Source organism: Hordeum vulgare, chromosome 5H, assembly GCF_904849725.1.
Source record: "Hordeum vulgare subsp. vulgare chromosome 5H, MorexV3_pseudomolecules_assembly, whole genome shotgun sequence".
NCBI lineage: Eukaryota > Viridiplantae > Streptophyta > Magnoliopsida > Poales > Poaceae > Hordeum > Hordeum vulgare.
This window is the reverse complement of record NC_058522.1, coordinates 304,129,568-304,273,746: the sequence shown is the minus strand read 5'-3', so window position 1 is coordinate 304,273,746 and position 144,179 is coordinate 304,129,568.

Sequence of the window (144,179 nt, the reverse complement as noted above, 5' to 3'; positions counted from 1 at the left end):
TCGACAATATCAAAGAGTTAACTATGATGTGACTTTATCACTCGTAGCGATGCTAAAAGTCTCTTGGAATTATGTTAGTAGTTGCTGCATTATTTATGAAATATTGCACGTAGGATGTCAAAACATTGTTTCCTCGACGGTTTCCTTGACGAAAGGTTGTATGTGATACAACCAGAAGGTTTTGTCGATCCTAAGGATACTAACAAGTATGCAAGCTCCAGCGACCCTTTTATGGACTGGTGCAAGCATCTCGGAGTTGGAATATACGCTTTGATGTGATGATCAAAGCTTTTGGGTTTGTACAAGGTTTATGCGAAACTTGTATTTCCAAAGAAGTGAGTGGGAGCGCTATAGTATTTCTGATAAAGTATATGTGGTTGACATATTGTTGATCATAAGTAATGTATAATTTCTTTAAAGCATAAAGGTTGTTTGAAAGGGGTTTTTCAAAGGAAGACCTGGATAGAGCTACTTGAACATTGAGCATCAAGATCTATGGAGATAGATCAAAATGCTAAACAGAACTTTGAAATGAAATGCATGCCTTGACAAGTTTTTGAAGGAGTTCAAAATAGATCAGCAAAGAAAGAGTTCTTGGCTGTGTTGTAAGGTGTGAATTTGAGTAAGACTCAAAAGCCCGACCACGGCAGAAGAAAGAGAAAGGACGAAGGTCGTCCCCTATTCCTTAGCCGTAGACTCTACAGTATGCCATGTTGTGTACCCTTGCCACAAGTCTATTAAGAGGTACAGAGAGTGATCGAGGATTGAATCACTGAAGATCGGTCAAAGTTATCCTTAGTGACTAATGGACTAATGAATTTTTCTTGATTATGGAGGTGGTTGAAGATTTCGTCGTAATGGGTTACGTCGATGCAAGCTTTGACACTAATCCGAATAACTATGAGTAGTAAAACGGATTCGTATAGTAGAGTAGATATTTGGAGTATTTCCGTATAGCACGTAGCAGCAACATCTATAAGATGACATAAAGATTTGTAAAGCACACACGAATCTGAATGATTCAGAACCGTTCACTAAAACCTCTCTCACGAGCAAGATGTGATCAGACCCCACAACTATATGGGTGTTGGATACGTTAAAATCACATGGTGATGTGAAGTAGATTATTGACTCTAGTGCAAGTGGGAGACTGTTGGAAATATGCCCTAGAGGCAATAATAAATTAGTTATTATTATATTTCCTTGTTCATAATCATCGTTTATTATCCATGCTAGAATTGTATTGATTGGAAACTCAAATACATGTGTGGATACATAGACAACACACTGTCCCTAGTAAGCCTCTAGCTGACTAGTTCGCTGATCAAAGATGATCAAGGTTTCCCAACCATAGGCAAGTGTTGTCACTTGATAACGGGATCACATCATTAGGAGAATCATGTGATGGACAAGACCCAAACTATGAATGTAGCATATTGATCGTGTCATTTTATTGCTATTGTTTTCTGCGTGTCAAGTATTTGTTCCTATGACCATGAGATGACATAACTCACTGGCACCGGAGGAATACCTTGTGTGCATCAAACGTCGCAATGTAACTGTGTGACTATAAAGGTGCTCTACACGTATCTCCGAAGGTGTCTGTTGAGTTAGTATGGATTAAGACTGAGATTTGTCACTCCGTGTGACGGAGAGGTATCTCGGGGCCCACTCGGTAATACAACATCACACACAAGCCTTGCAAGCAATGTGACTAAGTGTAAGTCACGAGATCTTGTATTACGGGACGAGAAAAGAGACTTGCCAGTAACGAGATTGAAATAGGTATGCGGATACCGACGATCGAATCTCGGGCAAGTAACATACCGAAGGACAAAGGGAATGACATACGAGATTATATGTATCCTTGACACTGAGATTCAACCGATAAGATTTTCGGAGAATATGTAGGATCCAATATGGGCATCTAGGTCCCGCTATTCGATATTGACCGAGGAGTACCTCGGGGCATGTCTACATAGTTCTCGAACCCGCAGGGTCTGCACACTTAAGGTTTGGTGATGTTTTCGTATAGTTGAGTTATATGCATGGTTACCGAATGTTGTTCGGAGTCCCGGATGAGATCATAGACGTCACGAGGGTTTCCGGAATGGTCCGGAGACGAAGATTGATATATAGGATGACTTCATTTGGTTACCGGAAGGTTTTCAGGCATTACCGGAAAAGTTTCGGGCTCATCGGTAGTGTACTGGGAGTGCCGGGAGGGGTGCCGGGGACCATCGGGAGGGGTGTCACGCCCCAAGGGGTCTCTGCTGGGGAATGTCGTATGGGAAACAAAAATTTTCCTATGCGCACGAAGACCTATCATGGTGATGTCCATCTACGAGAGGGGATTTCCGATCTACGTACCCTTGTAGATCGCACAACAGGAAGCGTTAAGAAACGCGGTTGATGTAGTGGAACGTCCTGACGTCCCTCGATCTGCCCCGCGAACCGTCCCACGAACCGTCCCGCGATCCATCCCACAATCCGCTCCGATCTAGTGCCGAACGGACGACACCTCCGCATTCAGCACACGTACAGCTCGACGATGATCTCCGCCTTCTTGATTCAGCAAGAGAGACGGAGAGGTAGATGAGTTCTCCGGCAGCATGACGGTGCTCCGAAGGTTGGTGATGATCTATCTCAGCAGGGCTCCGCCCGAGCTTCGCAAAAATACGATCTAGAGGAAAAACCGTGGAGGTATGTGGTCGGGCTGCCGTGGCAAAGTTGTCTCAAATCATCCCTAATACCTCAGTATATATAGGAGGGAGGGGAGGGACCTTGCCTTGAGGCTCAAGGATCCCCAAGGGGTCGGCCGAAGTGGGGGGAGGAGGATTCCTCCTCCAATCCTAGTCCAACTAGGATTGGAAGGTGGAGTCCTTCTCTATTTTCCCACTTCCCCTTTTTTTCCTTTCTCTTTGATTTTATTTCTTTCTTGCGCAGGGGCCTTCTTGGGCTTGCCCACCAGCCCATTAAGGGCTGGTGCGGCACCCCTAAGGCCTATGGGCTTCCCCGGGGTGGGCTGGCCCCCCCGGTGAACATCCGGAACCCATTCGTCACTCCCGGTACATTCCCGGTAATGCCGAAAACTTTCGGGTAATCAAATGAGGTCCTCCTATATATCAATCTTCGTCTCCAGACCATTCCGGAAACCCTCGTGACGTCCATGATCTCATACGGGACTCCGAACAACATTCTGTAACCAACCATATAACTCAAATACGCATAAAACAATGCCGAACCTTAAGTGTGCAGACCCTGCGGGTTCGAAAACTATGTAGACATGACCCAAGGGACTCCTCGGTCAATAACAAATACCAGGACCTGGATGCCCATATTGGATCCTACATATTCTACGAAGATCTTATCGTTTGAACCTCAGTGCCAAGGATTCATATAATCCCGTATGTCATTCCCTTTGTCCTTCGGTATGTTACTTGCCCGATATTCGATCGTCAGTATCCGCATACCTATTTCAATCTCGTTTACCGGCAAGTCTCTTTACTCGTTCCGTAATACAAGATTCCATGACTTACACTAAGTCACATTGCTTGCAAGGCTTGTGTGTGATGATGTATTACCGAGTGGGCCCCGAGATACCTCTCCGTCACACGGAGTGACAAATCCCAGTCTTGATCCATATTAACTCAACGGACACCTTCGAAGATACCTGTAGAGCATCTTTATAGTCACCCAGTTATGTTGCGACTTTTGATATACAAAAGGTATTCCTCCGGTGCCAGTGAGTTATATGATCTCATGGTCATAGGAATAAATACTTGACACGTAGAAAAACAACAGCAACAAAATGACACGATCAACAAGCTACGTTCATTAGTTTGGGTCTAGTCCATCACATGATTCTCCTAATGATGTGATCCTGTTATCGAGTGACAACACTTGCCTATGGTCAGGAAACCTTGACCATCTTTGATCAACGAGCTAGTTAACTAGAGGCTTACTAGGGACAGTGTTTTGTCTATGTATCCACACAAGTATTGTGTTTCCAATCAATACAATTATAGCATGGACAATAAACGATTATCATGAACAAAGAAATATAATAATAACTAATTTATTATTGCCTCTAGGGCATATTTCCAACAGTCTCCTACTTGCACTAGAGTCAATAATCTAGTTCACATCACCATGTGATTTCAACGAATCCAACACCCATATAGTTCTGGGGTCTGATCACGTCTTGCTCGTGAGAGAGGTTTTAGTCAACGGTTCTTAAACTTTCAGATCCGTGTGTTCTTTACAAATCTTTATGTCATCTTATAGATGCTGCTACTACGTGCTATTCGGAAATACTCCAATTATCTATTCTACTATACGAATCCGTTTCACTACTCATAGTTATTCGGATTAGTATCAAAGCTTGCATCGACGTAACCCTTTACGACGAACTCTTTAACCACCTCCATAATCGAGAAAAATTCCTTAGTCCATTTAGTTACTAAGGATAACTTTGACCGCTGATCAGCGATTCAATCCTGGATCACTCTCTGTACCTCTTAACAGACTTGCTGCAAGGCACACTTCAGGTGCGGTACTCAGCATGGCATACTTTAGAGTCTATGACTAAGGCATAGAAGACGACCTTCGTCTATTCTCTTTATTCTGTCGTGGTCGGGTTTTGAGTCTTACTCAAATTCACACCTTACAACACAGTCAAGAACTCCTTTGTTGATCTATTTTGAACTCCTTCAAAAACTTGTCAAGGCATCCATCTTGTTGAAACTTCTATTAAGCGTTTCAATCTATCTCCATAGATCTTGATGCTCAATGTTCAAGTAGCTCAATCCAGGTATTCCTTTGAAAAACTCCTTTCAAACAACCTTTTATGCTTCACAGAAATTCTACATTACTTCTGATCAACAATATGTGAACCACATATACTTATCAGAAATTCTATAGTGCTCCCACTCACTTCTTTGGAAATACAAGTTTCTTACAAACCTTGCATAAACCCAAAAGCTTTGATCAACTCATCAAAGCATATATTCCAACACCGAGATGCTTGCACCAGTCCATAAAAGGATCGCTGGAGCTTTCCATACTTGTTAGTATCCTTAGGATCAACAAAACATTCTGATTGTATCACATACAATCTTTCCTCAAGGAAAATGTCGAGGAAACAATGTTTTGACTTCCTATGTTCAATATTTCACAAATAATGCAGCAACTACTAACATAATTCCAACAGACTTTTAGCATCGCTACGAGTGAGAAAGTCTCATCATAGTCAACTCTTTTGAACTTTTCGGAAACATCTTTGCAACAAATCGAGCTTTTCTTAATAGTGACTTATCACCACCATTGTCTGTCTTCCTTTTAAAGATCCATCAGTACTCAATAGTCCTACGACCATCAAGTAGTTCTTACAAAGTCTACACTTTGCTTTCATACATGGATCCTCTCTCGGATTTTATGGCCTCCAGCCATTTGTCGGAATCCGGGCCCACCATTGCTTCTCCATAACTCGTAGGTTCATTGTTGTTCAACAACATGACCTCCAAGACAGGGTTATCGTACCACTCTGTAGTAGTACGCTACCTTGTCGACCTACGAGGTCTGTAGTAACTTGATCTGATGCTCAATGATCACTATCATCAGCTTCTACTTCAATTGGTGTAGGTGCCACAGGAACAACGTCCTGCGCCCTGCTACACTCTGGTTGAAGTGATGGTTTCAATAACCTCATCAAGTTCTACTACCCTCCCACTCAATTGTTTCGAGAGAAACCTTTCCTCGAGAAAGGACCCGTTTTCTAGAAACAAACACTTCGCTTCCGGATCTGAGATAGGAGATGCACCCAACTGTTTTGGATATCCTCTGAAGATGCAGTTATCCGCTTTGGGTTTGAGCTTATCAGACTGAAACTTTTTCACATAAGTGTCGCAACCCCAAACTTTCAAGAAACGACAACTTAGATTTCTCTAAACCTCAATCTATACTGTGTCATCTCAACGGAAATACGCGGTGCCCTATTTAAAGTGAATGCGGTTGTCTCTAATGCATAACCCATAAACAATAATGGTAGTTCGTAAGAGACATCATAGTATGCACCATATCAAATAGGGCGTGGCTATGACGTTCACACACATCATCACACTATGGTGTTCCAGGTGGCATGAACTGCGAAACAATTTTCACTTTGTCTTAACCGCGTACCAAAAACTCGTAACTCAGATATTCATCTCTATGATCATATCATAGACAGTTTATCCTCTTGTCACGACGATCTTCACTCTGAAATTGCTTTAAACTTTTCAATATTTTAGACTTGTGATTCATCAAGTAAATACTCCTGTATCTACTCAAATCGTTAGTGAAGTAAGAACATAATGATATCCACTGTGTGGCTTAGCACTCATTGGACTGCACACATCAAATATGCATTACTCCCAACAAGTTACTCCCTTGTTTCATGTGGCATGTTTTGCATGTCTCAAGTGATTCAAAATCAAGTGAGTCCAAACGATCCATCTCTATGGAGTTTCTTTATGCATTTTACACCAACAGGTATGGTTTGCATGTCCCAAACATTTCAAAAATGAGGGAGTACAAAGATCCATCGGCATGGAGCTTCTTCATGCATTTTTATACCAACATGACTCAAGTGGCAGTGCCACAACTAAGTGGTACTATCATTATTACTTTGTATCTTTTGGCACCAATATTATGAACATGTGTAACACTATGATCGAGATTCAATAAACCATTGAGGGTAATTATTCAAGCAAATATAAGAACTATTATTCTCTTTAAATGAATAATCGTATTGCAAAACACGATCCAATCATGTTCATGCTCAACGCAAACACCAAATAACAATTATTTAGGTTTTACCACCAATCTCGATGATAGAGGGAGAGTGCGATGTTTGATCACATCAACCTTGGAAACACTTCCAACACGTATCGTCACCTCACCTTTAGCTAGTCTCCGTTTATACCGTAGCTTTAATTTCGAGTTACTAATCACTTAGCAACCGAACCGGTATCCAATACCCTCGTGCTACTAGGAGTACTAGTAAAGTACACATCAATATCATGTATATCAAATATACTTCTGTCGACTTTGCCAGCCTTCTTATCTACCAAGTATCTAGGGTAGCTCTGCTTCAGTGACCGTTCCCCTCATAACAGAGCACTTTAGTCTCGGGTTTGGGTTTAATCTTGGGTCTCTTCATTAGTGCAGCAACTGTTTTGCCGTTTCACGAAGTATCCCTTCTAGCCCTTGCCTTTCTTGAAACTTAGTGGTTTTACTAACCATCAACTGTTGATGCTCCTTCTTTATTTCTACTTTCACAGTGTCAAACATCGCGAATCTCTCAAGAATCATTGTATCTATCCTTGATAGGTTATAGTTCATCACGAAGCTCTCACAACTTGGTGGCAGTGACTTTGGAGAACCATCACTATCTCATCTGGAAGATTAACTCCCACTTGATTCAAGCGATTGTCGTACTCAGACAATGTGAGCACACGCTCAACGATTGAGCTTTTCTCCTTTACTTCGTGGACAAAGAATCTTGTCGGAGGTCTCATACCTCTTAACAAGGGCACGAGCATGAAATCACAATTTTATCTCTTTAGAACATCTCTTATGTTCTGTGACGTTTCAAAACGTCTTCGGCGCCTTGCTTCTAAGCCATTAAGTATTTTGCACTGAACTATCGCGTAGTCATCAGAAACGTGTATGTCGGATGTTCACAACATCCAGAGACGACGCTTGAGGTGCAGCACACTTGGTGGTGCATTAAGAACATAATCCTTCTATGCAGCAACGAGAACAATCCTCAGTTTTACAGACTCAGTCCGCAAAGTTGCTACTATCAACTTTCAACTAAATTTTCTCTAGGAACATATAAAACCTATAGAGCTATAGCGCAAGCTACATCGTAATTCGCAAAGACCATTAGACTATGTTCATGATAATTAGTTCAATTAATCATATTACTTAAGAACTCCCACTCAAAAAGTACATCTCTCTAGTCATTTGAGTGGTACATGATCCAAATCCACTATCTCAAGTCCGATCATCACGTGAGTCGAGAATAGTTTCAGTGGTAAGCATCTCTATGCTAATCATATCAACTATACGATTCATGCTCGACCTTTCGGTCTCTTGTGTTCCGAGGCCATGTATTCACATGCTAGGCTCGTCAAGTTTAACCCGAGTGTTCCGCGTGTGCAACTGTTTTGCACCCGTTGTATGTGAACATTGAGTCTATGACACCCGATCATCACGTGGTGTCTCAAAACGATGAACTGTCGCAACGGTGCACAGTCGGGGAGAACACAATTTCGTCTTGAAATTTTAGTGAGAGATCACCTCATAATGCTACCATCGTTCTAAGCAAAATAAGGTGCATAAAAGGATTCACATCACATGCAATTCATAAGTGACATGATATGGCCATCATCATGTGCTTCTTGATCTCCATCACCAATGCACCGGCACGATCTTCTTGTCATCGGCGCCAGACCTTGATCTCCATCAACGTGTCGCCATCGGGGTTGTCGTGCTACTCATGCTATTGCTACTAAAGCTACGTCCTAGCAATATAGTAAACGCATCTGCAAGCACAAACGTTAGTTTAAAGACAACCCTATGGCTCCTGCCGGTTGCCGTACCATCGACGTGCAAGTCGATATTAACTATTACAACATGATCATCTCATACATCCAATATATCACATCATGTCGTTGGACATATCACATCACAAGCATACCCTACAAAAACAAGTTAGACGTCCTCTAATTGTTGTTGCATGTTTTACGTGGTTGCCATGGGTATCTAGTAGGATCGCATCTTACTTACGGAAACACCACAATGGAGATGTATGAATTGCTATTTAACCTCTATCCAAGGACCTCCTCGGTCAAATCCGGTTCAACTAAAGTTGGAGAAACCGACACTCGCCAGTCATCTTTGAGCAACGGGGTTGCTCGTAGCGATGAAACCAGTCTCTCGTAAGCGTACGAGTAATGTCGTTCCAAGCCGCTTCGATCCAACAATACCGCGGAATCAAGAAAAGACTAAGGAGGGCAGCAAATCGCACATCACCACCCACAAAAACTTTTGTGTTCTACTCGAGATAACTTCTACGCATGAACCTAGCTCATGATGCCACTGTTGGGGAACGTCGCATGGGAAACAAAAAATTTCCTACGCGCACGAAGACCTATCATGGTGATGTCCATCTACGAGAGGGCATTTACGATCTACGTACCCTTATAGATCGCACAGCAGGAAGCGTTAAGAAACGCGGTTGATTTAGTGGAACGTCCTCACGTCCCTCGATCCGCCCCGCAAACCGTCCCACGAACCGTCCCGGGATCCGTCCCACGATCCGCTCCGATCTAGTGCCGAACGGACGGCACCTCCGCGTTCAGCACACGTACAGCTCGACGATGATCTCGGCCTTCTTGATCTAGCAAGAGAGACGGAGAGGTAGATGAGATCTCCGGCAGCGCGACGGAGCTCCATAGGTTGGTGATGATCTATCTCAGCAGGGCTCCGCCCGAGCTCCGCAGAAATACGATCTAGAAGAAAAACCGTGGAGGTATGTGGTCGGGCTGCCGTGGCAAAGTTGTCTCAAATCAGACCTAATACCTCAGTATATATAGGAGGGAGGGGAGGGACCTTGCCTTGATGCTCAAGGAGCCCCAAGGGGTTGGTCGAAGTGGGGGGAGGGGGATTCCTCCTCCAATTCTAGTCCAACTAGGATTGGACGGTGGAGTCCTTCTCTATTTTCCCACTTCCCCTTTTTTCCTTTCTCTTTGATTTTCTTTCTTTCCTGTGCACGTGCCTTCTTGAGCTTGCCCACCAGACCACTAAGGGCTGGTGCGGCACCCCTAAGGCCGATGGGCTTCCCCAGGGTGGGCTGCCCCCCCCGGTGAACATCCGGAACCCATTCGTCACTCCCGGTACATTCCTGGTAATGCCGAAAACTTTCCGGTAATCAAATGAGGTCCTCCTATATATCAATCTTCGTCTCCGGACCATTCCGGGAACCCTCGTGACGTCCGTGATCTCATCCGGGACTCCGAACAACATTCTCTAACCAACCATATAACTCAAATACGCATAAAACAACGCCGAACCTTAAGTGTGCAGACCCTGCGGGTTCGAGAACTATGTAGACATGACCCGAGGGAGTCCTCGGTCAATATCCAATAGCGGTACCTCGATGCCCATATTGGATCCTACATATTCTACGAAGATCTTATCGTTTGAACCTCAGTGCCAAGGATTCATATAATCCCGTATGTCATTCCCTTTGTCCTTCGGTATGTTACTTGCCCGAGATTCGATCGTCAGTATTCGCATACCTATTTCAATCTCATTTACCGGCAAGTCTCTTTACTCATTCCATAATACAAGATCTCGTGACTTACACTAAGTCACATAGCTTGCAAGGCTTGTGTGTGATGCTGTATTACCGAGTGGTCCCCGAGATACCCCTCCGTCACACGGAGTGACAAATCTCAGTCTTGATCCATACTAACTCAACGGACACCTTCGAAGATACCTGTAGAGCATCTTTATAGTCACCCAGTTACGTTGCGACGTTTGATACACACAAGGTATTCCTCCGGTGCCAGTGAGTTATATGATCTCATGGTCATAGGAATAAATACTTGACACGCAGAAAAACAGTAGCAACAAAATGACACGATCAACATGCTATGTTCATTAGTTTGGGTCTAGTCCATCACATGATTCTCCTAATGATGTGATCCCGTTATCGATTGACAACACTTGCCTATGGTCAGGAAACCTTGATCATCTTTGAACAACGAGCTAGTCAACTAGAGGCTTACTAGGGATAGTGTTTTGTCTATGTATCCACACAAGTATTGTGTTTCCAATCAATACAATTATAGCATCGACAATAAACGATTATCATGAAGAATGTAATATAATAATAACTAGTTTATTATTGCCTCTAGGGCATATTTCCAACAGTCTCATGGGCTATGGGAAGAGCTAAACCAGCCCCTAGTGAGCTGGAATAAGTTCCCACTAAGGCCCATAAGGTTTGAGAAGGAAAACCACAAGGTGGAAAGAGTTTCCAAGTGGGAAGGTGGAATCCTACTCCAAGTAGGATTGGAGTAGGACTCCTCCACCTCCAATTTTGGCCAAACCTTGAGGTTTTGAGGCTGCCTCCTCCCCTACCTCCCTCCTATGTATAGTGGAGTTTTAGGGCCGATTTGAGACAACTTTTGCCACGGCATCTCGACCACAAACACCACGGTTTTCCCTCTAGATCGTATTTCTGCGGAGCTCGAGCGGAGCCCTGCAGGAGTAGATCCTGCACCACCACCGGAGCGCCGTCACGCTGCCGGAGAAGTCATCTACTTCTTCGTATTGCTTGCTGGATCAAGAAGGCTGAGATCATCGTCGAGCTGTACGTGTGCTGAACGCGGAGGTGCCGTCCGTTCGGCACTAGATCGGAATAGAGCATGAAGACGGATCGCAAGACGGTTCGTGAGACGGATCGCGTGACGGTTCGTTGGACGGATCGCGGGACGGATCGTGGGGCGGTTCGAGGGACGTGAAGTCGTTCCACTACATCAACCGCGTTTCTGAACGCTTCCTGCTGTGCAATCTACAAGGGTACGTAGATCCAAATCTCCTCCCGTAGATGGACATCACCATGATAGGTCTTCGTGCGCGTAGGAAGTTTTTTGTTTCCCATGCGACGTTCCCCAACAGGCCCATGAACCGGCACCTGGCCTGGGGGCGGTTTCGGCCCACTCTATCTCCCGAGGCCCAGTCGGCTCTCCTCCGTGCTAATGCGACTGGGATCTCGCCCCGACCGATCCGGCCCTCTGGATCTGGATCCCCCACGGAGCCCAGCTGGTAGTGGGGGGGGGGCGGTACCCGGCCATGAGGGGAGAGGTGGGCCGATTTTGCCCTAATGCCAGACGGTTTCGCCCTACCCCTCCCCCCGCATACTCCTCTCGCCTGCTGCTCCGCCTCCCTCCGCACCGTCGCCGCACCTGTCCCCCCCTGCGCCCCATCTCATGTGCGCCCCTCCCGCCGCCGACAGGGCCACACGGCACCTATGCCGAGGTCCTCATGGCCCCGCGTCTCCCCGGCGACGAGGCACCCCGCCCGAAGTGACCGCTGGACTGGCCTGACGTCTCACGTCCACCCCGTGATCCCTCTCCTCCCACTGGTGACGGCGCTCGCCGGGGCCCCGATGACCGGCGCCTCACGCCACGGGAGGACTAGAGCACCGACCGTCGCTCGCCGGTGCAGCTCCCTCCCTACCAGCCCCCTCCGGCGTGGGAGGTGCGAGACAAGATGACCGGGGATGGACGGGGCGCGGCTCGCTACCCACTGCGCGATCCTCGCCTGCCTCTGTCGGGTTCGCCCGGTGCTCGCCGCCGTGAGGAGGAGGATCGGGCATGTGCTGACGACCTTTACCGGGAGGCGGCCCTCCGTGACGAGCTGCACCGTTGTAACGCCCAAGATGCGACCCTATACTTAATTTGGTACGAGGGCCTCGTCGGGTATAGAAGCGCATCTCGCTGTTTCGCAAGAATGGATGTCGTTACAAGTACATGTACTGAAAAGAAGAGATATATGGAATTGGCTTACACTCGCCACAAGCTACATCAGAGTCACATCAGTACAATACATAAATATCACGAAGAAGAGCAGGGTCCGACTACGGACAAAAACAAACGAGAAAAGAGAACGACGTCCATCCTTGCTATCCCAGGCTGCCGGCCTGGAACCCATCCTAGATCGATGGTGAAGAAGAAGGAGAAGCAACTCCAAATTAACAATCAACACGCTCGCGTGAAGTAACCTTTACCTATACCTTCAATTGGTGTTGTAGTAATCTGTGAGCCACAGGGGACTCAGCAATCTCATTTCCAAAGGTATCAACACTAGCAAAGCTTAATGGGTGAGGTATGGTTAAGTGGTGAGGCTGCAGCAAGTGACTAATCATATATAAGGTGGCTAACTTACGTGTACAAGAATAAAGAGGCGGAAGATCTACGCATAGCGGACGTGAACTACTGTTGATCAAATGAATGATCCTGAACACCTACTTACGTCATACATAGCCCCACCGTGTCCTCGATCAAAGAAGGAACTCGCGAAAGAGATAGTCACGGTTACGCACTCAGTTGGCAAGTTTTAATTAAGTTAACTTCAAGTTATCTAGAACCAGTGTCAAACAAAGTTTCCACGTTGCCACATAACCGCGGGCACGACTTTCTGAAAGATTTAACCCTGCAGGGTTGCTCCAACTAATCCATCACAAATTACCACAAGCCGCATAGAAATCCTTGATCATGAAACTCGTGATCTCTTCGGATTCCTTAGTGGAAAACCTCAACTCTGAGATTACCCAAAGCATCACCGGAATCCCGATGCACAAGACATTCGTCAAAGGTAAAACTAATCCAGCAAGGCCGCCCGGCGTGTCGATGATCCCGATAGGAGCTGCGTATCTCGTTCTCACAACACGACGGATGAGCGACGCGTACGGTGGCCTGATAGAAATATCCCAAGTTGCCCTGGGTTGGCCCCGCACAATGCTCTGTTTTGGACCAGCACCATCAACACTGGCCCTCCTTGTATTATGTAAAATTACTCCTCGGGTTCATGACGCCCTATGCATTTCAGTATTAACAAAATTATTATGTTGGGCAAATGTAGAACCAATGTTGGGCCTTGCCAGACCAACTTTAATCTAAAACGAATTATCAAGGGGGTCCCCATAACAACCCGATCGTGTTAGGAGTGCTCAAATATGGAACATAACACTAGTAGCCGAAATTAAGGGGGGCAAAGGTGGAACAAAACACCAGGCTAGAAAGGCCAAACCTTCCACCTTTTACCAAGTATATAGGTGCATTAATTTAAATAGCATTAATATGGTGGTATAACAAGGAACCCATGTCATCACATGGAAGCAACTGCACTTGCAACTAGCAACGCTAACACATGGTTAAGGAAGTGGTAACATAGCCAATCAGTGGTTTGCTAGGTTGTGAACAGGTTCAAGGTTTTATGGCAATGGAGGCTGATATTTAACAGGTGGTAGGCAACGAGACATAATCGATAGAAACGATAAAACTAGCATGGCAATGATAGTAATGGTATCTGGGGAAATGGTCATCTTTCCTGAGATCCCGCTTGGAAGAAAAACGACTCCGTGAAGTAGACGAACCGACGTAGTCGAACGCGTCCTCACAATCCGACACGCTTGTGGAACTCTATCGAGACGAATGAAACCGGAAACAAGCATCAACACATATATTCACCACGGCACATGCACGACAAGATGCAATCCACATATGATGCATGAACAACTGAATATATGCAAGACATGGCATGTCAATTCACAACAATCAAACACTACACATTAAGTGAAGTTCAATATGCAACGAGTTGCATATTGACGAAACTCCACATACGAATCATTTAATTCCATCCTGGTTAGGTACACGACAATATTAAATGTGGTTATACATGGCAAGAGGTGAAGCATAATTAATCTACCTATCTAGGCATTTTAAATGAGGTCGGAAATGTCATATAGCACCTCCGGAACGACCTCACATGTTAATTTACAATTCTGACCAGAGCTGAACTAACACTTTATATAGTTGTTAAACAATAAAATAAATAGGTTCACGTGATTCTACGCGTCATTCCAATCAATTTACACATAGAGAACATCTCCAACGGAGCTACGGTTCAAAAGATACGAACACCACAAGATATGATGGCATGAATGCAATATGTGTGCAACGACAGTCACAAGCATTTCAAAACACACAACCAGCAAGATATTATGAAACTACATAAGATTCTAAGCAAGTTTTATATAGGACACGATCAAAACGGAGCAAAGGTTCAACAACTACGAGCTAAACAAGAAATAGACATAATCTGCCAAAATCAGCCATATAGCATTTTCTACACCCCACAACTACGAGCTACACAAAACTAAAATGCTCAAACAAGGCATGAGACGATAGAGGGAAAGATGCACTACCACATACAACTAATAACATCTAGCATGGAAGCATGTATCACTAGGAAAAGAAGTCACAAAATGGCATCCCACACACAGTTTCAGACTCAGTGAAAACCACAGTTTATGAAAGTGCAGTTTTTGATCTGAAGGCATATTGACAGCAGGAAAACCATAAGCTACAGGACTCCAAATGGCATGAAAATTCACAGCATGCTAGAGAATCCTAAAGTCTACAACTAACTCCATTGCACCAACCTCAAAAGAGCTACAGAACACCAAATAAACTCATGACAAGATAGCAACAAAATGTAACAGATTTCAGACTTAGAAATATTTCAGCATCTCCAAAACATCACTATTTTCTAGCAAGTTAAGAACAAGCAAACCACACCTAAACATGGATTTCTATTGCAACCAAAATTACCAGAGGCTAGTTTACACATCCAAGGGCATATCTCTAGTTGACAACTCCTTCATATCATGTACGAATTAAAACCCACAAAATAAGCAAAAGGGCAACATGGCAAAATATCACGCAAACTAACTTGCTCAAAAGCTAAAACTAAATGCACAGTTAAATTCTATGGATTTTTCTACCCTGAAAACATATATAACATGTGGGGTTGCAAAATAAAAACAACACCACACGTATATGCGGGAGTATGTCCTAAAAAAGATATAATAAACTAGCGATGGAATGCTACATGCTAAAATACAAACAACTACTCTAAAATACATGGCAAAGGGTCCCTAAAAACATGAGCATTTTATCTACGGAGTTTGAGCAATCCGGACACGCACGAAAATTATACGGGACAACTAACATAATAGGACAGCATTTAAATCTAGGCACTCGGCACATCAAACTAATTCAAACATGCATGCAAGTTGCAAATTATTAAACTATGCAAAAAACTACACAAGTTTCATATACAACACTTTGCGATCCGACACACGGTTTGAATTCTACGGGCGTTTGAAAAAAAATGCCTATTTCCTGAAAACGAAAAAAATCGAAGGGAAAACTATATATTTTAAATGGGCAGAAACCGCAGGCGCACTATAATCAAATATGCCGGGTGCGAGGGATAGTGGCCTCGGGGGGCAAAGGCTCACCTTGGGCTTCGGCCCAGAACTGGAGGAGGCCGGCCAGAGCGAGGCCTGCTGGACTGGGCCGTCGGGCGCTGGGCGGCAGCCCACCTGGCAGGTCAGCGAGCGGGCGAGGCCGGTCGAGTCGGTCAATGCGGCGAGCGGGACACCCTCGTCCTCCCGCAACAGAGTGGCGGCAGCGGCGGTTCCAGCGAGGAACGACGAGGACGGAGGCGACGGCAAGGTCTTGTGAGGCCGAGATCGGGCGGATCCGACCCTGGGGATCCCGTTCCCGGCGACGCTGGGTTTGGCTGGCAGGCGGCGCGGCGGCTTGGACGGCGCGGGGCAGGCGGCGAGAAGAGCAGGCGGTGGGGTTCGGCTGGCCGGCAGCGAGTGCGGCGGCGCACGAAGTGCGGCGGCGACCTCGAGGAGCTGCTCGGCTGCGGCCACCTCGGGCACGCGGGCAGCAGCTCAAGGAGGAGCTGGGGAGGTAGGGACCTGCGGGAGGCGCCCTGGTCCATTGGATCAGAGATCCGACGGTCCAGATCGAGTGAGCTTGGGCTGGATCAGATCTGGGGGCTCAGGAGGTGGGTGGAGGCTGGCTGGGGCGTGGATTATGAGGCGGATCTAGGGTTTGCACGAAAAATGAGGGAGAGAGAGTGGTTGTCCAAAAATGGCATGGGGTCCTATTTATAACAATGGGGGGGCTAGGTTTAGCAGTCTTTTGCCCCGGTTTCAACCACGCGATCGAAATCGAACGGTTTCGCATGCGGGACGGGCTAAGTGGCCGTGTAGAGTAGGTTAGCCGGAGATGAGAGGGAAAACGGGCACCCGGCAATGTATTTTCAAACACCGATAAAACGTCCGACGATAGACCGGATACGGTGCCGCTACGGTCGATCGTTCGGGTACCAGACGGACTCCGGTTGCAACGAAAATTGGCAGGCGGCCTATCTATATTAAAATAAGACCACACATCAAGTTCCAACCCAATCAGAGAAATTTTTATACACACTTTTAAAAACAGGTTTTGACGATGCCGCGGGCGCGTGCGTGTGTGGTCGGGCTCAAAACGGACAACGACGAGAACTAGCAACTAACAACGGATGCACGTTTTGAAAATTGGCGGCAACCGGATGCCGATGCAATGCGGATGATGCGCATGATGCAATGATGATGCGACAAATAAAAATAATCACACGACGAAAACGAAATAGAAGGGGAATCTTCTAGAACGTCGGTCTCGGGCTGTCACAACCGTCACCCCCGCCCCCAATATTGGGCAGCTCCAGTACGGACCGGGAACGGTCTGATCCAAAGTCGAGCTCCCGCAATGATGACCGTCGTGTGGGGAGGAGGGGGAGGGGGTGAGGCCTAGCGCGACCGCCATGGCTCGGGCTCGGTGGCGCGGGGGGCCTGTGGCGACTGACATTGGCATGCATTGGTGTCCGTTCGGGGTTCTCCCCCTTGGCGGACGGAGGAAGGAAATGTTGCTCCCTTGGCACGAAAGAAGAAATACAAGAAGAAGAAGCGGACGCATGGTGCTGGTGGCGCTCCTATGACGGAGTGGCCACATGGACCATCACTTGACAAGGGTCCGGAGCAGGATGTGCCGGCTGCCCCGCTGCCCCACGTGAATCGCCACCGGACCCGGGAGGAGACCATGTGCTTCAACTGCGGTTGTGCTGAGCACTTCCGCGCGAAGTGCATGGCCCCTCCCCGGTGCCCCTCCACTCTCGCCCTCCTCGGGTACGGGACTGGCGAGGGTGGATTCTACTTCATCGACGCCATCCTTGATGTCCCATCGCCCAGGCCCCAACTCCTCACGGGTTCCCTCGTATAGCGACAAGAGCCTCCCCCTCCGGTGACCGTCACGTCTTAGGTCATCAAGGAGGAGCTCTCTGCCTATATTGGAGACTACAGTGGCAGCTCCTTCTCATGGGTGGTGTCGTAGACGACCCCCATGGTCTTCTCCGTCCCTTTCCCATTTGCGGAGATGCTCAACTATGCACCTGCGACATCATCAAGTGCCCCATCAACATGTTCCTGATCTCCATCAAGAAGGCATGACCAACAGCGGACCCGGTCCCTCCCCTGGAACGGACCTGGGTCTTCATCTACGGGCTCCCCGAAGGGGGAAAATGTCAGCACATCCTGAAGGCGGTCTCAGAGCCAGTGGGCAAGCTTCTGATAGTTGACGTGGATTCCATGGCCGGTGATGGCCCGGCTCGGATCAAGATTCTTTGCCAGTCGCTGGTGGAGGTTGAAGGTCTTTCCCTTGTCTTCTACTTCGGGGGGGGGGGGGGAGGGGGTCCGGCTCTCCTACGAGCTTGACCTGGAGGTGTTGGAGGAGAGGATGGCTGATGAGCCTCCTCCTCCGCCAACTTACGTGGGGGAGGTAGGCACGGAGGGTGAGCGAGATCGGGAACAGTCCACCGAACCCTCCGCTACCTCAGGGGATGCGAGTATCCCTGTGGGCCTACTCAGGCTCCCCTCGGACATTCGGCCCCGACGGAGACGGTGGCTGAGGGAGGGACCAAGGCGGATGGCAACAGGAGCCCGAGGATGGTTGTGTACCCTCCATTATCGCCGCGCTCTCCCAGGGTGGTCTGCTGCACACGCTCGCCGGGGACCCCACCAACACCAACCTTGGGGTCCCCTGCGCTATTTCCCGCTACTCCGCCTCCGTCAGAACTTGGGCCGGCCGCGATCGACATCGTCCCCCCACGGTTGGATCCAGGCCTCGATCGGCCGCCTTACTTTCGATCTCTGCCCGACAGGGCGCCCGGCTCACGGGTACTAGGGCGTTGGCTGACGGTCGGGTGCCGACCATCGCGGAGAAGGCGTCCATGCGCGCAGTAGCTCCCTGTAATGCCCCAAGTGTGTAATTGCCATATTTGGAACCTATCTTTGTGGGTCCACCTTGTCATGATATGAGAGTGTCATGTTGGTTCTATGACTTCATGTGGCATTTATGTTCTTCCTTGTTTTGCTTGTCATATTGTCTTGCCATGCCATACCTTGTGAATGCATGTGTTCACTTGTGAAGTTGTGTTTGGATACATTGTGATTTTATGTGGTGATTCTCATGAGGTGATGGGGTGTGTAGTAGTGGTGTGGTGGTTCTTTCCTGCAAACCCCTTTCACTCTTTTATTCCCAAGTTCAAAATTCCACTTGAGCCTAACCTGATTTTAAAATGTCTTTTGTTTAGGAAATAATGTGGGTATATTGGGGTGCTAAATATGGGGTTTTCAATAGTGTTCTAAAGGTGCAAAATAAACACAAAACAACAACTATAATATTGTTTTGTATTTATTTAGATTGCCCCAAAAATTCCTTTAGTATTTTATTCAAGTAGCTTATTTATTTTCAGGTCGAGGGCCATTTTTGCTTGAATTTTATCTGCTATAGTTAGCCCTGTAGACCTTTTCTTTTCTTTGTGTTTAATTAAATAGGCAATGGTCGAGGGCTATTTTCTCTCTATCTGGCGTCTAAGTGGGCTTCCTCCCGCTCTGGTGGCCTATCTTCTCCTCCTCTCCTGTGCAGTAGCCCACCGCGCGACCCTCTCTTCCTCCTCGCGACGTGAGCAACTGTACGACTCCCCCTCCTCCACTGATTCTCCATTGCCTCGATCCTGTGGCTCTAGCATCTCCCCTGAGGCGATATAAGTCGCAGGGACCCCTCCTCCTTCCCTAGGTTTCCCTCTCCTTCCTCCAGTGCACTGCCATCGCCCTCCTTCTCTCTTTTCCCCTCCTGGTAAGTGATGTAGATAGACTAGAGAAGTTCCCCGCCGTCGATCGTCGTCCTCATCATCGTCCAGCGCCGGCGGCCATGTCCTGGGGCACGGGTTGGTGCCCGCGCCCCATTTTTGTCCTCGATGAGGTCGAGGGGCTTCCTCACTGTCGACCAGGAGCACGCCGTTGCCGCGGACTCGGTGCTCCTTCGTTCTGCTTCGGTTCTGCGTCAGGGACTTCTTCCTCTTCGGTCTTTGTCCCCTCTAGCGCCTCTTCCTCCGCAGATCGTCCTCCTTCTTCCTTCTCTAGGTGAGGACGTCGCCCCCTTCCTTCTTCCTCATGTAGATCTGGCGATGCTGTGGTAGATTGTTCCCTGTCCCGAGCAGTAGCAGCAGGTATTGTTGCATGCGTGCTGTAGGTGCAGGTGCGGTGCAGCAGTAGTAGCAGTGTGGTGCTCCTCGCAGCGGAGCGGGCATAGCGTAGATCTCCTGCCCTGGCGCAGCAGCAGGCATGCCCGGCGACCTCCCTATTGCCGGCAGCCTCTGTAGGAAGAGCCGGGACTCCTGCTAGTATTCCTTGCATACGTGCTTCCCTCTGTCAAGTCCCTGTACCGTAGCGCAGTGGTAGCTGTATGTATTTGTTCTCGAGAGGTCGTGGGTTCGATCCCACGGGAAGCCTCCCCCTTTTTTTCGTTGGTTTTTATTCGGCACAGTGGTATCCTTGACAGAGCTAGTATAATTGGGTTCCTTCGCCTTATGTGGTGAGAACCGTGTGCTAGTGCAGTGGTAGCGGCTGTGTGGTGTACCAGGGAGCTCCTGGGTTTGATCCCAGGACACCCCCTTTTTTGTTTATTTCTTTGTCTTTCCTTGCTGCACCTTGTGTCTAAATATTGTTGCAAGAGAGGTGTGCATTTTTTTCCTTTTCCCTGTCCAACACATGTAGTGGTGGTGGCAACACTTGTGAGAGGTGTAGGTGTGTGTTGTGCACATACTTGGTGAAGTGCATGTGGATGTGTGCATGTGTGTACTCATGGTGTTCATGGTTTGTGTGTGTATGTAGATGCCTTAAGTGAAGTTAGTGTGGGTTGTTTAATGCTGGTAGGATTGCAAGATTATCTTGATTATGTGGCTGCACTAGTAGTTTGTGTTGCATCTTGTAAGTTTTGGAGGAGTGTGTATGTGTGGGTGGATGGTCTCCCCCTCACCACATATAATTTGTGTGTGTGAGCTTGTTCTAGTGATGATTGCTATGATAGCATGTGTAGGTTTGTGTTTTGATCAAGAGCATGATGTTGTTGTGGGTGATGTGGAGTAGATGTGTGTGTGTGTGTGGAACTTTCCCACCTTTGCAAACTATGTACCTTCACATGACCATATGAGAGAGGGCATGGTATGTGTGTGTGTGGATAGTTGGGTAGATGAGCTTGGTGTGATGTGCAATGACACATACATGGGGTCAAAACCCTCATGCCACTATTGTCATGATGCACATGAACAAGCATCCTTGTAGGAGTTGTTCTAGTGAAATGCACATGAAATGTTGCACTATTCACTATGCATGATTTCTTGTAGTTTCTTCCTTCCTAGTTTGTAGTCACTTGCTCCAAGTAAGTGCATGCTTATTATATATGTTTTTGGGGTAGAATCTCCCAAGTAATCTATTGGTGAACTCAGTTTTGCCATTGGAACATTTTCTGGAGATGACATATTTCATTTTTCTTCTATGTTTAGATCTTGGTTCCATGTGATTTGTTGAGCACAAAGGTTTGCTTCTTGGTTGTGCTAGTAGAGGGTGACCCCCTCTACCTCATGTTGGTTTCATCGCATTATTAGGATTCCATATGTGCAAGTTATGCCCACTCAAAGTAGGCATGTGGCTGAAATTCCAGATTAGTGAAAATGTGAGATTTTCACAAAGTCTGAGAATCTGTTTATAGTTTCTTCTCGTGTTGATGAGGTTGTGCAGGTCAATGTGGTGTGATCTAGCCTTAGCTTTCAACTGGAAAGTTGGAGCTGATATGTTTGTCTAGCTCCTTGTAAAATTTCATGCCATTTGGAGTCCTGTAGATATTGTTCTGGCTGCTATCAAAATACTTCAGAGCATAGACAGAAAGTGCGAATCTGGAATTTTCACTAAGTCCCTGAAAACTGATATTTTTGGGCAAGTTTGCAGCTTTGTAACTATCTGTGTTTAATCCCTTTGTGTGTGATTCTTTCTTGTGCTTGTAGTATTCTTCTATAGCTACAACCACATATATTATTTGTCATGTTTGGGTGGCTGTAGGTGCTTTGCATGTAGCTCACAAAGTCCTATGATGCAGTTTATGGCAGATTGAGTAGATTTGTCTTTTTGATGTTTGTGAGGGCCTAGTTGATGGTGTGGTGTTCTTCTTTGCTCCACCCCATCCATGTTGGTTTTTTTATCTCTTGGCAACCTGGAAATACCAGAGTTGTGCTATTTGAGTGTGTGGTGTTGATTTTGACACGTAGGGCTTCATATCTTGTTTCGTTGGTTCCCGTTGATCCTTAGCTCCGATTATAATGTTCTTTATATGGTTTTGCATTGTTTTCTCGAGACGCATCTGATCATGTCATTCTCATGCATGTCCAAATAGCTTAGGATGCAGTTCTGTCCAGGAACATGTATTTGCTTCTCATATTCATCTCATGCATCATGTGCTTGTTGCATCTTGAGGTGATGTTGTTAATTGTATGTTATTCTTATGTTGGGTAGCACCGGGATCGGAGAACTAATACCTTGATTCCGGAGAGTACGTGCACGATGAACAAGAACGATTCCAAGCTGAGGATATCACAGGCAAGATGATATGACCTTGATTCCATCTCTAGACTTGTTATGCTAGTTTACGTTTCTTCCATCATATGCTCGCTGCCTACCACTGAAACAATTGCCTCCTGAATTGCCATGAAACCCAATACACTGATCCCTTCCTAGCAAACTTGAATGGCTAAGTAGGCTTTGCTCAGCTACTAATGTTAGCGTTGCTAGATGCAGGTGCTTTGTCTCATGTGATAACATGAGCTTGATATCATTATCTTAATTCTATTATTTTAATTAATGCACCTATATACTTGGTAAATAACGAAAGGCCTAGCCTTTTGCCGGGTGCTTTGTTCCATATTGATCACTCCTAACACGTTCAGGGTTGTTATGGGGACCCCCTCGATAAATCTCGTAGTGTTAAGACTTGTGCGGCAGGACCCAACATTGGTGTTAATTTGCTAATCACTTAATAATAATCTGCATAGGGAATAGCTACCCCGAGGAATTTAATCAACAACCCGGGCCAGTGCTCCTCATGAGTGTTGGTCCAAACTAGGCAGACTATGGGGCCACCACAGGGCAACCTGAGGTTTGGTATACCTGTAGTGTGACTCATCGGTCGTGTCCTGAGACTGAGATAAGCGGCTCTTATCAGGGTCGTGGACACGACGGGAGGTCCTGCTAGTCTTGTCTTACCTTAGCGATATATCTTGCGTATAGGAATCCCGGTGAAGCTTTGGTTCTCCCCAGAGTTGAGGTTTTCATCTAAGGAATCCAACGAGATCACGAGATTCGTGATAGAAGATTACTTTGCGGCCTGTGTACATTTGTGATGGACTAGTTGGAGCACCCCTGCAGGGTTTAATCTTTCGGAAAGCCGTGCCCGTGGTTATGTGGCAACTTGGAATATTTTGTTAACATCCGGTATTAGATAACTTAAACATAAGCTAATAAAATTGCCAACTATGTGCGTAACCGTGACTGCCCCCTAGAAGATCTCTCTTCGATCGGGAACACGGTGGGGTTATGATTGACGTAGGTAGTTGTTCAGGATCACTTAGTGATCATCTATCTTAGACCGCTAGTATAGGCCACCTTCATAAATGTTCTACGTAAGATAGCCACCATATCAAGCTTAGGATGGTGCAACCTTAAACACTCTACCCTATCCAACCTAATAACTTGACTAGTTCTAGCATCGAGGTCATACATTGCTGAGTCCCGGGCTCACAGATTCCTTCACAACACCAACAGGTTCAGGTACCCCAGAGACAGGTGATCCCGAGGGCACGCAGCTGGCGTGGCAGTACGATGAGGAGAACGACCGCCTGTACGTGAACTATTGAGAAGACTGAGGCGTGGTCGTGATCGTGGGCCAGCAGGCAGGGTAGTATAGCCATTTCCTTGTTTTGTAGTCCATAGCGGAACTACTTTGATTGTATGCGTGATGTACTGTGATATATTTATGAGATGGAAATTGAACCCCTGATTCTCAATCTGTTATTATTATGTATGTGCTATGATACCTTGTTTGCGAGACGCTTAGATGCGCTCCTTTCCAGTTCGGGGCCTCGATCCCCAGATCGGAAAGGACCACATCTTAGTCGTTACAAGTTGGTAATGAGAGCCTTACGACCATAGGATCCTTTGTGTGATCGTACTTGGCCGAGTCGAGTCTATTGAAATGTTTTGAGTCTTAGTTATATCGGAGAGTAGGATTCTTTTTTCTCCTCTTCCATGCTCTGGTGAGGTTCCCGACTTAGGAAATCTTAATTCTACTCCTCTTCTCGCTCAATTTTTTTTAGGATCACGCAGGTATTTATGAAATCTATATGATTTCGATGTGACGAAGTCCTGTCTTGGTGCCTCCTGTCTACTTTGATTTCTCCCGGGGAGTTGAGCTCCAGGGGATTCTTGCGCACATCGCCATCATTCAGATTTCTGAGTATCTAAGAACGAAGGATGTTCGTTATTGCTTCAATACTGGTAGTGGCGAGATAACCCCGATGTCCTCAATACTGGTGCAGATTGTTCGGGGGTACTACCATACCTAGTATCGTTGTGATCACGAGGGTCTGTTGTAGATGAAGGTCCGAGATGTTGGTTGTGTGTTGACGGATGTGATACAGGTGACGGGTTAGTATAGGAGTTGTGTGATATTACTCCTTGTTTCCGTCTACCAAGTTGCATGACCAGTTATTTCGGGAATTCATAGGTGGGATATCCAGTAGTATCTTATAGGACTATCTTCCTACAGATGCATGATTGAGGTTGGGGAAATATCGATCATATGTTTGTTCCGAGCAGTTCTAGCTCATACTTGTTTGTAGTGGTCTTAATCGGAATTTTGTCAACCGTCACTTTGAGGAAGCATTCTTACTATTTTGTTCGAATGCAATTGCTTATTCCTGTTCAGATATTCCTGTCTTTTGATTCAGCAATATCTTTAATTTATTCTGTGGGCTAATATGCTGTCCGTCTTCAGGATGGCTCCACCAACTCGTCATAACCCAGGGCGTGAGGATATGCCGCCTCCACCTCCTCCTCCGGAGAATCCTCCGCCGCCGCCGCCTCTTCTTGCAGAGGCCTGGCAAGCGGTGATGGCTGCTACTAATGCAAACACCCAGATGCTGCTACAGTTGTTGCAAGAGAGAGCCAATCAGCAACAAGGCAATTTTCAGCATGGTGGCAATCAGTTTGCTAGTCTGAGTCAGTTCCTGTCGAACGAGCCAAAGACTTTCACTTCTTGCGACCAACCATTTGGTGCAGAGGAGTGGATCCATGATATGAAGAAGCATTTCGAGTGTAGCAATGTGCGTCCTGAGGATTTTGTCAAATTTGCAACATTCCAGTTGAAGGGGCATGCTTCTATCTGGTGGCAGCAGCTGAAGGACTCCAGAGGCGCTAGGGTGATTTCTTGGGATGAGTTCTATTGTGACTTCAGGTCCCACAACATTCCTTCCAGCTTTGTGGAGGAGATGCGTGAGAAGTTCAGGCGTTTGAAGAAGGGTGGCAATTCCGTGTACAAGTACAACTTTGAGTTCCACGAGCTGGCCTGTTACGCACTGCAGGATATCCCGGATCAGATGAGCAAGATTTATCAGTTTAGAGGTGGCTTGAAAGAAGATTTGCAGTTAGCTCTTGCCTTGCACGATCCTGAGGAGTTCGACAAGTTCTACAACCTAGCTCTCACAGCAGAAGCAGCCTTGCTCAGGGTGGAGAATTCTAAGAAGCGCTTCAGAGATTCCAGCTCTTCCTCGACTCAGGTGGTTCAGAAGCAACAGAAGTTCTGGGTGTCTCCTCCTCCTCCTCGGCACTCGCAGCAGCTCAAGCACTTTGGTGGTCGTGGTTCTTCCCACCCACCCAACCCTGTCTTCCAGCAGAGATTCTAGCATCAGAAGCAAGGGCCTCCTCAGACTCAGTATCGGCAGCCAACAGATGTTACTTGTCACAAGTGTGGGCAGAAGGGTCACTATGCCAACAAGTGTACTTCTCAGCTCCGACTACCGCATCCTCCTCTAGGCAAACCTCCAAGCAACGCTCTTTTCAAGTTCAACCCCAGATCAGCTCGAGTCAACATGGTGAATGCATGTGATGCAGAAAACTCGTCAGATGTGATCTTGGGTAACCTCCTCGTCAATGATATTCCTGCTAAATTGCTATTCGATTCTGGTGCATCGCATTCTTTCTTGTCATATCCTTTTGCGGCAAAGCATGATTTCCATCTTCAAGAGTTGGCTAGGTCTTTGGACATTGTTTCTCCGGGTATGCTTATGAGTTTTCGTTGGGTTGTTCCGGATGCTTCTGTCAAGATAGGAAGTTATTCTTTTCTGGCCTCTCCGTATGTCTTGGGCAATTCCGACATCGACTTGATTCTTGGTATGGACTGACTGGCCATGAACAAGGCGTCAATTGATTGTGAAGCCAAAGAAGTGAAGCTTACCCACTCTTCGAAGGATGTGATTATATTCGCGGCGCGTGATGATACAATCCGTCTGTTCTCTTTGAATGAAAAGGGTGAGATCAATCCTATTTCGCAAGTCCTAGTGGTCTGTGAATATGAAGATATGTTTCCTGAAGAGCTGCCAGGCATGCCTCCACACAGAGAAGTTGAGTTTGTGATTGAGCTAGAGCCAGGCACAGAGCCCGTGAACAAGCGGCCGTACAAGTTGGGTCCAGAAGAATTGAAGGAACTTAAGAGGCAACTCGATGAGCAGGAGCGTTTGGGTTTGATCAGACTGAGCTCGTCTCCGTGGGGCTGTGGTGTTCTGTTTGTCAAGAAGAAGGATGGCACGGACCGGCTGTGTGTCGATTACCGTCCATTGAATAAGAAGACAATCAGGAACAAATATCCACTTCCGAACATAACTGAGTTGTTCGAACAGTTGAAAGGTGCTAAGGTCTTCTCCAAGCTTGATCTCAGAATGGGCTATCATCAAATTCGCATTCGCGAGGAAGATATTCCGAAGACTACCTTCAGGACTAGTTTTGGCTCGTATGAGTATACGGTCATGTCTTTTGGTCTGGCAAATGCTCCTCCGACATTCTGTCGATTGATGAAATACATATTCTCTCCGCTCAAGAATGACTTTTTCTTGCTCTATCTCGACGACATTCTGGTCTTTTCTGAAACTGAGGAAGAACATGAAGAACATCTCAGATTGGTGCTTGATAAGCTGAGAGAGTACAAGCTGTATGCCAAGTTTTCCAAGTGCGAGTTCTGGCTGAAAGAAGTGGTGTATCTTGGGCACATTATCTCTGCCGAGGGCATTAAAGTTGATCCGTCCAAGGTTCAGGCCATTGTTGAATGGGAGCTTCCACAGAATGTGAAGCAGCTTCGAAGCTTTCTCGAGCTTGCTGGCTATTGCAGAAGGTTTGTTGAGAACTTCTCCAAGATCGCCAGGCCGCTCTCAAGTCTTCTTCAGAAGGGTGTTAAGTATGCTTGGTCTCCAGAGTGTCAGTTGGCCTTCGACACACTCAAAGAGAAGCTTACCTCCACTCCAGTCTTGGTTCCTCCGTATGATTCCAAGGCTTACCAGGTCTTTTGAGACGCTTCTCTCCAGGGTCTTGGTGCAGTCCTGATGCAAGATAAGAAAGTGGTTGCTTATACCTCTAGGCAGTTGAAGCCAGCGGAGAAGAACTATCCCGTGCATGATCTTGAGCTAGCAGCTGTGGTACACGCTCAGATGACTTGGAGACACCTCTTGTTGGAACGCAAGGTTGAACTTTTCACCGATCACAAGAGTCTCAAATACATCTTCACTCAGCCTAACTTGAATCTTCGGCAAACACGTTGGGTGGAAATGCTCCAGGATTTTAATCCGAGTGCTGAGTACACGCGAGGCAAAGCCAATGTCGTGGCGGATGCTTTGAGCAGGAAGGCATATTGCATCAGTCTGATTCTGCAACCTCTCCAGCATGGTATTTGTGAGTCTTTCAGGAAGCTCAACCTTGAGCTAGTACCTCAGGGATTTCTTGCAAACCTTCAGATCTCTCCTACCTTGGAAGATCAGGTCCGAGCAGCACAGCTTCTTGACGCTATGGTGAAGAAGGTCAAGATTGGCGTTGGAAAGAGTCTTCCCAAGTATAAGTGCTTCACTGTTGATGCCAGAGACAAGTTGTTCTTCGAGGATCGCCTTGTCGTCCCGAAAGGTGATCTCAGGAAGGTAATCATGGAGGAAGCTCATAACTCTCTTCTCTCTATTCATCCTGGAAGCTCCAAAATGTACCACGACTTGAAACAGACCTTCTGGTGGACTTGTATAAAGCGTGAGATTGCTCAGTTCGTAAATGAATGTGATGTATGTCGAAGGGTGAAAGCAGAGCATCAACGTCCAGAAGGTCTTTTGCATCCATTGCCCATTCCTGAGTGGAAGTTCGATCACATTGAGATGGATTTCGTCACCGGGTTTCCGAAGTCCAAGAAGGGTAATGATGCCATCTTCGTCGTCATCGACAAGTTGAGTAAAGTGGATCATTTTCTTCCAGTCGAGGAGTCCATTTCAGCAGCTCAGCTGGCAGAGTTGTACACCTCCAGGATTGTCTCTTTGCACGACGTGCCTATGATGATCTCTTCGGATCGCAGAAGTATCTTCACTTCCAAGTTCTGGGACTCCTTTCAGTCTGCTATGGGCACGAAGATCCGCTTCAGCACAAAGTTCCATCCTCAGACTAGTGGTCAAGTGGAGAGAGTGAATCAAGTTCTCGAGGATATGCTGAGAGCCTGTGTTATCTCTTTTGGCATGAAGTGGGAAGATTGTGTGCCTTTTGCGGAGTTCTCGTATAACAACAGTTATCAAGCTAGTTTTGGCAAGGCTCCGTTTGATATTCTCTATGGAAGGAAGTGCCGTACCCCGCTCAACTGGTCCGAGACCGGCGAGCGTTAGATCCTTGGGAATGATTTGATAGAAGAAGCTGAGAAGATGTGTCGAGTCATTGGCGACAACCTCAGAGCTGCTCAGTCCCTTCAGAAGGGCTATTATGATAGCAAGCACCGTGACATGTCGTATGAGCTTGATGACTTCGTCTATCTCAAGGTGTCGCCTATGAAGGGTATGCAACGCTTTGGCATCAAAGGCAAGCTTGCGCCTCGTTTTGTTGGTATGTTCAGAGTGGTTGGCAAGAGAGGCGACCTGGCGTATCAACTTGAGCTCTCGTCTTCCTTTGCAAATGTCCATGATGTATTCCATGTTTCTCAGCTCCGGAGGTGCTTCAAGACCCCCGAGCGCACTGTTCATCTTCAAGATATCGACCTTCAGCCTGACCTTTCTTATCGTGAGCATTCTGTTGCGGTTCTCGAGGCGACTGAGCGCAAGACCCCAACAAGACCGTCAAATTTCTCAAAGTGCAGTGGTCACACCATTCCGATAAAGAGGCTACTTGGGAACGCGAGGATCACCTCTGTTCCGAATTTCCGGAGTTCTTTCAGGCATAGATCTCGGGGCGAGATTTTTTTTCTAGTGTGGGAGAGTTTGTAATGCCCCAAGTGTGTAATTGCCATATTTGGAACCTATCTTTGTGGGTCCACATTAGCATGATATGAGAGTGTCATGTTGGTTCTATGATTTCATGTGGCATTTATGTTCTTCCTTGTTTTGCTTGTCATATTGTCTTGCCATGCCATACCTTGTGATTGCATGTGTTCACTTGCGAAGTTGTGTTTGGATACATTGTGATTTTATGTGGTGATGCTCATGAGGTGATGGGGTGTGTAGTAGTGGTGTGGTGGTTCTTTCCTGCGAACCCCTTTCTCTCTTTTATTCCCAAATTCAAAATTCCACTTGAGCCTAACCTGATATTAAAATGTGTTTTGTTTAGGAAATAATGTGGGTATATTGGGGTGCTAAATATGGGGTTTTCAATAGTAACAACAACTATAATACTGTTTTGTATTTATTTAGATTGCCCCAAAAATTCCTTTAGTATTTTATTCAAGTAGCTTATTTATTTTTAGGTCCAGGGCCATTTTTTCTTGAATTTTATCTGCTATAGTTAGCCCTGTAGACCTTTTCTTTTCTTTGTGTTTAATTAAATAGGTAATAGTCCAGGGGCTGTTTTCTCTCTATCTGGCGCCTAAGTGGGCTTCCTCCAGCTCTGGTGGCCCATCTTCTCATCCTCTCCTGTGTAGTAGCCCACCGCGCGACCCTCTCTTCCTCCTCGCGGCGTCAGCTACTGTACGACCCCCCCTCCTCCACTGATTCTGCATGGCCTTGATCCTATGGCTCTAGCGTCTCCCCCAAGGCGATATAAGTCGTAGGGAGCCCTCCTCCTTCCCTAGGTTTCCCTCTCCTTCCTCCAGTGCACCGCCATCGCCCTCCTTCTCTCTTTTCCCCTCCTTTTAAGTGTTGTAGATAGATCAGAGAAGTTCCCCGCCGTCGATCGTCGTCCTCATCGTCGTCCAGCGCCGGCGGCCATGTCCTGGGGCACGGGGTTGGTGCTCGCGCCCCATTTTTGTCCTCGGTGAGGTCGAGGGGCTTCCTCACCATCGACCAGGAGCACGCCGTTGCCGCAGACTCGGTGCTCCTTCGTTCTGCTTCGGTTCTGCGTCAGGGACTTCTTCCGCTTCGGTCTTCTTCCCCTCCAGCGCCTCTTCCTCTGCAGATCGGCCTCCTTCTTCCTTCTCTAGGTGAGGACGTCGCCCCCTTCCTTCTTCCTCGTGTCTATCCGGCGATGCTGTGGTAGATTGTTCCCTGTCCCGAGCAGTAGCAGCAGGTGTTGTTGCGTGCGTGCTGTAGGTGCAGGTGCGGTGCAGCAGCAGTAGCAGTGTTGTGCTTCTTGCAGCGCAGCGGGCATAGCGTAGATCTCCTGCCGTGGTGCAGCGGCAGCAGCAGCAGGCATGCCCGGCGACCTCCCTGTCACCGGAAGCCTCTTTAGGCAGAGCATGGACTCCTCCTAGTATTCCTTGCATGCGTGCTCCTCTCTGTCAGGTCCCTGTACCGTAGCGCAGTGGTAGCTATATGTATTTGTTTTCGAGAGGTCGTGGGTTCGATCCCGGGGGAAGCCTCCCCCTTTTATCGTTGGTTTTTATTCGGCACAGTGGTATCCTTGACAGAGCTAGTATAATTGGGTTCCTTCGCCTTATGTGGTGAGAACCTTGTGCTAGTGAAGTGGTAGCGGCTGTGTGGTGTACCAGGGAGCTCCTGGGTTCGAACCCAGGGCACCCCCCTTTTTTTGTTTATTTCTTTGTCTTTCCTTGCTGCACCTTGTGTCTAAATATTGTTGCAAGAGAGGTGTGCATTTTTTTCCTTTTCCTTGTCCAGCACATGTAGTGGTGGTGGCAACACTTGTGATAGGTGTAGGTGTGTGTTATGCACATACTTGGTGAAGTGCTTGTGGATGTGTGCATTGGTGTACTCATGGTATTGATGCTTTGTGTGTGTATGTAGATGTCTTAAGTAAAGTTAGTGTGGGTTGTTTAATGCTGGTAGGATTGCAAGATTATCTTGATTATGTGGCTGCACTAGTAGTTTGTGTTGCATCTTGTAAGTTTTGGAGGAGTGTGTATGTGTGGGTGGATGGTCTCCCCTCACCACATATAATTTGTGTGTGTGAGCTTGTTCTAGTGATGATTGCTATGATAGCATATGTAGGTTTGTGTTTTGATCAAGAGCATGATGTTGTTGTGGGTGATGTGGAGTAGATGTGTGTGTGTGTGGAACTTTCCCACCTTTGCAAACTATGTACCTTCACATGACCATATGAGAGAGGGCATGGTGTGTGTGTGTGGATAGTTGGGTAGATGAGCTTGGTGTCATGTGCTATGACACATACATGGGGTCAAAACCCTCATGCCACTATTTTCATGATGCACATGAACAAGTATCCATGTAGGAGTTGTTCTAGTGAAATGCACATGAAATGTTGCACTATTCACTATGCATGATTTCTTGTAGTTTCTTCCTTCCTAGTTTGTAGTCACTTGCTCCAAGTAAGTGCATGCTTATTATATATGTTTTGGGGGTAGAATCTCCCAAGGAATCCATTGGTGAACTCAGTTTTGCCATTGGAACATTTTCTGGAGATGACATATTTCATTTTTCTTCTATGTTTAGAGCTTGGTTCCATGTGATTTGTTGAGCACAAAGGTTTGCTTCTTGGTTGTGCTAGTAGAGGGTGACCCCCTCTACCTCATGTTGGTTTCATCTCATGATTAGGATTCCATATGTGCAAGTTATGCCCACTCAAAGTAGGCATGTGGCTGAAATTCCAGATTAGTGAAAATTTGAGATTTTCACTGTGTGAGAATCTGTTTATATTTTCTTCTCCTGTTGATGAGGTTGTGCAGGTCAATGTGTTGTGATCTAGCCTTAGCTTTCAACTGGAAAGTTGGAGATGATATGTTTGTATAGCTGCCTGTAAAATTTCATGCCATTTGGAGTCCTGTAGATATTGTTTTGGCTGCTGTCAAAATGCTTCAGAGCATAGACAGAAAGTGAGAATCTGGAATTTTCACTAAGTCCCTGAAAACTGATATTTTTGGGCTAGTTTGTAGCCTTGTAACTTTCTGTGTTTAATACCTTTGTGTGTGATTCTTGGTTGTGCTTGTAGTATTCTTGGATAGCTACAACCACATATATTATTTGTCATGTTTGGGTGGCTGTAGGTGCTTTGCATGTAGCTCACAAAGTGCTATGATGCAGTTTATGGCAGATTGAGTAGATTTGTCTTTTTGATGTTTGTGAGTGCTTAGTTGATGGTGTGGTGTTCTTCTTTGATACACCCCATCCATGTTGGTTTGTTTTATCTCTTGGAAACCTGGAAATACCAGAGTTGTGCCATTTGAGTGTGTGGTGTTGATTTTGACACGTAGGGCTTCATATCTTGTTTCGTTGGTTCCCGTTGATCCGTAGCTCCGATTATAATGTTCTTTATATGGTTTTGCATCTTTTTATCGAGACGCATCTGATCAGTTAATTCTCATGCATGTACATTTAGCTTAGGATGCAGTTCTGTCCAGGAACATGTATTTGCTTCTCATGCTTGTGCTAGTGATAGAAATAGTGATGCATGCTCATATTCATCTCATGCATCATGTGCTTGTTGCATCTTGAGGTGCTGTTGTTAATTGTATGTAATTCCTATGTTGGGTAGCACCGGTATCGGAGAACGAATACGTGGATTCCATAGAGTACGTCCAGGACGAAGAAGAACCATTCCAAGCTGAGGATATCACAGGCAAGATGATATGACCTTGATTCCATCTCTAGACTTGTTATGCTAGTTTACGTTTCTTCCATCATATGTTTGCTGCCTACCACTGAAATAATTACCTCTTGAATTTCCATGAAACCCAATACACTGATCCCTTCCTAGCAAACTTGAATGGCTAAGTAGGCTTTGCTCAGCTACTAATGTTAGCGTTGCTAGATGCAGGTGCTTTGTCTCATGTGATAACATGAGCTTGATATCGTTATATTAATTCTGTTATTTTAATTAATGCACCTATATACTTGGTAAATAACGGAAGGCCTAGCCTTTTGCCGGGTGCTTTGTTCCGTTATTGCCGCCATAGTTACCGGCTACCGGTGTTTGATTCCATATTGATCGCTCCTAACACGTTCGGGGTTGTTATGGGGACCCCCTCGATAAATCGCATAGTGTTAAGACTTGTCCGGCAGGACCCAACATTGGTGTTAATTTGCTAATCACTTAATAATAATCTGCATAGGGAATAGCTACCCCGAGGAATTTAATCAACAACCCGGGCCAGTGCTCCTCATGAGTGTTGGTCCAAACTGGGCAGACTATGGGGCCACCACAGGGCAACCTGAGGTTTGGTATATCTGTAGTGTGACTCATCCGTCGTGTCCTAAGACTGAGATACACGGCTCTTATCAGGGTCGTCGACACGACAGGAGGTCTTGCTAGTCTTGTCTTACCTTAGCGATATATCTTGCGTATAGGAATCTCGGTGAAGCTTTGGTTCTCCCCAGAGTTGAGGGTTTCCTCTAAGGAATCTGACGAGATCACGAGATTCGTGATAGAGGATTACTTTGCGGCCTGTGTACGTTTGTGATGGACTAGTTGGAGCACCCCTGTAGGGTTTAATCTTTCGGAAAGCCGTGCCCACGGTTATGTGGCAACTTGGAATATTTTGTTAACATCCGATATTAGATAACTTAAAACATAAGCTAATAAAATTGCCAACTGTGTGCGTAACCGTGACTGTCCCCTCCAAGATCTCTCTTCGATCGGCAACACGGTGGGGTTATGATTCACGTAGGTAGGTGTTCAAGATCACTTAGTGATCATCTATCTTAGACTGCTAGTATAGACCACCTTCATAAATGTTCTACGTAAGATAGCCACCATATCAAGCTTAGGATGCTGCAACCTTAAACACTCCACCCTATCCAACCTAATAACTTGACTAGTTCTGGCACCGAGGTCATAGATTGCTGAGTCCCCGAGCTCACAGATTCCTTCACAACACCAACAGGTTCACGTACCCCAGAGATAGGTGATCCCAAGGGCACGCAGCTGGCGTACGATGAGGAGAACGACCGCCTGTACGTGAACTATCCAGAAGACTGAGGCGTGGTCGTGATCGTGGGCCAGCAGGCATGGTAGTATAGCCATTTTCCTTGTTTTGTAGTCCGTAGCGGAACTACTTTGATTGTATGCGTGATGTACTCTGATATATTTATGAGATGGCAATTGAACCCCTGATTGTCAATCTGTTATTATTATGTATGTGCTATGATACCTTGTTTGCGAGATGCTTAGATGCGCTCCTTTCCAGTTCGGGGCCTTGATCCCCAGATCGGAAAGGACCGCATGTTAGTCGTTATACTCGCGATGTTCCATCAGGTAGCACCCCGGAGATCCCTAGTTCACATTGCTCTGACTCTCGTTTTGTGATTCTTGGTTCTGTGGCTCTCGCACACCTAGGTGATGTGGCATCCGATTGTGACATTGTGTTCCGAGGAGAGAAGGGTCCGCGCATGGACCAGATCTCGGCTATCTGTGCTAAGTTGCGGCTGGATGGGTGTTAGCAGAGGACCGAGCTCGTGAAGAGCGACGGACTAATGCCAACAGGCCCCAGACTGCTCCTAGAGGCGACGGGCCTCCGGTGTACCCACCCCAAACGACCCAGGGCATAGAGAGCCTAGGGTCGAGGCCCCGGTAGGTATCCTAGGCTCGTGTGCGACTAGCGATGGAAACCGTGCAGTAGGCAGGGTGCTGTGGGGAAGGCCTTCCACATGTCTCCATCCATGTGAGAAATGGATGGTGGCTCATGGCGCTAGTGCGGGTCTCCCCTCGTGGGACTCCGCCTTCGACACCGTTGATGCCCCCACTAGGAGGGGGCGTGGCGGGCGCTCGGCCAAACAGGTTCCCCAATCCACAGGTGGCGGTCGGGCTAGCTCGGCCCCACATGTGGGGCCCTCTAGTTCCCTGAATATGGTTCCATAATGAAGCTCCTATGTTGGAACATACGGGGCTTCATACACCTAGGTTGGAAGCGACAACTGATCGACTACATCAAAAAAGAAGGGATTGATATTGTGGGATCGCAATAGACCATCCGGCATGACTTCTCCATCCAGGAACTCCAGCGTCTCTCCCACCACACGTTCGCGTGGCAGTGGCTTCCCACAGTTGGTCTCTCGGGGGGGGGGGCTCTTGATAGGGGTCCGGGAGGACCTGTTATCGGCCGAGGACATGGAACGAGGAGAGTTCTTCCTTAGCATGTCCATCACAGACCGACGTGTGAACCTCAGTTGGGAGGTGATCATTGTCTATGGACTAGCTGACCATAGTAGGTCGGCAGAATTCTTGGACGAATTTCGGAACAATGTAGACCACTTCAATACACCCATTGTGTCTGCATGCGTCTTCAACCTTGTTCTACATGTAGAAGATAAGAGCTCCCGGAATGTGGAACGGGGGCGGATGCGCTTGTTCAACGACTGCATTGCCGACCTAGCTCTACGGGAGGTTGCACGCGTAGGGGCGCGATTCACTTGGAGCAATAAGCAGGTGGACCCTATCCGGAGCATGCTGGATAGGGTTTTTGTCTCGATGCAGTGGGAGGCCAGGTTCCCGCTGTGTTTGTTGAGGGCGGTCACACAGATAGGCTCTGACCATGTCCCACTGCTCTTCTCATCAGGGGACGATGCCCCCTAGACAGGGGAGGTTCCCCTTTGAGGCTAGCTGGTTAACCCAACAAGGGTTTATGGAGATGGTGCGACAACGCTGGTTGGAAGCCGCTGCTACACCACCGCGGGCTTACCGTGTGACGGTCATATGGCATCATGGTTCACACCTGACCCACCGGTTTATGCGTGTGTGGGGTGCCAACCTGGGCACGGAATCTAGAGCACGCAAGGCATCCCTTCTCGCCCAGCTTAAGGACCTTGATGCGATGGCTGACTCGATGGGCATCTCGGCTGATGACTGACTGAGGTGCTACGTCCTGGAATCCTCGCTAATGGAGATATATAAGAGCGAAGAGTTATTCCGGCAGCATCGTGGAGGCCAAAAGTGGCTCCTCCAAGGGGAGGCGAATACCACATACTTCCTGGTGATTGCTAATGGTCGACGGCGTAGATGCGCTATCCAGTGTCTCTAGGACGGTGAAAACCTACTAGAGCATCCGGACGAGATCCTATCCCAGATCTACTCCTTCTACAAGGAGCTATTCTCGGCGAAACCATGAGGTGGTGTCTCGATTTCCGACGACTTCTGCCCCCCCGACGAACGGGTGTCGGAGGCCGAGAACGCGGAGCTTACCCTCCCCTTCTCGAAGGATGAGGTGGGCAAGGCGATTGCCTCTATGAAAGCAAGCTCAACCCGGGACCCGATGGGCTGTCGGTAGTCTTTTTCCAGAAATTCTGGAATTTAATAAAACCGGTGATCATGCTAATGTTCCATGAATTTTATATTGGGACTTTCGACATGGCTTGGATCAACTACGACGTGACTACCATGATCCCAAAATAGGGGGCGATGGATATTAGGCACTTTTGGCCTATTACAATGATTAATGTGTTGGAACACATTTTCTCTAAAGTTTGCGTGACGTGGCTAGGCCCTGTGGTAGCGCTACTTGATCACCCCCTTCAGACCGCGTTCTTGAAGGGTAGTCGGATTCATGACGGGATCCTAGTACTCCACAAAATCGCCCACGAGGTCTAATCACGGGGGACTAAAGGTGTCTTCCTCAAGTTGGACTTTGAGAAGACCTATGACTGCCTCGATTGGTCCTTCTTGCGGCTGGTGTTGAACCGCCGAGGCTTCGATGACAGATGGTCCTCATGGATTATGCAGATGGTGCAGTCTAGCAAGACGGACATTAACATCAACGATGAGGTGGGACCTTATTTCTCCTCCTCGGCACGGGTAAAACAAGGGGACCCTATTTCTCCCCTTCTTTTTAACCTTGCTGTTGACGTTCTCGCCAAGATTCTTGACAAAGCCCGGATCGCGGGCCACCTTAAAGGGGTGGTCGGCCACATCATTCCTGGGGGAGGTGTCACCCACCTCCAGTATGCACATGACACCATGATTATGGTGGAGGGATGATACGTCTCCAACGTATGTGTCGTGGTTTTTTCACGGCAGATGTCCTCGTGAAAGGACTTAATACTGGAGCCATCGCACCTTGGTGGCGACTCAAAGGGGTTAAGCGGGAGAGACACGGCGATTTCCCCAGGTTCGGCCCCTCGAGAGGAGGTAATAGCCTACGTCCTGCTTTTGTGTGTATTGATGTGGATTCGATTACAAGGAAGGCGTAACTCGCCTGAACCTAGCACTCGATGATTCTAACCTATCCTCTGTCCCCCAGGACCTCGCCTTTATATACAGGTCGATTCCCTAGGGTTTACAAGGATTCCTTCCTTTTTACAACTCGTGACCATTGCAATCTCTAAATCGCCATCTTCCAAGGCTGGGAGACCCGCCAAGAGCCATACTCGTCATGCAACCTTGATTCGGCCAAAACGAGGCCCAACTAAACACTTAGATGAGTCGCCCAATGGATAATCCGGCCCAACTAGGGCGGGTCATCCGCAGGTTACATCCCCAACATTAGGCCCCAAATTGACTTGAACCTTTCTTCTTCATGCCAATACCTCTGCTCCATTGAAGGCGATTCATCCCCTATTTTTTTCTTCATTTGTCAAAAAATTGCACACCCGCCATCGCCCTTGGGCACTGACAATCCCTTGAGTCGCCAGATCATTACTAACTGGCCTTTTCTTATCCCTCTTTTTTCGGGAAGACCGCCAGAACTCCAACGGATCCTTAGTGCATTCTTATCCCGAAATTTTCGGCGCACATTTATAGCGAATCTTTTATCCCCCGGTGGTTCCCGCTCATGGCGCCACGATTCCAGCACCTGCCTTGATAAATAGGCCGGGGGGGGGGGGGACAGAACTGGCGCTTACCACCTACCAGTCCCGTCACCTTCCTCCCCATCGGCGCAGCGAGGAAAGCGCATCGCGCTTTCGGCCTTCACGCGATGAACTTCGGTGCCGCCTGTGGGCTTTCTGGATCGTCCATTCTCGTGCCGCAACCAACACATCCGCCATCGTCATCGTCGACTGCATCGCCGCCGGTCACCTCGCCGTTCAACACAAACTTCGCCGCCGCCGGAAACCTCTTCGCTCGACGGGACGCCCGTGCTCCTCCAGCAAACCCCATCATCGTCGGCTCTTCTCACCCGACAGCATCAGGTTAGGCTTCCACCTATCTTTTAGTAGTAGATTTATTCTCTGCTTGAACTTCCGCCATTGCCGTGTTCTTGAAGCTCCTTGCATATAGACGCTGTCTACTCTGAATCGATTAGCACGAGTATTGGTAGGATAGCTCATGTTCCGAATACTTTCATCTACCCGCTGTACTCGTGAATCTTCGAAAATAATGTTTTCACCAAGCGAAGGGCATCATCTGATAATAAACTGTCACGACCAGTCATTTTCTCTAGGTTTTCGCGTCTGTCTGGTAGATCCATTCCTTATTTTACTATTTGCAAAAAGTTGTTTATAGTCTTCATCTCCTGGTACTTCAAATGAAACGCCTTTACCATCTTCAGAACATAACCCTTGGGAATAGCCACACTTCCATAAGTCGCCATAGTGACCCAACTCGGCCCTTAGATCTGGCGGGTCAAAACCCTTCCTTAATCAAAGTACTTGGCAGGTTTAAATGAACCGATTTCATCCCATACAGTAGGTGTCCAAGGCATGTAATATCATAGTTTACTTATTTGTAGCATGGGCGCCGTCTTCAAGAGTGACTGGCTTCCTACCAAGGTCAACGACTCCATATTAGCCGATTATGTGAAAACGGGCAGTTTGGATCCTCAGGACGTTATCGGCTGGCGCACCGGGTTCGGAGAAGATCTCCCTAACCCCAAAGAAGGGGAGATAATTGTTTTTGTTGAACACCTGGAGCGAGGTTTTAAGCCGCCCGATTCAAAGTTTCTTAGGGACGCCTTAACTTTCATGAACGTCCGTCTCCAGGATCTGGGACCCAATTCCATTAGTAATTTGTGCCAATTCCAAGTCCTCTGTGAGGCTTATCTGCGAATCGAGCCTTCTGTCCCCTTATTCTGGCACTTCTTCCATCTGAATCGCCAAACAGAATTCCATAACGGCCCCAGCTTGGAACTTGGTGGTGTCAATGTCCAGCGCCGCAGGGATAGCCCATTTCCCTCACTCACCATGCCTAGCAATCCCAAAGGCTGGGGCGAGTCTTGGTTTTACTGTCAAGAGACGTCTCCTGCGGGGTCGACCTAATCCGCTGTTGGGTTGAATGGCGTATCCTCCCTCTGAGCCGCCGGGATGGTCTGATGTGTGATTTTGATGGCACCCTGGATCATCCTCAATGCTATTTCCGCACAGCTTTAACGGAAAAGGATATTGTTACCATTATCAAAAAGCTGACTGGCGAACCTGCGGAAAAATGCGGCCAAGTCGGCCTTAAGCTTTTCTGCCAAATTAACCAGGCGCCCAAGGTAAACAAACCTAACCCGCCTTTGGTCTTTATTCTTTATGCTTCATTTGTATTGTGGTTTCGTAATATATGCCATTTCAGAAAGGCGATAAGTTCTGGTCCAGGCGGCCCAAAAAGCAAGCCGTAAAAAATGTCAAGCCGCCCTCAAAGAAAACCAAGGGTAAGGGCAAATCTGCTGCAGCCGAACCATTCGAAGTTGACGAATCTCAAGTCGGTGATGCACTTTCGGAGGTAAAAATTCGTTCTCTTTGCACTCGCCACCTATTACTGTTAGCCTTTGTATTTATATCTCTCCCTTCCCTTGAAATAGAATGAAGATAACGAAAGCCAAGAGGACTCTGTTGAGGTAATTTCTGTTTCCTCCGATTCATCATCTTCTCCACCTAAGCCGACCAGGCGAATTTGTGGGAAAGTTCCCTTCTCACATCCAAATGCTTATTTGGACCCAAATTTCCTACTGAAGAAAGCACAGCATGCCTCAAACCGGAAAACACGAAGTCACTCTGGCGATCTGGTATCTGGCTTACCAGCAACGAACAAAAGAAAGCCAAGCAAGGTACTTTTATGAGTAACCATTATTCATGTTTCTTTGGATCACATTCGTAACCCGCCTGTATTATTGACGTATAATTCTTGCAGAACTCTCCTCCCACTTCGGGCGACTCAGTGATGTCAACACTTCCACCAATGATTCGAGTTCCGGGGTAAGTCTTTTGACAACCTTGCCTTGACTTTTGAGAATAACGATTTTTTCAATTCCTTAACGCGCTTATTCCCTTTTGTCGGGGCACAGGACAAGAAGAGAAAAACCAGTGGATCAACTTCTGATGCAACTTCAGAACCCACGAAAGAATCAACTCCGACTCAAGACAATCCGGATCAGACTGAGCCTGCGATTCAAGTGGATCTTCCTGAGTCGCCGAAGGAAACAATGGATGCCTCTAAGTCGCCGAACCCATTGGTGACAACAGAAGACCCAGATGTTGTAGTTATTACTGGCTCTGGCTTTTCTAAGCCGGCGGCGACAGTTTTGTCCAAACATGTAGCGTCCTCCTCTCAGGCCATTCCCGAGTCTGGGCTCTCGAAGGCGAAACTTTTCAACTATGCAAATTTGGAGTTTAAGGAACTCTGCTCTGGCTTTGCAAGTCGCCTGGAGGCGAGCTATGAGATGGAGAAAAACCTGCTGAAGATGTTAAACAACAAACATGAGGTAAATTTTGTTATACTTATATTATTCCCATTAACCCCCAAGGGCCGGGTCATCAGTAAAAAGATGAGCCGGGTCTTGAAAATTTAGAAAAAACTTCGCGACCAGTAACCCCCAAGGGCTGGGTCATCAGTAAAAAGATGAGCCAGGTCTTGAAAATTTAGAAAAAACTTTGCGACCAGTAACCCCCAAGGGCCGGGTCATCAGTAAAAAGATGAGTCGGGTCTTGATTTTTGTATAATTTCACCTGAAAAAATTATACATTAGCCCCCAAGTGTCAGGGATATTGCTTTGCAGTAATTCTGAGACTTGCCCTTATTTTAAACTTTCAATAGGAAAACCTTGCTCAGACCGAATCGGCGCTGGGCGATTTAAGGAAAAACTTAGTTGGACAACAAGACGCCCGAGCTAAGTCGGAGGAAAAATGTCAATTGGCTTTGGCCGAACTGGTAAAACTCAAGGCCGAGTTGAAAGAAGCTCAGGCTGAACAAAATGCCGCCTTGAAGAGGGCAGAGAAAGCTGAAGCTAGGCTGGCCACTGTACAACAGGAATTGTCCGGCTTAAAGCGTCATATCTCCAACATGACGCAAGCCGTCTTTGGTAAGCTTTACTTAAACCTTTGATCTCCTCCTCTCTTTTTTGTTTTACTTATGATAAGTCGCTAATCATCATGATTCAGGTCCAAGAGCCGCCAACCTTCAAGAAGACTGTGTGTTGATGCTGAAGGCGATTTACACGCTGACAGAGCAACTGTACACATGCAGTGTTTTGACGGTTAAAGCTGTGATGGGTGCCAAAGAACCTATCACTTCCATCAAGAAGGTGCTTGGCTGCTTATCCACACTTCCCCCTCAGATTGGCGACTTAACTCGGTCAGCCACCCGGAGAGGTATTCTGACTGCCCTGAGTCGCTGTTTGGCATATGCCTCAGAAATGAACGTAGAAGAAGTAGCCGCAGGCTTTCCTCAGCTCAAGGACGATGGGTACGAATTTGTTGAAGAGGACTATCAGCGAGTCGTCAAGGACTCTCAGCTGGCGACGACTCAACTTGCCGCAAGCCTTGACTTAACAAAATACCAAGCGGCTTATGATAGCAGAAACAAGAAGGTCAGCCCGCCAACCTTTGTGACGACCAGTCTAACTCCTCGGCGACCCAAGAATCCTTTCGACTTGGAAGCAGACCTGGCATCAATTCTGACTGATGAAGATGACTTTGCTGCTCTGGCCAAGTGCAATTGGGTATTGGGCGACTTGCAAATCGAAGTCGGCCAGAGCTCACATCAGGATGATCCCGAGGTGCCAGCAAAGTAAATTTTATTGAATTTGGCCTGAGAGCCATGTAATAGGTCCTTTTTCCGTAAGTCAGTACTGTTTTTTGATGATACCTCTTGCAAGAACCTTTATATCGCCCTTAACGCGATTCGAAATATTTGACCCGCCTTTGATAAGAGTCTTTTATAGCGCTCAATTCGCCATGGATGGAATAATTCTTATCACCCTCCTGTCTTAAGCCTTGAGAATAGCATATATGAAAACAAAACAAACTATATATATTTTCAACAAGCATCAGAAAGAAAAAAAATGCTTAAAACCTTCAGGGCTATGCCACAACGGAAAATAGCAACACTAATTTCGTCGGCTCATAAGGTCGCGACAGGGGGGAGGCGAGTCATAAAGCTCGTGACCCCACCCTAAATGCAGGTTTCGTCGGCTCATAAGGTCGCGACAGGGGGAGGCGAGTCAGAAAGCTCGTGCACCCACCCTAAATGCAGGTTTCGTTGGCTCATAAGGTCGCGACAGGGGGAGGCGATTCAGAAAGCTCGTGCACCCACCCTAAATGCAGGTTTCATCGGCTCATAAGGTCGCGACAGGGGGAGGCGAGTCAGAAAGCTCATGCACCCACCCTAAATGCAAGTTTCGTCGGCTCATAAGGTCGCGACAGGGGGAGGCAAGTCAGAAAGCTCGTGCACCCACCCTAAATGCAGGTTTCGTCGGCTCATAAGGTCGCGACAGGGGGAGGCGAGTCAGAAAGCTCGTGCACCCACCCTAAATGCAAGTTTCGTCGGCTCATAAGGTCACGACAGGGGGAGGCGAGTCAGAAAGCTCGTGCACCCACCCTAAATGCAGGTTTCGTCGGCTCATACGGTCGCGACAGGGGGAGGCGAGTCAGAAAGCTCGTGCACCCACCCTAAATGCAGGTTTCGTCGGCTCATAAGGTCGCGATAGGGAGAGGCGAGTCAGAAAGCTCATGCACCCACCCTAAATGCACGTTTCGTCGGCTCATAAGGTCGCGACAGGGGGAGGCGAGTCAGAAAGCTCGTGCACCCACCCTAAATGCAGGTTTCGTCGGCTCATAAGGTCTCGACAGGGGGAGGTGAGTCAGAAAGCTCGTGCACCCACCCTAAATGCAGGTTTCGTCGGCTCATAAGGTCGCGACAGGGGGAGGCGAGTCAGAAAGCTCGTGCACCCACCCTAAATGCAAGTTTCGTCGGCTCATAAGGTCACGACAGGGGGAGGCGAGTCAGAAAGCTCGTGCACCCACCCTAAATGCAGATTCTTTCGGCTCATACGGTCGCAACAGGATGACACAATTTGTTCTTTAATGAAGAAGCCCCCAAGTCGGGGAATATTCTATTACTTTATAATGAAACTGAAAAACTTACAAAGTGTAGAGCTTAAGAGCTTAAGTGTAGTAAGGCCGCAAATGGGCAATATTCCAGGGGCGAGTTGACTCAGCGTCCGTGGTCGGTCGATTAGGCCGAAGATCCACCAAATAATAAGAGCCATTGCGGAGGTTCTTGCTAACGACGAACTGCCCTTCCCAAGGGGGTGACAACTTGTGCATGCCTGCTCGATCTTGTATTAGACGAAGCACTAAGTCGCCTTCCTGAAAGGTCCGACTCTTAACCCGGCGACTATGATAACGCCACAGATCTTGCTGGTAGATAGCCGAACGGGCCGCAGCCAGGTCACGCACCTCCTCCAAGGCATCCAAAGAATCTTGACGCGCCAGCTCATTATCTTGCTCCACATACGCGACGACTCTAAGAGAGTCATGCCTTATGTCTGTAGGAAGAACAGCCTCTGCTCCATAGACAAAAAAGAAAGAGGTGAATCCCGTGGACCGGTTCGGGATGGTCCGAATACTCCACTGTACCAAAGGTAACTCTTCAACCCAACACCCTGGAGTCCTTTCCAGGGGAACCATGAGTCGGGGCTTGATCCCTCGCAAGACCTCCTGATTCGCCCGTTCTGCTTGCCCGTTAGATTGCGGGTGAGCGACCGCAGAAATATCAAGTCGGATATGTTCTCGACGACAAAAATCCTGCATCGCCCCTTGGGACAAGTTAGTACCATTATCAGTAACAATATTGTGCGGATATCCAAACCGGAAAATCAGCTTCTTCAAAAATTTGACCGCTGTCTCCGCATCGCAAGCTCCAACAGGTTCCGCCTCAACCCACTTGGTGAATTTATCAACTGCCACCAATAGGTGGGTCTTCTTATTGGAGGACATTTTAAAGGGACCAACCATGTCCAGCTCCCAGACTGCAAAAGGCCAAGTAATGGGAATCATTCTCAATTCTTGAGCCGGCACATGAGCCTGCCTCCCATAACGTTGGCACCCTTCGCACAGACGAACTATGTCTTCTGCATCTGCATGAGCCGCCAGCCAAAAGAAACCATGACGAAAAGCCTTTGACACCAAAGAACGTGACCCGACGTGATGTCCACAGTCTCCGGAATGAATGTCATTTAGGATCGCGCATCCTTCTTCGGGGGAAACACATCGCTGAAAAACCCCAGAAGCGCTCCGTTTATATAACTCGCCATTAATGATGACCATGGATTTGCTGTGCCGAACGATCTGGCGAGCCAAAACTTCATCGGTGGGTAACTCGCCGCGAGTGAGATAAGCCAAATAAGGGAGAACCCAATCCGGAGTGACACGGAGAGCCGCCACGAGCTGAGACTCAGGATCTGGTATCGCCAATTTCTCCTCTGAAGGTAAAACCACGGATGGTTTATGCAAGACATCCAGAAAAACATTAGGGGGAACCGGTTTTCTCTGAGAGCCGAGTTGCGAGAGGGCATCAGCTTCCTCGTTGAGCCGCCGGTCAATATGGTCCACCTGATAGCCATGAAAATGACCCGCCACATCAGACACAGCTCGTCTGTAAGCCGCCATCATGGGATCCCGAGAGTCCCAGGTACCCGAAACTTGTTGCGCCACCAAATCGGAGTCACCAAAACACCTGACTCGTGTTAGGTTCATCTCTTTTGCAAGTCGCAAGCCGTGAAGCAAAGCCTCATATTCCGCCACATTATTAGTGTAGGGAAACATGAGTCGGAGAACGTAACAGAACTTATCTCCTTGAGGGGATACTAACACTACGCCAACCCCCAAGCCTTCCAGCTGCCTGGACCCATCAAAGTAAATGGTCCAGTAGGTAAGGTCAGGCCGGTCTTCCGGAGCCTGTAGCTCTGTCCAGTCGTTAACGAAATCAACTAGTGACTGGGACTTGATAGCTGTGCGGGGAGTATATTGTATGTGATGAGACCCAAGCTCTATCGCCTATTTGGCGATTCGCCCTGTTGCCTCCCGATTCTGGATGATGTCTCCAAGGGGAGAAGAACTAACCACTGTGATCGGGTGCTCCTGGAAATAATGCTTAAGTTTTCGACTCGCCATAAACACCCCATAGACCAGTTTTTGCCAATGCGGGTATCACTGTTTGGAAAGAGTTAACACCTCGCTGATAAAATATACTGGGCGTTGCACTGGGTACTCCTTCCCTTCTTCCTTTCTTTCAACGACCACAGCCACACTTACTGCCTTGGAATTCGCCGCGATATACAGAAGCATAGGCTCCTTTTCAGTTGGGGCTTCCAGGACCGGCGGGTTAACCAATTGATGTTTCAGGGCCTCGAGCGCCTTGTCCGCCTCATTTGTCCACACGAATCGATCGGACTTCCTCAATAATTGATAAAGAGGAATCGCCTTTTTGCCTAGGCGACTCACAAAACGACTTAAAGCCGCAATGCGACCCGCGAGTCGCTGAACTTGATTAACATTCGCCGGCTTTCCGAGAGAGGTAACCGCTTCGATCTTGTCCGGGTTAGCCTCGATGCCGCGCTCCGATACCAAGTAACCCAGCAATTTTCCTGCAGGTACACCAAAAACGCATTTGGTAGGATTTAGCTTCATCTGATATACCCGTAAATTATCAAAAGTCTCCTTAAGGTCTTCCAATAGTGTCTCCCCCTGGCGGGTCTTGATCACAATATCGTCGACATAGGCATGGACGTTGCGACCAATTTGGTTATGAAGACAATTCTGGATGCAGCGTTGATAAGTCGCCCCCGCGCTTTTGATTCCGAAAGGCAAGGACACATAGCAAAAGGCCCCGAAGGGGAAGGCCGTCTTCTCCTGATCCTCAACGGCCATTTTGATCTGGTGATATCCTGAATAGGCGTCTAGAAAACACAATCGTTCGCATCCCGCCACCGAGTCAATGATTTGATCGATGCGGGGAAGAGCGAAGGGATCCTTGGGACAAGCTCTGTTAAGATCTGTATAGTCAATACACATACGGAAAGTGCCATTCTTTTTGAGTACCAACACCGGGTTAGCCAGCCATTTGGGGTGAAAAACTTCCACGATAAGCCGGCGGCTAAGAGGCGGGCGACTTCTTCTCCAATCGCCTTGCGTCGTTCCTCATTGAATCAGCGAAGGTAATGTTGGACATGTTTGCATTTTGGGTCAACGTTAAGATGGTGCTCAGCGAATTCTCTTGGTACACCAGGCATGTCAGAAGGTTTCCATGCGAAGATGTCCCGATTCTCACGGATGAATTCGATGAGCGCGCTTTCCTATTTGGGGTCCAGACCCGTCCCAATAGTGAACTGCTTGGATGAATCGCCAGGCACGAAATCGATTGTCTTAGTGTCATCCGTCGGTTTGAACTTGAGAGGCGACTCAGAATCTGTAGTTGGCTTCTTGAGCGGTGACATGTCCGCCGGGTCAACATTGGCCCGATGGTGTTTGAGCTCTTCTGCCGCACAGGCGACTTCCGCATAAGCCGCGTCCCCTTCTTCACATTCTTTTGCAATCCTTCTATCTCCATCAACTGTGATGGGTCCTCTGGGACCAGGCATTTTGAGCTTGAGGTAGACATAGCACGGGCGGGCCATGAAGCGGGCGTAAGCCGGTCGCCCGAACAGTGCATGGTAGGGGCTTTTCAGCTTGACCACCTCAAAGATTAGAGACTCCGACCTGTAATTCTGCGCAGTTCCAAATGCAATTGTGAGCCTGACCCAGCCTATGGGATAAGCCGACTTACCCGGGACAATTCCGTGGAAAACCGTGGTTGAAGGCATCAAGTCTTTCTCCAATAGATTCATCCTCTGGAAGGTGTCGAAGTATAAGATAATGATGCTGCTGCCTCCATCCATTAATACCTTTGATAGGGTGTAACCTCCCACTTGGGGAGCCACGCCCAATGCTAGATCGCCCGGGTTATCTACTCTTGGCGGGTGATCCTCCCTGCTCCATGTTATGGTCTGCTCAGACCAATGGAGATATCTGGGAATTGCCGGCTCAGATATACTGTACGCCCGGTGACTTACCTTTTTATCATGCCTGCAAGCATTAGTAGTAAAAACGTGGTACTGCCCATTACTTAGCTGTTTGGGGTTGCTGCGGAAGCCCCCATTATCATCCTGGTCCTGTGGAGCCCCCTGTGGGGGCGGCTGCTGGAAAACTCCCGGCGGGTTGTACCGTCGCTGGTGGTGCACCGGGTACTCGCCACCGCCTGGCTGCGGGCCTCCCTGAGCCCCCTGTTCGGGAAAGCCGCCGAAGGGGTTCTGTCTTTGGTTGGACGCGGCGAGCTGGTCCTGGCGTCGGTCTGGATCTTTGTTTTGACTCTTCTTGATCGCCTCCTCCCGAAACTCTCGCATCACGAAACAGTTTTCTCAAGAATGACTCGTCGGGCCGTCAGCCGTGGCATGGTGCGGGCAAGGGCCCTTGAGTAACTCTTCATAGTTACGCGGCCTTTTCCCACTGAAACCTTGATTCTTCTTTTTGCTGTCATTAGCATTGGTGTTGGTGACCAGATCCGAGGGCTCCTCCTACGGTCTACGTTTGCCATTGGTCCCCTGGTTGTGACGGTTGCGCCCCTGGAAACGGGTATGATTTTTGGACGACTCACCTTTTTTGGGCGAGTTAACCTTACCATCCTCACCGGGATCCTTAGTATCATCGGCCTCGGCATACCTAGTGAGGGTGTCCATCAGTTCGCCCATGTCTTGGACCTTCCGTTTGAGTCGTCCCAACTTCTGCACTAGGGGCTCGTAATGACAATTGTGCTCGAGGGTAAGCACAACTTGAGCCGCCGTAATACCATCTGACGAATGAATGATCTCTTCAACCCGCCGTGACCAATGGTGGGCCGATTCATCCGGGCGCTGAACACAATGTTGTAGATCGACAATCGTCATCGGACATTTGCAGGTTCCCCGGAAGTTTTTGATGAAAAGCTCTTTTAACTCGGCCCAGGACTGGATGGAATTGGGAGGCAATTTTTTCAACCAAGTGCGTGCCGACCCCTCGAGCATCATTGTGAAGTATCTGGCGCAAACCGCCTCGTTTACGTCGAGCATGTCCATGGCAATCTCATAACCCTCGATCCATGACATTGGTTCGAGGTCAGGTGTATAATTAGGCACTTTCCTTGGTACCTTAAAATCCTTGGGCATCCTTTCGTTCCGAAGGGCCGGGGACAAGCATGGTACCCCAACTCGCCCTCCGCTCCCTACGAGGGGGGCCGGAGCCTCGTTTTGGATGTTCGGGAAGTCTCGGCCCGGCGGGTTCCGCTCGGGCGGGTTGTCCTACGGGAAGTGTTGCGGCTCACTATTTATGGCAGGCTGGTCCTCCGGCCTGCTCCTGGTATAACTCGCGTGAGGGGTGGAGTGCAACCTCTCGAGGCTATGCGAGAACTGGGCATTTTGAACCACAACCGTCTTCAACATGTCGATGGCATTCCTTGCTTCTATCTCGGCTGGGGTGTTGCCGTGAATCGGAAGAGACTCCAGGTGGCGAGTTGCGGCAAGCACGTTATCCACCGGGTTGGAGAAGTGGCCTTGAGGCATCCGGAAACGAGGAATTTGACCCTCAACCTGCTGAGCCGGCGGGTTAGGTGGGCGGCCCGGTCCTCCTGCCGGGGCGGCTCCCGTCCTGGGGGTTCGTGGAGTGTCGAACAGACGGGTCGGATTGAGGTCATGGGGCAAGCGACCCCGGTGTCTCCGCTGATGGACGGCGTCGGACGCGCGCTGCTGTCTCTCGAGCCGCGAGTTGTCAGTATTTAGGCGCATCCTTTCGGCCGCAATTTGGGCTTGTCGGGTCTCGATCCTGGCAGATTCCATCTCAGCATCCTGGTGGGCCTTTGCCACCACCTCTCTGAGCTTCGCTAACTTTGCGTTTATCTCCTCTTGATTCTCTGGCGTGAGGGGAGTCGCCATTAGTCTCGTGATTTCCGCCGCTAGATCTACCAGGACTGCGGATGGGCTCCTGGACGTCCCGCCGGTCCCATCGCCTCCAGCAGGGTTTTGTGTGGGTTGAGTCGCCCTAGCCATGTAGATGGCAATCTGGCGGCGGGTTCGGTCAAGGACTTCCGGATCCATGGCCAGCGACAAGCCTCCGAGACCATCCCCATGAAGAGACCGGATGGAATCTGAGTCGCCCATGGACGATTCGTCATCCGAGTTGACCAGGGTAGTTTCCTGAGTTGCCAAGTGCTCTGGCTCCTCCGATCCCTGCGTGAACCCCATAAAGACCGGGCGAGTTAATGTTTGCGTTATGACTGGGCGGACGTACCTGGCCAGCTCAACGATGTCGGTGGAGATGTCCGGCTCAGGAACGGATGATCCGATCATGCCGATGAAGACGTTGATCTTGTCGAAGGGGACCCTGTAGCCAGATTCAATCGAATTCGCTTCAGGTCCCCATCGCTGGTTGTCGATGTAGTTTATCCCGCGGCGGCTCCGAGTCATGAGCGCCGTCGCGTAACTCCCAAACCCTGGTAGGGCTCCCTTTGAGAACTCAACTAAACCGTGCGTAGGCCCCACGGTGGGCGCCAACTGTCGTGGTTTTTTCACGGCAGATGTCCTCGTGAAAGGACTTAATACTAGAGCCATCGCACCTTGGTGGCGACTCAAAGGGGTTAAGCGGGAGAGACACGACGATTTACCCAAGTTCGGCCCCTCGAGAGGAGGTAATAGCCTACGTCCTGCTTTTGTGTGTATTGATGTGGATCCGATTACAAGGAAGGCGTAACTCGCCTGAACCTAGCACTCGATGATTCTAACCTATCCTCTGTCCCCCAGGACCTCGCCTTTATATGCAGGTCGATTCCCTAGGGTTTACAAGGATTCCTTCCTTTTTACAACTCGTGACCATTGCGATCTCTAAATTGCCATCTTCCAAGGCTGGGAGACCCGCCAAGAGCCATACTCGTCGTACAACCTTGATTCGGCCAAAACGAGGCCCAATTAAACACTTAGATGAGTCGCCCAATGGATAATCCAGCCCAACTAGGGCGGGTCATCCGCAGGTTACATCCCCAACAGAATCTATAATTTTTGATGGTTTCATGCTGTTATCTTGTCAAACTTTCGATGTTTTGTATGCCTTTTATATCTTTTTTGGGACTAACTTATTAACTCAGAGCCAAGTGCCAGTTCCTGTTTTTTCCGTGTTTTTGATCCTTTTCAGAGGAGGATTTTAAACGGAGTCCAAACGGAATAAAACTTCTGAAAAGAATTTTTCCGGAACGGAAGATACGCAGAAAGCTTGGGAACCAAGGGACGGAGTCCCGGGGGAGGCCACAAGCCCTCATGGCACGGCCAGGGGGGCCCGCGCCTCCCAGGCTTGTGGGCTCCCTGGGCCTCCCCTGCCCTAGCTCCTTCGCCTATAAATTCCCTAAAATCCCCAAAAAATCAGGAGATCCACGAAAATACTTTTCCGCCGCTGCAAGCTTCTGTCTCCGCAAGATCCCATCTGGGGCACGTTGTGGTGCCCTGTCGGAGGGGGATTCGAATACGGAGGGCTTCTTCATCAACACCATGACCTCTCTGATGATGCGTGAGTAGTTCACCATAGACCTACGGCTCCATAGCTAGTAGCTAGATGGCTTCTTCTCTCTCTTGGATCTTCAATACAAAGTTCTCCATGATCTTCATGGATATCTATCCGATGTAATCTTCTTTTGCGGTGTGTTTGTCGAGATCCGATGAATTGTGGATTTATGATCAGATTATCTATGAATCGTATTTGAATTTCTGCTGATCTCTTATATGCATGATTTCATATCCTTGTAATTCTCTTCGAGTTGTGGGTTTTGTTTGGCCAAGTTGATCTATGATTCTTGTAATGGGAGAAGTGCTTGGTTTTGGGTTCATACCGTGCGGTGACCTCACCCAGTGGCAGAAGGGGTAGCGAGGCACGCATCGTGTTGTTGCCATCAAGGGTAAAAAGATGGGGTTTTCATCATTGGTTTGAGTTTATCCCTCTACATCATGTCATCTTGCTTAATGCGTTACTCTGTTCGTCATGAACTCAATACACTAGATGCATGCTGGATAGCGGTCGATGTGTGGAGTAATAGTAGTAGATGCAGAAAGTATCGGTCTAGTTGTCTCGGATGTGATGCCTATATGTATGATCATTGCCTTAGATATCGTCATGACTTTGCGCGGTTCTATCAGTTGCTCGACAGTAATTTGTTCACCCACCGTAGTATATGCTATTTTAAGAGAAGCCTCTAGCGAACACTATGGCCCCCGGGTCTACTCCACAGCATATTTTCAGCCTTACACTTTTACTTCGTTGCACTTTCTGCCTTCAGATCTCACTTTGCAATCAATCTTGAAGGGATTGACAACCCCTTTATAGCGTTGGGTGCAAGCTCTTTTGTGTTTGTGCAGGTACTCTGGACTTGACGCGATTCTCCTACTGGATTGATACCTTGGTTCTCAAACTGAGGGAAATACTTACTGCTCCTGTGCTGCATCTCCCTTTCCTCTTCAAGGGAAAAACCAACGCAAGCTCAAGAGACGATAGAAGGTTTCTGTCGCCATAACAAAAGGATTTCTGGCGCCCTTGCCAGGGAGGATCAAGTCAAGAACTCATCCAAGTAAGTGTCACAAACTCATCTCTTGCATTTACTTTTTTGCCTCTCGTTTTCCTCTCCCCCAATTCTGAAAAACAAAAATTTACAAAAATATTTGCCCTTTTCTTCGTTTTCCTTTTTCGTTCGCCCTTTTCTCTCGCTTGCTTTCTGTTCGCTTGTGTGCTTGTTTGCTTGCTGAAGTCACCATGAGTGAAAACACCAAACTTTGTGACTTCTCGAACACTAATAATAATGATTTTATTAGTACTCCGATTGCTCCCGCCACTAGTGCGGAATCATACGAAATCAATGCCGCTTTGCTGAATCTTGTTATGAAAGAGCAATTCTCCGGCCTTCCTAGTGAAGATGCCGCATCCCATATTAATACCTTCATTGAGCTTTGCGATATACAAAAGAAGAAATATGTGGATAATGATGTGATTAAATTGAAGCTTTTTCCTTTCTCGTTGCGAGATCAAGCAAAAACTTGGTTTTCGTCTTTGCCCAAAAATAATATTGATTCTTGGAACAAGTGCAAAGATGCTTATATATCCAAGTATTTCCCGCCGGCTAAGATTATCTCTCTCCGTAATGATATCATAAATTTTAAGCAACTTGATCATGAACATGTTGCACAATCTTGGGAGAGGATGAAATTGATGATTAGAAATTGTCCCGCTCATGGCTTGAGTCTTTGTATGATTATAGAAATCTTCTACGCTGGCTTGAATTTCGCTTCTAGAAATATCTTGGACTCCGCCTCAGGTGGAACGCTCATGGAAATCACATTAGGAGAAACCACAAAACTCCTAGACAATATCATGATGAACTACTCTCAGTGGCACAATGAAAGGTCACCTACTAGTAAGAAGGTATACGCTATAGAAGAAATTAACTCGTTGAGTGCTAAGATGGATGAGTTAATGAATTTGGTTGCTAGTAGAAGTGCTCCTTTAGATCCTAATGACATGCCCTTGTATTCTTTGATTGAGAGTAGCAACGCTAGCTTGGACATTAATTTTGTTGGTAGGAATAATTTTGGCAACAACAATGCTTTTAGAGGAAACTATGTTCCTAGGCCTTTTCCTAGTAACCCCTCTAATAACTTTGGCAACTCCTACAACAATACTCCTGGAAATTACAATAGATTAACCTTTGATCTAGAGAGTAATATCAAAGAGTTTATAAAGTCACAATTTTTTTCAATGCGTCCATAGAGGAAAAACTACTCTAAATTGACGATTTGGCTAGGATCGTTGATAGAATGTCTAGTGATATTGATGCTTTGAAAGTTAGATGTGCTCCTCCCAAGATCAACATGGATGAAACTTTGAAAGCTATGCGTGTTTCCATGAGTGGGATCAAAGAAAGAACCGCCCAAATTCGTGCTAGACATGAATGGCTTAAAAAGGCGTGTTCTCGTGATAAGAATCACGAAGATCTTAAAGTGCTTGGTGTGACTCCCATTGAATCTTTGTTTTCTTGTGTCAAACCTAATGATGATGGGGCTGGATATGAATCCACTTTGGTTGAAAAATGCCCCAATGAATCGGAGTCCATCTATCTTGATGCTAAAAGCATTGAAAGTGGAGTAGAAGATATTAAAACCTTGAGTAGTAATGAAATTACTACTTTGGATTTCAAGGAATTCAATTATTATAGTTGCTCCTTGATTGAATGCATTTCCTTGATGCAATCCATGCTAAACTCTCCACACGGTTATAGCCAAAACAAGGCCTTTACCGATCATATCGTCGAAGCTATGATAAAATCTCTTGAAGAAAAACTAGAATTGGAGGTTTCTATCCCTAGAAAGCTTCATGATGAGTGGGAACCTACTATCAAAATCAAAATCAAAAACTATGAATGCAATGCTTTGTGTGATTTGGGTGCTCGTGTTTCCCCGATTCCAAAGTCTTTATGTGATGTTCTTGGTTTAATTGAGATTGAGGAGTGTTCTCTTAATTTGCACCTTGCGGATTCTACTATCAAGAAACCCATGGGAAGGATCAATGATGTTCTTATTATTGCAAATAGGATCTATGTACCCGTGGATTTCATTGTGCTTGACATTGATTGCAATCCTACATGCCCTATCATACTTGGTAGACCTTTCCTAAGGACTATCGGTGCTATAATCGATATGAAGGAAGGGAATATTAGATTTCAATTTCCTTTAAATAAAGACATGGAGAACTTTCCTAGAAAGAAAATAAGATTGCCTTATGAATCCATGATGAGGGCTACTTATGGTTTGAGCACCAAAGACGACGATATGTGATTCTATCGCTTTATGCCTAGCTAAGGGCGGTAAACAATAGCGCTTGTTGGGAGGAAACCCAATGAATTTATATTTTTCTTTCTGTTTTGTTGCGTCCACACCATCATAATTCTATTAAGATTGTGTATTTTGTGTTTCTTTTTGTGTTTGAGCCAAGCAAAATCTTTATGACTAGTCTTGGTGATGGTTGCTTGATTGTGCTGGAAAAAGATAGAAACTTTTCGCTCACGAGATTATTTTTCATTTTTATTCAGAAATAGCTTTTGAGTTGATTCTTGTTGCTGCTGGTTGATATGCCTTTTTCCCAAGCTGTCATAATTGTTCAAAATTTTGGAGGTACCAGAAGTATACGAAGTATACACATTGCTACAGACTGGTCTGTTTTTGACAGATTCTATTTTTGTTGAGTTGGTTGCTTGTTTTGATGAAACTATGGATAGTATAGGGGGGGTACTAGCCATGGAAAACTGAGAATACAGTAATCTAACACCAATATAAATAGAAATCAAGATTGCTACAGTAGCTAAAAAGGTGGTAGTTTGTTTTCTTGTGCTAATGATATCACGGGTTTCTGTTTAAGTTTTGTGTTGTGAAGTTTTCAAGTTTTGGGTGATGTTCTCATGGATAAAGGGATAAAGAGTGGAAAGAGCTCAAGCTTGGGGATGCCTAAGGCATCCCAAGCCAAATTCAAGGACACCAAAAAGCCTAAGCTTGGGGATGCCCCGGGAAGGCATCCCCTCTTTCGTCTTCAATCCATCGGTAACATTACTTGGAGCTATATTTTTATTCACCACATGATATGTGTTTTGCTTGGAGCATCTTGTATCATCGGAGTCTTTTCTTTTTGTTATGTCACAAACATCCTTGCTGCACACCTTTCGAGAGAGACAGCACTCATCGTGATTTCGCTAGAATGCTCATCGTGCTTCACGTATATCTTTTGAGCTAGACCATTTTGCTCTATGTGTTTCACTTAGATCTTTTAGAGCACGACGGTGTGTGACTTTGTAGTTGGCTTGTGCTATGAAAGTAGTCCCAAAGGTGATAGGTACCCAAAGAGGATACAAAAACCTCCATCTTCATGTGCATTGAGTAGAAAGAGAAGTTTTGATTCCTCTCAATTAGTTTTGAGATGTGGATTTGGTAATATTAAGAGTTATGTTAGTTGGGTGTTGTGAATCTAGAAATACTTGTGTTGAAGTTAGTGATTCCTGTAACATGCACGTATGGTGAACCACTATGTTAGGAAGTCGGAGCATAATTGATCTATTGATTGTCATCCTTTGTGTTGCGGTCGGGATCGCGCGATGGTTAACACCTACCAACCCTTCCCCTAGGAGTATGCGTTTATCACTTTGTTTCGATTACTAATAAAAACTTTCGCAACAAGGATGTGAGTTCTTCATGACTAATGTGAGTCCATGGTATAGATGCACTTTCACCTTCCACCATTGCTAGCCTCTCTTGTACCGCACAATTTTCGCCGGTGCACAAACCCACCATATGCCTTCCTCAAAACAGCCACCATACCTACCTACTACGGCATTTTCATAGCCATTCCGAGATATATTGCCATGCAATTCCCACCGTTCCGTCTCATGACTTGTGTTGTCACTCTCATACTGCCATTGCATGATCGTAAGATAGCTAGCGAGATGTTTCAATGTCATACGCCAAGCTAGATCATTGCACATCCCGGTACACTGCCGGAGGCATTTCCTATAGAGTCATCATTGTTCTAAGCTTTGAGATGTGAGTAAATAAAAGTGTGATGATCATCTTATTAGAGCATTGTCCCATGTGAGGAAAAAAAAGAAGAGGCCAAAGTTTCCCACATAAAAAAAGTGGCCAAAGAGCCCAAACAAAAAAAGAGAGAAGGGACAATGCTACTATCTTTTTCCACACTTGTGCTTCATAATGGCACCATGTTCTTCATTATTGAGATCCTCTCATTTCGTCACCACCATATGCTAGTGGGAATCTTTATTATATAACTTGGCTTGTATATTCCAATGATGGGCTTCCTGAAATTGCCCTAGGTCTTCGTGAGCAAGCAAGTTGGATGCACACCTAGTAGTTCCCCTTTTGAGCTTTCACATACTTATAGCTCTAGCGCATCCTTTGTATGGCAGTCCCTACTCATTCACATTGATATCTATTAATGGGCATCTCCATAACCCTTTGATACGCCGAGTCAATGTGACCATCTCCTCCTTTTTGTCTCACAACCACCACCACACTCTATTCCACCTATAGTGCTATATCCATGGCTCACGCTCATATATTGTGTGATAGTTGTAAAAGGTTTGAGAAAGTAAGAGTGCAAAAACAATTACTTGGCCAATACCGGGGTTGTGCATGATTTAAATTAGTTGTGTGGGGATGATGGAGCATAGTCAGACTATATGATTTTGTAGGGCTAACTTTCTTTGGCCTTGTTATTTTGAAAGTTCATGATTACCTTGCTAGTTTGCTTGAAGTATTATTGTTTTCATGTCAATAGCAAACTATTGTTTTGAATCTTACGGATCTGAACATTCATGTCACATGAAAGAAGTTACAAAGGACAACTATGCTAGGTAGCATTCCACATCAAAAATTCAGTCTTTATCACTTCCCTGCTCGAGGACGAGCAGGAGTTAAGCTTGGGGATGCTTGACACGTCTCCAACGTATCTATAATTTTTCATGGTTTCATGCTATTATCTTGTCAGACTTTGGATGTTTTGTTTGCCTTTTATATCTTTTTTGGGACTAACTTATTAACTCAGTGCCAAGTGCTAGTTCCTGTTTTTTCCGTGTTTTTGACCCTTTTCAGAGGAGGATTTTGAACGGAGTCCAAACGGAATAAAACTTCCGAAAAGATTTGTTCCAGAACAGAAGATATGCAGAAAGCTTGGGAACCAAGGCAGGGAGTCCCGGGGGAGGCCACAAGCCCTCATGGCACGGCCAGGGGGGCCCGCGCCTCCCAGGCTTTTGGGCTCCCTGGGCCTCCCCTGCCCTAGCTCTTCTCCTATAATTCCCTAAAATCCCAAAAAAATCAGGAGATCCACGAAAAAACTTTTCCGCCGCGGCAAGCTTCTGTCTCCGTGAGATCCCACCTGTGGCACGTTTTGGTGCCCTGTCGGAGGGGGATTTGGATACGGAGGGCTTCTTCATTAACACCATGACCTCTCCGATGATGCGTGAGTAGTTCACCATAGACCTACGGGTCCATAGCTAGTAGCTAGATGGCTTCTTCTCTCTCTTGGATCTTCAATACAAAGTTCTCCATGATCTGCATGGAGATCTATCCGATGTAATCTTCTTTTGTGGTGTGGTTGTCGAGATCCGATGAATTGTGGATTTATGATGAGATTATCTATGAATCTTATTTGAGTTTCTTCTAATCTCTTATATGCATGATTTCATATCCTTGTAATTCTCTTCGAGTTGTGGGTTTTGTTTGGCCAACTTGATCTATGATTCTTGCAATGGGAGAAGTGCTTGGTTTTGGGTTCATACCGTGCGGTGACCTCACCCAGTGACAGAATGGGTAGCGAGGCACGCATCGTGTTGTTGCCATCAAGGGTAAAAATATGGGGTTTTCATCATTGGTTTGAGTTTATCCCTCTACATCATGTCATCTTGCTTAAGGCGTTACTCTGTTCGCCATGAACTCAATACACTAGATGCATGCTGGATAGTGGTCGATGTGTGGAGTAATAGTAGTAGATGCAGAAAGTATTGGTCTACTTGTCTCGGACGTGATGCCTATATGTATGATCATTGCCTTAGATATCGTCATGACTTTGCGCGGTTCTATCAATTGCTCGACAGTAATTTGTTCACCCACCGTAATATTTGCTATTTTGAGAGAAGCCTCTAGTGAACACTATGGCCCCCGGGTCTACTTCACACCATATTTTCAGCCTTACACTTTTACTTCGCTGCACTTTCTGCCTTCAGATCTCACTTTGCAATCAATCTTGAAGGGATTGACAACCCCTTTATAGCGTTAGGTGCAAGCTCTTTTGTGTTTGTGCAGGTACTCTGGACTTGACGCGATTCTCCTACTGGATTGATACCTTGGTTCTCAAACTGAGGGAAATACTTACTTCTCCTGTGTTGCATCGCCCTTTCCTCTTCAAGGGAAAAACCAACGCAAGCTCAAGAGACGACAGAAGGTTTTTGTCGCCGTAGCAAGGGATGACGCATGGACATCGTGAACATGAAATTCCTTCTGCTCTGTTTTGAATCGATGTCGGGGATAAATATCAAATTCGACAAAAGCAAAGTATTTATCCTCGGCTACTCGGTCGAGGAGCAGCTACGGATCATCGCCAACCTGAATTGTAGGTTGGCGGCGTTCCCTACATCTTACTTGGGGATGCCCCTCGCTGAGTCGAGAATCCCAACATCGGGATTCGACCCATTAGTTGGTTGCGTGGTCTCGAAGGACGAACCTTGGTGAGGCCGTTTCACCTCCAAGGGAAGCAAGACGATCCTCAATGGTGCAAACCTGGCTAGCTTACCCATGTTCATGATGGGCATGTATATCCTGCCAGAGAGCGTCCATAGCTCCTTCGATAGGGAACTAGCCAGGTTCTTCTGGCAGGCTGCCGATGGCCGCGAGAAGTACCACATGGTCAAATGGGCTGACATCTCCTTGCCCAAGGAACTTGGGGGGGGGGGTGGTAGGGATCTCGGGCTCGGCTTCCCGCATAATGAATAAGGCCTTCATGGTTTGATGGGTCTGGAGAATCCTTCGTAGCGAGGGTGGATTGTGGCTACAACTCCTTCAGGCAAAATACCTAAGGGGTGCGCCACTCCTCGCGTGATCTCGTGCGGGAGGTTCGCTGTTCTGGCATGCTATCTAGAAGATAACAGATGATATTCGCCTCGGCATCTCATTTAGTGTTGGGAATGGCCAGGGGACCCAGTTCTGGCTTGACCCATGTGTCGGGGATGAGCCACTTAGGGTGACATTCCCCACCCCTTTCTCCATCTGCACGGACCCTTTGCTGCTATTCTCGAATGCATTCCACTAGGCCCAATGGGACCTTAGGTTCAGGCGAACATTAGGCCCGATTGAAACGGACGATTGGCAACGCCCGCTAGATGCCTTGCTGTAGGGGTTACATGAATACCTGGATTCAGTGGCCTGGTGTCTATCCCCTTCGCGGGAATTTTCAATCAAGACAACATACCGTGCGCTTTGCCTTGAGCCACCAACTCCCTCGTTGTCGCCACTATGGAAGGCGCCCATGCTGCCGAAGATAAAGATATTTGTGTGGAAGCTTCTACGTAATCGACTCCCCTCGGGGACGGAGGTGCGTAAGCGGCATGGGCGAGGCAACGGACTATGTCCGTTATGATCTATGGCGAAGACGACGACCCACATCATGTTCTCATGCACGGCGGCACGAAACATGTGGGAATTCATTCGGGAGGCCCATGACCTCGTGGAATTTCTACACCGCAGGGCCAAACAAACTGGCCGCCGCTGCCGTCTATTTTGGCTCATCTGCCGCGATGGCCTCAACCCTTTGGACGACACGCAATAAGATGGTAATAGAGAGGATTTTTCAGAGGCAGGCGTGTGACTCCCTCTTCAAATTCCTTGCTTTTATGCAGCACTGGCACCCCTTATCTAGACGGAGAGACATGGCGTGGTTGGAGGCCATGCTGTATGTGCTACAAGCTACGACGCGACACCTTGCTTCGCCGTAGGCGTTTGAGCCTATCGACAATAGGTGGTTTTTTCCTCATTCTTCTCACTTTTCCTTGGGTTGAGCTTGTGTCATGGCCCCGAATATCGCGGTGTATGACTATGGAGTGGTTGTATGGATCTTTTCTTTATCTGTAAAGCAGGATGAAAGCATATTTCGAGAGACATGCATGCAACCAACATAACAACAAATTAGGATATTGTGAGTTGCACCTATTCTATACATGATATCAGTCTGTCTTCGATCCTCTCTCGTTAACCCTAGCCGTGCCGCGCCACCGTTGCTATCTAGCAGTCGTTGCTGCTAAACCCTACCTGGGTCACGCCGTCGTTGCTTTATAGCCGTCGCCTTTACTCCTCCACCATTGCGCCGCCATTGCTTCTCATCATGCCATTGATGCAGCCTCCCCACCCACAACCCACGCCACCATCGCACCACCCAACCCATGTGCCTTCCTCTCTGCAAGCCTCCATTACCGCGCCATCACCCCGCACCTTCACCCAAAACCCTGGACAAGTCGGTCGCCCTACCCTACCGTCTCCATGTCCCACTACTCCCTCTCCCACAACAATCCCTTCGGCTCCTCCTCCGGCTTCGCATTTTTTCCATCCCCGATCCAGCCTACATCCGTGACGTGCCGATCGAGGCACGTCACCGTGTCTCGATCACGCTCTATCATATGGAAGCAAACTTCTACGCGTGGAAGGCGTACTTCAATATCCTCTTCCGTGACTATAATCTCCGGGACCACATCGACGACACGGCCAACCTGCTCATCGTGAGTCGCGATGACAATTGGATGGAGATCAAGGCCACCATCATCCTGTGGCTCTTCCTCACCGTATTGAAATACATCTTCCACACCTCATTTGCGATGGGGATGATGTCTTGGGGAACGTACCGTAATACAAGATCACGTGGCTAACTCTTTAGTCACATTGCTTGCAAGGCTTGTTTGTGATGTTGTACTACCGAGTGGGCCCCGAGATACCTCTCCGTCACACGGAGTGACAAATCCCAGTCTTGATCCATGCTAACTGAACGGACACCTTCGGAGATGCCTCTAGAGTACCTTTATAGTCACCCAGTAACGTTGCGACGTTTGATACACACAAGGCATTCCTCCGGTGTGAGTGAGTTACATGATCTCATGGTCATAGGAATGTATACTTGACATGCAAAAAACAATAGCAACAAAATGACGCGAACATATGCTACGTTCATAGTTTGGGTCTTGTCCATCACATCATTCTCCTAATGATGTGATCCCGTCATCATGTGACAACACTTGTCTATGGCGAGGAAACCTTGACCATCCTTGACCAACAGGATAGTCAACTAGAGCCGCACTAGGGACATTGTTTTGTCTATATATCCACACATGCATTTATGTTTCCATTCAATACAATTATAGCATGGATAATAAATGATTATCTTGAAACAGGAAATATAATAATAACTATTTTATTATTGCCTCTAGGGCATATTTCCAACGGTCTCCCACTTGCACTAGAGTCAATAATCTAGCTTCACATATCTATGTGATTTACAACGTAATGAATCTAACACCCATACAGTTCTGGTGTTGATCATGCTTTGTTCGTGGAAGAGGTTTAGTCAGCGGATCTGCAACATTCAGATCCGTGTGCACTTTGCAAATATTTATGTCCTCATCCTTGATGTAATCGCGGATGGTGTTGAAGTGTCGCTTTATGTGTCTGGTCCTCTTGTGAAACCTAGGTTCCTTGGCTAGAGCAATGGCACCAGTGTTATCATAGAACAGATTAATTGGATCTAGTGCACTTGGCACTACTCCAAGATCTGACATGAACTGCTTCATCCAGACAACCTCCTTAGCCGCCCCTGAGGCAGCTATGTACTCCGCTTCGCATGTAGAATCAGCTACGACGCCTTGCTTGGAACTGCACCAGCTAACCGCACCCCCGTTAAGAATAAGTACGTATGTGGTTTGTGACTTAGAGTCATCCGGATCAGTGTCAAAGCTTGCATCGACGTAAATCTTTACGACGAGCTCTTCGTCACCTCCATAAACGAAAAATATTTCCTTAGTCCTTTTCAGGTACTTCAGAATATTCTTGACCGCCGCCCAGTGTTCCACTCCTGGATCACTTTGAAAGCTGCCTGCCATACTTATGGCTAGGCTGACATCCGGTCTTGTGCACACCATTGCATACATGATAGACCCTATGACTGAAGCATAGGGGACGACACTCGTCTTTTCTCTATGTTCTGCAGTTACTGGACATTGAGTCTTACTCAACCTTATACCTTGTAACACAAGCAAGAACCCCTTATTGGATTCTTCCATTTTGAACTTCTTCAAAACTTTATCAAGGTATGTGCTTTGTGAAAGAGCTATTAGGCGTCTCGACCTATCTCTATAGATCTTTATGCCTAATATGTAAGCAACTTCTCCTATGTCTTTCATTGATTTTTTTATTCAAGTAATCCTTTACTCTTTCCAAAAACTCCACATTGTTTCCAATCAACAATATGTCATCCACATATAATATTAGAAACACTATAGAGCTCCCAGTCACTTTCTTGTAAATATAACTGATACATCTCCGTCGTATCTACTTTTCCAAACTCTTTTGCCCTTGTTTTGGACCCTAATTTGCATGATTTGAATGGAACTAACCCGGACTGACGCTGTTTTCAGCAGAATTGCCATGATGTTGTTTTTGTGCAGAAATGAAAGTTCTCGGAACGTCCTGAAATTTTACGGAGATTTTTCCTGGAATAAAAGAAAAATACCTGCGCACAGATGCACCGGAGGGGGCGTGCCAGTGGGCCACAAGCCCACAGGCTGCGGCCACCCCCTATTGCCGCGCCGTGCAGGCTTGTGGGGCCCACGTGGCACCACCACCCGCAATCTCAGCGCTATATCTTCCGTTTCGCATCAAAAAAAATCAGAGAGAAGGTTTCATCTTGTTTTGTGATACGGAGGCGCCGCCACATCCTGTTCTTCATCTGGAGGGAAGATCTCGAGTCCGTTTCGGGCTCCGGAGAGGGGAAATCGTCGCCATCGTCATCATCAACCTTTCTCCATCGACAATTCCATGATGCTATTCATCGTTCGTGAGTAATCTCATCATAGGCTTGCTGGACGTTGATCAGTTGGATGAGATCTATCATGTAATCGAGTTATTTTTTGACAGGGATTGATCCCTAGTATCCACTATGTTCTAGATTGATGTTGCTACTACTTGGCTATGCTTAATGCTTGTCACTAGGGCCCGAGTGCCATGATTTCAAATCTAAACCTATTATGTTGTCGCCAATATATGTGTGTTTTAGATCCTATCTTGCAAGTTGTAGTCACCTACTATGTGTTATGACCCGGCAACCCCGGAGTGACAATAGCCGGAACCACTCCCGGAGATGACCATAGTATGAGGAGTTCATGTATTCACCACGTGTTAATGCGTTGGTCCGGTTCTTTATTGAAAGGAGAACCTTAATATCCCATAGTTTCCATTAGGACCCCGCTGCCATGGGAGGGATGGACAATAGATGTCATGCAAGTTCTTTTCCCTAAGCACGTATGACTACATACGGAATACATGCCTACATTAGATTGACGAACGGGAGCTAGTTACATATCTATCTGTGTTATAGCTGTTACATGATGAATCATATCCGTAATACTCATCCATCACCTATCCACTGCCTAGGAGTCTTTTACTTCTAGTCCTCGCTACGTTACTTTGCCTAGGCTTGTCCCTTGCTACAAAAGGGATTGGGCCACTTTGCTGCTACTGTTGCTGCTGCTGTCACTTTGCTGCTACTATTGCTACTCTGTTGTTACTTGTTGCAAGACTTTGTTGGTGCCGACATCCCGTCAACAAGGCTTTTTTTGGCACCTTTTCTATCATACTACCTTGCTACTGATACTTTGCTTGCAGATACTAATCTTTCAGGTGTGGTTGAATTGACAACTCAGCTGCTAATACTTGAGAATATTCTTTCGCTTCCCCTTGAGTCGAATCAATAAATTTGGGTTGAATATTCTACCCTCGAAAACTGCTGCAATCCCATATGCTTGTGGGACATCAAGGCTTTTTCTGGCGCCATTGCCGGGGAGGCACAGCTATATTCTCTGAGTCACTTGGGATTGACGTCTGCTGATCACTATGAGGAATCCGAAAGATCCAAGAACTAAAATCCTGCCTTCCACTACGAGGAGAGGTAAGGAACTGCCATCTAGCTCTGCACTTGATTCACCTTCAGTTCTGAGTAAGTTTGCGACTTCGCCTCCTGCTAGAAATCTTGATATGTCGCCTATGCCTGATGATGCTATGCTTGATACTATGCCTGATGATGCTATGCTTGATACTATGCCTTATGATGCTATGCTTGATACTATGCCTCATGATGCTATGCTTGATACTATGCTTGATGATGCTATGCTTGATACTATGCCTGATGATGCTATGCATGATACTGCTTTGCCACTTGGTGCCCTTGATGCACATATTACTAGAGTTGCTGCTAGACGTGATGATACTTCTGAAACTGCTGATACTATTGAAGTAGAACCTGCTACTATGCCTGAATTGCCTGTTATGCCCGATACGCGCTATGTTATGGAGGGAGAGATCGCTGAGGACTTTCTTGCGTGTAAGGGTAGCTATGATGTTGAGAAACATCTGCGCAAGTGGAAAGAAAAATCTCTGAACGCTAGGATGAAATACGACCTGAAGTTTGCCACTTCGCCTATCTTTGTGACCGATAAGGATTATGAATTCTCTATCTGAAACGGTTGTATCCCATCTTGTCGAATATGATCCCTTTCACAGTTACGAGTCTGAAACGGTTGTAGCCCATTTACCAAACTGCACGATATAGCCACCCTATTCACTAGTGAGGAAAAGATCCGCCACTACTATATGCTCAAGCTGTTTCCTTTCTCGCTAAAGGATGATACTAAGACCTGGTTCACTTCTCTTGCTCCGGATTGTGTGCGTAGCCCCCAGGATATGGTCTACTACTTCTCTGGAAAATATTTCCCTGCCCATAAGAAGCAAGCTGCCTTGCAAGAAATATACAACTTTTCTCAAGCTGAGGAAGAGAGTCTCCCACAAGCTTGGGGGAGGCTTATCCAGCTGTTGAATGCTTTGCCTAATCACCCTCTTGAGAAGAATGAAATACTTGATATCTTCTATAATGGACTTACCGATGCTTCCAAAGACCATCTAGATAGTTGTGCCGGTAGTGTTTTTAGGGAACAAACCGTAGAACAAGCTGAGATTCTATTGAATAACATCTTGTGCAATGAGAATGCTTCGACTATTCCCGAACCACCTCCTAAGCCAACTCAGAAGAAAAGAGGTATTCTATTCCTCAGTCCTGAAGATATGCAAGAAGCCAAGAAATCTATGCGAGAGATAGGCATTAAATCTGAAGATGTCAAAAATCTACCACCTATCGAAGAGATCCATGGTCTCGATAACCCAATATAGGTAGTAGAAGTAAATTCTCTGCGTAGGTTTGATGAGATTGATATTCCTTTTGATAAACCTGCAAGCTTATGCCTGGATGAATTTGATAACTTCGTTGCCAAACAACAGAGTTTCAATTATTATGTTAGCAGACAATTGGAAACCAATGCTCGTATGCTTAGTCAATTAAGTGCTTGTGTGGACAGAAATGTCAATGATCTTAAACTTCTGAGTAAACATGCCTCTATGGTTACTACTCAGGTAGAACAAGTACTTAAAGCTCAAAATGACTTGCTCAATGAGTTGAATGACAATTCTGTCAGAGTCGTCACTAGAGGTGGTAGAATGACCGAGGAACCTCTGTATCCTGAGGGTCATCCGAAGATAATTGAACAAGATTCTCAAGGAGTTAGCACTGATACACCTAGTCATCCTAGAAAGAAGAATAAAGATGATAGGAACCTGCATGCTAGGAACCCTGTTGCTGCTACCCCTGAAAGTCCAAACGATGCCTCTATCTCTGATGCTGAAACACAATCTGGTGATGAAGATGAGCCTAATGATAATATCAAGAGTGATGTTCATGTTGATGCTCAGCCTAGCAATGAAAAGGATGTGGAGATTGAACCTAGTGTTGATCTTGATAACCCACAACCTAAGACTAAAAGTTACGATAAGCATGACTTCGCTGCTAGGAAGCATGGTAAAGAAAGGGAACCATGGGTTCAGAAACCTATGCCCTTTCCTCCCAAACCATCCAAGAAAAAGGATGATGAGGATTTCGAGCGATTCGTTGAGATGATCAGACCTGTCTTTCTGCAGATGCGTTTGATGGATATGCTCAAGATGTCTCCGTATGCTAAGTACATGAAAGATATTGTGACTAATAAGAGGAGGATACCTCATCTTGAGATCTCCGCCATGCTTGCCAATTACACTTTCAAGGGTGGAACTCCTAAGAAACTAGGTGATCCCGGTGTGCCCACTATACCTTGCTCCATTAAAGGTAACTACGTTAGAACTGCGTTGTGCGACCTTGGAGCCGGTGTTAGTGTTATGCCTCTCTCTCTTTATCGTCGACTTGAACTGGATAAGTTGACACCCACTGAAATCTCTCTGCAAATGGCCGACAAACCAACTCCTTTCCCTATCGGCATTTGCGAGGATGTGCCTGTCGTGGTTGCTAACACCACTATCTTAACAGACTTTGTTATCTTGGATATGCACGAGGACGATGCCATGGCTGTCATCCTCGGAAAATCCTTTTTAAACACTACAGGCGCTGTTATAGATTGCAACAAAGGCAATGTCACTTTCCATGTCAACGGTAATGAGCATACGGTGCACTTTCCGAAGAAACAATATCGAGTACATTGCATCAATGCTATCGAAAAAACTTGATCGATTCTTATCAGGAGCTTTGAATGTCCTATTCCTCGTGTCAAGATGAAGTATGATTTGCTTGTTCGGGAGATACACATCCCCATTGAGGTGACCTAGTGACTATTCGAAAATTCTCCATTCTCTTTTGCGATTCGAGAAGTTTTGTTGAGGGGATTTGATCAACCCCATTGATGGATTTCTTTCGATGACCATGAGATGGGTGAATCAAGGAGTCACAAACCTCTGTTTTAAGCTTTCACCTTCGGTTGCTTAGAAGAAAAATGATAGATTTAGTTTAGTTTTCCCTGTTTTCTGTTTTAGCGTCCGGTGGAAAAGTACCCCGAAAATAAAAGTTCTCCGAACGGTGTGAAAATCTAGTATGATTTTTTCTGGAATATTTGAAAAATACTGGGATAAAGAGTCTGTCTGCGGGCCACACCAGTGAGCCACAAGCCCTAGGGGCGCAGGCACCCCTCTGGCTGCGCCACCCAAGCTTGTGGTGGCCCACAGGCACTCCCTCCACTCATTCTTGCTCTCATCTGCTTCTCCTACCTCCAGAAAAAATCGTTTCGCAGCTCAAACCCATGTTCTTGCTCCTCTTGATGGGATTTTTGATCTCTTTGCTCAAATCACCATTCTCCGAACTGTTTTGGGGAAATTACTCCTTGGTAAGTGACTCCTCCATTGGTCCAATTAGTTTTTTCTCTAGTGCCTTATACTCCGCGTATTTTTGCTGCCTTGGTGACCATGTTCTTGAGCTTTGCATGCAGATTTTAGCTGGTCCCAAGTAGTTTTGATGCGTAATATGGTCTCTAGGCACTTGTGGGAGTAGTTGCTACGAGTTTCATTGAGTCTTATTCACTTTTCCTTAGAACCACTAAAAATTTCAGAAATTTTCAGAGATAGAAACGGGAAAAGATGAGGAGGTTCTTAAGAGGCTCGTCAAGCCGTGACCCCAAGGATGATGTGAGTGAGAAGAAGCCCAAGTATCCAGTCCCTCGAGTCGCAGAAGTTCGAGCGTGCGAGTGGCCAAGCGACGTGTTCTTACGCGCCGCTGGAATTTATGAGGACTTTTATCACTTGGTGGAAAACGCAGGCCTTACCGCCTTCGTTGAAGATAAGTGTTCGCAATACCTCCTCCTCACTAATATCTTCGTGCAAAGCTTTAACTTCTATCCGAGGAAGAATCCTCCTATGGTTGAGTTTAAACTTTATGATGTCCCCCAGCGTATGTCACTCCAGTATTTTTGCAATGTTTGCAAATTACCTTACGTAGGGGATATTCATGAACCTCGTCCACGGGACTTGAAGCTTTCATCGGTACAATTGTTGTAGGAGAGGAGAGAGGAGTGTCTTGTGCTAGAGCTGCTAGCATTCATTTTCCCGTGCTTCGGTACTTCTCATTATTTGTGGGAAAATGTTTGATTGGTTGTGGGAAAGCTGGGTCACATAGTTCCCCAGATCTTGCGGTCTTGCGCGAAGCCCTTTATAACGATAGAACTTATAGTTTGGGCGCTATAGTAACTCAACGGTTGAACCTGAATCGTTGTAAGGGTGTTGTCTATGGAGGTATCTATGCTACTCGTCTTGCTAGACACTTTGAGATACCCATTAGACTGGAGGAAGAAGAAGAGATTCTTCTTCCCGAGAGATATCAAGATTATGATAGCATGGTTCGCCATGACTTTCTTGATAGAGATATAGGTGGAAGGATGATTTATAACATGGTATTTAGTCAGGGTACTCGTGAGACTATTACTTTGCCTGCTCCTTCTTTGTTCAGTCTTCATGCAGACAGGTACAATATTATGCCCTCGGACATCTACGCATATTGGGCCTTGGCCCAACCACATGTGCCCCGTGCCCGAGCCGCCAGTCGAGTACCAGACGCCAGTTTATCAGTGGGAGCTGAAGGAGCTCACACTGCAGTGGCATCCTCAGTCCACTACGGAGTATCCCGGAGCTGGTTATTTCCCTCCTTGGGAGTAGACCAAGTTAGGCCAAAAGCCTAATCTTGGGGGAGTACGTGTTCTCACCGACTTTACATTCCTCCTTATGCTTTCACTTTGTTTGCCGGTGTTCACACTTTGCCACTGTATCATCCATGCTAGTTTGTTTTGTTTTTCTCGTTTTCTTTTCGTGTGTCTGTTTAGTTTGAGAAAAACCAAAAAGATTTGCTTGTTCTTCTTTTGCTTGTTGGGATCTTTCCCGTGTAGATAGTTTTATTTTTCTTTGGGTCAAGGTAGAAGATATTGGTTACAATGTTTAGTGGCTCTTGCATGCATACCTATTTAGCTTTCAAAGAGCCATATTACTTTGTCTTCTCCTTTGTGTTTGCCTGCAGATTCCAGCATAGTCCAATGCACGAGCACGCTTAGTATTGTTCACATCATTCGGTCGTGCAAGTGAAAGGCAATAATGACGATATATGATGAAGTGACTGAGCCTGGAAAAGCTGGTATGAACTCAATCTATTTTGTTTTTGTAAATATGACTAGCTCATCATGCCTGATTCAGCTTTGTTGTGAGAGAAACATGTTTGCAATGACAACTTAGAGATCAAAGTTGCTTATGCCATGCTTACTTAGCTAGGAGCTTATAATGGTTTGTCTTGGTTGCCAACATGAATGTTGAGATGACTATGATGTAGTATGATAGGATGGTATCCTCCTTTGAATGTTTTAAGTGGCTTGACTTGGAGCATGTTTACGCATGTAGTTGAAACAAAATCAACATAGCCTCTATGACGTTCATGTTCATGGTGATTTATGTCCTACTCATGCTTGCACTCAATGCTAGTTAATCTCAATGCATTTTGATGACTGTTGTCACTCTCTAGTTGGTCGCTTCCCAGTCTTTTGCTAGCCTTCACTTGTACTAAGCGGGAATACTGCTTGTGCATCCACCTCCCATAAACCTAAAGTTGTGCCATATGAGTCCACCATACTTACCTATGTGCGGTATCTATCTACCATAATCTATTTTGCATGCCCGAACCGCTCATGTGGTGACGGGGGGCTATTGGTATCTTCCATGCTAGGCGTGTTTTCCTCGATATGTGTTTATTCACTATCATTCACGAGAAATGGGCCGGTAATTGGAATTCCTAGTTCCATGTTCAAATCGAAAAGATAATTACAAACAAAACTCCCCCAGGATTGATGTTGGTATGGACGGTACCCGAGGATTCGGTTAGCCGTGGAGTGTGATTGATTGGTGGTGGGGGAGTCAAAACTTTAACTTTTTGTTTGGGAACCGCCTATAGCATGTGTAGCATGGAAGATATTGAGAACTCTTAGTCATTGCGTTGACAATGAAAGCATGCCACCCAAAATTATTATCGCTGTTTTCAAAGCTTGAGCTCTGGCACCTGTGCAAAACAATGCTTCCCTCTGCGAAGGGCCTATCTATTTACGTTCCTGTTGAGTCATCCTCCTCTTATAAAAGCACCAATTAGAGAGCACCTCTGTCATTTTTGCTTTGCTTTTAACTGTGTTGAGTGTGACTATGACTAGATCTTCATTGCCATGAATTACAATGTTTAGTCAGCCCTTGGTGTTTTAAGGTGCTCTGCATTTATGGTTTGCGGTCTCACAAAGAGCTAGCGAGATACCATCTGTCGGTACTGCTTCATGATGTTTTGATTGAAGTGTTGACACTTGAGGCTTATTATTATTTGCTTGCTAGTTGATTATGCCTTTGATATGAGTTTACCGTGAGACCTAGATGTCATTTGCTTATGTGGTTTGATTGTGATGTTGCTGAAATTCTGGTTATGAGTTAGACATAGTTGCAACAACAAGATCAAACATAGTTCGTCTAAGTTTTTCTTTTGTCTCTCTCAGTTTGTCAACTGAGTTGCTTGAGGACAAGCAAGGCTTTAAGCTTGGGGGAGTTGATACGTCTCCGTCGTATCTACTTTTCCTAACTCTTTTGCCCATGTTTTGGACCCTAATTTGCATGATTTGAATGGAACTAACGCGGACTGACGCTGTTTTCAGCAGAATGGCCATGGTGTTGTTTTTGTGCAAAAATGAAAGTTCTCAGAACGTCCTAAAAATTTACGGAGATTTTTCTGGAATAAAAGAAAAATACCTGCACAAAGATCAATCGGAGGGGGCGTGACAGTGGGCCACAAGCCCACAGGCCGCGGCCACCCCCTATGGCCGCGCCGTGCAAGCTTGTGGGGCCCACGTGGCACAACCGCCCCAATCTCAGCTCTATATCTTCCGTTTCGCCTGGAAAAAAAATCAGAGAGAAGGTTTCATCGCGTTTTGCGATATGGAGGTGCCGCCACATCCCGTTCTTCATCTAGAGGGCAGATCTCGAGTCTGTTTCGGGCTTCGGAGAGGGGAAATCATCGCCATCGTCATCATCAACCTTTCTCCATTGACAATTCCATGATGCTCTTCATCGTTCGTGAGTAATCTCATCGTAGGCTTGCTGGACGTTGATCAGTTGGATGAGATCTATCATGTAATCGAGTTAGTTTTTGACGGGGATTGATCCCTAGTATCCACTATGTTCTAGATTGATGTTGCTACTACTTGGCTATGCTTAATGCTTGTCACTAGGGCCCGAGTGCCATGATTTCAGATCTAAACCTATTATGTTGTCGCCAATATATGTGTGTTTTAGATCCTATCTTGCAAGTTGTAGTCACCTACTATGTGTTATGACCCGGCAACCCCGGAGTGACAATAGCCGGAACCACTCCTGGTGATGACCATAGTATGAGGAGTTCATGTATTCACCACGTGTTAATGCGTTGGTCCGGTTCTTTATTAAAAGGAGAACCTTAATATCCCGTAGTTTCCATTAGGACCCCGCTGCCACGGGATGTCATGCAAGTTCTTTTCCCTAAGCACGTATGACTACATACGGAATACATGCCTACATTAGATTGACGAACGGGACCTAGTTACATATCTCTTCGTGTTATATCTGTTACATGATGAATCACATCCATAATACTCATCCATCACCGATTCACTACCTACGAGTCTTTTACTTCTGGTCCTCGCTACGTTACTTTGCCTAGGCTTGTCCCTTGCTACAAAAGGGATTGGGCCACTTTGTTGCTAGTGTTGCTGTTGCTGTCACTATGCTGCTACTGTTGCTACTCCGGTGTTACTTGTTGCAAGACTTTATTGGTGCCGACATCCCGTCAACAAGGCTTTTTCTGGCACCGTTGCTATCATACTACCTTGCTACTGATACTTTGCTTGCAGACACTAATCTTTCAGGTGTGGTTGAATTGACAACTCAGCTGCTAATACTTGAGAATATTCTTTCGCTTCCCCTTGATCCGAAACAATAAATTTGGGTTGAATACTCTACCCTCGAAAACTGCTGCGATCCCATACACTTGTGGGACATCAATAAGCTTCTGCAAAAACTTGTATAAACCCAAACGCCTTGATCACCTCATCAAAGCGCTGATTCCAACTTCGAGATGCTTGCACCAATCCATAAATGGATCGCTGGAGCTTGCACACCTTGTCAGCATTCTCTGGATCAACAAAACCTTCGGGTTGCATCATATACAACTCTTCCTTAAGAAACCCGTTAAGGAACGCCGTTTTGACATCCATCGGCCAGATTTCATAATCGAAAAATGCACCTATAGCTAACATGATTCAGACGGACTTAAGCATCGCTACAGGTGATAATGTCTCATCGTAGTCAACTGCTTGAACTTTTGGAAAACCCTTTTCCACAAGTCGAGCTTTATAAACGGTCACATTACCGTGTGCGTCCGTTGCTACCTCTTGAGCTTCGTTGGTTTTTCCCTTGAAGAGGAAAAGGTGATGCAACATAGTAGCAGTAAGTATTTCCCTCAGTTTTGAGAACCAAGGTATCAATCTAGTAGGAGTATCAAGCCAAGTTTCCATAGTGTTCACTCTAGGCTTCTCTCAAGATAGCAAATATTACGGTGGGTGGACGAATTACTGTCGAGCAATTGATAGAACCGTGCAAACTCATGACGATATCTAAGGCAATGATCATACATATAGGCATCACGTCCGAGACAAGTAGACCGATACTGTCTGCATCTACTACTATTACTCCACACATTGACCGCTATCTAGCATGCATCTAGTGTATTGAGTTCATGACGAACAGAGTAATGCCTTAAGCAAGATGACATGATGTAGAGGGATAAATTCATGCAATAGATATAAACCCCATCTTTTTACCCTTGATGGCAATAACACGATGCGTGCCTCGCTAGCCCTTCTGTCACTGGGTGAGGTCACCGCACGGTATGAACCCAAAACCAAGCACTTCTCCCATTGCAAGAATCATAGATCAAGTTGGCCAAACAAAACCCACAACTCGAAGAGAATTACAAGCATATGAAATCATGCATATAAGAGATCAGAAGAAACTCAAATAAGATTCATAGATAATTTGATCATAAATCCACAATTCATTGGATCTCGACAAACACACCACAAAAGAAGATTATATCGGATAGATCTCCATGAAGATCATGGAGAACTTTGTATTGAAGATCCAAGAGAGAGAAGAAGTCATCTAGCTACTAGCTATGGACCCGAAGGTCTATGGTGAACTACTCACGCATCATCAGAGAGGCAATGGTGTTGATGAAGAAGCCCTCCGAGTCCGAATCCCCTCTCCGGCAGGGTACCAGAACATGCCCCAGATGGGATCTTGCGGAAACAGAAGCTTGCGGCAGTGGAAAAGTATTTTCGTGGATCTCTCCCGTGGTTTTGGATTTTTAGGGGATTTATAGGCGGAAGAAGTAGGGCATACGAGCCACAGGGGGCCCACAAGCCTGCTAGGCGCGGGCCCCCTGGCCGCGCCTAGGGGGCTTGTGGCCTCCCGTGGTGGCCTCTGCCTTGGTTCTCACACCCCCTGCGTATCTTCTGTTCCGGAAAAAATGTTTTCGGAAGTTTTATTCCGTTTGGACTCCGTTTAATATTCTCCTCTGAAAAGGGTCAAAAACACGAAAAAAACAGGAACTGGCACTTGGCACTGAGTTAATATGTTAGTCCCAAAAAAGATATAAAAGGCATACAAAACATCCAAAGTTTGACAAGATAATAGCATGGAACCATCAAAAATTATAGATATGTTGGAGACGTATCAAGCATCCCCAAGATTAACTCCTGCTCGTCCTCGAGTAGGGAAGTGATAAAGAATGAATTTTTGATGTGGAATGCTACCTAGTATATTTGTCCTTTGTAACTTCTTTCATGTGACATGAATGTTCAGATCCGTAAGATTCAAAACAACAGTTTGCTATTGACATGAAAACAATAATACTTCAAGCAAACTAGCCAGGTAATCATGAACTTTCGAAATAACAAGGCCAAAGAAAATTATCCCTACAAAATCATATAGTCTGGCTATGCTCCATCATCCCCACACAACTAATTTAAATCATGCACAACCCCAGTATTGGCCAAGTAATTGTTTTCGCACTCTTACTTTCTCAAACCTTTTTGAACTCTCATGCAATACATGAGCGTGAGCCATGTATATAGCACTATAGGTGGAATAGAGTGTGGTGGAGGTTGTGAGACAAAAAGGAGGAGATGGTCACATTGACTCGGCGTATCAAAGGGCTATGGAGATGCCCATTAATAGATATCAATGTGAAAGAGTAGGGATTACCATGCAATGGATGCACTTAGAGCTATAAGTATGTGAAAGCTCAAAAGGAGAACTAGTGGGTGTGCATCCAACTTGCTTGCTCACGAAGACCTAGGGCTATTTTGAGGAAGCCCATCATTGGAATATACAAGCCAAGTTATATAATGAAGATTCCCACTAGCATATGGTGGTGTCAAAATGAGAGACTCTCAATCATGAAGAACATGGTGCTATTATGAAGCACAAGTGTGGAAAAGATAGTAGCATTGTCCCTTCTCCCTTTTTCTCTTTTTTTTGTTTTGGCTCTTTGGCCTCTTTCCATATCTTTTTTTGTGGGAAACTTTAGCCTCTTTTTTTATTTCCTAACATGGGACAATGCTCCAATAATGATGATCATCACACTTTAATTTACTCACAGCTCAATGCTTAGAACGATGAGGACTCTATAGGAAATTCCTTCAGAAGTGTACCGGGTTGTGCAACAATCCAGCTTGGCATATGACGTTGAAACATCTCGCTAGCTATCTTAGGATCATGCAATGGCAATATATAAGTGAAGGCACAAGTCATGAGACGGAACAGTGGGATTTGCATGGCAATATATCTCGGAATGGCTATGAAAATGGTATAGTAGGTAGGTATGGTGGCTGTTTTGAGGAAGGCATATGGTGGGTTTGTGCACTTGCGAAAGTTGCGCGGCACTAGAGAGGCTAGCAAGGGTGGAAGGTGAAAGGGCATCTATACCATGGACTCACATTAGTCATGAAAAGCTCACATACTTATTGCAAAAGTTTTTATTAGTAATCAAAACAAAGTGCTAAACGCATACTCCTAGGGGAAGGGTTGGTAGGTGTTAACCATCGCGCGATCCCGACCGCAACACAAAGGATGACAATCAATAGATCAATTATGCTCCGACTTCCTAACATAGCGGTTCACCATACGTGCATATTACGGGAATCACTAACTTCAACACAAGTATTTCTAGATTCACAACACCCTATTAACATAACTCTTAATATCACCAAATCCATGTCTAAAAACTAATTGAGAGGAATCAAACATCTCTTTCTAATCAATGCACAAGAAGATGGAAGTTTCATTGTATGCTCTTTGGGGCCTATCACCTTTGGGACTACTTTCATAGCACATTCCAACTACCAAGTTACTCAGAGAGATCACTCTCAAAAAGATATAAGTGAAGATCGAGAGTTCTTATTTCCCAAAATATAACATTTCCTTCCTCTAAAAGATCTAAGTGAACCACATGTGAGCTAAATTGCCCAACTCAAAAGATATAAGCGAAGCTCAAAGAGTATTCTAGCAAATTCACAACGAATGCATGTCTCTCTCAAAAGGTGTGCAGCAAGGATGATTGCGACACAACAAAAATAAAAATCTCCTATGATACAAGACGCTCCAAGCAAAACACATATCATGTGGTGAATAAAAATATAGCTCCAAGTAATGTTACCGATGGATTGAAGACGAAAGAGGGGATGCCTTCCCGGGGCATCCCCAAGCTTAGGCTTTTTGGTGTCCTTTAATTTGGCTTGGGATGCCTTGTGCATCCCCAAGCTTGAGCTCTTTCCACTCTTTATCCCTTTGTCCATGAGAACATCACCCAGAACTTGAAAACTTCACAACACAAAACTTAAACAGAAACTCGTGATATCATTAGCACAAGAAAACAAACTACCACCTCTTTAGGTACTGTAGAAAACTTGCTTTCTGTTTATATTGGTGTTATATTACTGTATTCTCACTTTTCCATGGATAGTACTCCCCGATACTATCCATAGTTTCATCAAAACAAGCAACCAACACAACAATAACAGAATCTGTAAAAAAATAGACAAGTCTGTAGCAATCTGTACACTTTGTATACTTATGATATCTCAAAAATCTGAACAATTACGACAGTTTGGGAAAATGGCATATAAACCAGCAGCAAAAAGAATCAACTCAAAAGCTCTTTCTGGATAAAAATGAAAAATAATTTCGTGAGCAAGAAGTTTCTGTCTTTTTCCAGCAGGATCAAACAACCATCACCAAACTAGTCATAAAGGTTTTACTTGGCTCCAACACAAAAAGAAACACAAAATACACAATCATAACAGAATTATGATGGTGTGGACGCAACAAAATAGAAAGCAAAAAAGCAAAGATAAATTCATTGGGTTGCCTCTCAACAAGCGCTATTTTTTAACGCCCTTAGCTAGGCACAAGGTGATAGAATCACGTATCGTCGTCTTTGGTGCTCAAACCATAAGTAGCCCTCATCATGGATTCATAAGGCAATCTTATTTTCTTTCTAGGAAAATGCTCCATGCCCTTCTTTAAAGAAAACTGAAATCTAATATTCCCGTCCTTCATATCGATGATAGCACCAATAGTCCTTAGGAAAGGTCTACCAAGAATGATATGACATGTAGGATTGCAATCAATATCAAGCACAATGACATCCACGGGTACATAGTTCCTATTTGCAATAATAAGAACATCATTGATCCTTCCCATGGGTTTCTTGACATTAGAATACGCAAGATGCAAATTAAGAGAGCAGTCATCAATCTCATTAAAGCCTAGAACATCACATAAATACTTTGGAATCGCGGCAACACTAGCACCCAAATCACACAAAGCATTGCATTCATAGTTTTTGATCTTGATTTTGACAGTAGGTTCCCACTCATCATGAAGCTTTCTAGGAATAGAAACTTCCAACTCAAGTTTCTCTTCAAGAGATTTTATCATAGCATCGACGATATGATCGCTAAAGGCCTTGTTTTGGCTATAAGCGTGTGGAGAGTTTAGCATGGATTGCATCAAGGAAATACATTCAATCAAAGAGCAACTATCATAATTGAATTCCTTGAAATCCAAAGTAGTAGTTTCATTGGTACTCAAAGTTTTGATATCGTCTACTCCACTTTCAATGCTTTTAGCATCAAGATAGATAGACTCTGAATCATTGGGGCGTTTTTCAACCAAGGTGGATTCATATCCAGCCCCATCATCATTAGGTTTGACACTAGAAAACAAGGATTCAATGGGAGTCACACCAAGCACTTTAAGATCTTCGTGATTCTCATCACAAATTTCAGGTTTAGCAGCCATTTTATTGACTAAGGTAGACTATTTATGAGAAATCTGGCCTACCGATTTTTCAAGACGGACAAACTGAGAATTTAGCGCAAGGAATTCTTTGGCCATATCATCAACTTCTTTATTCATAAAAGCCAAAAAAGAATTTTGCTCCCTTAGCTCTTACGGAAGTAACTATTATAATCAAACTGTGTAGACATGAAGCCTTTAACACTATTTTCAATCTCTTCCAACCTTGCATAGTAAGCATCATAATCCTTTGGTTGGGCCATACAGGTCTTAGCAGGGAGGCAAGCGCACAAGCGCGCAGAAAGCAAGCGAGAGAAAAGGGCGAACGAAAAAGGCAAATATTTTTGTAAATTTTTGTTTTTCAGAAGTGGGGGAGAGGAAAATGAGAGGCAAAAAAAGTAAATGCAAGAGATGAGTTTGCGACACTTGGATAAGCTTCACTTAGAATAATCCCCGGTGCCAGAGATTGACACGTTGACGGGAGACTATTCTTGACTTGATCCTCCCGGGCAACGGCGCCAGAAATTCTTCTTGCTACCTCTTGAGCTTGCGTTGATTTTTCCCTTAAAGAGGAAAGGGTGATGCAGCACAGTAGTAGTAAGTATTTCCCTCAGTTTTGAGAACCAAGATATTAATCCAGTAGGAGTATCAAGCCAAGTTTCCAAAGTACGTGCGCAAAAAACAGAAAACTTGCACCCAACGCTACAAAGGGGTTGTCAATCCCTTCACGATTGATTGCAAGGTGAGATCTGAAGGTGGAAAGTGCAACAAAGTAAAAGTGTAAGGCTGAAAATATGATGTGAAGTAGACCCGGGGGCCATAGTGTTCACTAGAGACTTCTCTCAAGATAGCAAATATTACGGCGGGTGAACGAATTACTGTCGAGCAATTGATAGAACCGTGCAAAGTCATGATGATATCTAAGGCAATGATCATACATATAGGCATCACGTCCGAGACAAGTAGACCGATACTTTCTGCGTCTACTACTATTACTCCACACATCGACCGCTATCCAGTATGCATCTAGTGTATTGAGTTCATGACGAACAGAGTAACGCCTTAAGAAAGATGACATGATGTAGAGGGATAAATTCATGCAATAGATATAAACCCCATCTTTTTACCTTTGATGGCAATAACACGATGCGTGCCTCATTACCCCTTCTGTCACTGGGTGAGGTCACCGCACGGTATGAACCCAAAAACCAAGCACTTCTCCCATTGCAAGAATCATAGATCAAGTTGGCCAAACAAAACCCACAACTCGAAGAGCATTACAAGGATATGAAATCATGCATATAAGAGATCACAAGAAACTCAAATAAGATTCATAGATAATGTGATCGTAAATCCACAATTCATCGGATCTCGACAAACACACCGCAAAAGAAGATTACATCGGATCGATCTCCATGAAGATCATGGAGAACTTTGTATTGAAGATCCAAGAGAGAGAATAAGACATCTAGCTACTAGCTATGGACCCAAAGGTCTTTGGTGAACTACTCACGCATCATCGGAGAGGCAATGGTGTTGATGAAGAAGCCCTCCGTATCCGAATCCCCTCTCCGGAGGGGTCCAGAACATGCCCCAGATGGGATCTTGCGGAGACAGAAGCTTGCGGCGGCGGAAAAGTATTTTCGTGGATCTCTCCCGTGGTTTTGGATTTTTCACGGATTTATATGCGGAAAAAATCCTAGCCGTGCCTTCTAGGGGGCCCACAAGCCTGCTAGGCGTGGCCCCCCTGGCCGTGCCTAGGGGGCTTGTGGCCTACCCTGGTGGCCTCTGCCTTGGTTCTCATGCCCCGTGTGTATCTTCTGTTCCGGAAAAAATCTTTTCGGAAGTTTTATTCCGTTTGGACCCCGTTTAATATTCTCTTTTGAAAAGGGTCAAAAACACGGAAAAACAGGAACTGGCACTTGGCATTGAGTTAACAAGTTAGTCCCAAAAAAGATATAAAAGGCATACAAAACATCCAAAGTTTGACAAGATAATAGCATGGAACCATCAAAAATTATAGATACGTTGCAGATGTATCATCCGTCTTCTTCTTAAAGATCTATTTGTTCTGAATTGCTTTGCGATCTTTAGGTAATACTTCCAAAGTCCATACTTAGTTTTCATATATAGATCCTATCTCGGATTTCATGGCTTCTAACCATCTGTTGGAATCCGGGCCCACCATTGCTTCTCCATAATTCGTAGGCTCATTGTTGTCCAACAACATGATTGACAAGACATGATTCCTGTACCACTCAGGAGCAGTATGTGCTCTTGTTGACCTACGAGGTCTGACAGTAACTTGATCTGAAGCTTCATGATCACCATCATTCGCTTCCTCTTCAAGTGGTGTTACCTCGACAGAAATTTCTTTCTGCCCTCCGCCACCATCTTGTTGAAGCAGAGGTTCCGCAACCTAGAAACTATTTGTCAAGAAAAGCTCCGTTCTTAGCGACAAACAGTTTGCCCTCGGATCTGAGATAGAAGTTATACCCAACTGTCTCTTTTGGGTAACCTATGAAGACACATTTTCTTCTTTAGGTTCCATCTTTTCACGATGAAGCTTTTTGACATAAGCATCACATCCCCAAACTTTAAGAAATGACAATTTTGGCTTCTTGCCATACCACAACTCATATGGTGTCGTCTCAACGGATTTTGAAACTGCCCTATTTAAAGTGAATGCAGGTGTCTCCAATGCATAGCCCAAAATGACAATGGCAAATCGGTAAGAGATATCGTCGAATGCACCATATCTAATAAAGTACGATTACGACATTCATACACACCATTAAGCTATGGTGTTCCAGGCGGTGTCAAGTGTGAAACAATTCCACATTGTCTTAAGTGAGCACCAAACTCGTAACTCAGATACTCACCTCCTCAATCAGCTCGTAGGAACTTTATCTTCTTGCTACGATGATTTTCAAGTTTACTCTGAAATTGTTTGAACTTTTCAAATGTTTCAGACTTGTGCTTCATCAAGTAGATATAGCCATACCTGCTCAAATCATGAGTGAAGGTGAGAAAATAACTATATCTGCCGTGCACCTCTATGCTGATTGGTCCGCACACATCAGTATGTATGATCTCCAACAAGTCACTTGCATGCTCCATTGTTCCAGAGAACAGAGTTTTAGTCATCTTGCCCATGAGGCATGGTTCACATGTGTCAAGTGATTCAAAATCAAGTGACTCCAAAAGTCCATCAACATGGAGTTTCTTCGTGCGCTTAACACCAATATGACCTAAGCAGCAGTGCCACAAGATAGTGGCGCTATCATTGTTAACTCTACATCTTTTGGTCTTGATGTTATGGATATGAGTATCATCACAATCAAGATTCAATATGAACAAACCCTCACATTGGGTGCATGAACATAAATGAATTACTCATACAAATAGAACAATCATTATTCTCCGACTTAAATGAGTAACCGTCTTGCAATAAACAAGATCCAGATATAATGTTCATGCTCAACGCAGGCACTAAATAACAATTATTTAAGTTCATCACTAATCCCGATGGTAACTGAAGTGAGACCGTGCCTACGGCGATCGCATCAACCTTGGAACCATTTCCCACGCGCATCGTCACTTCATCCTTCGTCAGCCTTTGTCTATTCTGCAGTTCCTTTTTTGATTTGCAAATGTGAGCAACAGAACCGGTACCAAACACCCAGGCACTACTACGAGAGCTCGTGAGGTAGACATCAATAACATGTATATCGTATATACCTTGTTTGGCGTTGGCCGCCTTCTTATCGGCCAGATACTAGGGGCAGTTGCGCTTCTAGTGACCAGTCCCCTAGCAATAATGACACTCAGTTTCCGGCTTAGGTCTAGCCTTGGGTTTCTTCATCGGAGGGGCAACAACTTTGCCACTCTTCTTGGAGTTACCCTTCTTTCCTTTGCTGTTTTTTTGACACTAGTGGTCTTATTGACCATCAACACTTGATGTTATTTCTGGATTTCTGACTCAGCAACTTTCAGTATCGCAAATAACTCGTCGGGTGACTTATTCATCCCTTGCATGTTATAGTTCAACACGAAGCTCTTATAGCTAGGCGGCAGTGACTGAAGAATTATGTCAGTGATAGCTTCTTGCGGGAGTTCAATCCCCAGCTCAGCTAGACGATTAGAGTATCCACACATTCTGACCACATGTTCACTGACACACGAATTCTCCTCCATTTTGCAAGCATAGAACTTATCGGAGGTCTCATAGCTCTCGATCCGAGCATTCTTCTCAAAGATAAACTTCAACTCCTGGAACATCTCATATGCTCCATGACGTTCAAAAGGTCTTCGAATTCCCGGTTTTAAGCCATACAAAACTGCACATTGAACTAGTGAGTAGTCATCCTTACGTGCGTGCCAATCGTTCAAAACATCTTGGTCTGCCATAGTGGGTGGTGCATCACCTAGCACAGCATCAAGACCATATTGCTTTTGGCCAGCTTGGAGGATAAGCCTTAGATTTTGAGCCCAGTCAACAAAGTTGCTTCCATCATCTTTCATCTCAGCTTTCTCTAGGAACGTATTAAAATTCAGGGATGCTACTGCGAGAGCCATTGATCTACAACATAAAATTTTGCAAATATTACTTAGACTATGTTCAAGACAATTGAGTTTAGCTAATCATATCACTAATAAACTCCCACTCAAATAGACATCCCTCTAGTCATTCGAGTGTCGCATGATCCAAATTAACTAACTCAAGTCCGATCATCACGTGAGTTGAGTATAGTTTCAGTGGTGAACATCTCCATGTTAATCATATCAACTATATGATTCATGCTCGACCTTTCGGTCTCTTGTGTTCCGAGGCCATGTGTGTACATGCTAGGCTCGTCAAGTTTAACCCGAGTGCTCCGTGTGTGCAACTGTTTTGCACCCGTTGTATGTGAACGTTGAGTCTATCACACCCAATCATCACATGGTGTCTCGAAATGATGAACTGTTGCAACGGTGCACAATCGGGGAGAACACAATTTTATCTTGAAATATTAGTGAGGGATCACCTTATAATGTTACCGTCGTTCTAAGAAAAATAAGATGCATAAAAGGATTAACATCATATGCAAATCATAAGTGACATGATATGGCCATGATCTTGTGCTTCTTGATCTCCATCACCAAAGCACCGACCTGATCTCCATCGTCACCGGCGCCGCACCATGGTCTCCATCATTGTGCCGCCATCGAGGTTGTCATGCTATCTATGCTATTACTACTAAAGTTACTACCTAGCAATATAGTAAATGCATCTGCAAGCACAAACGTTATTTTAAAGACAACTCTATGGCTCCTGTCGGTTGTCGTAGCATCAACGTGCAATTCGATATTTAACTATTACAACATGATTATCTCATACATCCAATATATCATATCATGTCTTTGTCCATATCACATCACATGCATACCCTGCAAAAACAAGTTAGACGTCCTCTAATTTGTTGTTGCATGTTTTACGTGGCTGTTATGGGTATCTAGTATGATCGCATCTTACTTACGCAAAGCCACAATGGTGATATGCAAATTGCTATTTAACCTTCTCCAAGGACCACCTCGGTCAAATCCGATTCAACTAAAGTTGAAGAAACAGACACCCGCCAGTCATCTTTATGCAACAAGTTGCATGACTGTCGATGAAACCGGTCTCTCGTAAGTGTACGAGTAAGGTTGGTCCGGGCCGCTTCAATCCAACAATACCGCCGAATAAAGAAAAGACTAAGGAGGGCAAGAAATTGAACATCAACGCCCACAAACTCTTTTGTGTTCTACTCGAGATATCATCTACGCATGAACCTGGCTCTGATACCACTGTTGGGGAACGTTGCATGGGAAAGAAAAATTTTCCTACGCACACAAAGACCTATCAGGGTGATGATCATCTACGAGAGGGAGATCGGATCCACATACCCTTGTAGATCGCTAAGCGGGAAGTGTTAAGAAACGCGGTTGATGTAGTGGAACGTCTTCGCGATCCAAATCGCCGATGTCCCACGATCCGCCCCGATCTAGCACCGAATACACGGCACCTCCACGTTCAACACACGTACAACTCGATGACGATCTCTGCCTTCTTGATCCAGCAAGAGATACGAAGAGGTAGCTGAATTCTCCGGCAACACGACGACATGGTGGTGATGATGGTGGAGCTACTCCGACAGGGTTTCGCCGTGCCGAATCGATCTAGCTACGAGGTGTCATGAAGTAGTGGAGGGAGAGAGGTTTGCACAAAGGCTTAAGTTGCAAAAACTTTAAAACCCTCCACTATATATATGAGGAACCACGGGGAGGCTTGCCTTGCCTCCCACTCCAAGTAGGAGGCTTCGTCCGAAGCAAGGAGGAAGGTCTCCTCCTCCAATTCGGTTTGGTGGAGGAGTCCTTTCCTTCTTGTCCACTTCCTCTTTTTTCTTCTTTTTTCTTTTATTTTTGCCTCAGCCGAAATAGCCCTATTGGGATGGCCTCGACAGCCCACTAAGGGCTGGTGCACCACCCATGGGCCTATTAGGTTCTCTCCCGGGTGGGTGGCCCCGCCCGGTAAAATCCCGGAACCCATTCGTCACTCCCGGTACTTTACCGGTAATGCCCGAAATATTTCCGGAAGCCAAATGCAACAATCCTATATATAAATCTTCATTTCCAGACCATTCCGGAGACATTCGTGACGTCTAGGATCTTATCCGGGACTCCGAACAACATTCGGTTAACAACATCAATAATTCAACTATACTGTAAACGTCGCCGATCCTTAAGTGTGCAGACCGTGCGGGTTCGAGAACTATGTAGACATGACCGAGACACTCTCCGGCCAATATCCAATAGCGATACCTTGACGTCCATATTGGATCATACATATTCTACGAAGATCTTATCGGTTGGACCTCTATGTCGAGGATTCACACAATACCGTATATCATTCCCTTTGTCCTTCGGTATGTTACTTGCCTGAGCTTCGATCATTGGTATCTCCATACCTGTTTCAATATCGTTACCCGCAAGTATCTTTACTCGTTCCGTAATACAAGGTCCCGTGGCTAACTCTTTAGTCACATTGTGTGACAGCCCGATGCCGGCGTTCCGGAAGATTCCCCTTCAATTCCGTTTTCGTCATGTGGCTATTTTTCTTTTGTCGCATCATCATCGCATCATTCGCATCATCAGCATTGCATCAGCATCCTGTTGCCGCCAGTTTTCGAAAACTTGCATCCGTTGTTAGTTGTCGGTTCACGTCGTTGTCCGTTCTGAGCCCGACCGCACTCGCACGCGCCCGCGGCATCGTTCGAAACCCTGTTTTAAAAGTGTGCGTAAAACTTTCTCTGATCGGGTTGAGATTTGACGTGCGGTCTTATTTTAATATAGCTAGGCTGCCTGTCGAATTTCGTCGCGATCGGAGTCTGTCTGGTACCCGAACGATCGACCGTAGCGGCATCGTATTCGGTCTACCGTTGGACATCTGTCGGTGTTTAAAAATTCGTTGCCGTGCTGCCCGTTTTCCCTCTCGTCTCCGGATAACCGCTCCACACAACCCACTAGTTCCACCTAGCCACTTCCTCCGTTCGTCGTCATCGGATCGCGATCGGACGGACGAGGTCCACCCCACCGTAGACCAACCCTTTATAAGCTCCACCCCCTAGAGAGAGCCCTCTCACTTCACTAGGGTTCCCCCTAGCCGTTTTTGCAGCCACCCCCTAGAAACCCGCAGCCCACACCCTTCAAATCCCGCAGCCCAAGCTCCATAGCCTTTCTCAGCCTTCGGATATGAGATATGGGGCTCAGATTCGCCCAAATCCCCACCTACCGGACATGTCCGTGGTCAAATCGGACATGTCCGGGCGACCACAGGAGATCCTCCCATGCCCGAGTTGCTTCTGCCCGCAGCCACCGGAGGAACCACCTGGCCGATCCCGCACCCGTCAGCCGCCCTAGCGCCCTAGCCTCGGCCCCGCATCTTTACCGGCCGCCACCTGCGTCGGAGTAGTCGGCCGCCGCGCTCGCCGGAGTAGCGCGTGCGCCGCCTTCCGCCATGGGCGGCCGTCGCCGAGCTCCGCCTAGCCTTGGCCTCGCCCTCCAGTGACCGGGAGTCGCCGGATCCCATCGGCCCCGAGTCCACGTGCAGATCCGGGGCAGTCCGGTGCAGCCGCCCTCTTCCCGGCGAGCTGCTGCGTCGCGAGCGTCCCCATCGGGAGCTGGCCGACGTGCGCCTACGCGCCGCCAGCGCCACTAGCCCGATGCCCCGTGGGCCTCGCTGCCCTGGGCCTCGCCCGGGGCCCAGCTCCTCCCTGGCCAACACCGCAGCTCCTCCCGGCCCAGTCGCCCGCGCCGCCCCTCGGCCCACTGCCTCGCCTCCAGCAGCCTCCAGCGACCCGGCCCAAGTGGCGGCCCAAGGTGAGCCCTCCAGTCCCCTTAGATGTCGCACTAGGCGTAGGATAGTGGTTGCACCCTCTCTGTTAGACCCGTTAGTTAACATAGTATTTTTCGGTTTAGTTAAATTCCAGAAAAATAGACGATTATTGTTTCGCCCGTAACTTTTAATCCGTATGTCGGATCCCGATGATTTAGATATGGTTTTTGCGTAGAATTTTGGGTAGAATAGGATTATCCAACTTGCATAATTGTTTGACGTCGTTTGGCATGCCTAATGCCTAGGTTTACGTGCTGTCCAGATAGGATAGTGCCCGTATTTATTTTTCGTGCATGTCCGGATTGCTCGAATGCCGTAGTATAAATTTCCATGTTTTAGGAATCATTTTTGCATGTATTTTAGAGCAGTCATTTGTATTTTTACGTGTAGGGATTTGCCGATAATTTATTTTCCCGCGTATAGCTTATTTTCACGCATTTATGTGCGGCATTATTTTGTGTTGCAAACCCCACATATTTTATATGTTTTCGGGGTAGAAAAATCCCATGGAAATTTCTGTGAATTTAGTTTTAGCTTTTGAGTAAGTTAGTTCGTGCGATATTTTGCCGTGATGCCCTTTTGTTTAATTCGTAGGATTTATTCCCTGCTTCGTTTGACGGAGTTGTCAACTAGAGAGTTGATCTTGGATGTTTTGTTTAGCCCCTGGTATTTTTGGTTGCAATAGAAATGCATGTTTAGGTGTGGTTTGATTGCCCTCAAGTTGCTAGAAATAGTGCTGATTTGGACGTGCTGAATTATTTCTAAGTCTGGAATCTGTTATATTTTGTTGTTGTCTTGTCTTCCTTCTATATTTTGATCTGTAGCTCTTTTGAGGTTGGTGCAATGGAGTTAGTTGTACCCCTTGTGTTTCTCTAGCATGCTGTAAATTTTCATGCCATTTGGAGTCCTGTAGCTATAGGCCTTGCTGCTGTCAATATGGCTTCAGATCGAAAACTGCACTTTCATGAGGTGTAATTTTCACTAAGTCTGAAATAGCGTGTGTGATGCCATTTTGTGTCTTCTTTCCCTAGTGATACATGATGCCATGTTAGTTGTTGTTAGTTGTTTGTAGTAGTGCTTCTTGCCCTCTTTCGTGTCATGCCTTGGTAGAGTTTATCGGAGTTGTGTAGCCCGTAGTTGTGGGGCGTAGAAAATGCTATGTGGCTGATTTTGGCAGATTGTAGTGATTTCTTGTTTTGCTCGTATCTTTTGATCCGTAGCTCCGATATGATCGTCTCCTACATGAAACTTGCTTAGAATCTCGTGTAGTTTCATTTTATCTTGCTGGTTGTATGTTTTGAAGTGCTCGTGACCGTCGTTGCACACATATTGTATTCATGCCATCATATCTTGCGGTGTCCGTATCTTTTGATCCCTAGCTCCGTTGGAGATGATATCTATGTGTAGATCGCTTGAAATGACGCGTAGAATCACGGGAACCTATTTGTTTTGCTGTTTAACAACCAGTTAAATGTGTTAGTTCAGATCTGGACAAATTGTAAATTAACATGTGAGGTCGTCTCGGAGGTGCTATATGTCATTTCTGACCTCATTTAAAATGCCTAGATAAGTAGTTTAATTATGCTTCACCTCTTGCCATGTTTAATCACAACTAATATTGCCGAGTATCTAATCGGGATAGAATTAAATAATAAACGTGGAGTTTCGTCAATATGCAACTCGTTGCATATTGAACTTCACTTAATGTGTAGTGTTTGATTGTGTGAATTGTCATGCCGTGACTTGCATGTATTCAGCTGCTCATGCATCATTTGTTTTGTGCATCATGTGGTGAATTCCGTTTGTTGATTTGTGTTTCCGGTTTGCTTCGTCTCGATAGAGTTCCGCAGCGTGCCGGATTGTGAGGACCCGTTCGACTACGTCGGTTCGTCTGCTTCACGGAGGCATTCTTCTCCAAGCGGGATCTCAGGCAAGATGACCATTTACCTAGATACCATTACTATCATTGCCATGCTAGTTTTATCGCTTCTGTCATTTATGTCTCGTTGCCTACCACATGTTAAATATCAGCCTCTCAACAATGCCATGATTACCTTCAACCTGTTCAACCTAGCAAACCACTGATTGGCTATGTGACTGCTTGCTTAACCCTGTTGATAGCGTTGCTATTTGCAAGTGCAGATGCTTCCATGTGAAAGCATGGGTCCCTTGTTATATCACCATATTAAATGCTATTTAATTTAATGCACCTATATACTTGGTAAAAGGTGGAAGGCTCGGCCTTTCTAGCCTGGTGTTTTGTTCCACCTTTGCCCTCTTAGTTTCCGGCTACCGGTGTTATGTTCCATAAATGAGCGCTCCTAACACGATCGGGGTTGTTATGGGGACCGCCTTGATAATTCGTTTTAGATTAAAGCTAGTCTGGCAAGGCCCAACATTGGTACTACATTTGCCTAATCACCTAATAAAATTGCATGGGACTTTCCGGACCCCGAGGATAATTTAATCAACCCCCCGGGCCAGTGTTCCGCATGAGTGTTGGTCCACCCACCTAGCAGTCGGCGGTGCCACCTCGGGGCAACTCGAGGTTTGGCAACCGTCCACTATGCATAGACGGTGTGTCCTGAGAATGAGATACACGGCTCCTATCGGGTTCGTCGACACACCGGGTGGCCTTGCTGGATTAGTTTTACCTTTGACGAGATATCTTGTGCATCGGGATTCCGGTGATGCTTTGGGTAATCTCAGAGTTGAGGTTTTCCACTAAGGAATCCGACGAGATCGCGAGTGTCGTGATTGAGGATTTCTATGTGGCTTGTGGTAATTTGTGATGGACTAGTTGGAGCACCCCTGTAGTGTTAAATCTTTTCGGAAAGCTGTGCCCGCGGTTATGTGGCAACGTGGAAACTTTGTTTAACAGTGGTTCTAGATAACTTGAAGTTAACTTAACTAAAACTTGCCAACTGTGTGCGTAACCGTGACTGTCTCTTTCGTGATCCCCTGCTCCGATCGAGGACACGGTGGGGTTATGTCTGGCGTAAGTAGGTGTTCAGGATCATTCATTCGATCATTAGTTGTTCACGTCCGTTATGCGTAGATCTTCCCCCTCTTATTTTTCTTGTACTCGTAAGTTTAGCCACCAAATATACGCTTAGCCGCTGCTGCAACCTCACCACTTAACCATGCCTCACCTAATAAGCTTTGCTAGTCTTGATACCTTTGGAAATGAGATTGTTGAGTCCCATGTGGCTCACAGATTACTACAACACCAGTTGTAGGTATAGGTAAAGGTTACTTGACGCGAGCGCGTTGATTGTTCATTTGGAGGTTCTTCTTCTTCTTCTTCTTCATCGATCTAGGATGGGTTCCACGCCGGCAGCCTGGGATAGCAAGCATGGACGTCGTTCTTCTTTTCTCGTTTGTTTTCGTCCATAGTCGGATCCTTCTTTTACTCTTGATGATTATGTAATGTACTGATGTGACTCTGATGTAGCTTGTGGCGAGTGTAAGCCAATTCTATTATATATCTCTTCTTTTCAGTACCTGTACTTGTAACGATATCCATTCTTGCGACACGACGAGATGCGCTTCTATCCCTGACGAGGCTTTCGTGCCAAATTGAGGATAGGGTCGCATCTTGGGCGTGACAAGTTGGTATCAGAGCAGTACCGACCTAGGAGCCCCCTTGATTGATCGAACTTGGCCGAGTCGAGTCTAGTGAAAAACTACTTTGAGTCTAGTTATATATCGGAGAGTAGGATTCTTTTTTCTCCTCTTCTATGCTCTGGTGAGGAATCTTGACGTAATAATTTAATTCTACTCCTCTTCTCACTCATTTTTTAGGATCACGCGGATATTCTTGAAATCTATATGATGCCGATGTGACGGAGTTCTGTCTTGGTGCCTCCTATCTGCTCTAAGTTTCAGGGGAGTTGAGCTCCAGGGGATTCTTGAGCACATCGTTATCATTCAGGTTTCTTAGTATCTCAGAACAAAGGATGTTCGTAATTGCTTCAATACTAGTAGTGGCGAGATAACCCCGATGTCCCCAGTACTGGTGCAGATTGTTCGGGAGTACTGCCATACTTTGTATCGTTGTGATCACGTGGGTCTGTTGTAGATGAAGGTCCAAGATTCTGGTTGTGTGTTGACGGATGTGATACAGGTGACGGGTTAGTATAGGAGTTGTGTGTTATTACTCCTTGTATCCGTGTACCAGATTGCATGACCAGAAATTTCAGGAATTCATAGGTGGGAATTCAAATAGTTGCTTATAGGACAATCTTCCAAGAAATGCATGATGTTAGGTTGGGGTTCGACATCTAGTGGATTCTTGTCCATGAAAGTATCAAACGAAATCTTTCTCATGAGTTTGTTCTGGCTAATTGCAAGCCGCACCCTTTGTTTTGTTGAATGTGGTACTTCGTGTTGCTTCGATGTCAAGTGGTGATTTCAGATCTTTCCTAATCTGTGTTCTCATATTTTTATGTGAGAGTGCTAATCCTTTTGCTCAATCAATTGTCTCATCAATTTTTTCAACCGGGGTCGTCATGTTAATTCTTTTCCAACCGGTGTGCTTCTCTGCAACTGAATTCAATCTTCTCCAGTTGTTGCAGATCGTTCTCTCATTTCATACGGAGTTCATCTCATCTGTCCCAAGTCGTCTTTGTTTTTCCCCGCCCTCCCACCCTTTTTTTCAGTGATTGGATGTCATCCAAGTGCATTTCATTTCATTGTTGCTTCCTCTATCTCTTCTTCCTTTCGTAACCGGTGATTCATGGCGAACATTCTCAGGAGCTTCTTGTTCATCTTTTTTCATTCTTGTCATCTTTTCCGGTGATTTTAAATCAGTTGTCCGTGATTCATCACATCCTTTTCATCCTTGTAATTCTTTCCTATGTTAAATTCTTATGAGCCTATCTTGTTTTTCATTCCTCTCTTTTCATCCGGAGCGTTGAAGATATTTTAGTAGTTTCTCGTTTTCAATTCTTTTAATTATTTCGAGGTGCTAACCTCATCTAGTTCTCTTCATACCGGTGCAATATCTCTCGGTCTAGCAATCTTTTCAACGGTGGTTTCTTTGAGTGGGCCCATAACCCACAGGTTTTTCCCAGGATCTTATATGTCTCTTCTATTTTTTCCAGATGTCTTTAATTCTTTTCAACTATGACGTAAGTATGAATTTCATCAGTCATATCCCTTCTCCAAGATCTATTTGAATTAATTCTCGTATTTGGCTCAACCTTGCATTCTTCTTTATTCCGGAGTGTCTCAGCTATTCTTGGTGTTGTTCCTCGTCATCATTCTCAGCTTGCTATTCGAAGGAGTGTTTCTCTCAATCTTGGTCTATTCTCTTGGATATTCGTCATTTCAGCTTCATGTTATCATCTTGAATTTGTTCCAATCATGAGTAGATCCTTTCTCGCTATCCGGTGCATTTCTGAGTTGTTTTCATTCTCGATCCTCCCAAGGCCATCATTTCAGAAGATTCTTCGTTCTCAGCTTTCAGCTTTCTCCTTCAATTCTTCTCAATTGTTGTATCTTCGCTCGTCTCTCGATTATCCGGTGCCTTGTTCAAGTTTTCTCTCAGCTAGCTTATGATCTCTTCATTCTCTTGTGTCTCCATGCTTTCTTGATATTCCATTCAATTATGAATTCTTACCAGTGCTTCCTTCAATTATGCTTCAAGTGGTGCTTATCTATCTCTCTCTTCAAGTTTCCTTCAAGAAGAATAAGTAGTATGCTAAATCCGCTGCTTGTCATCAATTAAACTTGATGAAGGACAAGCATAACATAATTCTTATTCTTGTTCATAGTAATCTAAATTCTTCTTACGGAGCGGCTCATTATGTCAATTCATTCTCAAGTGTTCTTCAAGATTCTTATTGGAGAACCTCAAGTATCCTTTCTCTTGCATTTCAAAGTGCAATTCTTCCTCCTTATCATTTGAGGTGGTATTATAGCATTCTTGTTAGTATAGGAGCCTCGAAGAGTTTTCCTTTCAAGAATGAGATAATTAAACCCACCGATTCTATGGTGTTGAGTTATTTTCAACCCATGATTTCTTCATTGAGCTATCTTGGTTTGGATTTCACCTAAAGCTTTTCATATGGATTGTTGCTATCATGGTGCTTGTCATTAATCCAAGTTCTCAATGTATCCTCTTGGTGTAATTAATTGTTCATATCTTGTTTCTCCCAATCAATCCTTGTTTCTGTTAGTGGCTGGTTGTCACTTCATTAGTTTGAAAAGCTTTCCATAAGCCCACTTGTATCTTCTTCTTTTTGTTGTTGTTTGTCCAACAACTCCGTCCAATTCTTCTTGCAAGGATGCTTACCAAGTTAATTGGAGATAGTAGTCACTACTAAAATTCAGAAATTTGCCGTCTGCCAAGGCGGACGGCAAAGGGTGCAACCACGGACGGCAAATGCTTTGCCGTCGGTCAGCTGACGGCAAAGTAGACGGGAAAAAAAATCCGGTGAAGAGGTTCTTTGCCGTCTGCTTTCTCAAAGCGGACGGCAAAGAATCTTTGCCATGTGGGGGCAGACGGCAAAATAAGTGGGACGACACATATTGCAACGTCCCCGTTAAGTGTTAACGGCAGACCTCCTCTCTTTGCCATCTGCCTTCCCCCCTTTGCCATGTGGGGGCAGACGGCAAAGAGGGGAGAGAGAGGGGGCAGATTCCCCCCTTTGCCGTCTGCCTTCCCCCCTTTGCCATGTGAGGGCAGACGGCAAAGTGGGGGAATCTGCCCCCTCTCTCCCCCCTTTGCCGTCTGCCTTCCCCCCTTTGCCATGTGGGGCTGACGGCAAAGAGGGGAGAGAGGGGGGGCAGATTCCCGCCTTTGCCGTCTGCCTTCCCCCCTTTGCCATGTGGGGGCACACGGCAAAGAGGGGAACCAACCCCTTATTTATTTATTTTTTGTTATATCCAGCATTTTTAACAATAATCAGGATATATATATATATATTTGACATAAATAAATTTCTTTCCGTACTCATAACCATATTAAAATAACCTCTTATATCCAGCTTTCAAGTTCCATCCGTACCAAACCATATATTACACCAGTTTCATCCACGTGCATACAAAGTTTCATATATTCATATACTACAATAGTTTCAATACAACCCATGGTACAAGAAATCATCTTCAAGCATTCCATCAATATTTTCCAAGCTTCCCGTGAAGTGAAGGTAATATGCAAAATGACAAATAAGAAAGTTAGAAGAATAATACTAGATGAAGTAGTGTATATATAGGTTATTTCGGAGAGAAATTAGCTAAGTATAGACCATTTAGGAGCTAACTAAGCTAATTATGTCATTTAGGTGGAACCCTAGCTAACTATAGGTCGTTTCAGAGCTAACTTGGGTAAAATAGGTCATTCCGGAGCAAACTATGCTTATTAAGCCATTTTTGATCTAGCTAGAGGCTAATTATAGGCCATTTAATATCTAAGTTAGGGGGAATAGGTCATGTTGCAGCTACGTAAGCCTTATTATGTTATTTAGGAGAGAACTTAGCTAACTATAGATCATGTTTTATGAAATAGACCATTTAGGACCTAACTAAGCTAATTATGTCATTTCGAAGGATAATTAGCCAATTTAGCCTTTCTTGGATGAGTCTAAGCTACGTAGAAGAAGAGAAAGAGAAGAACAAGTAAAAGAAGGAGGAGGAGGAGGAGGAGGAGAAGGAGAAGGAAGAGGAGAAGAAGAAGAAAAGAAGAAGGAGAAGGAGAAGGAGGAAGAAGGAGGAAGAAGAAGGAGAAGGAGAAGGAGGAACAAGGAGGAAGAAGGAGGAGAAGGAGGAGCTCCTTCTCCTTCTTCTCCTCCTTCTTCTACTTCTTCTTATCCTCCTCCCTCTCCTTCTTCTTCTCCTCTTCTTCTTCTTCCCTCCTTTCATTTTTCCTCTTTCTTCTCCTCTTGTCCCCTTCTTCGGGCTAAATTGGCTAAGAATGCCTTTTTGGAGCTAATTATGTCATTTAGAGGATAATTAGCTAAGTATAGGTCATGTTTTATTAAATAGACCATTTAGGAGCTAACTAAGCTAGTTATGTCATTTAGATCGATAATTAGCCAATTTAGCCTTTCTTGGATGAGTCTAAGCTACGTAGAAGAAGAGAAAGAGAAGAAGAAATAAAAGAAGGAGGAGGAGGAGAAGGAGAAGGAAGAGAAGAAGAAGAAGAAAAGAAGAAGGAGGAAGAAGGAGGAAGAAGAAGGAGAAGGAGGAGCTCCTTCTCCTTCTTCTCCTCCTTCTTCTCCTTCTTCTTATCCTCCTCCCTCTCCTTCTTCTTCTTCTCCTCTTCTTCTTCTTCCTTCCTTTCATTTTTCCTCTTTCTTCCGTCTTGTCCCCTTCTTCGGGCTAAATTGGCTAAGAATGCCTTTTTGGAGCTAATTATGTCATTTCGAGGATAATTAGCTAAGTATAGGTCATTTTTTATTAAATAGGTCATTTTGGAGCTAACTAAGCTAATTATGTCATTAAATGGATAATTAGCCAATTTAGCCTTTCTTGGCTGAGTCTAAGCTACGTAGAAGAAGAGAAAGAGAAGAAGAAGTAAAGGAAGGAGGAGGAGGAGGAGGAGAAGAAGAAGAAAAGAGGAAGGAGAAGGAGAAGGAGGAAGAAGGAGGAAGAAGAAGGAGAAGGAGGAGCTCCTTCTCCTTCTTCTCCTCCTTCTTCGCCTCCTTCTTCTTATCCTCCTCCCTCTCTTTCTTCTTCTTCTCCTCTTCTTCTTCTTCCTTCCTTTCATTTTTCCTCTTTCTTCTCCTCTTGTCCCCTTCTTCGGGCTAAATTGGCTAAGAATGCCTTTTTGGAGCTAATTATGTCATTTCGAGGATAATTAGCTAAGTATAGGTCATTTTTTATTAAATAGGTCATTTTGGAGCTAACTAAGCTAATTATGTCATTTAGATGGATAATTAGCCAATTTAGCATTTCTTGGATGAGTCTAAGCTACGTAGAAGAAGAGAAAGAGAAGAAGAACTAAAAGAAGAAGGAGGAGGAGGAGGAGGAGGAGGAGAAGGAGAAGGAGGGGAGAAGAAGAAGAAAAGAAGAAGGAGAATGAGAAGGAGGAAGGAGGAAGAAGAAGAAGAAGGAGGAGCTCCTTCTCCTTCTTCTCCTCCTTCTCCTTCTTCTTATCCTCCTCCCTCTCCTTCTTCTCCTCTTCTTCTTCTTCCTTCTGTTCATTTTTCCTCTTTCTTCTCCTCTTGTCCCCTTCTTCGGGCTAAATTGGCTAAGAATGCCTTTTTGGAGCTAATTATGTCATTTCGAGGATAATTAGCTAAGTATAGGTCACTTTTTATTAAATAGGTCTTGGAGCTAACTAAGCTAATTATGTCATTTAGATGGATAATTAGCCAATTTAGCCTTTCTTGGATGAGTCTAAGCTACGTAGAAGAAGAGAAAGAGAAGAAGAAGTAAAAGAAGGAGGAGGAGGAGGAGGAGGAGAAGAAGGAGAAGGAGAGGAGAAGAAGAAGAAAAGAAGAAGGAGAAGGAGAAGGAGGAAGAAGGAGGAAGAAGAAGGAGAAGGAGGAGCTCCTTCTCCTTCTTCTCCTCCTACTCCATCTTCTTATCCTCCTCCCTCTCCTTCTTCTTCTTCTCCTCTTCTTCTTCTTCCTTCCTTTCATTTTTCCTCTTTCTTCTCCTCTTGTCCCCTTCTCCGGGCTAAATTGGCTAAGAATGCCTTTTTGGAGCTAATTGTGTCATTTCGAGGATAATTAGCGAAGTATAGGTCATTTTTTATTAAATAGGTCATTTTGGAGCTAACTAAGCTAATTATGTCATTTAGATGGATAATTAGCCAATTTAGCCTTTCTTGGATGAGTCTAAGCTACGTAGAAGAAGAGAAAGAGAAGAAGAAGTAAAAGAAGGAGGAGGAGGAGAAGGAGAAGGGAGAGGACAAGAAGAAGAAAAGAAGAAGGAGAAGGAGAAGGAGGAAGAAGGAGGAAGAAGAAGGAGAAGGAGGAGCTTCTTCTCCTTCTTCTCCTCCTTCTTCTCCTTCTTCTTATCCTCCTCCCTCTCCTTCTTCTTCTTCTCCTCTTCTTCTTCTTCCTTCCCTTCTTCGGGCTAAATTGGCTAAGCTAATTATGTCATTTAGGTGGAACTCTAGCTATCTTTTATGAAAACACTAGAAATAACATACCTAAGTTAGGGTGAAGCACGATGGCTCTGGCTTGTTTCACCTGTAGAAGGCTGCCCTGGAGAAGGCTCGACTGTAGAAGGGTCGTGCGGTGCGTTTCGGGAGATATTCTGCACGAAGCAAGAATACTTGCGACCAGCCTGCAACCAACGGAACTGAAGAGCTGCCTTGCATGTCGTGCACGGGAACCTTCCATGCACACACCAGCCAGCGAATAGCGCAAACGCCGGATAATCATGCGTCGAGTACATGTACCACACATGCATTTTGAAATTTGTTTTGGTAGCCGCGTCGTAGGTCTTGATCCCTTTATCCCAGGCTTCTTGCAACTCATCCTTAAGCGGCTGCATGTACACATTCATATTCTTCCCCTGATAGTTGGGCCCTGGAATTATCAACGTCGGGAAAATGTTCTTTCTTTTCATAATCTCTCCGGGTGGCAAATTTAGTGGAATGACAAATACAGGCCAACAACTGTATTGTGCTGCCGTCATACCATACACATTGAACCCATCCGTGCTGATGGCAACTCTAGGTTGCCTTGGATCTTCCGATTTATCCTTATGTAATGCATCGAAGTGCCTCCACGCAAAACCATCTGAAGTGTGTACCAGCATCTTGTTCCCATCCGCATCTAGTTCGGTTCTTTTGCCCAATTTGTGCCATGTCATCTGTCTGGCCGTCTCTTTGACCATGAAAAGACGTTGAAGTCTTGGTACGATTGGCAGATATTGAAGAACACTAATGGGGATTTTGGTCTGATTCTTCTCACCCATGTCGTTGTCTACCACAATATACCTGGAAGAATTGCAAATGGGGCAATAGTTCAAGGCCGCATACTCAAGCCTAAATAAGGCACATCCATTCTGACAGGCATGTATCTTCTCATAGGGCATCTTAAGTACACGGAGGATTTTCTCTGACTGGTACACAGGCAGTACATGGCCTTTGGGTAGAAAGCGTCCAAATATCGTCATCATCGCGTCGTAGCATTCTCTGCCTAGGTTGAATTGAGCCTTCAGAGCCATTACTTGCGCGATGGCATCCCGCTGACAAAGCTCAGTCTGCTCGTGGAGAGGACGTTTTGAAGACTCCAGCATTTCATAGAAGGCCTTTGCAGATTCCTCCATCTCATCGTCCGAATCACGAGCATCATCAAAGTCTTGCACCATGTCTTCAATCCCGGTACCATGCTCGTCGGTGCGACGACGAATCACCTCATCTCTGGTACGTTGGTCAGACTCACCATGAAAAGTCCACACCGTATAATTAGGCATAAAACCCCACTTCTGCAGGTGTTTACCCATTTCAAACTCTGTCTGCTTTTTCCAGTTGTCGCAGTTGGGACAGGGGCACCATGTTTTATGCTGGCCATTTGCAAATGCAGCTCTCACAAACCCCCTGGTTTTTGTTAACCATTCATGGGTCATGTGTTTCTGACTAGGGTGACCAGTGTACATCCAAGCACGATCACTCATGTTGCCTAGCTACCTATGGGGGCACAAGAAATAAATATATAATTCATCATCTATATTCATACGCTAATCAAGTTTGTCAGTTTTATTACGTCCATGCAACCTACACGCTAGAAGGTAAGGATAGGTCCTAATCCCACCCGAGTATGTGTAGACTGGGTTCGTTTTCCCATGCTCTGCTCCAGATGCAACGCAGAATTTCGGCAGCACCTCCCCGCTGTTCTCCTGATACACGTCTCGGCAATAAGCAGAGAGGATGTGTACCCGGAGAACAACAGGGGAGGCGCTGACGAAATTCCGCATCGGATCCGGAGCACAGCATACGGGAAAACAAACCCAATCTACACATACTCGGGCTGTCCATGGATAATGTTGGACAATTCGAAAGGATGGCGGTTATAAATATGCAAAGAAATGCATATTTATAGATGTCGCCCTTTCGAACGGGAGACGCATACTGGTCACGCATACTCATGATTGAAGGAACCTATAGCTAGCAAGTTTCATCGGCACGAAGATCGGGACACAGCAAATTAAGGGGGTAGGAGGAGAAGTCATTTGTGCTCACCAACAAACGCAAGGGCGGAGCTCGTCCAACGCACGTGGAGGTCGTCGAACAACTGCACATTGAAATTCACCCGATCAACACAAATATGATGTTTTTATAATTAACATAACCGGAAAATGTGTGACCTAACTCATAATTTACAAAATTATGACCCCGTCGGCTTAGTGGCGTCGATGGTCGGTGGTGTCGGGTGTCGGTGGCGTCGATGGTCGGTGGTGTCGGGTGTCGGTGGCGTCGGCGATCAGGGGTTAGTTGTGTCGGTGGTCGGGGGTTAGTGTTGTCGGGGGTCGAGGATCACTGGCGTCGGGGGTTGGGGTCTCTTTGGTCAACAAGAGGCCGAAGAGGTGTCGGGGGTCGGGGGTTGGGGGTCAATGGTGTCGGGGGTCGGGGGTAGGGGGTCGGGGGTCGAGGGTCAGGGGCGTCGGGGGTCAGGGGTCGAGGGTCAGTGGCGTCGGGAGTCGAGGGTCAGTGGTGTCGGGCGTCGGGGGTCGAGGGTCGAGGGTCAGTGGCTTCTGGAGTCGAGGGTCAATGGCGTCGGGCATCAGGGGTCGCGGGTTAGTGGAGTCGGGGGTCGGGGGTCAGTGGTGTCGGGCGTCGGGGGTCAGGAGTCGGGTCTCAGTGGCGTCAGAGGTCGGGGGTCGAGGGTCGGGGGTTGGTGGCGTCGGGCGTCGGGGGTCGTGGGCCGGGGGTCGGGGGTCGGGGTCCTTTTCTTTCTTCTTCTCCTCTCTCCTCTTCTTCTTCTTCTTCTTGATCATCATATTATTATTCTTCTTCTTCTTCTTTCTCCTCCTCCTCCTCCTCCTCTTCTTCTTCTTTCTTTTATCTTTCTCCTCATTTCCTCTTTCTTCTTCTTATTCTTCTTCTTCCTTTTTCTTCTAGTTTATTATTCTCTTATTTTCTTCTAAGTTTTTTTATCTATTTTTTCTTCTCTTTCTACTTTTTCTACCTAATAAAGTAACTATCTAATTTCACATAAAAAACGGAAAAAAAATAACTATCTAATTTAACAGAAAAAATAGAAAATAAACTAACTATCTAAATTAACTATCTAATTTAAAAGAAAAAACAGGAAATAAAGACAAAAAGAAAAAAACTTACCTGCAGTGGGAGGAGGGCAGTGGGAGGACGGGAGGGCGAGCTCCAGCCCTGGGCGGCCGGGAGGAGGGGCTTGGGGAGGAGGTGTGCGGGGAGGATGGGAGGGCAAGCTCCGGCCGTGGGCGGCGATGGTGGGCCGGAGCGGTTCCGGTGGTTGTGGTGGCGGCACTTGGGTGGGTAGAGCACGAGGAGGAGGGCCGCAGGGAGGAGGGATGCGGGGAGGAGGGGAGCGGGGAGCTCCGGTCGTGGGCGGCGGCGGCGGGCCGGAGCAGCTCAGGTGGTGGTGGCGGCGGCGCTGGAGTGGGCAGGGGCGAGCGCGAGAGAGGCAGGAGATCGAGGGGAGCGGGGGTGGAGTGTGCCGTTAGGGGAGCGGGGGTGGGGGCTGGGTGCCGTTAGGGGGAGCGCCCCTTTGTCGTCTGCAGAAGCTGGGAGGCAGACGGCAAAGGGGTGGGTGGGGTGGGGCGGGCTTCGGCCGTTAGGGTGGCGCCCCTTTGCCGTCTGCGTGCTCTTTGCCGTCCACCTCTAGGGCCTTTGCCATGCGTCAGCAGACGGCAAAGAGGTGGCCGACGGCAAATAAAACCTTTGCCATCAGCAACCTCTTTGTCGTCTGCTTTGTACCAGCTGACGGCAAAGAGGATGTTTGCCATGCGTCAGCAGACGGCAAAGGCATGGCAGACGGCAAATTTCTCAATTCCAATAGTGAGTTGTCATTTTTCTCTTCATTCTCTTCTTCCGTATGAGCTAGTTCATATTCTCTTGTTCCGAAGGCATTGTGATGTTGCTCTTTGGGTTAATCATGTTATCCTATCAAGTTCATGGTGTTCCCTTGCTCTATTTACTTGTTTGTTATGTATACTGTCTAATTCTCCTACCTTTTCGAATTTTTTGTCCCATTTTCCTACCGAAGTGCTGCCGAAATTTCCTGTGAATTCTTGCATCTTTCTCATATCATTCCTCATCGCCTTGCAACTTTCAAGGATCGTTGGTTTCACTCGTTTGTCAAAGAAGCGACTAAGTTTTTACCTCTTGTTCTTTCTCATCCTCTCCCCCTTTCATTCTTGGATCTCGGGGCGAGATCCTCTTGTATTGTAGGAGAGTTGTGACAGCCGATGCCGGCGTTCCAGAAGATTCCCCTTCTATTCCGTTTTCGTCGTGTGGTTATTTTTGTTTTGTCGCATCATCATCGCATCATTCGCATCATCATCATAGCATCGGCATCCTGTTGCCGCCAGTTTTCGAAAACTTGCATCCACTGTTAGTTGCCAGTTCACGTCGTTGTCCGTTCTGAGCCCGACCGCACTCGCACGCGCCCACGGCATGGTTCGGAACCCTGTTTTAAAAGTGTGCGTAAAACTTTCTCTGATCGGGTTGAGATTTGACGTGCGGTCTTATTTTAATATAGCTAGGCCGCCTGTCGAAGTTCGTTGCGATCGGAGTCCGTCTGGTACCCGAACGGTCTACCGTAGCGGCATCGTATTCGGTCTACCATCGGACATCTGTTGGTGTTTGAAAAATCATTGACGCGCTGCCCGTTTTCCCTCTCGTCTCCGGATAACCGCTCCACACAGCCCACTAGTTCCACCTAGCCACTTCCTCCGTTCGTGGTCATCGGATCGCGATCGGACGGACGAGGTCCACCCCACCGTAAACCAACCCTTTATAAGCTCCACCCCCTAGAGACAGCCCTCTCACTTCACTAGGGTTCCCCCTAGCCGATTTTGCAGCCACCCCCTAGAAATCCCCACCTGCTAGCCCACACCCTTCAAATCCCGCCGCCCAAGCTCCATAGCCTTTCTCAGCCTTCGAATCTGAGATATGGGGCACAGATTCGCCCAAATCCCCACCTACCGGACATGTCCGTGGTCACATCGGACATGTCCGGGCGACCACAGGAGATCCTCCCATGCCCGAGTTGCTTCTGCCCGCAGCCGCCGGAGGAACCACCTGGCCGATCCCGCACTCGTCAGCCGCCCTAGCGCCCTAGCCTCGGCCCCGCATCTTTCCCGGCCGCCACCCGCATCGGAGTAGTCGGCCGCCACGCTCGCCGCAGTAGCGCGTGCGCCGCCTTCCGCCATGGCCGACCGCCGCCTCGCTCCGCCTGGCCTTGGCCTCGCCCTCCAGTGAACGGGAGTCGCCGGATCCCGTCGGCCCCCCAGTCCACGTGCAGATCCGGGGCAGTCCGGTGCAGCCGCCCTCTTCCCGGCGAGCTGCTGCGTCACGAGCGTCCCCATCGGGAGCTGGCCGACGTGCGCCTGCGCGCCGCCAGCGCCACTGGCCCGACGCCCCCTGGGCCTCGCTGCCCTGGGCCTCGCCCGCGGCCCAGCTCCTCCCTGGCCAGCACCGCAGTCTCCTCCCGGCCCAGTCGCCCGCGCCGCCCCTCGGCCCACTGCCTCGCCTCCAGCAGCCTCCAGCGACCCGGCCCAAGTGGCGGCCCAAGGTGAGCCCTCCAGTCCCCTTAGATCTCGCACTAGGCGTAGGATAGTGGTTGCGCCCTCTCTGTTAGGCCCGTTAGTTAACATAGTTTTTTTCGGTTTAGTTAACTTCCAGAAAAATAGACGATTATTGTTTCGCCCGTAACTTTTAATCCGTATGTCGGATCACGATGATTTACATATGGTTTTGGCGTAGAATTTCGCGTAGAATAGGATTATCCAACTTTGACGTCGTTTGGCATGCCTAATGCCTAATGCCTAATGCCTAGGTTTGACGTCGTTTGGCATGCCTAATGCCTAGGTTTACGTGATGACTAGATAGGATAGTGCCCGTATTTATTTTTCGCGCAAGTCCGGATTGCTCGAATGTCGTAGTATAAATTTCCATGTTTTAGGAATCATTTTTGCATGTATTTTAGAGCGGTCATTTGTATTTTTATGTGTAGGGATTTGCCGGTAATTTATTTTCCCGCGTATATGTTATTTTCTCGCATTTATGTGCGGCATTATTTTGTGTTGCAAACCCCACATATTTTATATGTTTCCGGGGTAGAAAAATCCCATGGATTTTTCTGTGAATTTAGTTTTAGCTTTTGAGTAAGTTAGTTCGTGCGATATTTTGCCGTGATCCCCTTTTGTTTAATTCGTAGGATTTATTCCGTGCTTCGTTTGACGGAGTTGTCAACTAGAGAGTTGATCTTGGATGTTTTGTTTAGCCCCTGGTATTTTTGGTTGCAATAGAAATGCATGTTTAGGTGTGGTTTGATTGCCCTCAAGTTGCTAGAAATAGTGCTGATTTGGACGTGCAGAAATATTTCTAAGTCTGGAATCTGTTATATTTTGTTGTTGTCTTGTCTTCCTTCTATCTTTTGATTTGTTGCTCTTTTGAGGTTGGTGCAATGGAGTTAGTTGTACCCCTTGTGTTTCTCTAGCATGCTGTAAATGTTCATGCCATTTGGAGTCGAGTAGCTATAGGTGTTGCTTCTGTCAATATGGCTTCAGATCGAAAACTGCACTATCATGAGGTGTAATTTTCACAAAGTCTGAAATAGCGTGTGAGATGCCATTTTGTGTCTTTTTTCGTTAGTGATCCATGATGCCATGTTAGTTGTTGTTAGTTGTTTGTAGTAGTGCTTCTAGCCCTCTTTCGTTTGATGCCTTGCTTGAGTTTATCGGAGTTGTATAGCCCGTAGTTGTGGGGCGTAGAAAATGCTATGTGGTTGATTTTGGCAGATTGTAGTGATTTCTTGTTTTGCTCGTATCTTTTGATCCGTAGCTCCGATTTGATCGTGTCCTACATGAAACTTGCTTAGAATCTTGTGTAGTTTCATTTTATCTTGCTGGTTGTATGTTTTGAAGTACTCGTGACCGTCGTTGCACACATATTGCTTTCATGCCATCATATCTTGCGGTGTCCGTATCTTTTGATCCCTAGCTCCGTTGGAGATGATCTCTATGTGTAGATCGCTTGAAATGACGCATAGAATCACGGGAACCTATTTGTTTTGCTGTTTAACAACCAATTAAATGTGTTACTTCAGATATGGAAAAATTGTAAATTAACATGTGAGGTCGTCCCAGAGGTGCTATATGTCAGTTCCGACCTCATTTAAAATGCCTAGATAAGTAGTTTAATTACGCTTCACCTCTTGTCATGTTTAATCACAATTAATATTGCCTAATTTCTAATCGGGATAGAACTAAATAATAAACGTGGAGTTTCGTCAATATGCAACTCGTTGCATATTGAACTTCACTTAATGTGTAGTGTTTGATTGTGTGAATTGTCATGCCGTGACTTGCATGTATTCAGCTGCTCATGCATCATTTGTTTTGTGCATCGTGTGGTGAATTCCGTGTGTTGATTTGTGTATCTGGTTTGCTTCATCTCGATAGAGTTACGCAGCATGCCAGATTGTAAGGACCCGTTCGACTACGTCGGTTCGTCTGCTTCACGGAGGCATTCTTCTCCAAGCGGGATCTCAGGGAAGATGACCATTTCTCTAGATACCATTACTATCATTGCCATGCTAGTTTTATCGCTTCTGTCGTTTATGTCTCGTTGCCTACCACATGTTAAATATCAGCCTCTCAACAATGCCATGATTACCTTCAACGTGTTCAACCTAGCAAACCACTGATTGGCTATGTTACTGCTTGCTTAACCCTGTTGATAGCGTTGCTAGTTGCAGGTGCAGATGCTTCCATGTGAAAGCATGGGTTCCTTGTTATATCACCATATTAAATGCTATTTAATTTAGTGCACCTATATACTTGGTAAAAGGTGGAAGGCTCGGCCTTTCTAGCCTGGTGTTTTGTTCCACCTTTGCCTCCTTACTTTCCGGCTACCGGTGTTATGTTCCATAAATGAGCGCTCCTAACACGATCGGGGTTGTTATGGGGACCCCCTTGATAATTCGTTTTAGATTAAAGCTGGTCTGGCAAGGCCCAACATTGGTACTACATTTGCCTAATCACCTAATAAAATTGCATAGGGACTTTCCGGACCCCGAGGATAATTTAATCAATCCCCCGGGCCAGTGCTCCGCATGAGTGTTGGTCCACCCACCTAGCAGTCGGCGGTGCCACCTCGGGGCAACTCGAGGTTTGGCTACCGTCCACTATGCATAGACGGTGTGTCCTGAGAACGAGATACGCGGCTCCTATCGGGTTCGTCGACACACCGGGTGGCCTTGCTGGATTAGTTTTACCTTTGACGAGATATCTTGTGCATCGGGATTCCGATGATGCTTTGGGTAATCTCAGAGTTGAGGTTTTCCATTAAGGAATCCGACGAGATTGCGAGTGTCGTGATTGAGGATTTCTATGCGGCTTGTGGTAATTTGTGATGGACTAGTTGGAGCACCCCTGCAGGGTTAAATCTTTTCGGAAAGCCGTGCCCGCGGTTATGTGGCAACATGGAAACTTTGTTTAACACTTGTTCTTGATAACTTGAAGTTAACTTAATTAAAACTTGCTAACTGTGTGCGTAACCGTGACTGTCTCTTTCGTGAGCCCCTGCCCCGATCGAGGACACGGTGGGGTTATGTCTGACATAGGTAGGTGTTTAGGATCATTCATTTGATCATCAGTAGTTCACGTCCGTTATGCGTAGATCTTCCCCCTCTTATTTTTCTTGTACTCGTAACTTTAGCCACCAAATATACGCTTAGCCGCTGCTGCAACCTCACCACTTAACCATGCCTCACCTAATAAGCTTTTCTAGTCTTGATACCTTTGGAAATGAGATTTCTGAGTCCCCTGTGGCTCACAGATTACTACAACACTAGTTGCAGGTACAGGTAAAGGTTACTTGATGCGAGCGCGTTGATTGTTCATTTGGAGTTGCTTCTTCTTCTTCTTCTTCATCGATCTAGGATGGGTTCCAGGCCGGCAGCCTGGGATAGCAAGGATGGACGTTGTTCTTCTTTTCTCGTTTGTTTTCGTCCGTAGTCCGATCCTGCTTTTACTCTTGATGATTATGTAATGTACTGATGTGACTCTCATGTAGCTTGTGGCGAGTGTAAGCCAATTCTATTATATATCTCTTCTTTTCAGTACCTGTACTTGTAACGATATCCATTCTTGCGACACGACGAGATGCGCTTCTATCCCTGACGAGGCTTTCGCGCCAAATTGAGGATATGTCGCATCTTGGGCGTGACACATTGCTTGCAAGGCTTGTTTGTGATGTTGTATTACCGAGTGGGCCCCGAGATACCTCTCCATCTCACGGAGTGACAAATCCCAGTCTTCATCCATGCTAACTCAAGGACACCTTCGGAGATGCCTGTAGAGTACCTTTATAGTCGCCGAGTAACGTTGTGACGTTTCATACACACAAGGCATTCCTCCGGTGTCAGTGAGTTACATGATCTGATGGTCATAGGAATGTATAATTGACATGCGAAAAAAAATAGCAACAAAATGACACAATCATATGCTACATTCATAGTTTGGGTCTTGTCCATCACATCATTCTCCTAATGATGTGATCCCGTCATCAAGTGAAAACACTTGTTTATGGCTAGGAAACCTTAACCGTCCTTGACCAACACGCTAGTACACTAGAGGCGCACTAGGGACATTGTTTTGTCTATATATGCACACATGCATATATGTTTCCATTCAATACAATTATAAGATGGATAATAAACGATTATCTTGAAATAGGAAATATAATAATTACTATTTCATTATTGCATCTAGGGCATATTTCCAACATGATGCCCCCACGATGTGGAACACGATCGACGACCTCTTCACCCACAACAAGCATGGAGTTTCTTCATGCGCTTTACACCAACATGACCTAAGCAGTAGTGCCACAAGAAAGTGGTACTATGATTATTAACTTTACATCTTTTGGCATCAATGTTATGAACATGTGTATCACCTCGTTTGAGATTCAAGAAGAATAAACCATTCACATTGGGTGGATGGCCATAAAAGATATTACTCATATAAATTGAACAACCATTATTCTGTTATTTAAATGAACAACCGCCTCAAAATAATAAGATGCAGATATAATGTCCATGCTCAACGCACGCACCAAATACAAATTATTTAGGTTTAAAATTAATCCCTATGGTAATCGAAGAGCAAGCGTGCCGAGGGCGATCACATCAACCTTGGAACCATTTGTGACGCACATCGTCACCTCATCCTTTGCCAACATCCATTTATTCTGTAGTTCCTATTTGCAGTTAGAAATATGTGCAACCGAACCGGTATCAAATACCCAGGCACTACTACGAGGGCTAGTTAGGTACGCATCAATAACATGTATTTGAAATATACCTTTGTTGACGTTGTCAGCCTTCTTATCATCTAGGTACTTGGGGCAGTTCTGCTTCTAGTGGCCAACCCCCTTGGAATAGAAGCACTCAGTCTCAGTCTTGGGTCCAGCTCTGGATTTCTTCGCGGGAGCGGCAACTGGCTTTCCGTTCTTCTTGATGTTTTCCTTCTTTCCCTTGCCTTTCTTGAAACTAGTGGTTTTGTTCACCATCCACACTTGATGCTCCTTCTTGATTTCTACTTCTGCGACTTTCATCATCGCGAATAGCTTGGACATTGACTTGTTCATCACTTGCATATTACAGTTCATCATGAAGCCCTTGTAGCTAGGTGGAAGTGACTGGAGAACTCTATTAGTAACCGTCTCAGGCGGAAGCTCAACTCCCAACTGATTCAAGCGGTTGTAGTACCCCGACATTCTGAGTATATGATCATCGACAGAACTGTTCTCCTCCATCTTGTAGGTGAAGAACTTACCAGAGGTATCATACCTCTCAAGCCGGACATTAGCTTGAAATACTAGTGTCAACTCCTAGAACATCTCATATGCTCCATGGCGTTGAAAATGCTTTTGAAGCCCTGATTCTAAGTCGTACAACGTGGCACACTGAACTATTGAGTAGTCATCAGAATGTGTGTGTCAGACATTCACAACATCTACAGACGACACTCGAGGGGGTGGTGCCTCAAGCGGTGGATCAAGGAAAGAAGCCTTTTGTGAACCCAGTCCGCATAGTTTCTTCCATCATCTTTCAACTTAGCTTTCTCTAGGAACACATTAAAATCCAGGGGAGCTACCACGCGAGCCATTGATCTACATCATAATTTGCAAATACATTTATAATATGTTCATGATAATAAGTTAATCAAATTACTAATGAACTCCCACTCAAATGAACATTCCTCAGGTTTCCTAAGTGTGACATGATCCGAATCCACCAACCCAAGTACGATCATCACCCGAGATGAGGTGGTTTCAATTGTGAACATATCCATGTTGATCATATCCACTATATGACTCATGTTTGACCTTTCGGTCTCCTGTGTTCGGAGGCCATGTATGTATATGCTAGGCTCATCAAGTTTAACCCAAGTATTCCGCATGTGTAACCCATTGTATGTGAACGAAGAGTCTATCACACCCGATCATCATGAGGTGCTTCGAAATGATGAACTTCGCAACGGTGCATACTTGGGGAGAACACAATTTTGTCTTGATATTTAGTTAGGGATCATCTTATAATGCTATCGTCGTTCTAAGCAAAATAAGATGCATAAAGGGATAAACATCACGTGCAAATCATCTAAGTGACATGGTATGGCCATCATCGCTTTTGATCTCCATCCCTAAAGCATCGACATGATCTCCATCGATACCGACATGACACCATGAACTCCATCATCATGATCTCCATCATCGTGTCGTCATGTGTTGGTCACGCCAAATATTGCTTCTACAACTATTGCTATCTCCTAGCGATAAAGTAAAGCAAATGGCAGAAATAAACTAAAGACAACCCTATGGCTCTGATACGCTCATTTTGCGGCATGAACTACTATTGATATTTGTGTTTATCCTATCCCTTATCCATTATTATCATACAATTCTTATGCCTTTTCTATATAAATATGCAAGGTACATCACTGAGAGGGAAATATCTGTAAACTGGAATTTTGGACCGGGAAACCGAGAAAAAGGCAGAAAAATCAACTTGCTCCAAATGACCTCAAACTTCACGGAGAATTTTTCTGGAGTATTTGAGAATTTCTGGGCCAAAAATATACGAGAGAGGGAGCACTAGCTAGGCACAAGCCAATAGGGCGCGCCCCCTGGCTGCACCCTGATGGCTTGTGAGGTCCCAACTGATCCTGTAGCGGCCATCTTCTCCTCTATGGTGTGTTTTACCCTAGAAAAAAATCATAAGTTATCTTTTGGGACGAAGCACCGCCATATTGAGGCGGAAACGTGGGTAGAGGCCCTTTTGCTCTCCGACAGAGAGATTCTGCTCAGGGAATTGCCCTCCGGGAGGGGGAAATCGAAGGCATCGTCATCACCAACGCTTCCTCCTTCGTGGGAGGACCAATATACATCAACATCTTCACCAACGCATCTCATATCCAACCCTAGTTCATCACATGTATTCAATCTTTGCCTCAAAACCTCAGATTGGTACCTGCGGCTTACTAGTTGTGTTGATTACATCTTGTAGTTGATGCTTGTTGGTTTACTTGGTGCAAGATATTATGTTCAGATCCTTAATTATTATTATCACACATCTGGTCTTGAACATGTTGATTGAATGTGAGTAGTAATTATTATTCCACAGGACATGGGATAAGTCTTATTATAAGTAATCATGTAAAGTTGGTATTTGTTCGATATTTTGATTACATGGATGTTATTACTTCCCTTAGTGGTATCATGTGAACGTTTACTATATGAAACTTCACCATTGTATGGGCCTAAGGGAATTCATTGTGGAGTAACAAATATATGATGGGTTGCGAGAGTGATAGAAGCTTAAACCCCATTTTATGTATTGCTTCATAAGGGGCTGATTTGGATCCTCATGTTTCATGCTATGGTTAGATTATTCTTAATTCTTCTTTCGTAGTTGCAAATGCTTTCGAGAGGGGGTAATCATAAGTAGGTTGTTAGGTCAAGTAAGAACAACATCTTAGCATCAGTCCACCCACATATCAAATCATCAAAGTAGCCAACGCGAATCAACTTAATATGGTGAACATGACTAGACATAAATTCCCACGTGTCCTCGGGAGCGCTTGCTTTATATATGAGAAATTTCAGGCCTATCCTTTGCTATAAAAATGATTGAGCTACCTTGGTGCACCTTTGATACTATTGTTGCTTGTCACTTGTTATGAATTACCTTGATACAAAACTATCTATCACTGTTACTTACAACACTTGAAGAAAATTCCTTGTTGAAAACTACTTAACAATTCCTTCTCCTCCTCGTTGGGTTCGACACACTAACTTATTGAAAGGACTACGATTGACCCCCTATACTTGTGGGTCATCAAGACTCTTTTCTGGCACCATTGCCGGTGAGTGAATCTCCTTTGGCAAGGAAACATTTTTCGTACATGCTGAAATTTACTATTGCTTATCACTATGAACTGTCACCCTTTGAGTGGCATGTTCGAGACATCTCTGCCACTAACTGAAGTTGAGGAAATTTTTTCTCAACCTGTTGAAACTACTAAATTTTTTTATTATGAGATTCCTTCGGGGCAAGTAAAGGTAGATAAATTTTTGGCTAATCCTTATAACGGTTCAACTCATCGTGATTACCATTTGATATATGTCGATATGATTTGTGGACTATTTAGGCATTCAGGACTACGAGGAGACAAAGTTAAGAAGAAAGTTTTCCCTTTATATTTGGAGGGAAAATCACTAATGTGGTACGTGCTATTGGATGATACTTGATCATGGGATTGGAATCGCTTGAAGCTAGAATATCATTAGAAGTTTTATCCTCTGCATCTAATTCATCATGATCGGAATTTTACTTATAATTGCTGACATCCTAAAGTATAAAGCATCGCTCAAGCTTGGGGGGGCTTAAATCTATGATGCACACCTGCCCCAACCATGAGCTCTCAATGGAATTGATTATACAGAATTTCTATGCTTGGTTTTCTCATGATGATCAAATCTTACTCGATGCTTGCATTGTAGGTTCCTATATGAAGGAGGCTAATGAATTCATATGGGATATTCTAGAAAATATTAAACTTAACGTCAAAGATTGGGAACTCGATGAAGGTAAAGAGTCAGGTATAAAGCTTCATTTTGATTGTGTTAAATCTTTTATGGAAACTTCTCATTTTCATGAGTTTAGCAAGATATGTGGCCTTGACTTTGAGATAGTAGCTTCTTTCTGCGAATCTTTTGCTACCTATGTTGACCTTCCTAAGGAAAAGTGGTTCAAATATCATCCTCCCATTGAAAATTAGCCAAGGAATCTGTTAGAATTAAGAAGTAATAAATAATTGTTAACCACGTCGATCCTATTGCTCCTACTATTTACATTGATGAACCTCCTTTCCATGTTAGGATTAGAAAACTGCTGCCTCTTGAGCTTGCGTTGGTTTTTCCCTTGAAGAGGAAAGGGTGATGTAGCACATGAGCAGTAAGTATTTCCCTCAGTTTGAGAACCAAGGTATCAATCCAGTAGGAGAATCGAGGTCAAGTCCAAAGTACCTGCGCAAACACAAAAGAGCTTGCAAGATTGATTGCAAAGTGAGATCTGAAGGCGGAAAGTGCAACGAAGTAAAAGTGTAAGGCTGAAAATATGGTGTGAAGTAGACCCGGGGGCCATAGTGTTCACTAGAGGCTTCTCTCAAAATAGAAAATATTACGGTGGGTGAACAAATTACTGTCGAGCAATTGATAGAACCGCGCAAAGTCATGACGATATCTAAGGCAATGATCATACATATAGGCATCACGTCCGAGACAAGTAGACCCTATAGTTTCTGCATCTACTACTATTACTCCACACATCGATCGCTATCGAGCATGCATCTAGTGTATTGAGTTCATGACGAACAGAGTAACGCCTTAAGCATGATGACATGATGTAGAGGGATAAACTCAAACCAATGATGAAAACCCCATCTTTTTACCCTTGATGGCAACAACACGATGCATGCCTTGCTACCCCTTCTGTCACTGGGTGAGGTCACCGCACGGTATGAACCCAAAACCAAGCACTTCTCCCATTGCAAGAATCATAGATCAAGTTGGCCAAACAAAACCCACAACTCGAAGAGAATTCCAAGGATATGAAATCATGCATATAAGAGATCAGAATAAACTCAAATAAGATTCATAGATAATCTGATCATAAATCCACAATTCATCGGATCTCGACAAACACACCGCAAAAGAAGATTACATCGGATGTATCTCCATGAAGATCATGGAGAACTTTGTATTGAAGATCCAAGAGAGAGAAGAAGCCATCTAGCTACTAGCTATGGACCCGAAGGTCTATGGTGAACTACTCACGCATCATCGGAGGGGTCATGATGTTGATGAAGAAGCCCTCTGTATCCGAATCCCCCCTCTGGCCGGGCACCAGAACGTGCCCCAGATGGGATCTTGCGGAGACAGAAGTTTCCGGCGGCAGAAAAGTATTTTCGTGGATCTCTCTTTCAGTTTTAGACTTTTCCTGAATTTATAGGCGGAAGAGGTAGGGCAGACGAGCCACAGGGGGCCCACAAGCCTGCTAGGCGCGCCCCCCTTGGCGCGCCTAGGGGGCTTGTGGAGTCTCCTGGTGGCGCCTACCTTGGTTCTCAAGTCTCGTGTGTATCTTCTGTTCCGAAAAAAAATCTTTTTGGAAGTTTTATTCCGTTTGGACACCGTTTAAAATCCTCCTCTGAAAAGGGTCTAAATCACGGAAAAAACAGGAACTGGCACTTGGCACTGAGTTAATAAGTTAGTCCCAAAAAAGATATAAAAGGCATACAAAACATCCGAAGTTTGACAAGATAATAGCATGGAACCATCAAAAATTATAGATACGTTGGAGACGTATCAAGCATCCCCAAGCTTAACTAATGCTCGTCCTCGAGTAGGGAAGTGATAAAGACATAATTTTTGATGTGGAATGCTACCTAGCATAGTTGTCCTTTGTATTCATGTGACATGAATGTTCAGATCCGTAAGATTCAAAACAATAGTTTGCTATTGACATGAAAACAATAATACTTCAAGCAAACTAGCAAGGTAATCATGAACTTTCGAAATAACAAGGCCAAAAAAAGTTATCCCTACAAAATCATATAGTCTGGCTATGCTCCATCATCCCCACACAACTAATTTAAATCATGCACATCCCCGATATTGGCCAAGTAATTGTTTTCGCACTCTTACTTTCTCAATCCTTTTACAACTATCACGCAATACATGAGCGTGAGCCATGGATATAGCACTATAGGTGGAATAGAGTGTGGTGGTGGTTGTGAGACAAAAAGGAGGAGATGGTCACATTGACTCGGCGTATCAAAGGGCTATGGAGATGCCCATTAATAGATATCGGTGTGAATGAGTAGGGATTGCCATACAAAGGATCCACTAGAGCTATAAGTATGTGAAAGCTCAAAAGGAGAACTAGTGGGTGTGCATCCAACTTGCTTGCTCACGAAGACCTAGGGCAATTTTGAGGAAGCCCATCATTGGAATATACAAGCCAAGTTATATAATGAAAATTCCCACTAGCATATCACTACTAGGAAAAGGGCTATAAATGATATAGACACTAATGGCGCACCACACAAGTAGTGCGCCACTACTATATAGTAGTGGCGCACCATTTGCAGGTGTGCCATTAGTGTGATGGACACTAATGGCGCACCACACACTCGGTGCGCCACTACTATATATATATATTTTTGCAAAACTACTAATGGCGCACCACCAGCTGGTACGCCATTAGTAACCAGGGTTACTAATGGCGCATATGTAGGTGGTGCGCCACTACTATATACATTTTTTTTGTAAAACTACTAATGGCGCACCACCAGCTGGTGCACCATTAGTAACCAGGGTTACTAATGGCGCATTTGTAGGTGGTGCGCCACTACTATATTTTTTTTGCAGAACTACTAATGGCCACCGCTCCACCGCCGTCGCCTACCCCCCGCACCCTTCCCCGCTCCACCGCCGCCGCCGACCCCCCGCACCCTCCCCCGCTCCACCGCCGCCGACGACCCCCCGCACCCTCCCCGGCTCGCTCCACCGCCGCCGCCGACCCCCCGCACCCTCCCCCGCTCCACCGCCGCCGCCTACCCCCCGCACCCTCCCCCGCTCTACCGCCGCCGCCGACCCCCCGCACCCTCCCCTGTCTCCTCGCTCGGTTCCCCCGAACGGAATCGGCCGAGCGCACCACCCACCCCCTCCCTCCCCACCGAGCACCATTGCTATCCAAAAAAAAATTACTAATGGCGCACATCTCTGGGGTGCGCCATTGCTATCAAAAAAAAAGACTACTAATGGCACACCTCTCTGGGATGCGCCATTGCTATATAAAAAATTTACTATTGGCGCACTGCATGGGGATGCGCCATTGCTATCAAAAATAAAATTCTAATGGCGCACCGCTCGGGGGTGCGCCATTGCTAACCGGAAGTGCCTGCCCCGGATCCCATCCCCAGATCCGCGTCGGATCCCGTCCCAGATCCCCCCGCTCCGCTGTGCCTGCGCGCAGCCTCGGATCCCGTCCCCCAGATCCGCCCCGCCTCTCCCGCCCAAGCTCTCCAGGAGGAGGAGGAGCATCCATCCTCGGGCAGCGGGATGGAGGGTCTGGACGGACGCCGACGGGGACGCCAGCGACTGGCGCGACGTCATCTGCTCCTCGCCCCACGGCTCTGTCGTCTCCCTGTAAGCAATCCCTTCCTCCTCACTCTTCCAGATCTCACTCGCTCATGCTCTTCTCTGCTCATCACAACCACCACCAACTTGTCACTACCAGCTCAACGCGCTTAGGTTGGGAGGTAAAGTGGGTTCGGTGACTGTGATTTGGTACTTTAAACTCCTCTCCCGAAGAGAACAAATTGGATTCGGTCAGCTGTCATGTGGATGGATGGAATAGATGCTTGGCGATGTGTCAAATGTGCCCATGGCTTGTGAGAGTGGACTGATGTGCCACTTTGATCGGTAGTCAGTCAGTGAGTAGTAGGTTTGAGCTACTACAGGGAAATGCCAACTGAATTTTGTACTGTTTGCATAATCTAGCGACCGCTGATCACGACAACGGATGATGAATTTGGCTTTGCTTCTTGCAGGAGGCTGTCAATCGCGTCGCTCAAGGGGTTCATCGCGCCGGAGCTCGTGCAGCTCGGCTTCTTGCAGGAGCTGTATGTGCTGCTTCAATCTTCATTGCGTCTTCAACTGTTCTCTCGAGGATCTGGTTTCCATGAATGTCTGTATTTTGGGCAGGTATTTGGATCAAAACCTGCTTTTCGGCACCATCCCGAAGCAGCTAGGCTCGTTGAGGAACCTTAGGGTCCTGGATTTCGGCGCTAACTCGCTTGCTGGCCCTATTCCTCCTGAGTTGAGTGGACTGAACAGCGTGAGCGTAATGTAAGATACCGATTGCTTTGCTTCTACATTTGGAGTTTTTAAGTTTGGATGCTTCTTTGCTACGCAAACTAAGGTCTCGTCTCTTGTAGAAACTTGCATTCCAACGGGCTAACCGGGAACATACCACCGCAGCTGGGCAAGCTACCAAATCTTGTTCAACTTAGGTTGGACAGGAACAGGCTGAAAGGGTCAATTCCAGGTGGCAATGCTACTGGTTTTTCTCCTATGGCAGATACCGGGTAGGTGACTTGTCCTAACTCCTTTTTAATGTATGGTGCTCAGTATAGTAGATATATTTTACATAATAAATATAATTCAATACTGAAAATTATAATTCAATAGCTGACATAGGTGATTTTCTGGCTCCTCTGCTCTTGCCTATAACTTATTAATCATATTTTGGATCTCAGTTTAGCAGAAGAAAACTTTTCTATGATGGATTAACTGTGCCCATTGTCTGCATACAGAAAATTGTTGTATTCGTAGAAGAGAGAGAAAATATCATCAGTTTTTGCAACACTTACACAAACATTATATAGCACCATTTCAACACCAATTTAATACTAAAAGTTACACACCCATATGTAATGTATGCCAAGATAGCAATCACAGAAAAATATCATATAGATTGCTTTTGCCTCTGTGCTTCATCATGCTCACATAGGGCAATTGAGTTTTTTTTGCTTAAAGTAGGCTGAAAACTGGTTTTCTTGGTTCAACTCAGCATGTTTGTGATATGCGGGTATGTCAGCTATTCTCATTCCTCCTTTTTCATTTAAATCATTTTTCTCCACCAATTCACATTTTTATGTTCCCGTGTAGTATACACTCTATTTAATTGGTTTTATAGCACTGTTAGTACTTTGCACTAGATAAAAATATAAACCGCACACTGAACAAACAAGGGCTGAAGAAATATGTTGATAGCACAACTAGCACTGATCTTCGTCCAAAGAGATTAAAACGACGTATGCTCTTGCAATGCATTGCTTTATTTAAAGCTAACTTAAACAAATGAGAAATGTAAACTCTTAGTATGCCACTCCAAATAAATATCTAATGTTATAATACTCATGATATATAGATCATTGTTGTCTTTTAAGAATCTTCATCACAGATATAGGAGTAACAATGAAGTTATACTTTTCATATTCATACATATTTACATTACAATGTGCTTTTTACAAATCCGATTCATCTTGTATGCATCAATGAGCTAATGTAGGTACCTTCTGGGTCATCATGGCGAGACAGAGTCACAATTTGTTGGACGTAAGAATAATTCTTTGGGTCACACCTATTTTATTTTTCCAGCTTAATTTATATAGTACAGTCAGGTATGCACATGACTTAGTTTTAGTTGGACAATGGATTTACTACGCGGCCTGCTCGCGGTCCCTTAATACCACTGCCACCCCTTCTCCTACTTCAAAGAAAAAACAACACACAAATATGCATGGACTCAACCACGGGCGCGACGTGTCGCCGCGCCTACTGCATGCTAGTTGTTATTATGTACACCAAGTAGGGAGACCTTAGAATGACAAATAGTTTGGGTAATTCTTGATACTGTTTATTCTGACAAGGACAAAATTCTATTTACAAATCACTTCTCTGGAGACTCTAACTATCACACTCACTGTAATAATGTCATCAAGTGAGAACAGATTGATGCAATACACCAGGTCTACAATAACTTGAACTAAAAGCACTTCTCCTGTGAAAGAACTTGTAAAGCTGTAGCCTTATTTTACTAGGATCAAGGGGAAACTATGGATTATGGTTGCACAACTGAAAACAGAACGCAGACTTTAGTTTGTGCAGTTGTGGTGATCATATCCATGATTCAATGGTATAATTATACTTGTAGCTATAGTTGTTTATTCCACTCAAATGTGCGAGGATATCGGACGTGTCAAGCATGTCTTCTCCATGTGCACCCGCCTGAAAAAATACAAGCATGAATCTTAGTTCAAAAAATTATTACACGATTATATTCTTTTTTATTACTGACCTTGAATCAGGCTATCATGTATTTGACTTATTTTTTTTACTTTAGTTGATAAGTCAGTACACATCGGCCATATGATTGCTATGTTTTCATTCTTAGTAACAATGGTAACTGAAGTAAGCACATAACGAGAACCAAAACGATGAAGCAACTGAAGAAAGCCACAGGAGAGGAGAGGACTCCAAGAGATGATCCAATGCACGTCGAATGGTATACGTGCAACATCGAGGGCTGTTCGATGAGCTTCGACATGAAGAATGAACTGTCCCTGCATGAGCGCCACATCTGCCCGGTGGATGGCTGTGGAAAGAAGTTCTTCACGCACAAGCATCTGCTGTAGCACCGCGAGGTTCACACCGAAACAACGAAGCAGCTGAAGAAGGCTACAGGAGAGGAGAGGACTCCAAGAGATCATCCGATGCGCGTCGAAGGGTACAATTGTGGCACCGAGGACTGCTGGATGAGCTTCGACACGAAAAGGGAACTATCCCTGCTTGAGCGTGACTTGTGTGTTCTAGATGATTGTTAAGATGGTCAAAACTATGCTTCCTCTAGGTTAATTTGTTTGTCAACTTGCGTTTAATGTATGTGCATGTTTATAAGCATATTTTCATTATGGTGTAATATGTGTTTATCTTGAACCTTCTTGTGGGTGTGAGGAGAATAATTGAATATTTTTAGAGCTGGTAGTATAACCTGTGGTGCACCATGAGCTATACTAATGGCACACCTCGGAGGCATACTAATGGCGCACCTGGGAGGCATACTAATGGCGCACGTGGGAGGCATACTAATGGCGCACCTGGGAGGCATACTAATGGCGCACCTGGGAGGCATACTAATGGCGCACCTGGGAGGTATACTAACGGCGCACCATGAGCTATACTAATGGCGCACTGCCTGGTGCGCCATTAGTATACCAGATACTAATGGCGCACATGTGGTGCACCATTAGTAAAAAATTCTAATGGCGTGATGCTACTGGAGCACCTATAGTGCGCCATTAGTAGCCAAAATAGTTGCGCCACTAGCAGGCCTTTTTCTAGTAGTGTATGGTGGTGACAAAACAAGAGGCTCTCAATCATAAAGAACATGGTGCTATTATGAAGCACACGTGTGGAAAAAGATAGTAGCATTGTCCCTTCTCTTTTTTTTATTTGGGCTCTTTGGCCTCTCTTTTTTCTCTCTTTTTTATGTGGGTAACTTTGGCCTATTTGTTTTTATTTCCTCACATGGGACAATGCTCTAATAATGACGATCATCACACTTTTTTACTCACAGCTCGAAGCTTTAGAACGATAATGACTCTATAGGAAATGCCTCCGGTAGTGTACCGGGATGTGCAACGATCTAGCTTGGCGTATGACGTTGAAACATCACGCTTGCTATCTTATGATCATGCAATGACAATATGAGAGTGACGACACAAGTCATGAGGCAGAATGGTGGGAGTTGCATGGCAATATATCTCAGAATGGCTATGAAAATGCCATAGTAGGTAGGTATGGTGGCTGTTTTGAGGAAGGCATATGGTGGGTTTGTGCACCGGCGAAAATTGTGCGGTACTAGAGAGGCTAGCAATGGTGGAAGGTGAAAGTGCATCTATACCATGGACTCACTTTAGTCATGAAGAACTCACATACTTGTTGCGGAATTTTTTATTAGTAATCGAAACAAAGTGCTAAACGCATACTCCTAGGGGAAGGGTGTAGGTGTAAACCATCTCGCGATCCCGACCGCAAAACAAAGGATGACAATCAATAGATCAATTATGCTTCGACTTCCTAACATAACGGTTCACCATACGTGCATGTTACGATAATCACTAACTTCAACACAAGTATTTCTATATTCACAACACCCTACTAACATGACTCTTAATATTACCAAATCCATGTATCAAAACTAATTGAGAGGAATCAAACTTCTCTTCTACTCAATGCAGATGAAGATGGAAGTTTTATTGTATCCTCTTTGGATACCTATCACCTTTGGTACTACTTTCATAGCACAAGACAACTACCAAGTTACGCATCGCCGTGCTCTAAAAGATCTAAGTGAAGCACAAAGAGCAAAATGGTCTAGCTCAAAAGATATAAGTGAAAAACAATGAGCATTCTAGCAAATTCACGATGAGTGCATGTCTCTCTCAAAAGGTGTGCAGCAAGGATGATTGTGACACAACAAAAAGAAAAGACTCCTACGATACAAGACGCTCCAAGCAAGACACATATCATGTGGTGAATAAAAATATAGCTCCAAGTAATGTTACAGATGGATTGAAGACGAAAGAGGGGATGCATTCTCGGGGCATCCCCAAGCTTAGGCTTTTTAGTGTCCTTGAATATGGCTTGGGATGCCTTGGGCATCCCCAAGCTTGAGCTCTTTCCACTCGTTATCCATTTGTCCATGAGAACATCACCCAAAACTTGAAAACTTCACAACACAAAACTTAAACAGAAACTCATGATATCATTAGCACAAGAAAACAAACTACCACCTATTTCGGTACTGTACCAATCTTGATTTCTATTTATATTGGTGTTGGATTACTGTATTCTCACTATTCCATGGCTAGTACCCCCCGATACTATCCATAGTTTCATCAAAACAAGCAACCAACTCAACAAAAACAGAATCTGTCAAAAACAGACCAGTCTGTAGCAATCTGTATACTTCGTATAATTCTGGTACCTCAAAACTTCTGAAACATTACGACAGCCTGGGAAAAAGGCATATAAACCAGCACCAAAAAGAATCAACTCAAAATCTCTTTCTTAATAAAAATTAAAAATAATCTCGTGAGCGAATCGTTTCTGTCTTTTTCCAGCAGGATCAATCAACCATCACCAAAACTAGTCATAAAGGTTTTTCTTGGCTCAAACAAAAAAAGAAACACAAAAAACACAATCATAACAGAATTATGATGGTGTGGACGCAAAAAACAGAAAGAAAAAGATAAATTCATTGGGTTGACTCCCAACAAGCGCTATTGTTTAACGCCCTTAGTTAGGCATAAGGTGATGGAATCACGTATCGTCGTCTTTGGTGCTCAAACCATAAGTAGCCCTCATCATGGATTCATAAGGAAATCTTATTTTATTTCTAGGAAAATTATCCATGCCCTTCTTTAAAGGAAATTTAAATCTAATATTCTCTTCCTTCATATCGATGATAGCATTGATAGTCCTTAGGAAAGGTCTACAAAGAATGATAGGGCATGTAGGATTGCAATCAATGTCAAGCACAATGAAATCCACAGGTACATAGTTCCTATTTGCATTAATAAGAACATCATTGAGCCTTCCCATGGGTTTCTTGACAGTAGAATCCGCAAGATGCAAATTAATAAAACACTCCTCAATCTCATTAAAACCCAGAACGTCACATAAAGACTTTGGAATCGCGGAAACACAAGCACCCAAATCACACAAAGTATTGCATTAATAGTTTTTTATTTTGATTTTGATAGTAGGTTCCCACTCATCATGAAGCTTTCTAGGGATATAAACTTCCAATTCAAGGTTCTCTTCAAGACATTTTATCATAGCATCGACGATATGATCGATAAAGGCCTTGTTTTGGCTATAAGCATGTGGACAGTTTAGCATGGATTGGATCAAGGAAATGCATTCAATCAAGGAGCAACTATCATAATTGAATTCCTTGAAATCCAAAGTAGTAGTTTCATTACTACTCAAAGTTTTAATATCTTCTACTCCACTTTTAATGCTTTTAGCATCAAGATAGATAGACTCTGAATCATTGGGGCGTTTTTCAACCAAAGTAGATTCATATCCAGCCCCATCATCATTAGTTTTGACACTAGAAAACAAACATTCAATGGGAGTCACACCAAGCACTTTAAGATCTTCATGATTCTTATCACGAGAACACGCCTTTTTAAGCTATTCATGTCAAGCACGAATTTGGGCGGTTCTTTCTTTGCTCTCACTCATGGAAACACGCATAGCTTTCAAGGTTTCATCCGTATTGATCTTGGGAGGAGCACATCTAACTTTCAAAGCATCAATATCACTAGATCTATCAACGCTCCTAGCCAAATCGTCAATTTTGAGTAGTTTTTCCTCTATGGACACATTGAAAATATCTTGCGAGTTGATAAACTCTTTGATATTACTCTCTTGATCAGAGGGTAATTTATTGTAATTTCCATGAGTATTGTTGTAGGAGTTGCCAAAGTTATTAGAGGGGTTACTAGGAAAAGGCATAGGAACAAAGTTTCCTCTAAAAGCATTGTTGTTGCCAAAATTATTCCTACCAACAAAATTAACGTCCAAGCTAGCGTTGCTACTCTCAATCCAGGAAGACAAGGGCATGTCATTAGGATCTAAAGGAGCACTTCTACTAGCAACCAAATTCATTAACTCATCCATCTTAGCACTTAACAAGTTAATTTCGTCTATAGCGTGTACCTTCTTACTAGTAGGTGACCTTTCAGTGTGCCATTGAGAGTAGTTCTTCATGATATTGTCTAGGAGTTTTGTGGCTTCTCCTAACATGATTCCCATGAACGTTCCACCTAAGGCGGAGTCCAAGATATTTCTAGAAGCGAAATTCAAGCCAACGTAGAAGATTTTTATAATCATCCAAAGACTCAAGCCATGAGCGGGACAATTTCTAGTCATCAATTTAATTCTCTCCCAAGATTGTGCAACATATTCATGATCAAGTTGCTTAAAATTCATGATATCCTTACGGAGAGAGATAATCTTAGCTGGCGGAAAATACTTGGATATATAAGCATCTTTGCACTGGTTCCAAGAATCAATACTATTTTTGGGCAAAGACGAAAACCAAGTTTTTGCTCGATATCGCAACGAGAAAAGAAATGGTTCAATTTAATCACATCATTATCCACATCTTTCTTATTTTGCATATCGCAAAGCTTAATGAAGGTATTAAGATGGGATGAGACATCTTCACTAGGAAGGCCGAATAATTGGTCTTTCATAACAAGATTCAACAAAGCAGCATTGATTTCGTATGATTCCGCACTAGTGGCGGGAGCCATCGGAGTACTAATAAAATCATTATTATTAGTATTCGAGAAGTCACAAAGTTTGGTGTTTTCAGTCATGGTGACTTCAGCAAGCAAACAAGCACACAACCAAACAGAAAGCAAGCGAGAGAAAAGGGCGAACGAAAAAGGCAAACGAAAAAAGGCAAATATTTTTGTAAATTTTTGTTTTTCAGAAGTGGGGGAGAGGAAAACGAGAGGAAAAAAGTAAATGCAAGAGATGAGCTTGCGACACTTACTTGGATGATTTCTTGACTTGATCCTCCCCGGCAACGGCGCCAGAAATTGGCACGTTGACGGGAGACTATTCTTGACTTGATCCTCCCCGGCAACGATGCTAGAAATCCTTCTGCTGCCTCTTGAGCTTGCATTGGTTTTTCCCTTGAAGAGGAAAGGGTGATGCAGCATAGGAGCAGTAAGTATTTCCCTCAGTTTGAGAACCAAGGTATCAATCCAGTAAGAGAATCGAGGTCAAGTCCAAAGTACTTGCACAAACACAAAAGAGCTTGCACCCAACGCTATAAAGGGGTTGTCAATCCCTTCAAGATTGATTACAAAGTGAGATCTGAAGGCGGAAAGTGCAACGAAGTAAAAGTGTAAGGCTGAAAATATGGTGTGAAGTAGACCCGGGGGCCATAGTGTTCACTAGAGGCTTCTCTCAAAATAGCAAATATTACGGTGGGTGAACAAATTACTGTCGAGCAATTGATAGAACCGCGCAAGTCATGACGATATCTAAGGCAATGATCATACATATAAGCATCACGTCCGAGACAAGTAGACCGATACTTTCTGCATCTACTACTATTACTCCACACATCGACCGCTAACCAGCATGCATCTAGTGTATTGAGTTCATGACGAACAGAGTAACGCCTTAAGCAAGATGACATGATGTAGAGGGATAAACTCAAACCAATGATGAAAACCCCATCTTTTTACCCTTGATGGCAACAACACGATGCGTGCCTTGCTACCCCTTCTGTCACTGGGTGAGGTCACCGCACCGTATGAACCCAAAACCAAGCACTTCTCCCATTGCAAGAATCATAGATCAAGTTGGCCAAACAAAACCCACAACTCAAAGAGAATTACAAGGATATGAAATCATGCATATAAGAGATCAGAAGAAACTCAAATAAGATTCATAGATAATCTGATCATAAATACACAATTCACCGAATCTCGAAAAACACACCGCAAAAGAAGATTACATCGGATAGGTCTCCATGAAGATCATGTAGAACTTTATATTGAAGATCCAAGAGAGAAATAAGCCATCTAGCTACTAGCTATGGACCCGAAGGTCTATGGTGAACTACTCACGCATCTTCGGAGGGGTCATGATGTTGATGAAGAAGCCCTCCGTATACGAATCCCCCCTCGGCAGGGCACCAGAATGTGCCCGAGATGGGATCTTGCGGAGACAGAAGCTTGCGGCGGCGGAAAAGTATTTTCGTGGATCTCTCTTTCAGTTTTGGATTTTTCTTGAATTTATAGGCGGAAGAGGTAGGGCAGACGAGCCACACACGGCCCACAAGCCTGCTAGGCGCGGGCCCCCTGGCCGCGCCTAGGGGGCTTGTGGGGTCCCCTGGTGGCCCCTGCCTTGGTTCTCCAGTCTTGTGTGTATCTTCTGTTCCGAAAAAAATCTTTTCGGAAGTTTTATTCCGTTTGGACACCGTTTAAAATCCTCCTTTGAAAAGGGTCAAAACACGGAAAAAACAGGAACTAGCACTTGGCACTGAGTTAATAAGTTAGTCCCAAAAAACATATAAAAGGCATACAAAACATCTGAAGTTTGACAAGATAATAGCATGGAACCATAAAAAATTATAGATACGTTGGAGACGTATCAAGAACATGCTAAGGCTACAACAGTGATTAATAAGATTTATGTTAGAACACCTACACCTTGTGAACAAATAAACATTGAGCCTAATGTAGCTATAGTTAAAGATCTTTTAGTTGATAATATTGATGGGCATGTTATTTACCTGTGTGATGAAGCTGCTAGAATTGCAAAACATGTTAAAAACAAACAAGATGAACTAGATAAATATAAGCCGGTGGTAGGCACACTTGTCACCTCAATTAAATTGGAGATCATTGCTATCATGGCGTGTGTGATATTGGTTCTAGTATTAGTGCTATACGCTTTACATTATATCTAGAAATTATGCATGATATAGCACCCTCTAAAATTGAAGATATCGATGTCACTATTAAGCTTGCAAACCGTGATACTATTTCGCCAGTGGGGATTGTTAGAGATGTTGATGTCTTGTGCGGAAAAGTCAAGTACCCCACTGATTTTTTAGTACTTGGTTTGGAACAAGATAACTTTTGTCCCATCATATTTCGTAGACCATTCTTGAATATAGTTAATGCTGAAATTAATTGTGCTATTGAGAAGGTTAAAGTGAGCTTTGGTGATATTTCTCTTGAGTTTAACTTCTCTAAGTTTAGAAAGCAGCCACATGAAAAATAATTTCCTAGTAAGGATGAAATAATTGGTCTCGCCTCTATTGCAGTACCTCCTACCGATTCACTAGAACAATATTTGCTAGACCATGAGAATGATATGCATTTGAATGAAAGGAATGAAATAGATAGGATACTCAACAACCTATCCTTAAGCACAATTTACCTGTTGAAATTTTAGGTGATCCTCCTCCACCCAAAGGAGATCCCATATTTTTATCTTAAGGCTTTACCTGATACTTTGAAATATTCTTATCTTGATGACAAGAAGATATATCCTGTTATTTTAGTGCTAACCTTTCAGAACCTAAAGAGAAGAGATTACTCAAAACTTTAAATAAGCATAGGGCTGCTATTGGATATACTCTTGATGATCTTACAGGCATAGGCCCCACTCTGTGTCAGCACAAGATTAATATGGAACCTGATGCTAAACGAATTGTTGATCATCAACGCCATCTCAACCCTAAGATGAAAGAGGTGGTAAGAACACAAATACTAAAACTTCTGGAGGCATGTATAATCTATCCTATTGCTGATAGTAGATGTGTGAGTCATGTTCATTGTGTTCCTAAGAAAGGTGGTATAACTGTTATTCCTAATGATAAAAATGAACTTATTCCACAAAGGATAGTAACTGGTTATAGGATGGTAATTGATTTAAGGAAATTGAATAAGGCTACTAGAAAAGATCATTACCCCTTGCCTTTTATAGATCAAATGTTAGAAAACTTATCTAAGCACACACACTTTTTCTTTCTTGATGGTTACTCTCGATTCTCTCAAATACATGTGTCAAAAGAGGACCAAGCTAAAACTACCTTTACTTGCCCCTTTGGAACTTATGCTTATAGGTGTACGCCTTTTGGTCTATGCAATGCACGTGCTACATTTGAAAGATGTATGACTGCTATATTCTTTGACTTTTGTGAAAAGATTGTTGAGGTTTTCATGGATGATTTTTCTGTTTATGGGACTTATTTTGATGATTTCTTGAGTAACCTTGATAGAGTTTTGCAGAGATGTAAAGAAACTAATCTCGTCTTGAATTGGGAGAAGTGCCACTTTATGGTGAATGAAGGTATAGTGCTTGGGCATAAAATTTCTGAACGCGGTATTGAGGTGGATAAGGCCAAAGTTGATGCAATAGAGAAAATGCCTTGCCCAAGAGATATCAAAGGTATAAGAAGTTTCCTTGGTCATGCTAGTTTCTATAGGCGTTTCATTAGATATTTTTATCCATTAACTAATCTTATCCAAAAAGATGTTCCTTTTGTTTTTGATGATGATTGTGTAGACGACTTTGAAGTACTTACAAAAGCCTTAATTTCTGCACCTATTGTCCAACCACGCCATTGGAATCTACCCTTTGAAATTATGTGTGATGCTAGTGATTATGATGTTGGTGCTGTTCTAAGGCAAAGAGTAGACAAGAAATTGAATGGAATGGTATCCATTATGCTAGTAAGACCCTAGACACCGGTCAAAGGAATTATGCTACTACTCAAAAGGAATTTTTAGCAGTTGTGTTTGCATGTGATAAGTTTAGGCCTTACATTTTTGATTCTAAAGTAACTACTCACACTCATCATGTTTCTATTAAATACCTTGTGAAAAAAAGATGCTAAACCTAGACTCATTAAATGGGTGTTACTACTACAAGAATTTTATTTGCATAACATTGATAGGAAGAGAGTTGGTAAGCCTGTAGCACATAACTTGTCTAGGATGGAAAATGTTCTTGATGACCCACTGCCTATTGATGTTAATTTTCCTGATGAGCAACTTGTTGTTATAAACACTTCACATAGTACTCCATGGTATGCGGATTATGGTAATTACATTATTGCTAAATATATTCCTCCTAGCTTCACCTATCAACAAAAGAAAAAAAAACCTTATATGATTTATGACATTACTTTTGGAATGACCCACATCTTTATAAAGGAGTAGATGGTGTTATTAGATGTTGTATACCTGAGCGTGAGCATGGAAAAATTCTAAGGAAGTGTCATTCCGAAGCCTAGTGAGGACATCATGCCGGTGATAGAAATGCACAGAAGGTCTTACAATCCAGTTTGTATTGACCCACTCTTGTAAAGATGCTCTTAAGTATGTGCTTTCTTGTGATGAATGCAAAAGAGTTGGTAATATTGGTAAAAGTCAGGAAATGCCTATGAACTATTCACTTGCTATTGAACCAATGATGTGTGGGGTTTTGACTTTATCGAACCTTTTCCTTCCTCGAATGGATATACTCATATTCTAGACGGTGTTAATAACATTACTAAGTGGGTAGCTATTCCAACTAGTAGTGTTGGTCATAATATTTCTATTGAAATGCATAAAGACATTATCTTTCCGAGGTTTGGTGTCCCTAGATATTTAATGACTGATGGTGGTTCACATTTTATTCATGGTGATTTCTGTAAACTTCTATCTAAATATGTTGTTAACCATAGAATTGCATCAACTTATCATCCCCAGTATAGTGGTCAAGTTGAGCTAAGCAATCATGAAATAAAATTAATCTTGCAGAAGACTGTCAATAGGTCCAGAAAGAATTGGTCTAAGAAACATGATGATGCTTTGTGGGCTTATAGGACTTCTTATCATGATCCCATGGGGATGTCCCCATATAAAATGGTCTATGGAAAATCTTTTAATTTACCTATTGAGTTATAACAATAAGGCTTATTGGGAAATTAAAGAACTTAATTATGATTTTAAACTTTTTGGTGAGAAGAGGTTATTTGATATTAGCTCACTGGATGAATGGAGGACACAAGCTTATGAAAATGCTAAGTTGTTTAAGGAAAAGGTTAAAATATGGCATGACAAGATAATTCAAAAGAGAGAATTCAATGTAGGAGACATAGTGCTTTTGGACAATTCTCGTTTGAGATTTTTTGCAGGGAAACTCCTATCCAAATGGGAAGGATCTTATGTGGTCGAGGAGGTTTATCGCTCTAGTGCTATAAAGATTAAGAACTTCAAAGGTAAAAACCCGAGAGTGTTGAATGGGCAAAGAATCAAGCATTATATTTCAGGTACACCCATTAATGAGGAAACTAATGTCATCCAAGTGAGAACACCGGAGGAGCACAAAAAGGAAGTCTTCTGGAACACTCCAGAAACCTGAAAAGGGGCAAGTACGTGGTATGGTAAGTAAACCAAATCCAAAAATTCCAAACAAGTAATTTTTACTGGTTTTTGCTATTTTAGAAAAATTATAAAAATAAAACGGAGTCAAGGGGACCCACGAGGGAGGCCCAAGTCAACAGGGTGCCCCCTTGGCCGCGCCCGGATGGCTTGTGGGGCCCTCGTGCGCCTCCTGGACTCCGAATTCTTCACGAGCACGTATTCTTACGTGGAAAAATTCATTATATATACTCCCGTGTGTTTTGACCACCGCATCGCGAGATTTTCCTCTGTTGTAGTTTCAAGCTGTTTTTCTAATAGATTTAGATCGCCATGACTTCACCAAGCCCTTCCAAGGACAAGTTCTTCGAGAAGTTAATCAACCCCTACCTATAGGAGGTGATGAAGCACCCTCAAGCCATTGAGATGCATGAGGGGGTGCTCCACATCCAGGACGTTCAAGATAACAAGAAGGAGGGAAACGAGAAGGCCAGGCTTGCAGCGGTGGAACAGGAGATTTTCAAGTGCCAAGGGATGGTGGAGAGTGGTCTGAGTGCTAACCACTCTATGATCACATATTTCATCCGAGAAACCAAGCTAGACACAACGAACGCGAGGGAGATTCTCTCTAAGCTTCAAGATTGGATCGATCACCTCCAAGATCAAATCTATAAACTCCAAGGCTAAAACTATGAGTATGAATCTAGGTTTCAGAGGATGAGCTATGCTGCTGGTTTCAGGTCTCCCGAGACAAAATTTTATTTCTATGACGGGGAGTCTACGCACTGGAGTACTGAGGACACTCCTGCTACACCACCACCATCACCTAAAGAGGACACTTGAGTACATGGGTATGGGCACCACCCTTTTCTCGTTCCAAGCTTGGGGGAGGTGCGTGATACGTCTCCAACATATCTATAATTTTTGATTGTTCCATGCTATTATATTATATGTTTTGGATGTTTTATATGCATTTATATGATGTTTTATATTATTTTTGGGACTAACCTATTAACCTAGAGCCTAGTGCCAGTTTCTGTTTTTTCCACATTTTTAATATTGCAGATAAGGAATATTAAACAAAGTCCAAACGGAATAAAATCTCCGAAAAGATTTTTCTTGGACCAGAAGAGACGCAACAGACTTGGAGTAGGGGCAAGGCAATTGCCCGGAGGCCACAAGCCTGCAGGGCGCGCCTTGGGGGGTGGCCGAGCCCCCTATCTTGTGGGCCCCCTGTAAGTCTCCTAACCCTACTTCTTGGCCTATAAATTCGCAAATATTCCTCTATCGCCAAAGAGAGCAACGAAAATACTATTACGCCGCCGGGAGCCTCTCTTCCCGAGAGATCCAATCTGGGAGCCTTTTCCGGTAATCTGCCGGAGAGGGAATTGATCACGGAGGGCATCTACATCAACTCCAATGCTCCTCCGATGATGTGTGAGTAGTTCACCACAGACCTACTGGTCCATAGCTAGTAGCTAGATGGCTTCTCCTCTCTATTTCATCTTCAATACCATGTTCTTCATCATCTTCATGGAGATTTATTCAATGTAATACTCGTTTGCGGTGTGTTTATCGAGATCCAATGAATTGTGAGTTTATGTTCATATTATCCATGAATATTATTTGAGTTTCTTCTGAATTCTTATATGCATGATTTCATATCTTTGCAAATCTCTTCGAATTATTTGTTTGGTTTGTCCAACTAGATTGGTAATTCTTGCAATGGGAGAAGTGCTTAGTTTTGGGTTAAATCTTGCGGTGTCCTCAGCCAGTGATAGTAGGGGTAGCGAGGCACGTATTGTATTATTTCCATCAAGGATAAAAATATGGGGTTTTCATCATATTGCTTGAGTTTATCCCTCTACATCATGTCATCTTACTTAATGTGCTACTTTGTTCTTCATGAACTTAATACTCTAGATGCAGGCATGAGTCGGTCTATGTGTGGAGTAATAGTAGTAGATGCAGAATCGTTTCAGACTACTAGACACGGACATGATGCCTATGTGCATAATCATTGCCTTGGATATCTTCATAATTATTTGCTTTTCTATCAATTGCTCGATAGTAATTTGTTTACCCACCGTATTATTTTCCTTTATGAGAGAAGTCTCTAGTGAAACCTATGGCCCCGGGGTCTATTTTACATATTATATTTTCAGATCTATAAACCAAAAATACCAAAAATACTTTGCTGCAATTTATTTACTTTAGTTTTACTTCCAGATTTATCAATATTTTATATCTATCTCTATCATGTCTCATCCTTGCAAATAACTCTGAAGGGATTGACAACCCCTTTATAGTGTTGGGTGCAAGTCTTTGATTATATGTGTAGGTACTACTATTGGAGACTTGCTTGTTCCTCCTACTGGATTGAAACCTTGGTTCTTAACAAACTGAGGGAAATACTTATCTACTTCGGTGCATCACCCTTTCCTCTTCAAGGGAAAACAACGCAAGCTCAAGAGGTAGCAAGAAGGATTTCTGGCGCCGTTGCCGGGGAGGATACATAGCAAGATCACGCTTACCAAGTACCCATCACAAACTCATCTCTTGCATTTACATTATTTGCCTCTTGCCTCTCGTTTTCCTCTCCCCCACTTCACCAATTTTCCGTTTTATTCGCCTTTTTCTCGCCAGATCTCTTTTTGTCTACTTGTGTTACCACGTGCCTTCTATTTTGTTGCATCTTTTCTTGCTCAAAATCTATTGGTATGGATCCTCGTCCAATTGCTAATCTTCTCAAGACATCTAATTATGATGAACCAATTGCTAGTGAGTTGAGTTTACTTGATTATCTCTAAGAAGTTTTGCTTGAGATTCGTGAATCTGAATATTGTGATGAAGTGATTCATGATGTTTCCTTGAATGAAAATCATGATTGCAATGATATTGTTATAAATTCTATTAATATCAATTGTGCTAATGATATGCAAAACCGCAAGCTTGGGGATGCTATATTTGATGAGTTTGCCATGACCACTACTTATTGCAATGATCACGATTGGGGTGATGATGCTTCTTATGATATTGATAATTTATTTAATACTCTTGATGATTATGATATCGAAAGTGGATTTGGAAGAGTGTCAACTTTAGGCATTATTGATCCCACAATTTTGGAGAGTGTTTAGTATTATCAAATTTTTGATAGAAGTGGGTTTGGAGAGGTCATGACTTTAGTTAATGATAATCCCTCTATTTTGGAAGAGTTACAACTTTGCATGCATGTGGACCATGAAGAGAAAATTTTATATGATAGTTATATTGTTGAATTCCTTCATGATGCTACTGAAATTTATTTCGACGGAGGAACATATGCTTGTAGGGATTGCAGTAATATCATGTTTCCTCTCTTTGTGTTTAAAGTTTTGAAGTTATGCTTGTTTTGCCTTCCTATGCTAGTTGATTCTTGTTCTCATAAATTGTTTGTTCACAAAATCCCTATGCATAGGAAGTGGGTTAGAATTAAATGTGTTTTTCATGCTATTCATGATGCTCTTTTGCATATCTCAAGTACTACTTTGTAGGCGAGCATCATTGAAATCTATGCCTAGCTAGGGGCGTTAAACAATAGCGCTTGTTGGAAGGCAACCCAATTTTATTTGTTTTGCTTTTGTTTTTTGTTTCTGTGTTTGAGTGCTGCACACATTATTACCTATGTAATAATTGTGTTTCCTTGTTTCAATTAGTGTTTGAGCCAAGTAAGACCTTTGGGATGGTCTATGGTGTTTGCAAGTTCATTTTGCTGAAAAGCAGAAACTTTTGCTCTCAGTCCAGGAACTTTATAAATTCACTGGAACATGATTTTGATCTGAATTCTTTACACGGGATTTGCGGGCAAATTGCACAGAATTTTCTAATGTTTCAGAATTTTTGGAGTTACAGAAGTATTCGAAGTAAACATAGTTCTACAGACTATTCTGTTTTTGACAGATTCTATTCTCTTTGTGTTGTCTGCTTATTTTGATGAATCTATGGGCTGTATCGGGGGGTATGAACAATGGAGAAGTTGGAATACAGTAACTATTACATCAATATATATAAAGAATGAGTTCACAACAGTACCTAAATGGTGATTTATTATTCTTATACTAACGGATCTCATGAGTTTTCTGATGAGTTTTGTGTTGTGAACTTTTCAAGTTTGGGTAAAGATTTGATGGACTCCGGAATAAGGAGTGGCAAGAGCCTAAGCTTGGGGATGCCCAAGGAAACCCAAGTCATATTCAAGGATACCAAAGAGCCTAAGCTTGTGGATGCCCCGGAAGGCATCCCCTCTTTCGTCTTCAATCCATCGGTAAATTTACTTGAGGCTATATTTTTATTCACCACATGATATGTGTTTTTCTTGGAGCGTCTTGTATGATATGAGTTTTTAGTTTTTAGTTTGCCACAATCGTCCTTGCTGCACACATTTTTTGAGAGAGAGACACACACTAAATCGTGAATTTATTAGAATACTCTTTATGCTTCACTTATATCTTTTGAGCTAGGAAATGTTGCTCTAGTACTTCACTTATATCTTTTAGAGCACGATGGTGTTATGAAATTATTAAAACTCTCATTCTTAACTTATATTATTTTGAGAGTTCTTTAAACATCATGGTAATTGGTTTAGGTTATGAATTTAGTCGTGGTATAATAGGCATCCAAGAGGGATATAATAAAAACTTTCATATTAAGTGCATTGAATATGTTGAGAAGTTTGATTCATTGCATATAGTTTTGAGATGTGTGGATCGCGATATGAGAGTCATGCTAGTAAGTAATTGTGAATTACAAAAAATACTTGTGTTAAATCTTGTGATTCCCGTAGCATCCACGTTATGTGATGAAGTCAGAGCATGACTTGTTTAATGATTGTCAACCTTTGTGTGGAGGCCGGGAACGCGCGATGGTTAACTCCTACCAACCCTTCCCCTAGGAGCATGCGTCTAATACTTTGCTTCGATAACTAATAGGCTTTTGCAATAAGTATGTGAGTTCTTTATGACTAATGTTGAGTTCATGGATTATACGCAATCTCACCCTTCCACCTTTGCTAGCCTCTGTAGTACCGCACAACTTTCGCTGGTACATTAGACCTACCTTCCACAAAACAGGCACCATATATTTTCCTCAAAACAGCCACCATACCTACCTATCTATTATGGCATTTTCATAGCCATTCCGAGATATATTTTCATGCAACACCACCACCCGTTTTTATGACACACACCATCACTTCCATATTGCTTATAGAGTCATACTTTGTTCTAGATAGCGAGTTGTAATCTTTTGAGTTGTAAGTAAATAAAAGTGTGATGATTTGCATTTTTAGAGCATTGTCCTGTGTGAGAAAAAGGATGATGAAAGCTATGGTTCCCTCACAAGTTGAGATGAGTATCCGGACTTTACAAAAAATAAAAGAGGCCAGTGAAGCCCATAAAAAAAGACGCCAAAAAGCCCACCAAAAAAAGAAAAAAAGAAAAAAAAAAGAGAGAAAGAGAGAAGGGACAATGCTACTATCTTTTCCACACTTGTGTTTCAAAGTAGCACCATGTTCTTCGTAGAGAGTCTCCTATTTTGTCACTTTCATATAATTAGTGGAATTACATCTTTTGCATGACCACTTAGTTTTATTTTTGAGCTTTCATACACTTATAGCTCTAGTGCATTTGTTGCATGGCATTCTCTACTCACTCACATCAATATCTGTTGATGTGCATCTCCATAGCCCGTTGATATGCCTAGTTGATGTGAGACTTTATTCTTCCTTTCTTTTTGTAACCTCCACCACACTTCATTCCACCTATAGTGTTATATCCATGGCTCACACTCATGAATTGCGCGAGAGTTGAAAAGGTTTGAGAACATAAAAAGTGTGAAATAATTGCTTGATTTTCATCGGGGTTGTGCATGATTTAGTTACTTTGTGTGGTGAATATGGAGCATAGATAGACCATATAATTTGTAGGGATAACTTTCGAAGACCATGCTATTTCGAAAGGAAGCATTTACCTTATTAGTATGCTTGAAGTATTATTGTTTTTATGTCAATATAGAATTTTGTTTTGAGTCTTATGGATCTGAACATTCATGCCACAATAGAGAATACTACATGGATAAATATTTTATGTAGTATTCCAGCTAAAAAGTTATGTTTTTATCATTTACCTACTCAAGGACGAGGAGGAATTAAGCTTGGGGATGCTTGATACGTCTCCAAAGTATCAATAATTTTTGATTGTTCCATGCTATTATGTTATACGTTTTGGATGTTTTATATGCATTTATATGTTGTTTTATATTATTTTTGGGACTAGCATATTAACCTAGAGCCTAGTGCCAGTTTCTGTTTTTTCCACGTTTATGAATATTGCAGATAAGGAATATTAAACGTAGTCGAGACAGAATAAAATCTTCGGAAAGATTTTTCTTGGACCAGAAGACACGCAACAGGCTTGGAGTAGGGGGCAAGGAAATTGCTGGGAGGCCGCAAGCCTGCAAGGTGCGCCCTAGGGGCTGGCTGCACCCCTGGCTTGTAGCCCCCTTGCAGGTCTCCTAACCCTAATTATTGGCCTATAAACTCCCAAATATTCCCGTATGGCCAAAGAGAGCAACAAAAATACTTTTACGTCGCCGGGAGCCTCTCTTCCCGAGAGATCCAATCTGGGAGCCTTTTCCGGTAATTTGCGGGAGAGGGAATTGATTACGAAGGGCATCTACATCAACTCCATTGCCCCTCCGGTGATGTGTGAGTAGTTCACCATAGACCTACGGGTCCATAGCTAGTAGCTAGATGGCTTCTCCTCTCTCTTTGATCTTCAATACCATGTTCTTCATGATCTTCATGGAGATCTATTTGATGTAATACTCTTTTGCGGTGTGTTTGTCGAGATCTGATGAATTATGAGTTTATGTTCAGATTATCCATGAATATTTGTCTCTTCTGAATTCTTATATGCATGATTTCATATCTTTGCAAATCTCTTCGGATTATTTGTTTGGTTTGTCCAACTAGATTGCTAATTCTTGCAATGGGAGAAGTGCTTAGTTTTGGGTTAAATCTTGCGGTGTCCTCAGCCAGTGATAGTAGGGGTAGCGAGGCACGTATTGTATTATTTCCATCAAGGATAAAAATATGGGGTTTTCATCATATTGCTTGAGTTTATCCCTCTACATCATGTCATCTTACTTAATGTGCTACTTTGTTCTTCATGAACTTAATACTCTAGATGCAGGCATGAGTCGGTCTATGTGTGGAGTAATAGTAGTAGATGCAGAATTGTTTCAGTCTACTAGACACAGACGTGATGCCTATGTGCATAATCATTGCCTTGGATATCTTCATAATTATTTGCTTTTCTATCAATTGCTCGACAGTAATTTGTTTACCCATCGTATTATTTTCCTTTATGAGAGAAGTCTCTAGTGAAACCTATGGCCCCCGTGTCTATTTTCCATATTATATTTTTAGATCTATAAACCAAAAATACTAAAAATACTTTGCTGCAATTTATTTACTTTAGTTTTACTTTCAGATCTATCAATATTTTATATCTATCTCTATCAGATCTCATCCATGAAAATAACTCTGAAGGGATTGCCAACCCCTTTACAGCGTTGGGTGCAAGTGTTTGATTATTTGTGTAGGTACTACTATTGGAGCCTTGCTTGTTCCTCCTACTAGATTGATACATTGGTTCTCGACAAACTGAGGGAAATACTTATCTACTTCACTGGATCACCCTTTACTCTTTAAGGGAAAACCAACGCAAGCTCAAGAGGTAGCAGTGCCCCGGTATCTTATCCCCATGGCTTCCATCATCACTATATATCTTAGTTCAATCCTTAGTTTTTTCATGATTTAGAGAAATAAATTTCATATTTGCTTTGCTTAGAATTTTTTGCTTTGATTTCCATCTATCCTTATAATCGAGTATGCGAGGTATATAATAAAGATTAGTTGAGTTTTTGTGGTTTACCCATGGGCACCCATCATCATAGCATGTCAATAAAAAGAAAGATAAAGATCATATGCTCATCTCATGAGAAGGAATGACTTCACACAAAAAGGGTATAAGTGATACTAATTGTTGATAGTAAACAAACATTGTATTAGTAATTGTTGCAATCTAATAAAGATTATGATAGAGGAGATGAGACTCACATATGAATACACTATCCTGGACATCTTTTATGATTGTGAGCCTTCATCAAATATTATATAATGATCAAGTGTTGATGTTGGATATGGAAGATAACGTAATGATCATGGTAGTTTATATTCACATAGAATTTATATGGTCTTGGATCCTTCAACATGTGATGATTGCCTTAGATTCTTTGCTAGCCCAAAAATTCCACACCAAGTAGAGATACTACTTGTGCATCCATAACCCTGAAACCCGGTTTCTTGCCATGGGAGTCCACAATACCTATCTACGGATTGAGTAATATCCCTCAAGTAAGTTTTCATTGGTGCATTAAGCAATAAAAATTTCTCCTATATATGCATGATCCTTTATTTCAAGGGAAAAATAAACTTTTTACAATCTTGTGATGACAAAGGAATAAAAGCGATAGAGTGCATAATAATGTTTTCTATCATAAGGGGCAATATAAAGTGACGCTCCTTTGCATTAAGAGTTCACACATACAACAAATTAAAAGCGCATGACAACCTCTGCCTCCCTCTGAGAAGGGCCTATCTTTTACTTTCAGGAGTTTAACTCTATGCTTGAGTCAATAAAGTCCACCCCTCTTCCAACATATTAATTCTATAGGGGCAAACATCATGTGTTGAGGAAAGACTCAGATTTATATATCCGAGTGGATATAGATGATCATGATTTATTATTGTTGACATTATCCTAGAGAGAATTAAGTTGGGTGGCAAATCATTTAAGCCCCTATCTTCCTCTGTGTCCTATAGAAACATGAGCTCAAAAAATATGCCCTCAACGTGAGCAATCATAGAAGATTAAATGATAGTTGAGTATGTGAACTTGCCAAAAATAAAGCTCTTATATAGACTCTCCTCTAGGTTATGATGAATTATGGTTGCCCCAGTCACTGAGAATATAGTCTGTTGATTTTCAATGAAGTTTATGCTTCATACTCCAATAGTTGTGAATGTACTTTTAATTGTTTATGAGAAGTTATATGATAAAATACTTGTTGCTATGCTAATATTCATGATGCTCTCATGCTCGTATTCTGTTTTTATTGACACCCCTCTCTCCCTAATCATCTCGTCATTATTATTGAGTTCGGCTTCTGACGGGGGGATAACTCCGGGATAGGCTCATCGAGCCTACTCCTTTGCCTTCTATCTTGAAGGTAAAACACAACTCCCTCTGGCCGGCTAGGAAGCTCCTGCCGGCTAGAGGCGAGATGGTCAACTCCCTCTGGCCGGCTAGGAAGCCCCTGTCGGCTAGAGGCGAGACGGCCATTCCCAGGCCAGCTAGTGAAGCGACTAGCTGGCTAGGGAGCTCAAGTCACATCAGACCGTAGGCCATGGCGATACCCTAAGGTTAAAGGTGGCTATGCGTCAGCCAAGGTACTGGATTGGAGCGCACGGCAGGTACAACATCGGCGGCCATGCCGCTGACCTACTCCGGCTCGGATCCATCATCCTGCACACTGTTGGCCCGTCAAACTCCCACTCCATTATCATACTCAGCATGGGAATAGTGAAGACGGCCGTACTGGCACCCCATGACAAATCTTGCAAGACGACGCCGGACGTACTACCCGTGTCCTGCATCGGCCTTACGCGAGAGCCTTACTAGCTAGCCGGCAGGTCCCGTAGCCACATGGGACCTCGCAGCCGGTGGGGCCCTCCAGCAACAAGACAAGACCCTCGTGGGCCCCCTGGCCAGCCGGCGAGGCTGCCAGCCGAGCCCCACTCATGTACTTTTATCCTTATTGTAGGTCGGTGGGTTCGTCTATAAAACCCCCCGACTCCCCTCCATGGAGAGGGTCGGTCAATCCGTCATACACACACTCATACAGGAGAGGTAGACGCGAGCCGGCTGCTACTTCTTCCTCCTCCGTAGAACAGCTCCAGGAGCACATTGTAACCTCTTTGGTGCATTATACACTCTGGCAGGATTAAGGGTGTTATCTCTACGGAGAGCCCTGAACCTGGGTACATCGTGCGTTCCATGCTTGTACCAACCTCGTCCCCAGCGCCCACCTGTGTCACTTTGGTTCCCACCATCTTTAGCCTACCCATGGCATATGTTGTGAGTAAACACCGACATTTGGCGCCCACCATGGGGCCATCTGCGGCATCAGCCGGATTTACACGCTGGGCGGGGCCCTTCGCCTACACCGCCGGATGCTTCGCGTCCGGACCGATCAGCATGCCCGTGGAGCCTGCACTTGAGGAGGCTTCTGCGATGTTGATCGACGTTCTAGCCCGTCTCATGGATTCCGATGGGGGAGTCTGACGACCAGTCACTCCCCAGCGTCGTCATCGCCGCTGTTGTCAACCTCGACGTTTTCTTCAGCGACTCGCGCCTTGACGATGGTCCTCGCTACCCCGGCAAGGACATCAACGTCGACGCGTTGTGCGCCAGCTTCAATAGGCTTTCCCTCGGGGAGATGCCTGTGCTTGATGAGTACCCCAGCGATGTGCTCGCCTTCGACGGTCCACCATCATCTGCAGGGTGTTTTGCCCCGTATCACATCACAGTCGTCTCAACCTCATGGAGGTGATGGTCATTGGCGCCGGCACCAGCAAGGCTCACGGCAAGCCGCCAGCAGATGTTGCTGATCCCGCTGCGATATCAGCGGACACACTTCATGTTGCCCTTGCCGGCTTGAAGACGACCATTGCCGCCTCCATAAACACTACCGACGCGCGGGCCTCGCTGGAGGAGGCTCGTAGGCAGATCCTCGAGGAGGGCATTGCCATCGCTGTGGCTAAACGCTGGATGGAGACCACGCAGCACGAGTATAACTCTACTTACGGCTTCCCTCCAGCCGCTGATGGTCCTAGACGGCTCGGCGCGGTCCGCGGCCGCGGCCGGGTCATTGACGAAATCCTAGGCGGCAAGCAGCTCATCTACGATACCCCTGCGGCCAACTTGCGGGCTGCTCAGGCGGCCATGGCAGAAATGCCAGGTTTGGAGGGCGAGGATCGCGTCCTTCAGGAGAAGCGGGTCAAGGATCTCCTTGATGCCGCAAATGAGCAGCAGTCGCTGCTTGACCCTGGTCAGGTACAGTCGAAGTCTCCGGGAGCCGATCCCGGAGGGCGTCGTAACCCCAGCGGTTTTCATCACGCCGAGGGATCTTCCTCGCATCGCACTTCCGGCCGGAAGGGCAAGGGCAGCCAAGACAAGCGTTCTCTGCGCTAGAGCGAGCCGACTTCAAGCCGGCGTCGCAGAGATGGTGGTGACGAGGGGGATTCGGTGCGTGAGGTTCCTCCTCTGAGGTATCGGGAGGGGGCCAATGCCACGAGCTTCCAAGACACCCTTACGATCACGGCTCGGATCGGCCCTCGCATCCCACACAGCGACAACGATGCTCGCAGGCGCCTCAACCTCCTGGCGCAGTCGGCTTCCTGGAGGAGGATGGCCCCGTCGGTCCGGCATGCTTCGGCCCCCGGATCTGAGGGGAGTCGTTTCCCTGAGGCTTCGCTCTCCCTCGGGACACCCCCAAGTACAACGGCATAGCCAAGCCCGAAGACTAGCTGATCGACTACACCACCACTGTTGGCATTGCTTGGGGCAACAAGCGCTTAGCCGTCCGCTACGTGCCTCTCATGCTGGCCGGCTCGGCTAGAACATGGCTTAATAGCCTTCCAGCCAGCTGCATCAACTCCTGGGTTGACTTCGAGGAGGCGTTCGTCCGCAACTTCACTGGCACCTACAAGCGCCCTGGCCGGCCTCGCGAGCAGGCCATGTGCGTCCTGAGGCCCGACGAACCCCTTCGTGAATACATCACGCGTTGGACCGAGCTGCGCAACTCCTGCGAGGGAGTGCATGAGGTACAAGCCATCCAATACTTCATTGATGGCTGCCGACACGACACTCTCCTCAAGCACAAGCTCATGTGCTCTGAGCCCACCTCTCTGGTGGTGCTCATGGCCAAGGCGGACAAGTACGCCAGGGCCGACTCCGCGATGCGGTTCAAGGCCACCGCCACAGACAAAATTGTTCCCACGCCGACTACTCCCAAGCCGGCTGGCGACAATTGAGGCGGCCAGAACAACAAGCGCAAGATGGATCAACTTGATTCGCGCTCCAATAGCAAGCAGGTGGCTAGCATGGACGAAGACGCGTCGGCTACTTGATGACCCACAAGTTGTTGGAATTATGCCCTAGAGGCAATAATAAATATAGTTATTATTATAATTCATGTATCAAGATAATCGTTTATTATCCATGCTATAATTGTATTGAATGAAGACTCATTTACATGTGTGGATACATAAACAAAATACTGTCCCTAGCAAGCCTCTAGTTGGCTAGACAGTTGATCAAAGATAGTCAGTGTCTTCTAATTATGAACAAGGTGTTGTTGCTTGATAACTGGATCACGTCATTAGGAGAATCACGCGATGGACTAGACCCAAACTAATAGACGTAGCATGTTGATCGTGTCATTTTTTTGCTACTGTTTTTCTGCGTGTCAAGTATTTGTTCCTATGACCATGAGATCATATAACTCACTAACACCGGAGGAATACTTTGTGTGTATCAAACATCGCAACGTAACTGGGTGACTATAAAGATGCTCTACAGGTATCTCCAGGTGGGTAGGCCGGGCCTGGCTGGCTTGTGGCCTCCAGGTGGCACCCCTCTGGTACTTCTTCCGCCTAGTATTTTTTATGTATTCCCAAAAAATTCCATGTTGATTTTGACGGCTTTTGGAGTTTCGCAGAATAGGCATCTCAAACTTGCTCCTTTTTCAGGCCAAAATTCCAGCTGCCGGCATTCTCCCTCTTCATGTAAACCTTGCAAAATAAGAGAGAAAAGGAATAAGTATTGTACCTCGAAGTGTAATAAAAGCCCAAAAAGCAATAAATATCAACATGAAAGCATGATGCAAAATGGACGTATCACTACTCAAGCCTGCTCTCAGCGGCAACAGACTGGCAAGAACAACTGGCAGCCCAAGTTCACGTTCAAGCAAATGCTCGATGCGCCATGCAAAATGCATACTGGGGCGAAGCCGGCCACGCATACCCTCCCACAGTGCAGCTTTGCACAGCGATTGTCGCGAGTAGAGGGTCTGCCTGCTCCCCCAGGTGCAGCTGCGGCGCCTCGTGCTTTGGCTCCTGGGCCGGCTCCGGCTCCACCTCCGCCGCCTCACAACGACGGCCGTCTCCTTGATGACTACCCCCATCAATACGGAGCTTACGTCGTCTTCACTGGCAAGGGTGATGACAAGCACAGCCAGCGACAACACCGGCATGAGGTGAACGCCACGGTCCCCCGGTTCCCCAATTCATGCATTGGTCTCAAAAGCCAATTACGTGGAGCCGGGCTGACCATCCTGCGGTGATGACAAACCCTGGCTCATAGGCGCTCGTCCTCGACCCCACTTTCGCCTCCAAGAGGCTCACCTGCCAGTTCTCCTGGGTGTTGGTCAACGGCGGCAGTAGCATCAACATCCTCTATCGCGACACCTTGCTCAAGCTTGGGCTAAAGGCGAAGGACCTCCACCTGACCAGCATTGTCTTCCATGACATTGTGCCGGGACAGTCCTGCTCGCCGATCGGCAAAATCCAGCTGGACGTCCTTTTCGGTGACACGGTGCACTTCCGCCGAGAGCCAATATGGTTCAAGGTGGTGGATCTCAACAACCCATACCATACGCTGTTGGGAAGGTCGGCTCTGGCCAAATTCATGGCCATCCCCCACTACGCCTACCTCAAGATGAAGATGACGGGTCCAAAGGGCATCATCACCATCGCCGGCGACTACAAGAAGTCGCTCGAGTGCGCACAAGACAGAAGTCGTCTGGCCGACGCCATGGTGATTGCTGAGGAGAAAAGGCAGATCGACCGGCTTGTGGCTCAGGCTACCGAGCAGCCGGCAATCCATACTCCACCATCTCAGTCGGCCAGCGAGGGCTCATTCAAGCCGACCGAAGAGACCAAGCAGGTGCCACTCGACACTGCGAACCCCAAGCAGTGCGTCACCATTGGGGTTAACCTCGGCCCCAAATAGGAAGGCGAGCTCGTCGACTTCATCCGTGAGAATCGGGACATCTTTTCATAGTCTTCAAAAGACATGCCAGAGGTTCCGAGGAAGTATGCCGAGCACAAGCTTCATGTGCGGCCGGATGCTAAACCGGTGAAACAACCCTTGCGCCGCTTCACCGAGGAGAAGCGGCACACAATTAGAGAAGAGATCACCCGGCTGCTCGGAGCCGGCTTCATAATGGAGGTTTTCCACCCGGACTGGTTGGCCAATCCAGTCCTGGTGCTGAAGAAGAACAACACACGACGAATGTGTATCGACTACACGAGCGTGAATAAGGCGTGCCCCAAAGACCCTTTTGCTCTGCCCAAGATAGATCAAGTGATCGACTCCACAGCCGGCTGCGAACTGCTGTCTTTTCTGGACGCTTATTCAGGCTACCATCAAATCAAGCTGGATCCAGCTAATTGCCTGAAGACCTCCTTCATCACGCCCTTTGGGGCCTACTGCTAGACCACCATGACGTTCAGTCTGAAGAACGCTGGTGCTACATTTCAGCGCTGCATGCAGCAGTGCCTCGTGCCACAGATTGGCAGAAACATCCACGTCTATGTGGGTGACATTGTCGTCAAGATCAAGCATCACTTCAGTATCCTTGAAGACTTGTGGGAGACGTTCGCCAACCTGCGCGAGTACAAGATCGGGCTCAACCCGGAGAAATGCGTCTTCGGGGTTCCAGGCGGAAGCTCTTGGGGTTCTTCGTGTCCGCTCGTGGCATCGAAGCGAACCCTGAGAAGATCGGAACCATCGAGCGGATGGTGAAGCTGGCTCGAATCCTTGACGTCTAGAAGTTCGCCGGCTGCCTGGCGTCCCTTAGCCGGTTCGTCAGCCGGCTCGGCGAGAAGGCGCTTCCACTCTACCAGCTAATGAAGATAACAACCAAGTTCGAGTGGAACGGACAGGCGGACGAAGCCTTTCGCGACCTCAAGCGCGTCATCTCAAGCCTGCCAATCTTGGCGGCGTTGGCTGAAAGGAAACCCATTCTCATATACATTGAAGCGACCACTCGCGTGGTTAGTGTGGTCATGATAGTAGAATGCAAGTAGGAGGGCAAGGTACTGTTAGTGCAACACCCTATCTATTACCTCAGCGAGGTCTTGTCCGCCTCCAAGCAATACTACCCCCCATTATCAAAAGATGTGTTATGGTGTTTACCATGCCGCAAAGAAGTTAAAGCAATACTTCCAAGAGCATTCCATCATTGTGGTGAGCACTGGTCCACTTTCAGAAATCATGGGCAACCGTTATGCTACGGGCCAGATTGCCAAGTAGTCCATCTCCATGGCCGACCACGACATCCGCTACGAGCCACGCACAGCCATCAAGTCCCAGGTGGTGGCCGACTTCCTTGTCGATTGGGTCGAAACCCAATTCATGACGCCGCCTCCTGACTCCACTTATTGGCGGATGCACTTCGACAGCTCGAAGATGCGAACTGGTCTGGGAGCCGGCATCGTCTTGACATCTCCGAAAGGAGACCAACTCAAGTATGCTCTCCAGATACACTTCGCCGCCTCCAACAACGTCGCCGAGTACGAAGCGCTCACTCATGGCCTCCGGCTTGCCACATAGATTGGCATCCGGTGGATCCTTTGCTTCGGCGACTCGGATCTTGTGGTGTAGCAAGTCTCTGGCAAATGGGATGCTAGGGACGCGAACATGGCGAGCTATCGCTTCCTCATCCAATAGCTCAGCGACCCTTTCGAGGGCTGTGAGTTTCATCACGTCCCCAGGGCGGACAACGAGGCGGCTGATACCTTAGCCAAGATTAGCTCTACAAGACACGCGATTCCAGCCGGCGTCTCCCTCGAGTAATTGCACAAGCCCTTCATCAAGCCGTCTCCAGAGTCAGCGTCGATCTTTGTGCCGGCAGACCCCTCAGTACCAGCGACGTCGGCTACGCCAGCGTCGTCGGCTACAGCTACTATGCCGGCTATGCTGGCTCTGCCGACTCCAACTGTTGTGCCGGCTACAACTACTTCGCCGGCTACGTCAGCTTCGCCGGCTACAACAACAATTCCGGCTACGCCAAGCCTCAAATCGTGTCGGCTCGACACCTAGTGGGTGGCCGTCATGGAGATAGGCAATGTGCCGGCTACCACAGCGGCATCAGAGACAAAAAGTCTCGAGCCTGCGACTGCTTCATCAAGCGCGGTGGCTGCAGAAGCCCGTGATACTCAGGTCGAGACGGAGCCAGCCCTTGTGTCGGCTCCGTCGTGGGCTCAACCCATCTTGGCCTTC